Below are 114,587 nucleotides of genomic sequence, written 5' to 3'. Positions count from 1 at the left end.
ATTTTAAGATGCTGTTACAAAAATCTTCGGTTCCTGTCCTTTTCTTGCATCTATCTCACCTACATTTGTCTTTTTTGACTATTCATCACCCAGACTACTTTCATATTAATAACTAATTCCCTTCCTTATGAAGCAAAGCCCTCTTCCCCACAAAGAAGCTGAAAGTACTTGCTTTCCCAAAGAATTCCTTGTGGCTAGAGCTACATACAGAACTGCTGCTGCTGCTAAGTCACTTCAGTCGTGTCCGACTCTGTGCGACCCCATAGACGGCAGCCCACCAGGCTCCCCCGTCCCTGGGATTCTCCAGGCAAGAACACTGGAGTGGGTTGCCATTTCCTTCTCCAATGCAGGAAAGTGAAAAGTGAAAGTGAAGTCGCTCAGTCGTGTCTGACTCTTAGAGACCTCATGGACTGCAGCCCACCAGGCTCCTCCATCCATGGGATTTTCCAGGCAAGAGTACTGGAGTGGGGTGCCATTGCTTTCTCCAACATACAGAACAAGGATGCCTTAATTTGGCACTCTCAACCTGTGAACTGGGAATGGGATTTGAAGATGCTGGGCCCAGCAGAATCATGTTCTGTGGGAGAGGTGGCTGATAAGTCATTTCTAGAAGCAGTCGTGACAGTGGCGCTTGCAGGATGGTCCCTGGTCAAGGGCATCTGCCATATAAGCTCTGGTGTGTGTGCCCAGGCTGGGGGCAGTAGTGGCTATAGAACCACCAAACTGGCTCTGTGGCACAATTTTGGGTGTTACTACTAGCTGTAGCTGCTAAACCTCTTTCTGATACATCCTTGTAATCCTTTCAATATATTCTTTTTCTAATTACTGTACCCAGCAGTCATTTCTGTGGCATACACCTGAGTCAGAAGACTGGCACAGCCTGGTCCAGCCGTGCCTTAGTCCTGTGAGCTGGCCTGTATCCTTCCAAAACATTTTCTTTTGGTTTGAGTTGGCTGCATCAGGTTCTATTACTTGTGTAGGTGGCAGATGTGATGGGGAAGAGTCTGAGCTTCGAGTCTACCTTTTACTTGCTCTGTGACCGTTAGCCAGTTACCCAACTTCTGTGGGTCTCAGTTGTTGTTGTTCAATCGCTTAGTTGGGTCTGACTCTTTGCGACCCCCTGGACTGCAGCATGCCAGGCCTGCCTGTCCATCACCAACTCCCGGAGCCTGCTCAGACTGATGCCCATTAAGTTGGTGATGCTGTCTAACCATTTCATTCTCTGCTGCCCCCTTCTCTTGCCTTCAATCTTTCCCAGCATCAGGGTCTTTTCAAATGAGTCAGCTCTTTGCATCAGGTGGCCAAAGTACTGGAGCTTCAACTTCAGCATCTGTCCTTCCAGTGAATATTCAGGGTTGATTTCCTTTAGGATTGACTGGTTTGATCCCCTTGTTGGCCAAGGGACTCCCAAGAGTCTTCTCCAACACCACAGTTCTAAAGCATCAGTTCTTTGGCCTTCAGCCTTCTTTATGGTCCAACTCTCACATCCATACATGACCACTTAAAACCATAGCAGTGACTATGATGTCTCTGCTATGTGATGTCTCTGCTTTTTAATACACTAAGTTTGCCATAGCTTTTCTTACAAGGAGCAAGCATCTTTTAATTTCACAGCTGCACATGCCATCTGCAGTGATTTTGGAGCCAAAAAAAATAAGGTCTGTCACTGTTTCCATTGTTTCCCTATCTATTTGCCATGAAGTGATGGGACTGGATGCCATGATCTCCGTTTTTTGAATGCTGAGTTTTAAGCCAGCTTTTTCACTCTCCTATTTCACCTTCATCAAGAGGCTCTTTAGTTCCTCTTCACTTTCTGCCGTAAGTGTTGTGTCATCTGCGTATCTGAGGTTACTGATATTTCTCCCAGAAATCTTGATTCTAGCTTCTGCTTCATCCAGCCTGGCATTTCCCATGATGTACTCTGCATAGGAGTTAAATAAGCAGGGTGACAATATACAACCTTGATGTAGTCCTTTCCCAATTTGCAACCAGTCCATTGTTCCCTGTCTGATTCTAACTGTTGCTTCTTGACCTGCATACAGGTTTCTCAGGAGGCAGGTAAGGTGGTCTGGTATTCCCATCTCTTTAAGAATTTTCCACAGTTTGTTGTGATCCACACAGTTAAAGTCTTAGCATAGTCAATGAAGCGGAAGTCTCAGTTACTAGCTCTAAAAGATAAGAGGGCACTTCCTTCTGACCTGCTCTGATTATAGGATTTGGGTGACCTCTCCCTCAAAGGTCTGTGCTGAGTATGAGGGATAGCTTGAACTGCTCATTGTTGATGCCACCCCTCCCCCCTGCCTGTGGAAGGTTCTCTCTCTCTGTCTTTTCTTTTAAATTTTATCTTGGCTGTGCTGGGTCTCTGTTGTGGAACACAGGCTTTCTCTGGCATGATCAGGCTCAGGAGCTGTGGGTTATGGGCCTTGTTGCCTCCTGGCGTGTGGGATCTTAATTCCCTGACCAGGGATGGACCCCCATGTCCCCAACATTGAAAGGTGGATTCTTAACCACCGGACCACCAGGGAGATCCCTGGAAGCTTCTATTTTAAGTTCATAACCACTCTAACTTCCAGATGTTCAAGCTGGTTTTAGAAAAGGCAGAGGAACCAGAGATCAAATTGCCAGCATCTGCTGGATCATGGAAAAAGCAAGAAAGTTCCAGAAAAACATCTATTTCTGCTTTATTGACTATGACAAAGCCTTTGACTGTGTGGATCACAATAAACTGTGGAAAATTCTTCAAGAGATGGGAATACCAGACCACCTGACCTGCCTCTTGAGAAACCTATATGCAGGTCAGGAAGCAACAGTTAGAACTGGACATGGAACGACAGACTGGTTCCAAATAGGAAAAGGAGTACGTCAAGACTGTATATTGTCACCCTGCTTATTTAACTTATATGCAGAGTACATCATGAGAAATGCTGGGCTGGAAGAAGCACAAGCTGGAATCAAGATTGCCGAGAGAAATATCAATAACCTCAGATATGCAGATGACACCACCCTTATGGCAGAAAGTGAAGAGGAACTCAAAAGCCTCTTGATGAAAGTGGAAGAGGAGAGTGAAAAAGTTGGCTTAAAGCTCAACATTCAGAAAACTAAGATCATGGCATCCACTCCTATGGTAATGTTTGTGGCTGTGCTTGCTGTGTTGGCTTGTCAGCCAAGGCAGAAAAGGTTCATTGGGCCTATTTGCCTAATCCACCTTCTTTCCAGCCTGTTGATTGGATGAATGAGCCCATTCATATTTTTGTTAATGATGCTCTTCTTTTGGGCGGGGCTTCTATCTATCCTGATAATGTTAAAACAGTGGTCAGCACTCCCTTCAATTTTTAAGGCGTGTTCATTTATCCACCTATTTGCTTTGCCATACCTTCCTCCTTACAAGGATCATCTCCGGTTTTGAATGGACACGTTCAGATCAGATCAGATCAGTTGCTCAGGATGCGTTAGCACTTCTTTAAACATCATGGTTACTGATTCTCCGAGAGAGCGATGGCAAGAGAGACTTTTGGTCTTTACAGCTGCTGATGCCGGAGCGCAAGAAAGACTATTTGATGCCTTAAAAAATGCAGCCCCTCATTTAAAGGACTATCTGAGCTGTGCACTCCCCACTCCGGAGTCTGATGAACAAGGACTCCAGGTCTGCGAAAGCATAAGCAGAACTTCTGGCTTTCCTCGTTGGAAAAAATGCTTGTATGCCCTAAGGTCACCTATTCCCATTGTTGCCACCAGACATTTTCTGACCGAATGGGGGTGCCCCTATCTTTCGAATCAATGATGGGGCTTGATTTATGTAGAACCTTATAGGTCCACATGGAATAATTCATTTCTCCCTATGCCTTTAGTAATTACTAGGTGGCATGCTAATGGATGGGTTCCTCCTTTAGTGAGCTTCAATGGAACGGGTCCCATGCAGTCTGAGTTATGGAAAGCATTGGCTGCTATGGCACCTGTGATTTTACATAGACCTTTAAAAGAACAAAGATACATTGTACGGGCCTGTGTACATTCTCCCTAAGCCTTTTTATTGGCCAAAAATCGGAGTGATTTGGAAGTTTCTGAAGGAGAAACTGTCTACAATGTTATATGTGTGAATTGTTCTATATCAAATTATGTTGATGGGAATGATTATAATAATTATAAGGCTGTGATGATTGTAAAACAACCACCATATTTGATGGTTCCTGTAAAATTAGAGGGATAATGGTTTGATGATTATGCATTGAAAATTTTATATGAAAAAAAAAGAAAGTTTTATATGAATTTAATGGCTTAATTTCTCGACCTAAGAGATTCATTGCAGCTCTGGTTGTGGGAATAACTGCCTTGATTGCCATAATTGCATCAGTCACGGTTTCTGCTGTTGTCCTGTCAAAAGAAGTACATAAGGCCTCATTTGTCGATCAGCTGTCCAAAAATGTCTCCGTAGCTCTTACTACACAGGAAATTATAGATAAGAAAATAGAAAATAAGGTCAGTGCTTTAGAAGAAGCAGTTCTACTTATGGGGCAAGAAATTACAAACTTAAAAATTAAATTATCCTTAAGATGCCATGCTGAATTTAAAATGGATGTGCGTTACCCCTCTACAAGTGAATGAGTCCATGCACTCTTGGGAATGCATTAGGAATCATATTTTAGGCATCTGGAATCATTCAGATTTTAGTATTATTTCTAAGTTACATCTTAGATATTTCTTAGATATTTCTAAGTTACATCAGGATATTCAGAATATGAAGCAGGCAGAGTCTGACTTTTCCTCTCAGTGGCTTTCTAATTCCCTCTTTGAAAATCTGAAGGGGTATCTTTCCCATGGATCCTTTTCTACAATAATGATTAATGCAGCCATGTGCTTATGCCTGTTAGTTCTGATTTGTGTAATAGCCCCGTGCCTTTTCAGAATACTCAACCGAAGAGTTTCTGCTCTATCTACTGAATTTCATACCTATGCTCTAAAAAATAAAAAAGGGGGAGATGTCGGGAGCCGCGTTAGGCATTACTGACAAAATGGAGGCACAGCCCCAGCCCCCTCTCCTCATTCCACAGGCACGGTCCTGGGATGAAGGAGTTAGGCCTTGTGATTCTGACTTGTTTTGTCCTTTCCTCGGCTGAGTTGACTGAAAAGAATATTAAGGTGCTTATTGTTTTTGAGAGGAGCTTAAGAAGGCACAAAGCCTTCTGCAGCTGTGCTCAGAGAATAATTCATAAAGTTAATCACTGACATTTGTTCAAGGACTGTTGCAAAAGACTGTTCCAGGGTAAGCACGCAGGCCGCAGCTTGAGGTCATGGGAGGGATTGCTATCTGAAGCTCATTTGTGAGAAAAGCATTTATGGCAAAGGAGTTTGCTGAATTTAGGGCTTAGGTATAATTAAAATAGATAGAAGCTAAAGATTTAAGGATTGCTGTAATGTTAGCATATTCTACTATCAGATCAGATCAGATCAGTCGCTCAGTCGTGTCCGACTCTTTGCAACCCCATGAATCGCAGCACACCAGGCCTCCCTGTCCATCATCAACTCCTGGAGTTCACTGAGACTCACGTCCATCAAGTCAGTGATGCCATCCAGCCATCTCATCCTCTGTCGTTCCCTTCTTCTCCTGCCCCCAATCCCTCCCACCATCAGAGTCTTTTCCAATGAGTCAACTCTTTGCATGAAGTGGCCAAAGTACTGGAGTTTCAGCTTTAGCATCATTCCTTCCAAAGAAATCCCAGGGCTGATCTCCTTCAGAATGGACTGGATGGATCTCCTTGCAGTCCAAGGGACTCTCAAGAGTCTTCTCCAACACCACAGTTCAAAAGCATCGATTCTTTGGCGCTCAGCCTTCTTCACAGTCCAACTCTCACATCCATACGTGACCACAGGAAAAACCATAGCCTTGACTAGACGAACCTTTGTTGGCAAAGTAATGTCTCTGCTTTTGAATATGCTATCTAGGTTGGTCATAACTTTCCTTCCAAGGAGTAAGCGTCTTTTAATTTCATGGCTGCAGTCACCATCTGTAGTGATTTTGGAGCCCCCAAAAAATAAAGTCTGACACTGTTTCCACTGTTTCCCCATCTATTTCCCATGAAGTGATGGGACCAGATGCCATGATCTTCGTTTTCTGAATGTTGAGCTTTAAGCCAACTTCTTCACTCTCCACTTTCACTTTCATCAAGAGGTTTTTAGTTCCTCTATCACTTTCTGCCATAAGGGTGGTGTCATCTGCATATCTGAGGTTATTGATATTTCTCTCGGCAATCTTGATTCCAGCTTGTGCTTCTTCCAGCCCAGCGTTTCTCATGATGTACTCTGCATATAAGTTAAATAAACAAGGTGACAATATACAGCCTTGACGAACTCCTTTTCCTATTTGGAACCAGTCTGTTGTTCTATGTCCAGTTCTAACTATTGCTTCCTGACCTGCATATAGGTTTCTCAAGAGGCAGGTCAGGTGGTCTGGTATTCCCATCTCTTGAATTTTCCACAGTTTATTGTGATCCACACAGTCAAAGGCTTTGTCATAGTCAATAAAGCAGAAGTAGATGTTTTTCTGGAACTCTCTTGCTTTTTCGATGATCCAGCAGATGTTGGCAATTTGATCTCTGGTTCCTCTGCCTTTTCTAAAACCAGCTTGAACATCAGGAAGTTCACGGTTCACATATTGCTGAAGCCTGGCTTGGAGAATTTTGAGCATTACTAGCGTGTGAGATGAGTGCAGTTGTGCGGTAGTTTGAGCATTCTTTGTCATTGCCTTTCTTTGGGATTGGAATGAAAACTGACCTTTTCCAGTCCTGTGGCCACTGCTGAGTTTTCCAAATTTGCTGGCATATTGAGGGCAGCACTTTCACAGCATCATCCTTTAGGATTTGAAACAGCTCAACTGGAATTCCATCACCTCCACTAGCTTAGTTCGTAGTGATGCTTTCTAAGGCCCACTTGACTTCACATTCCAGGATATCTGGCTCTAGGTCAGTGATCACACCATCGTGATTATCTGGGTCGTGAAGATCTTTTTTGTACAGCTCTTCTGTGTATTCTTGCCATCTCTTCTTAATATCTTCTGCTTCTGTTAGGTCCATACCATTTCTGTCCTTTATCGAGCTCATCTTTGCATGAAATGTTCCTTTGGTATCTCTGATTTTCTTGAAGAGATCCCTAGTCTTTCCCATTCTGTTGTTTTCCTCTATTTCTTTGCATTGATCGCTGAAGAAGGCTTTCTTATCTCTTCTTGCTATTGTTTGGAACTATGCATTATAGCTTATAGAAATTAGGGACTTTAGAGATATTATTAGCTAGAATCCCTTTCTAAGAAATAGTGAGCTTAGGATACTAGGGGCAAACAGGACTTAGAAAGATAAGAAATAAACTGAGGAATGTGGTATGCAGCCCAGACATTAGCATGAGTTACAGTGTATTCACAAGGACACATGAGAAAAAGTAGATAAGAAAATCGCTGAGGCAGAAACTCCTTTTGAGGGGCAACAATGATTTATGGAGACAACAAATCTGGGTCAGTGGGAACTGAAAATATCAAACCTCTGACCTAATGCTTTTGTAAAAGTATAAAAGAGGATCATAAGCTTGAAATAAAGAGGCAGTCCAAGGAAACTGAGAGGCTGCCTCAGTTTCTCGCTGACACCGCTCACCCCTTCAGGTTGAATCCCTGGCTGCTGGAGCTGGACTCCGGCAGGTCCCATCACTTCATGGGAAATAGATGGGGAAACAGTGGAAACAGTGTCAGACTTTATTTTGGGGGGCTCCAAAATCACTACAGATGGTGACTGCAGCCATGAAAATAAAAGATGCTTACTCCTTGGAAGGAAAGTTATGACCAACCTAGATAGCATATTCAAAAGCAGAGACATTACTTTGCCAACAAAGGTTCGTCTAGTCAAGGCTATGGTTTTTCCAGTGGTCACGTATGGATGTGAGAGTTGGACTGTGAAGAAGGCTGAGCGCCGAAGAATCGATGCTTTTGAACTGTGGTGTTGGAGAAGACTCTTGAGAGTCCCTTGGACTGCAAGGAGATCCATCCAGTCCATTCTGAAGGAGATCAGCCCTGGGATTTCTTTGGAAGGAATGATGCTAAAGCTGAAACTCCAGTACTTTGGCCACCTGATGCGAAGAGTTGACTCATTGGAAAAGACTCTGATGGTGGGAGGGATTGGGGGCAGGAGGAGAAGGGGACGACAGAGGATGAGATGGCTGGATGGCATCACCGACTCGATGGACGTGAGTTTGAGTGAACTCCGGGAGTTGATGATGGACAGGGAGGCCTGGTGTGCTGCGATTCATGGGGTTGCAAAGAGTCGGACACGACTGAGCGACTGAACTGAACTGAGCATTATAAAGCAAATAGATTTATCACCTCTTCTCTTCCATTCATCATCTTCCCTTCAAAAACACTGGGTGAGACTGGGACAGTGGACATTCTGGAAGTTAAAGGCGATGAGAGACTAAGGGGAATGGAAGGAACTTCCTAAAAGTTCAAGAGGAGAGACATATGTGTCCTTAATGTTATCCTCTTGCATATGGCTTCTTACAAGGAGCTTCCTCAGCCAACATACTTCGCATCTTAAATGCCAGGTCCTGGGACAGAGTGCACCATGCTCAGCCCTTCCTCTTCGCTTCTCAAAATCCTTCGATGAGCTTTCTAAATAAGTGCCTAGTCTTTGCTCTTTTCTGTTCTAATCCATGCCCCATACCTTATCCCAAGGTGGCTTTCTAAAGTATACATGAGGTCATGTATTGGCCCCGTGTGTCTCTTTGAGTCATGGGCAAATGAATTACATTCTCCAAGCCTCAGTTTTCTCATCCATAAAATAAGGATGGTAATACCTATGTCATGGGGGTTGTTGTGAAGACTAAAAGAAATGGTAAGTATGTAGCCTGGAGCGTAGTGCCTGGAACACAGCAAGAGTTCCTGCGTTAGCTATTGCTATTACTACCGTTATTGCCCGGGGTACACAGCTGTCTGGTCCAGTGGTCGTGAGCGCTCGCCAGGGAGTCAGACACAGCTGGCTTACTATTCATATGAGCTTGGGAAAGTCAGGTTACCTCTCCTCATTTCCTTTCCATGAAATGAGGATAATAAAAATCCTTCCACTCAGGGTTTCTGTGAGGGTGAAATGAGATAGTATATGCATTTCAAAATTAGGTTAGGCTAATAGAGGGCCCTAAACAAGCCATTACCTCTACCCCCATAAATGCTGAAGGGAGGCTCAGTTGTTACTAAGGACTCAAGTTCTTCCTATCTCTATCCTTCACCATCCTTGAGGGTTGCCTAGGAGCCCATGACAGCAAAAGTTTTAAGACTTCCTGGAATTTCCACCCAACAACTTCTAATTACACATCATTGGCCAGCATGTAGTATAAAGTCACATCTAGCTGCAAGGGAAACAAGCATTAAAGTTTTTCAGCTGGACAAATTGCCACTCAGAATGAAATAGTGTTCCTCAAGTCATTTTACCAACAACTATATAAATGAGCTTGGAGGTAGATCTTCCAGCCCAGTCAAGCCTTCAGATGGCCAATGGCTTGACTTCAACCTCATGAGAAACCTGTATTACTGAGCTAAGTTGGCTCCTAGATGCCTCACCCTCAGAAATGGTGTGAGATTGTGTTGTTTTAAGCTACTAAACATTGGGGCAATTTGTTATGTAGCAATCAATAACTAATACAATTGACAACAAGCCACAGAATATTAGATTATCTTTGTCACCAATAGAAACCATAGCTGTTTAAATATATTTAAGTTGCTGTAGATATTTTAAAACATTATTTCTACTCATCCTTCCTTCAGAATTACAGTATTATTAGATATACTATTAGATAATACACCATTTCCTTTAGGAGTCATTCAATCGTAAAGGAAATCAACCTTGAATATTTACGGAAGGACTGATGCTGAAGCTTTAGCTCTAATACTTTGGCCACCTGATGCAAACAGCTGACTCACTGGACAAATACCCTAATGCTGGGAAAGACTGAGGGCAGGAGGAAAAGGGGGCAACAGAGGATGAGATGGTTGGATGGCATCATCTACTCAATGGACATGAGTTTGAGCAAGCTCCAGGAGATAGTAAAGAACATGGAAGTCTGGCATGTTGCAGTTTATGGGATCAGAAAGAGTTGGACACAACTTAGCGACTGAACAATGACAACAATACATGATTACGGTCTTGTGTTTTTGTGTTATGTAGTTGGCCAGCTACTGGGCAACTCTGGACCTAGGGATCAATGTGTTTCTCACACTGATAACTCTGATATCTTTGTTGCTTTTGAGGAATTTCTATCAAAAATTATTTGTTGATCAAACAAGATCAAACAGAGGAGGTAAGTTGTTTCCATTGTTGGTTCAGGTTTTGCAAACCAGATAGTCCAAATGAGAATCCTTCACCCCACTCCAGTGCTCTTGCCTGGAAAATCCTGTGGACGGAGGAGCCTGGTAGGCTGCAGTCCACAGGGTCGCTAAGAGTCAGACACGACTGAGCGACTTCACTTTCACTTTTCACCTTCATGCATTGGAGAAGGAAATGGCAACCCGCTCCAGTGTTCTTGCCTGGAGAATCCCAGGGACGGGGGAGCCTGGTGGGCTGCCGTCTATGGGGTCGCACAGAGTCGGACACGACTGAAGTGACGTAGCAGCAGCAACACTCCATAAGGCAGCTTGGCCTTTGGTAATGTGAGCAAGTGTGCAGTCAAGAAGTGTGTTGTTTTCAAACCTGTCTAATGGTTGAAGTAACTGCTACTGGATATTATGTAAGATAATTTAGTAGTGTTAACACAATATAGGCCACGTATAGAGTTACACATTCTGCAAGTAGCACAGGTGCTTTTTTGCACTGTAAACTCTCTTTGTACATTGTCTGTGTTTTGAAGTAAAGGTATAAACGAACACATAGTATTTGTACAGGCTGTATTTGCATATTAATTTTCCTTAGAAAATACTGAGAGGTCTTTTGTTTATTTGTTTGGCCTATCTGTGTGGCTTGTGGGATCTTAGTTCTCTGACCGTGGATCAAACCAGTGCCCCCCGTAGTGGAAGCTCAGAGTCCTAACCACTGGACCACCAAGGAATTTCCTTGAGCATTTAAGGAAACTGGAGGCAAGATGTTCAGGTATGGCCAAGTGAAGAGATCGGCATCTCATTTACCCCAAAAGAAACTGGGACAAAAGCAATAGTTGACATAAAGAAAAAAGTGACAAAACACCCATTTCATTTCCCCAGAAGCCAAACAAAATCATACAACAATCTGAGAAGCATTTATGCTTGAAAAACTGCTGAACTTCAGGTAAGAATAGTGGGAATCTGTGGTTTTCTGGCCTGAGGCTGCTCCATCACTCTCTCCCTCAGCTATTTGATACAGAGGTTCTGAATTTTAAGACAGTCAGGACCAGCACCTTCTCTGCTCTGGTCAGTGGGGACAGAGGATAGTGATCAAAAACACCCAACAGTGTTGTTGATGAAGGGACAGTCTCATCAGTGGCTCTACCAGTGGCTCTACCATCTTAAGGTTGTAGCCTTGGTTGGGGCAAGCTTCCAGGATGAAGCTGCATGCGTGCACAGAGATAAGAGAGGGCCCGATCAGCTACATGCTCCTGGCCAACCCTGAAGTTTTGTGTATGTGCAGAGGAAATATAGAAGGGCATAACAATAAGTAAAAGCTGGATAAGAGTGAAAGTTCAGTTCAGTTCAGTTGCTCAGTCGTATCTGACTCTTTGCAACCCCATGAATTGCAGCATGCCAGGCCTCCCTGTCCATCACCAACTCCTGGATTTCACCCAAACTCTTGTCCATCAAGTTGGTGATGCCATCCAGCCATCTCATCCTCTGTCGTCCCCTTCTCCTCCTGCCCCTAATCCCTCCCAGCATCAGAGTCTTTTCCAATGAGTCAACTCTTCGCATCAGGTGGCCAAAGTATTGGAGTTTCAGCTTTAGCATCAGTCCTTCCAATGAACACCCAGGACTGATCTCCTTTAGGATGGACTGGTTGGATCTCCTTGCTGTCCAAGGGACTCTCAAGAGTCTTCTCCAACACCACACTTCAAAAGCATCAATTCTTTGGCACTCAGCTTTCTTCACAGTCCAACTCTCCCATCCATACATGACCACTGGAAAAACCATAGCCTTGACTAGACGGACCTTTGTTGGCAAAGTAATGTCTTTGCTTTTGAATATGCTATCTAGGTTGGTCATAATTTTAAGAGTGAAAATGGTGGCCTAAACTATGAATACACTCCCCCCCATACACAGACCTGTCAGTAGAGGACAGAAGATTGTTTAGTGGCTTGAGGTGGTTGGACAAAAGCTCTGTTTGATCAGTGGCTAGTCACTCAGTTGTGAAGTACATGAGGTAAGTACTTCAGGAAGACAGAAATAAAAATAACTAAAAAATGACAGAAGTTGTAGCTGTATTCTGCTGGAGAGACAGATTTCATGGATTTAGCCCAGACAAGTTACTAGTCAGAGAAACAATAAACAGATAAACAAATAGAAATAACAGTAACCTGCAGGGGGGAATTAGAATTCAGACTCACTACAAGATATCTAAAATGTCCAATTTACAACAAGAACAGCAACAACAAATTATAAGACACACAAAGAAATGGAAATGTATGACCCATACTTGGAAAAGAACAGTTAATATAAATTGACTCTGAGTGACTATTGATACTGAATTTAGCAGACAACGACTTCAAAGAGGCTATTATAAGGATGTTCAAAGAACTAAAGGAAATTATATTTAAAGAATTCAAAGCAATTATGATCACAATGAATCAATAATAGAGATTTTCAATAAGGAGATAGAAATAATAGAACCCAAGGATATTCTGGAGTTGAAGAATACAGTAACAGCTCAAAATAATCTATAAAACCAATGCAATCCCTATCCAAATGCCAACAACATTAATTTTTTTTTTTTTTTGCAGAAACAGAAATATCTATCCTAAAATTCATATGGAATCTCTAGCAATCAAAACGGTGTGGTGCTGGCATAAAGACAGACATATCAACCAACGGAATAGAATAGAGCAGTGGTGTCTAACATTTTTGACACGAGGGATGAGTTTCATGAAAAACATTTTTTCCATGGAATGAGGGGGATATGGTTCAGGCGGTGATGTGAACTATGGGGAGTGGCAGATGAAGCTTTGTTCACTTGCCTGCCACTCACCTCCCGCTGTGTGGTCCCGTTCCTAACAGACTTCAAAACAGTACTGGTCTGTGGCCCAGGGATTGGGGACCCCTGCAATAGAGAACCCAGAAATAAACCCATATGGTCAAGTGACTTAAAAAATTTTTTTTCTTTTAATTGTTGGCTGCATCGCACAGCATGTGGGATCTTAGTTTCCTGACCAGGGATTGAACCCCTGTCCCCCAAAGTGGAAGCATGGAGTCTTAACCATTGGATCACCAGGGAAGTCTCCATGGTCAAGTGATTGTAAATGATTTTTGACAAAGATGCAAGGACCTCAACGAGAAAAGGACAGTCTTCTGAACAAGTGGTGTTGGAAGGCTTCCCTGGTGGTCCAGTGATTAAGAATCTACCTTGCAATGCAAGGGACACCAATTTGATCCCTGGTCTGGGAAGACCCCACATGCCATGGGGCAACTAAGCCTGTGTGCCACAACTACTGAGCCTGTGCTTGGGAGCCCAGGAGCCACAGATACTGATCCCACGTGCTACAACTACTGAAGCCCACGCAGCTAGAGTCCGTGCTCCACTGAGAGAAGCCACTGCAATGAGAAGCCCACACACGTACCTAGAGAGTAGCCCCCACGTCCTGCAACTAGAGAAAGCCCACGTGCAGCAATAAGACTCACCACAGCCAAAAAAATAAAAATAAATAAATAAATCTTAAAAAAAAAACAAGTGGTGTTGGCAAAACTGAATATCCATACCCAAGAAGAGGAGGTTGGACCTTTACATCACCTACAACAATGGACTCAAAATGGATTCAAGACCTAAGTGGAAGAGTAAAACTATAAAACTCAAAATATTACAATATAGGAGAGAATCTTCATGCCATTATACCTGGCAATAATTATTTGGATATGATGTCAGAAATACAGGCAACAAAAGAGAAAATAGATAAATTGGACTTCATCACAATTAAAAACTTGAGCTTTTTTACAACGGGTTTGCTGCCAGGACACATGTGTCGTGAAAACCACCATTAAACCTAAGCAAAAATGGGAAAGGAAAAGACCCATATCAACATCGTTGTCATTGGGCATGTAGATTCAGGAAAGTCCACCACGACTGGCCATCGGATCTACAAATGTGGCGGGATCGACAACAGAACAGTTGAAAAGTTCAAGAAGGAGGCTGCCGAGATGGGAAAGCGCTCCTTGAAATATGCCTGGGTCTTGGACAAACTTAAAGCCCAACGTGAGCATGGTATCACCACTGATATCTCCCTGTGGAAGTTTGAGACCAGCAAGTACTATGTTACCATCATTGATGCCCCAGGACACAGAGACTTCATCAAAAACATGATCACAGGCGCATCCCAGGCTGACTGTGCTGTCCTGATTGTTGCTGCTGGTGCTGGCGAATTTTAAGCCGGTATCTGCAAGAACGCACAGACCCGTGAGCATGCCCTTCTGGCTTACACTCTGGGTGTGAAACAACTAATTGTTGGAGTTAACAAAATGGATTCCACTGAGCCACCCTACAGCCAGAAGAGATACGAGGAAATTGTTAAGGAAGTCAGCACCTACATTAAGAAAATCGGCTACAACCCCGACACAGTAGCATCTGTGCCAGTTTCTGGATGGGGTGGTGACAACGTGCTGGAGCCAAGTGCTAACACGTCGTGGTTCAAGGGACGGAAAGCCACCCGAAAGGACGGCAGTGCCAGTGGAACCACCCTGCTTGAAGCTCTGGATTGCATCCTGCCAGCAACTCGCCCAGCTGACAAACCCTTGCATTTCCCCTTCCAGGATGTCTGTAAAATCAGTGGTATTGGTACTGTCCCTGTGGGTCGTGTGGAGACTGGTGTTCTCAAACCTGGCATGGTGGTCACCTTTGCTCCAGTCAATGTGGCAACTGAAGTGAAGTCTGTAGAAATGCACCATGAAGCACTGAGTGAAGCCCTTCCTGGGGATAATGTGGGCTTCAATGTCAAGAATGTGTCTGTCAAAGATGTTCGCTGTGGCAATGTGGCTGGTGTCAGCAAAAATGACCCACCAATGGAAGCAGCTGGCTTCACAGCTCGGGCGCTTATTTTGAACCATCCGGGCCAAATCAGTGCTGGATATGCACCTGTGCTGGATTGTCACACAGCTCACATTGCCTGCAAGTTTGCTGAGTTGAACGAGAAGACTGATCATCGTTCTGGGAGAAAGCTGGAAGATGGCCCTAAATTCTTGAAATCTGGTGATGCTGCCATCATTGATATGGTTCCTGGCAAGCCCATGTGTGTCGAGAGCTTCTCTGACTGTCCTCCCCTGGGCCATTTTGCTGTGCGTGATATGAGACAGACAGTCGCTGTGGTGTCAAAGCAGTGGACAAGAAGGCACCTGGAGCTGGCAAGGTCACCAAGTCTGCCCAGAAAGCTCAGAAGGCTAAATGAATACTATCCCCAATAACTGCCACCTCAGTCTTAATCAGCAGTGAAAGAACGATCTCAGACAGTTTGTCTCAATTGGCCATTTAAGTTTAATAGTAAAAGACCGGTTAATGACAACAATGCATCGTAAAACCTTCAGAAAGAAAGGAGAATGTTTTTGTGGACCCTATGTTTTGTGTGTGGCAGTTTAAGTTATTAGTTTTTAAAATCACTACTTTTTAATGAAAACAACTTGACCAAAAATCTGTTACAAAATTTGAGACCCATTAAAAAAAGTTCAGTGAGAAACCTGTGTCTTCTTTTGGTCAACATTGTAACTCCCTATAGTACTACTTTGGTAAGAGTTGCTCATAACCTATTTCTGGTGAAACAATTTTTGATTTATAGGTTTGTATTTCTAGGGTGGAGCTCAAGGTTTGTTAACCTTGTGTTGAGAACGCATCTGTTTTAATCACATCTTAAGCATTGGTGCAACACTTTCTAAGTTAGGACAGATGAGCAAAGAGTAACTGTGTTTTATATGTAAGCTAGTTTGTAAGGTCCGGAGAAGGCGATGGCACCCCACTCCAGTACTCTTGCCTGGAAAATCCCATGGACGGAGGAGCCTGTTAGGCTGCAATCCATGGGGTCGCTAAGAGTCAGACACGACTGAGAGACTTCACTTTCACTTTTCACTTTCATGCATTGGAGAAGGAAATGGCAGCCCACTCCAGTGTTCTTGCCTGGAGAATCCCAGGGACGGGGGAGCCTGGTGGGCTGCCGTCTATGGGGTCGCACAGAGTTGGACACGGCTGAGGTGACTTAGCTTAGCATAGCATAATTTATAAGGTCAGATTCTATGGTATAAGAGCTCCCATTGCATATAAAATTTTGTATGGTTACATAAATAATGAGTAAATCTATGTCATTTAGTTTCCCAGTTATGAGGATGTGCATTCACATTTATAATATTAAATAGTTAATCTAAAATGTGAGGCTTAAACAGTATTGAGTACTGCCCTGCTGGAGTTAATTGTATACAGATTCTAGGAAATTAAAAGATGCCAGAAGCTAAAAAAAAAAAAAAAAAATTAAAAAATGTAATTCATCAAAGGATGAAAAGGTGGCCTGTGGAATGAGAGAAAATATTTGCAAATCATATATCTAATGAAGAATTAGTATCTGGAATATATAAAGAGCTCCCATAATTCAGTAAAACCCCCAAAGACCCACCGAAAAATGGGCAAAGGACTTCAATAGGCATTTCTCCAAAGAAGATATGTAAATGACTCATAAGCACATGAAAAGATGCTCAACATCACTAATCATTGTGAGTCACTCAGTCCCTCAGTCGTGGCCGACCCTTTGTTAGCCCATGCTCTGTAGCCCTCCAGGCTCCTCTGTCCATGGAATTCTCCAGGCAAGAACACTGGAGTGGGGAGCCATTCCCTTCTCCAAGGGATCTTCCTGACCAAGGGATCAAACCTGGATCTCCTGCATTGCAGGCAGATTCTATTACTGTTTGAGCCACCAGGGAAGCCCCCAGTCATTAGGAAAATGCAAATAAAAACTATAATGAGATTGCAGTGTCACTTCATTATCACCCCCATTAAGATAGATATTATGAAAAAAAAAAAAAACCACTAAAAATCCCCAGAAAATAACAAGTGTTGGTGGAGATGTGGAGAAATTGGAACCTTTGTGCATTGATAGTGGGGATGTAAAATGGTGCAGCTGCTATGGAAAATACTATGGCATTTTCTAAAAATATCAAGTATAGAATTAGCATATGATCCAGTAATTCCATTTCTGGATATATACCCAAGAGAATTGAAAGCAGGGACACAAGCAGATACTTGTATACTCATTTTCCAAGAAATCTATTCATGATAACCAAAAGGTAGAAGCAATGTAAGCACCCACTGATGGATTAATGAATAATCAAAATGTGATATATATATATATCACATTTTGATTATATATATATTTGATTATATATATATATAATGGAATATTATTCAACCTTAAAAAGGAAGGAAATTCTGACACATGCTACAACATGGATGAACTTTGAAGACATTATGCTAAGCAAAGAGAGTCACAAAAGGACAAATATTGTATGATTCCACTTATATGCAATACTTAGAATACAAGTTCATACAGATAGAAAGAAGTATGGTGGTTTCCAAGGACTAAGGGGAGAGGAGGAATAGGAGTTATTGTTTAATGATAACAATTTTGGGAGGATGAAAATGTTCTAGAGATGAATAGTGGTGAAGGTTGCACAACAATATGAATGTACTTAATGCCACTGAATTATATACCTTTAGAAATGGTAAATTATATGTAATATATGAGTTACCTGGAGAAGGCAATGGCACCCCACTCCAGTACTCTTGCCTGGAAAATCCCATGGATGGAGGAGCCTGGTAGGCTGCAGTCCATGGGGTCGCTAAGAGTCAGACACGACTGAGCGACTTCACTTTCACTTTTCACTTTCATGCATTGGAGAAGGACATGGCAACCCGCTCCAGTGCTCTTGCCTGGAGAATCCCAGGGATGGTGGAGCCTGATGGGCTGCCGTCTGTGGGGTAGCACAAGGTCAGACATGACTGAAGCAACTTAGCAACAGCAGCAGCAGATATGAGTTACCACAAAAAGTATAATAACTAAATGAAAAATTCATTAGAGGGGCTTAGCAGCAGATTCTAGATGGCAGGAAAAAGAATCATTGAACTCAAATATAAATTCATAGAAATTACCCAATCTGAAGTTTTTTTTTTAACTGAAAACAATAATCGGTGGTCAAAGACCTGTGGGAGAACATCCTACAGACATTAGACATACAACATGTGTCTAATGGTTGTATCCAAAGGGGAGTTGAGAGAATAAGGGGCAGAACTTTTTTTAAATAATGGGCATAAACTTCCCAAATCTGATGAAAACATGAATCTATATATCCAAGAATGCAACAAACCTTAAGTAAGATTAATACAAAGAGATCCACTCTTAGACACATCCTAGTCTAGTGTTCAAAGACAAAGAGAAAATCTGAAAGTAGCAAGAGAAAAATGACCCCACATAAAGAGAGCATTAATTAATACAACTGTTGGCTGAATCTCATCCAAAACAAGGGAGAAAACAGTGGGTTGACATATGCAGCGTGCTGAATGAAGAATTCTATATCCAGCAAAACTGTCCTTCAAAAACGAAACCAAAATAAAGACAATACTAGGTAAAAACAGGAAGCATTGCTATGCTCTGTTATAAGATAGACTAAAGGAAATAATTTAGGCTGAAAGGAAATGATACCAGAAAATGACCCAAATCCATAGCTAAAAATGAGGAGCACCAGAATTTGTGCATACGTGGGTTAATATGAAAGACTGTATTTTTCCTTCTTTTCTTAACTATCCTAAAAACCACAAGATTATAACACTGTATTACTATGTGATATATATGATAAAAACTTTGTGAGAAAATTGTGAATGATGTAAAAAAAATAAGAACCAGTATTTCTAGGAAGGGACAGAAAACCGTTCAAGACAGTGTGCAACAATTATAATTTCACAACTACTAAATGCTCAAACTACCGCACAATTGCTCTTATCTCACACACTAGTAAAGTAATGCTCAAAATTCTCCAAGCCAGGCTTCAGCAATACGTGAACCGTGAACTTCCTGATGTTCAAGCTGGTTTTAGAAAAGGCAGAGGAACCAGAGATCAAATTGCCAATATCCACTGGATCATGGAAACAGCAAGAGAGTTCCAGAAAAACATCTATTTCTGCTTTACTGACTATGACAAAGCCTTTGACTATGTGGATCACAATAAACTGTGGAAAATTCTTCAAGAGCTGGGAATACCAGACCGCCTGACCTGCCTCTTGAGAAATCTGTATGCAGGTCAGGAAGCAACAGTTAGAACTGGACATGGAACAACAGACTGGTTCCAAATAGGAAAAGGAGTACGTCAAGGCTGTATATTGTCACCCTGCTTATTTAAGTTCTATGCAGAGTACATCATGAGAAACGCTGGACTGCAGGAAACACAAGCTGGAATCAAGATTGCCAGGAGAAATATCAATAACCTCAGATATGCAGATGACACCACCCTTATGGCAGAAAGTGAAGAGGAACTCAAAAGCCTCTTGATGAAAGTGAAAGTGGAGAGTGAAAAAGTTGGCTTAAAGCTCAACATTCAGAAAACGAAGATCATGGCATCCGGTCCCATCACTTCCTGGGAAATAGATGGGGAAACAGCGTCAGACTTTATTTTTTGGGCTCCAAAATCACTGGAGATGGTGACTGCAGCCATGAAATTAAAAGACGCTTACTCCTTGGAAGGAAAGTTATGACCAACCTAGATAGCATATTCAAAAGCAGACATTACTTTGCCAACAAAGGTCCGTCTAGTCAAGGCTATGCTTTTTCCTGTGGTCATGTATGGATGTGAGAGTTGGACTGTGAAGAAGGCTGAGCGCCAAAGAATCGATGCTTTTGAACTGTGGTGTTGGAGAAGACTCTTGAGAGTCCCTTGGACTGCAAGGAGATCCAACCAGTCCATTCTGAAGGAGATCAGCCCTGGGATTTCTTTGGAAGGAATGATGCTGAAGCTGAAACTCCAGTACTTTGGCCACCTGATGCGAAGAGTTGACTCATTGGAAAAGACTCTGATGGTGGGAGGGATTGGGGGCAGGAGGAGAAGGGGACGACAGAGGATGAGATGGCTGGATGGCATCACTGACTCGATGGACATGAGTCTGAGTGAACTCCAGGAGTTGGTGATGGACAGGGAGGCCTGGTGTTCTGCGATTCATGGGGTCGCAAAGGGTCAGACACGGCTGAGCGACAGAACTGAACTGAACTGAAAGCCCTCATGCCCTAGAGCCTGTGCCCCTCAACAAGAATTGTTGTTGTTCACTCAGTCATGTCCAACTTTTGCTACCCCAGGGACTGCAGCACACCAGGTTTCCCTGTCCTTCACCATCTTCTGGAGTTGAAACCACCGTAATGAGAAGCCAGCACACTGAAACTAGAGAAGGCCTGTACACAGCAATGAAGACCCAGCTAAAAATAAATAAATATTTAATTAAAAAAGATAGGGGCAGCCAAGAAACCACCCTAGTCAAGATTAAAGGACCAGAGAAGCGTATCAAGACTAGGAAATGACTACCTGAGATTGTTGCTGTTCACTTGCTCAGTCTTGTCCTACTCTGCGACCCCATGGACTGCAGCACACCAGGCTTCCCTGTTCTTCACCATCTCCAGGAGCTTACTCAAACTCATGTCCATTGATTTGGTGATGCCATCCAACCATCTCATCCTCTGTCATCCCCTTCTCCTTGTGCCTTCCATCTTTCCCAGCATCAGGGTCTTTTCCAATGAGTCGGCTCTTCACATCAGGTGGCCAAAGTATTGGAGCTTCAGGTTCAGCATCAGTCCTTCCAATGAATATTCAGGGTTGATTTCCTTTAGGACGGACTGTAGTCCATCTCCTTTTGATCTCCTTGTAGTCCAAGGGACTCTCTTAAAGGGACCAGAGAAGTTTATCAAGATTAGGAAATGGTCACCTGAGATTAATAAGGCTACGAGGCTCCTCCATCCATGGGATTGTAGATTGAGACTGTAAACCCTGCTTACACCCTAATCTTGTTACAGAGCCCACCTCTGAACCACTGTTATAAAACCCTTCATCATATCCTCTGGGGTTGAGACATAGCAGAAGCCTCCCTTGCCGGGCAAAGCAATGAAGTTATCCTTTTCTACTTCATCTAAAACTCTGTCTCCAGGATTTGATTCAGGACCAGTGATAGAGAGGCCAAGCTTTCGGTAACAAAACCCTCTGACACTAGCAAGTAGGTCTGGCTCAGTCTCCTGTGGGGTCACTGCTCCTTTCCCCCGGGTCCTGGTGTGCACAGGAGTTTGTGTGTGCCCTCCAAGAGTGGAGTCTCTGTTTCCTCCAGTCCTGTGTAAGTCTTGTAATCAAATCCCACTGACCTTCAAAGTCACATTCTCTGGGGATTCCTACTCCTCCTGCCATCTCACTGTGGCTTCTCCTTTGTTTTTGGAAGTGTGGTATCTCTTTTGGTGGGTTCCAGCGTCTTCCTGTTAATGGTTGTTTAGCAGCTGTGATTTCACTGCTCCCATGAGAAGAGGTGGGTACGTGTCCTTCTACTCTGCCGTCTTGAACCAATCTCTCAATTTTTGAGCTACTACTGTATAATCTGTGTCCCAGGATTAAAAGTCATTAACGGTGATGAAACCAGATAAAGTGTAAAACTTGCCATCTTCTACAACTTACTACACATATTTCTTGAACATCATTTTACTTAACACACAAATTACTTGTTTATCTATAGTTCATAAAAGCAATTTATTTAAAAACCACACAAAAATTCTTTCAAAAAATGTCACTTGGAGCATTAAAATAAATAACAATAGTAATGTATAATGATCTAATGCTATTATAACCACATACATATATACATGCATACATTAGGGAGGAGGAAAACTTGCAATAGAATGCCGACCATTGAAGTCAGAAAGAATGATGGAGTTAGAAGGCTACCATTTAGTAGATTATACAGTGAAAATTGATTTGGGCAGGAGTCATCCTCAAAAGCTAAAACTTGTTGGTAAAGGTTTGATGAGGAACAGAACATGCAGATAGTTTCAAAATACTTGTTAATGGAAAATGAAGAAATAGTAATGTCATGGTACAGAAACTTAGACACCCCCTTAAACAGCTGAACAGGTGGTCAACATTACTGTCACTAGTAATGGTACAGAGAGACATCATGCCCCTCCCCTGCCATAAGAGGAACACAATATCATTTCTATACTCTCCTTGCCAAGAGTACCTGATTCCAGTTTAATCATGAGGAAACATTATATTCCAATTTGGGGGCATTTCACGAAACAGCTTTTAAAAAATGTCAAGGTTATAAACTAGAAACTTTTAGAAACTGTTCCAGATTAAAGAGAATTAAAGAGACATTACATAATTTGATGTATGATACTGGTTAGGTCCCTGGACCAGAAAAAAATTTCCAGCTTATTGAGGTATCATTGACAAATTAAATTTCAGCTATTTAAAGTGTGCAGTGTGATGATTTATGTGTGCATTGTGAATGAGTTGCCCTCCCCATGAAGTTAACACATCTGTCCCCTCATATATTTACCCTCTTATTTTTGGTGAAAAAATTTTAGTTTTACTGTTTTGGCAGATTTCAATTATACAATATAATATTATCAACTATAGTCACCATGTTATACATTAGATCCCCGGACCTTATCATATTAAAAATGGCAGTTTGCGTACACTTTTACCAACCTCTGCTTATATTCCCCACCCCACACCTCCCAGCCCCTGGCAATCACTTTTCTACTCTCTGTTTCCATGAGATCGACCGCCCCCCAACCCCCAGATTCCTGATATAAGTAATACCATATAGTATTTCTCTTTGTCTATCTGGCTTATTTCACTTAGCATGACGCCTTCTAGTTATACCTATGTTGCTGCAAATGACAGGATTTCTTTATCCCATTATGTAAGTAAATACCACATTTTCTATCTTTTTTTTTAAACTTTTTATTTTGATTTGGAGTACAGCTGATTAACAATGTTGTGATAGTTTCAGGTGAACAGCAAAGGGACTCAGCCATACACATACATGTATCCATTCTTCCCCAAACTCCCCTCCCATCCAGGCTGCTACATAACTTTGTACTCAGTTTCATGTTCTATATAGTAGGTGTTTGTTGGTTATCCATTTTAAATATAACAGTGTGTACATGTCCATCCCAAACTCCCTAACTATCCCTTCCCCCTAGCAATGATAAGTTTGTTCTCTAATATACCACATTTTCTTTACTCATTTATCCAAAAAATTATTTACTACAAAGTACATTATGGGACAATTGGTGAAATATAAATAAGATCTGGAGATTAAAATATCGTATCAGTGTTAACTTCCTGATTTTGATAATTATACTATGGTTAAGGAAGAGACTATCCTTATTCTTGTGACATAAACACTTAAGTATTTAGGGATCAAGAGGTATCATGCCTATATAATTTACTTCAAATGGTTCATAAAAACAATGTGTTTATATTGTTTTCAATTGTTCAGTCACTAAGTCCTGTCCAACTATCCCACCCCATGGACTGCTGCATGCCAGACTTCCCTGTCCCTCACTATCTCCCGGAGTTTGCCCAAGTTCATGTCCATTGAATTAGTGATGCCATCCAGCCATCTCATCCTCTGTAACCCTCTTCTCCTTTTGCCTTCAGTCTTTCTCACAGAAAGGGTCAGGGTCTTTTCCAGTAAGTCGGCTCTTTGCATCAGTGGCCAACATATTGGAATTTAGTTTCAGAATCAGTCCTTCCAATGAATAGTCAGGGTTGATTTCCTGTAGGATTGACTGGTTTGATTTCCTTGCAGTCTAAGGGACTATCACATCTTCTCTAGCACCACAGTTCGAAAGCGTCAGTTCTGCACTCAACCTTCCTTACACTCCGACTCTCACATCTGTACATGACTACTGGAAAAACCATAGCTTTGATTATAGGGACTTTTTTGGCAAAGTGCTGTCTCTGCTTTTTAATACGCTGTCTAGGTGTGGCATACCTTTCCTTTCAAGGAATAAGTGTCTTTTAATTTCATGGCTGCAGGCACCGTTAGCAGTGATTTTGGAGCCCAAGAAAATAAAATCTGCCACTGCTTCCACTTTTTTCCCTTATATTTGCCATGAAGTGATGGGACCAGATACCATGATCTTAGTCTTTTTATTGTTGAATTTCAAGCCAGCTATTTTTCACAAAGCCAGTTTAAAATGAAATGTCAAGGAAAAGTAATTGATGATGACAGCCTTGTATTATATTGTTTTACTTGAATTATCCAATGTGTTAGAACACAAATGGTGTGTGTGCATGTGTAAAAATGAATGTGAACTGAAGTGTAATGTAAGCAAAATTGAAAGAGCATCTTACATTTTCCCAGCCTAAAAGGGCATCTAAGCAAGATGCGGCTCTCAATGTCACCAGCTTCCTCTTTTTGTATCCTGTACTCATACTGATGTCATCAAGGAAGAATTCTTATCTTGTGAGTCCTTTTGGAAACTACAAAGGCTATGAACATTTTGAAAAAAGTAAACATATTGTTTACCAAATAAAACTTTTGGGAAGAAAACTTTGTATTCTGCACAGACGGAGCCCCTGAGATGCTTGGTAAAGCATCTCATTTTACTACTTTCATAAGAAGGGAAACTCTTCACATCACTCATTATCTTTCTACTTAGACAAGCACTGGCAAAAAAATTTTTCTAACAGCCCTCAAAAAGAGGTTTTGTCAATAGTCATAAATGCCATCAACTTTATCAGAGGCAGATCTTTGAGTCAAATGCATTTAAAATTTTTTTGTAAAGAGATGAGAGCAAAATATAAATTCCTTCTGTACCACATGGAAGTTTGCTGGTTTTCATAAAGATATGCCTTCAAGCACATTTTCAAACTAAGGGCAGAAGTTTTACTGGAACAGAAAGTTTAAAAACAAAGAAGGAAAAGAAAATCCACTCTTGGGACATTATGAGAGTTTTGCTTTTCATGTATGGCTTACCTGACATATACTTTTGATCATGTGAATGAGTTAAACCTTTCAATTCAATGTTATGAGGTCAATGTTATAAATGCTTCCTAAAAAATTAAAAAAACATTTTCAGTTAAGTGATTAATAAGGAAGAAACTGGAAGATATGCTTTTCTAAGACGGAGTTGTAATATACAATTCTGTCAAATTTCTTTGGAAAGAGAAATCTGCAAATTTCTAGAACACTTTAGAAGTCTTTCAAAAGTTATTTCTATCTTATGGCTTCTAAGTCGAACCACAGATATGCAGTCCATTTCTTTCTTAAATAAACTGAATCAAAGAGATTAAGATGTTGATCTAACCAAAGATGAATTCATTCATCTTAGAACAAAAAACTACAATTGAAGTTTTAACTCAAACATACTGGAAGAATTCTAGTATTCCTTGAAAAAGCATTATTCTTGCCTTGATTCAAAAAATTGTTGAAGGTTTCATTCCATTTGCAAAAATAAATCTTTTAAAAAATATTTAATTTCATTTTTATTTATTTGGGTGCACCAGGTCTTAGTTGCGGCATGCAGATCTTTGGTCTTCACTGCATCACGCAGGAGTTTTCGTTGCAGTTTGTGAAGTCTTAGTTGCGGCTTGTGGGACCTAGTTCCCTGACCAGAAATGCAACTCAGGCCTCTTGCATTGGGAGCATGGAGTCTTAGCCAACTGGACCACCAGGGAAGTCCTTTCCCATTTTTTTTTTTAAATCTTTGGTCCGTTATCTCATTTCTTTTCCCACACTTGACCTGTTCTAGAACCCTCCCCAACATGCGTGCACAACTTTTTGCTAATATGGATTCCACCACAGAAACCTGTAGGGGGTTTGCCCACACTTACTATGGGGTGGCGCCCCCTCCCTTTTTGACCCCTAAGGAGCCTTACTGCCCATGTGCAGACAGGGAAGTCTTCCTTGATTTCAGGAGAGGTCATTTTATCTCCTTATTTCAGCACAGCTCAGCTTCTGTCCTTGGAGTGTCTGGGGAAAGCAAAACTTCAATTTTACTCCAGTTGAAAAACACCAGCTGTCCAGCCGAGGGGCCCATCCATCTCCTACCTCAGTGCCATTCACTGGAAAAAGAGCAGGCTTATGGGAGAACACATGCTAGTAAAGTAATGCTCAAAATTCTCCAAGCCAGGCTTCAGCAATACGTGAACCGTGAACTTCCTGATGTTCAAGCTGGTTTTAGAAAAGGCAGAGGAACCAGAGATCAAATTGCCAATATCCACTGGATCATGGAAACAGCAAGAGAGTTCCAGAAAAACATCTATTTCTGCTTTACTGACTATGACAAAGCCTTTGACTGTGTGGATCACAATAAACTGTGGAAAATTCTGAAAGAGATGGGAATACCAGACCACCTGACCTGCCTCTTGAGAAATCTGTATGCAGGTCAGGAAGCAACAGTTAGAACTGGACATGGAACAACAGACTGGTTCCAAATAAGAAAAGGAGTACGTCAAGGCTGTATATTGTCACCCTGCTTATTTAACTTCTATGCAGAGTACATCATGAGAAACGCTGGGCTGGAAGAAACACAAGCTGGAATCAAGATTGCTGGGAGAAATATCAATAACCTCAGATATGCAGATGACACCACCCTTATGGCAGAAAGTGAAGAGGAACTCAAAAGCCTCTTGATGAAAGTGAAAGTGGAGAGTGAAAAAGTTGGCTTAAAGCTCAACATTCAGAAAACGAAGATCATGGCATCCGGTCCCATCACTTCCTGGGAAATAGATGGGGAAAGAGTGGAAACAGTGTCAGACTTTATTTTTTTGGGGCTCCAAAATCACTGCAGATGGTGACTGCAGCCATGAAATTAAAAGAATTACTCCTTGGAAGGAAAGTTATGACCAACCTAGATAGCATATTCAAAAGCAGACACATTACTTTGCCAACAAAGGTCCGTCTAGTCAAGGCTATGGTTTTTCCTGTGGTCATGTATGGATGTGAGAGTTGGACTGTGAAGAAGGTTGAGCGCCAAAGAACTGATGCTTTTGAACTGTGGTGTTGGAGAAGACTCTTGAGAGTCCCTTGGACTGCAAGGAGATCCAACCAGTCCATTCTGAAGGAGATCAGCCCTGGGATTTCTTTGGAAGGAATGATGCTGAAGCTGAAACTCCAGTACTTTGGCCACCTGATGCGAAGAGTTGACTCATTGGAAAAGACTCTGATGGTGGGAGGGATTGGGGGCAGGAGGAGAAGGGGACGACAGAGGATGAGATGGCTGGATGGCATCACTGACTCGATGGACGTGAGTCTGGGTGAACTCCGGGAGTTGGTGATGGACAGGGAGGCCTGGCGTGCTGCGATTCATGGGGTCGCGAAGTCGGACACGACTGAGCAACTGAACTGAACTGAAGGTCAGACTTGAGTTTATGGGTGTGAAGTTGTTGCAGGCCCATTCTGACTCCATGTTGGAGGTGTTTCTTAGACTTGCTTTTCATTGCTTTTGTTATTATAATCACTTGTAAGCCCTGCCTCAGAGAATCCTGCTCCTCTGCCTGACTGTTAAAGCGCCTTTGTTCAGAGCCCTGTCCACCTGTAGATGGCAAGATGTGAGAAATTAACACATCCCCTGCCTGAGACTCTCTATTCTAGGAGATCTTTGCAAGATCAATGGCCTTTTTACTTTGTTTTCCTCACATCCCCCCCATAGCTGATCTATTAAAAAAACCTGGCAAGATAGTTATTTTGAGATATAGTCTGTCAGCTTCTCAGTCAATCAGCTCTCAGAATGAAGTTGTATTCCTTGCCTCAAGCCCTGGTCTCCAGTCATTGGCCTGTCCCGGGAGAGCAGAACAAGCTTGGACTCCAGGAACAAGGTGACACCGAGGACGCTCAGCAAACTTCTGGCCCCATTGGTCTGAAGATCAGAAGAGGAGTTGGCAAGGGAAGCCCTATGTGTCCATACGGTAAGAGGCCATAGACAGCTCTCCTTCTTTCTTCCAGATTTTACTTCAGTATATGTAGAGGTTGCACTGTTTCTCTATGTTGGAGATAACAGCAGTGAACAACAAGGTTGGGTGTATGTGCCTTCAAACCATTTTATCTTTTACCTCTCTAAACTTGTTCTTAATCTGTAAAATTAAAACAATTGATTGAGAGAGGAGTTGATGTGATGCCACTTTGCCTTTTCTGTTTTCCACGTTTGTTTCTCGTCCTCTAGTGCCAGAAAACAAGAGACCTGGTTGCTCTCGATTTTATAGTCCTTCCGCGTCGGGTCTTCTGCGCAGGCGCCCTGGACAGGCCCGGGGCAGGGTGGGGCTGAGGCGGCCCCGAAGCCGAGCAGGTCTTCCCCGGGGCCAGGGCCCGCGAGGGGTGGGGGAAGCCGGCTGCCCTGACGTCATCAGGCTGCGCAGCCCGCAGGGCGGGACCCGAGCGCGACTAGGCGGCCCGCGGACCGGGGCGGGCTAGTGGGGAAGCGAAACTGAGGGAGGAGGCGGCGGCTCTGGCAGCGGCTGGGCCAGGCCTGGTGGCGGCGGCATCGGCGGCCTGACCGCCCCCCCTCTCCGCTCCTTGGCAGGTCGCCCTCTTCCCTCAGCGTGAGTGCCGACGCGCGGCCCCGGGTGGGGGGGCGGCGAGCGGGCGGGCACGCGGGGCTCAGCATCCTCACGTCCGCCGCCGCCGCCTCGGCCCCCGCGCTGGCGGTCGTGACCCCTGCCGCCCCTTCTCTCTCCCCTCCTCCCTTATATCCCCCATCTCTTCCCCCGCGCCCTGTCTCCAGTCCACCAGCCGCTGCTGACACACGTCTCTGCGCACATATTCTTCACACACTCACGTTGTCTACAAATGAGAAGGCTGGCCGGGAGGGACGCGAGCTCATCTCTTGCTTCTTGTGGCGGTGCGAAACCCAGGCCTGGGGAGATGGAGAGGGGATCTGAACCCCTTCCCTGGGAGAGCAGCGAGTCGAAGAGTTCCCTGCCAGGGCACATTCTTTTGGATGTGTAGGTCACTTGAGCTGTGGTCGGTTGGCTGCGCGGCCTTCCCCTCTCGGGCCTCAGTTCCTTGCAGTGGCAAAGGAAAAGAGGGTTGGATGAGGTGGTTTGGAAGGTCCAGATCTAGGATGTGTAGGGGCGGAGCACCAGCATCTCCTGCCTTTCGCACACTATTTCCACTCCTTTTCCTGCATCCATCTCACACAGTTCTTGAGTTTCCTGTGCTTCCAGCCTCCCCCAGACGTGCTAGGAATCAGAGGGCCCTTTTTGCTTAGGTTATGGGCCTTGGAGGTGGTGGTGGTTGCGGGGGCGGGGAGGGGGCGGATTTTTAAGACCGTACTTTAAAGTTAAATGTAGCTCAGCCTGGTTTTGTTTTCTGTTTGTTCAGCTTCTCCTGTTCTTCCTTCTTAGGATAGCTCCTGCCTGTGCCTAGTTAAGAGGCTGCCGCCTTAGAAAGGAGGAGATTGTGTGTGGGGTTGGCTGGCTCATCCTTGAGCTAGAGAGAAGTGACACGTGATTCATGTTTGAATCATGAGGGATCAGTGATATCTTTGGATTTCAGCACTGCTGCCCTGACCCATGCTGTTCGCCTGCTCTTGTGTCCCTGCAGCTCCCCTTCCCCAAGCAGTTGCAGGCCAGCTGAGCACCCAAGTGTTTGCTCTTATTTTTGAGTACTTTCTCTTTTCTGAGTCCTCTTATAGCCACTGTGTTTTCACCTACTCTTGTTTTTCAATTTAATCACTCCTTGAGGAATGATTTCAGGAATCTCATTATCACTTCATTCCATCTCATTTCCCCGCCTCATGTTTGCCTCTCATGCTTACCCATGGGCATGGATGATGGTGACACCGTGCCTCGCCTCCTTCCATTCTCTTTTTCTGGAGGCGGGTTCTTGCTCTTCAAATTTCTGCTTTGTGCCTGAGCCCTGTGATACGATGTCTGGCCCTGCTGACTTTCCCACTCTTCCATTTTTTCAGTCAAGTCAACCACTGCTTCCATTCCTTACTCCATTTAAAAGCTTTCCCAATCCCCCCATGTTTTCAAACATCCTGAAGTAAACCAAAAACCAGTTTTTGTATCATACTGTGTAATCTCTTAATTTTCCTGGTGAAATAATGCGATGGAGTAGCCTTTCTGGTGTAGTCTTTTCACCTTGAAAATATTTGTTGATATTCATTAGGTTTCATGATTAATTTCTAGTGTACCTTATCATCACACGTGTCCCTTGTTGCATCAAAACTATAGACTAGCAAGTACCTAAGGCCTTTTTTTCCCTTGTGGCTTGTGGAGTTGATCCATGACTTTTTAGTATTTGACACCAGTGGCCCAGAGACCTCTGGGTCGGTGAGCACCACATTTTCCAGTCAAACTGACAGCTCTTATTGAAAACCAGAGCTTGGCTAGCCTTCCTGGGTATCATTCTGAGGAAGAAGCTGTTCAAGCACTGGCACTGGGAGCTGTTTGGAGTTGCCAGCTTTCATCCCATTAATGGTTTACTCTCTGGAATTCCCTGCTGTGATCCTAGTGTCTCTGACCAGGGCAGCTGACTATCTGGATTTATGGTTGCAGTAACAATGAAGAGGAGAAATGATTCAGAATGCACTGCCCCTCTCAAGAAACAGAAGAAAAGAGTTGCTGAGCTTGCCCTGAGCCTCAGCTCCACATCTGATGATGAGCCTCCTTCCTCTGTCAATCATGCAGCAAAAGGTAAGCCTGCCTCTGGTCAGAGACCACTGACCATCTGGCTGCTTGAATCCCTGATGCCTCAGTTGGGCAGAATACAGCCCACTGCCCCATGAGGAAAATTCGCAAATTCTACCGAGATGTATCGGCTGTAGACTTTCTCTTTTGCCATTCTCCTGTTGGAGGTTGGGAATGTGTTATAACTAAAATGCTGGCCTTTCTACAGGCGTGCCTTGGTTCTGTTGTGGTCCTCCAGTGAGTGGCACTCTTTGCTGCCTTCAGCCAGGTAGACATAGTGGTGAGCCTTGAGTGCCCCTTGCTCTCAGCTGTTAGTGATCCTGGGGCTCTTTCACAGGGCTGGACTCTTTGCTGTGGTGATCTGGCTTAATTTCCCTCAGGTTTTTGCATTCTGTTTTCTCAGTTCCCTTGGCAGTTATGGTCAGAAACACCCGAAGGAATTGGAGCATCCCTGTGTTCGCTGTTTGCATTAAGCTTTAAGGATTTCACTGATCTGGTTGAACCTAGCATTTTACTTTGCTTATTTTCTAGGGTGACAGATGTTCACAGTTTCCACAGGTGCTTTCTGTGGAGCTTTCTGTCTTGGAGCTTGCCTGAAATACCAAACAATTAGAAGTAGCTCTGTTTGCATTTTCCTTGAATTGCCAGCTGTATTAATTTCCTAACAGTACCGTGAAGTACGTAGCTTAAAACAACAGAAATATATTCTCCAGACTTCTGGAAGCTAGAAGTGTAAAACGAAGGTTACGGCAGGGCCATGCTGCCTCCCAAGGCTTTAAGAAAGAATCCTGCCCTGCCTGTCTTCATTTCTGCTAGTTGCTGGCGATTCCTGGTGTTCTTGCAGCAGCGTAACTCCAGTCTTTGCCTCTGTGTGTGTCTGTGTTCAAATTTCCCTTTTCTTAGGAGGGATAGCAGTCATTGGATGAGGGCCCACCCTAATCCAGTATGACCTCATCTTAATTTGATTACATCTGCAGAGACCCTGTTTCCAAATGCCATGTTCCCAGTGCTGGGTGGATATGACGTTTTGGACACCCAATACCCCCAGCAGTCTTGCATTTTGTATCCTGTGCTGGATCAGTGGTAAATTGGAATGAAATTTGGTGACTGATTGGTGACTGAAATAGTGTAAAGCATTCCCTTGAGGGTGATAGAAAAAAATACAGTTTATTCTCAAGAGGCTGGCTAATTGAAGGGCGGTAACTCATCAGGTGTACTGAATTGCTGGTCCAGAAGGGAGGAACTTGACAGACCTTGCAGACAGCTAATGAAGCATTTGGTGTGGCCATGATCCCCGCTAGATAAGAGACTCTTCTTATAACCTTCTGTGTGGGGATAGGTGCGGCTTTAAAGTTGTCACAATGGATTTTAGGGTGGGTGGGAAAGGGTTTATGTCATTGAGGTTGCTAATTTGGGAAGGCAAAAATATATTGGGTGAGTCGGTTCTGGCAAGTGTTGAGGAAGGGAATTTTGCTTATCACCTGGGATTTGAGCAACTTGAAGGTAGAATCTTCAGTCTTGAGCAGGAGAAATGGCCTGCAAGGGAGAAGGGGAGTGTGTGCCTAGGGGAATACTTAGGTGGTGGAGATATCTGGTCCTAAGTGAATCTCAAGGGACATTTGCTCTCAAATGTCTCTTTATCTCCCAGGAGATAAAGGTGTATACTTAAGACTCTTTCAAGGGAACCAGTCTAATTTAAATTTCAAGCTTTTAAAAATGTAACTGTGGAGATTATCCCCCCTCCCTCCCATTCTCCCACAAACTCCCCTTAATTCTGGCAAATGGCTTTAACCTTTTCAGAAGTAGTACCATATGACTCAGTCAGGTTTGACTGTTCCTGTTGTGTGTACAGAATGGAAATCTAGAGGTGGCCAGTACATTGTATATGTCTGGCAATAGGCTGTTTGGTCCCTTTGACTGGCAGAAAAATGAAGCAGAGGCAAACACTGTTAACTTCCCGGGTCAGCTAGTTTTAGGGAGGGGCAGCTCCACAGAGGGAGAAGGCAATGGCACCCACTCCAGTACTCTTGCCTGGAGAATCCGGTGGACGGAGGAGCCTGGTGGGCTGCAGTCCATGCGGTCGCTAAGAGTCAGACACGACTGAGCGACTTCACTTTCACTTTTCACTTTCATGCATTGGAGGAGGAAATGGCAACCCACTCCAGTGTTCTTGCCTGAAGAATCCCAGGGACGGGGGAGCCTGGTGGGCTGCCATCTATGGGGTCGCACAGAGTCGGACACGACTGAAGGGACTTAGCAGCAGCAGCAGCTGCTCCACAGAAGGCTCTGAGGATGAGGGTCTGGTGTCTTCATCAGCAAGACTGCTGTCTGTGCCCCTCCCCCTGAAGCCCCATGCCTGGCATGGAATAAATGGCACAGTAAGTGGGGACGACAGAGGATGAGATGGTTGGATGGCATCACCGACTCAATGGACATGAATTTGAGTAAACTCCGGGAGTTGGTGATGGACAGGGAGGCCTGGCGTGCTGCAGTTCATGGGGTCACAAAGAGTCGGACATGACTGAGCGACTGAACTGAACTAAAATATTTACTGAATAGAACTGATGGAAGGCAACAGGGGTATCTTTTCTAAGAGCCTTAAAATGCTTCACCTCTTTGATTGTGCCACCCCTCCTCCAGTCTGCAGAGGATCATTTCATTAAGTGCCTTGCGTCTCTGTCATCTCCTTCTGTGGTGACTTCTCTCAGGCATCCCCTAGACAGTGTGCTCCGGTAGTTTTCTGTCTCCCCAGAAACTGCATATCTGCTGAGAGCTCTGTGTGACTTTGCTGCTCAGCACACTGCATTAAAGCAGATGTGTTTCCTCTCCAGCCACTGCTACCTGGACACACTGTTGAATAGATGATTGAAAAATGCTCTTTAGGGAGTGCAGATAGAAAAACAAAACATGAGTAGTTGCTGTGTCTGTCTGTCTGGGCCTTGTTTGTGCTTCCTTTGCTAGATCAATGTGGTGACTCATTAATAGGTCTATTTAGTTTAATCAGTTTGTTTATTTTGCATTATTGACAGGGTAGCTGCATTGCCAGTCTGAGACTGACATCTGACCAGACTAAAGAAGAAAAGGGATGTTGTCATGGCCACTGGGTCATCGTGTGTTCTTTTGAGTATTTTAAGAGGAGTTTGAAGGCATTTTCAAGCCTAAATATACTCTTGGAAATTAAGCAAGGAGCGGCAGATGGCAGTCATTTTGTTCTTTTTGGTTGTTTGTCACAGGATAGGTTGGTCTAGACCCCGAGACGATTTCCTTTTCTCCTCAGCTGCACATCCCGTGTGGGCTCCCAGCCCTCCCACAGCGTGTTGCTCTGGAAGTTGCCGGGCTCCTTCAGCCGAAAGTGCCTTCTCTCCACCAGGTTTTAATTCTTCCCTAAATAGGCTCTTTTCCCTGAAACACCATCGTTTTCCTGTCAGCCCAGATTCATGACCTTAATCAAAAACTTCCTTTATCGGTATCTGTTTAAATTGCTCTAACGAGTTACCATTTGTCCGGCATGAAGGAGAAATTGAGTCTCTAAACAGGAATGAGTGTGCTCCGCAGCAGTGGTTGGGCAGGATGTGGTGTTTATTGCATCTTGTAGTTTATTCTGCATCTGTGTGCTGCTCGCCGTGGCCGTTCGTGGTCAGCACTGCCCCGCCTTGTGTGTGGTCACTCTCGTTTTTAATCCTGATGTGTTTGACCTACTGTTCTATTGTGAACAATTCTGTCAGTAGCTGGGCTCTCCGGTAGGTTTTAGAAGGGAAGCTCCTGGGGTGTAAATGGGAATGCCACCCAGCTTTGGCAAGTTCTTAATGAAACTCATGATTTTAATAGACCAACCTTATTACTCCTGTTAATTTATATCCTCATTATAAGATTGTCTGCTCGATATTTGCTAATTCTTATCAGTCTTGGGAGGCTAAACTTCCTCTTTAGCTCTTGCTGCAGCAGAGACAGGTGTCTTCTTTTCATCTGAAAAGAGTGGCCGTGGCAGTCTGTGGCCATCAAGACTGTTCCAGGGCACTTGGCTTCAATGGTGTCAGGCTAAGAACAGGCTTTAAATAGCACATGAAATGGAGAAATAAGGCTTATGTGCTAATCCAGCACACTTCTCCATCTCACAAAGAAAAGCCTAGTCGGATATTTTAGCTCCCGTCAGCCTCATTCTCAGACCCTGGGCGGGACAGCTGTACTCTCGGTGACACCTTGGAAAGAGGAATGGAGTGGAAAGATCTTTGTGCAAGAGTCCAGTCCAGGAGTATTGCACCTGAGCCACCAAGGATTTGCCCAGTGAGCCTCGCACCCACATTTGGTTCTCTCTGTCATTTTGGTCCAAAAATGTTACGAAGACAAAACAAAAGATCTCTCTCTCTCTGGGATCTGATGGTGGCAGCAACCCTACATGCCCAGGAATGGTAATCATATTTTTGATGGGTGCCCACTGATGGATCCTTAAGCAAACCTAACAGCCTGGCAGCTCCCTAGAGCTGGATCAAGGGCACATTGTCCTGTGAGAAGGATACCAAGCTTTCCTAACCTTTGTATAGACAGATGTGTGAGTCTCCAGATAGCTGGTGAAAGAAATAACAACTGATGTAACATGCTAAGTTCTAGGCTAGTCCGGTGGCAGGATCCCTGGGCTTCCCTGAGAAACTTTAGGGCTGTGCCCAGGAGCTGCCCCCTACTGAGCAGTACAGGTTAGAGTCAGGAGCAACTGAGGAGAAAGACGCTGCACCTTGGGAAGCACAGCTCTTCAGCGCGTGGGAGCTCTGTTGAGCGCACATCTCTCCTCTGCATGGGCGATGAGAGGCCCAGGCTTAGTCTTGAGCTACTCAGGTCTTTTCCCTCATATCTGCTGTCCTCTGAAGATTACTCTGGAAACAAATTCTGCACAAGGCTTATTGAATGAGACTTTATTTCTTTATCGTTTTTTTTTCTTTCTTAAACCCTAATTTTGAAACTAATATATTCTTATTTCTCACACAGAAAATGCAGGAAAGGCAAGACAGAAAATAAATATCACCATACCTCTCAGTTTCCATGGTTACTCATTGTTAACGTTCTGGGTCTGTCCTTCTGAGTAGCACTCTGTGATGTGTGCCACATTGGCCCATGTAAGCACATCGGCTCCTTGTTGAGGGAATTGGAGGGTCACCTTAAGAGGATGAAGGCCAATTTGGTGCCTCTCATTCAGGGATTGTCTCAGCCAACATTCCTCCTCAGAAGCCAGAATTTTGGTTTTAAGTTTATTCTGATTTTTTCACACATGCTGACCTGTTTTTCTTTTGCAGAACGTCATATATACTGAAAAACGCATATTTATCTTAGCTGTTGGATTTTTAAGCTCTCTGGGAGTAGGACTGATACTTTTGGATAGTACTCCATTGTATACAACATGGACCGTTTATAAAAACAGGTCCTGAACCAAAGTTGTTGCCTGATGTATTAAACAGTATAAGGTGTCCTTTTTTGGCCTTGGTACAGGGTGCTAAAGAGTAGTCCAAGGGGACACAGTTCTCTGTTAGGATATAGATCTTCCATCTTCATGCTTAAATTGTTTGTTGAACCTTAAAAAAATTTTTAAGACTTCATTTTATTTTTTTTAGAGCGTTTGTTTCACAACAAAATTGAAAGTAGAAAGGGACCTCCTACACCCCTGCCCCTGTGTGTACAGCCTCCTCCATTAGCAACATCTGTCTCTGGAGTGCTGTATTTGTTAAAATTGATGAACCTATGCTGATACAACATTACGGTTCACTCTTGATGTTGCACACTCTGTGTATTTGGACAAATACTAGATTGGTGCAAACGTAATTGCAGTTTTTGTATTGTTGAAATTTGCCATTTGATACTGGAATACATTCTTAATGAATGTGATATTATACGTCATTTTAATGCACATTTCTCGCCTTTTTTTGTTTTTTTTTTCCTGCTAATGTCTTTTTACTTTCTGTTTATCTTTACTTTTTGGACTATGGAAATGATGTTAGATGAAAAGCAAATTTGAGCCATTTTCTTGAGCTTGAAGTCATAAAGCAGTGGCGCCAATTTGCAACATCAACAACTCATTTGGCCTAGAAACTGCTAGTGAACGTACAGTGCAGTGGTAGTTCAAGAAGTTGTGCAAAGGAGACGAGCTTTGAAGATGAGGATCATAGTGGCTGGCCATTGAAAATTGATAATGACATCTGAGAACAGTCATCAACGCTGATCCTCTTACAACTACACAAGTTGTCAAAGAACCTAGCGTCCACCATTCTATGGTCATTTGGTATTTGAAGCAAATTGGAAAGGTACAAAAGCTCGGTGAGTGAGTGCCTCATGAGCTGACAGCAAATCAAAAAAATTGTCATTTTGAAGTGTCATCTTCTCTTATTCTATGCAACAGCAATGAACCATTTCTTGATCAGATTGTGATGTATGATGAAAAATGGATTTTATATGACAGCGATAACCAACTCAGTGGTTGGACTGAGAAGCTCTAAAGCACTTCCCAAAGCCAAACTGCATCCAAAAAAATCTCATAGTCACTGTTAAGTGGTCTGCTGCCCATCTGATCTACTACAGCTTTCTGAATCCCAGTGAAACCATTATATCTGAGAAGTATGCTCAGCAAATCGATGAAATGCACTGAAAACTGCAACGCTTGCAATCAGTGTTGGTCAACAGAAGGGGCCCAGTGCTTCTCCATGACAACACCTGACCATATGTCACACAACCAACGATTCAAAAGTTGAACACATTGGGCTACCAAGTTTTGCCTCATCCACCATACCCCTTCTTCAAGCATCTCAATGACTTTTTGCAGGGAAAATGCTTCCACAACCAGTGGGAGGCAGAAAATGCTTTGCAAGAGTTTGTTGAACCCCAAACATGGATTTTTATGCTACAGGAATAAACCAACTTACTTCTTATTGGCAAAAATGTGTTGATTGTAATGGTTCGTATTTTGATGAATAAAGATGTGTCTGCAGATGGTGACTGCAGCCATGAAATTAAAAGACGCTTACTCCTTGGAAGGAAAGTTATGACCAACCTATATAGCATATTCAAAAGCAGACACATTACTTTGCCAACAAAGGTTCATCTAGTCAAGGCTATGGTTTTTCCTGTGGTCACATATGGATGTGAGAGTTGGACTGTGAAGAAAGCTGAGCGCTGAAGAATTGATGCTTTTGAACTGTGGTGTTGAACTGTGGTGTTGAACTCTTGAGAGTCCCTTGGACTGCAAGGAGATCCATCCAGTCCATTCCGAAGGAGATCAGCCCTGGGATTTCTTTGGAAGGAATGATGCTGAAGCTGAAACTCCAGTACTTTGGCCACCTCATGCAAAGAGTTGACTCATTGGAAAAGACTCTGACGCTGGGAGGGATTGGGGGCAGGAGGAGAAGGGGACGACAGAGGATGAGATGGCTGGATGGCATCACTGACTCGATGGACGTGAGTCTGGGTGAACTCCAGGAGTTGGTGATGGACAGGGAGGCCTGGTGTGCTGCGATTCATGGGGTCACAAAGAGTTGGACACGACTGAGCGACTGAACTGAACTGAGCCTAGTTAATAATGGTTTTAAAATTCACAATCCAATACCATTATCACTTTTGCCCCAACCTAATATGTAATGACATGTATCCTTCCCTGTATTTCTGGGGGCTGGATGTCTTACACCACATGTTTGAGGTATTGTAAGAGGGAATGTCCTAAGGAGTTGTACACTCACTAGATGCTTAGCAGAGATGACAACTGGGTGCCAGTTCTTTAAATTCACTACAGTGAGTACCTAGTTTATTTGTTTTAATGCAAAGCCTCAGTTCAAGTGTTAGAGATAGAAGGTTAATTGTGGCACAGTCTTTGCTCCCTAGGAGTGACTGTGTCCAGTGGGGTGGCATGTGGCAACTGTCTCTCAGGCAGTGTGATGAATGCTGTGCTAATGGTGTGAATACTGGTGCTGTTGGAGCTCTGTGGAAGGGAAAGTCAGGCCTTTGTGCTAGGGAAGACTTTGCTCTTCTCTGAATGTCAACCCTTTGCGAATCCGTGTTCTCACAAGGAGATGGATGGATCAGTGCAGACAGGCTTTAGAATTAGAATGTAATCCTCAAGTTATGAATATCTGTATAAAGCCCATTTTGAGTGTATAGAGAATTTTTTTTAAATGGCTGTCTTTTGTGCCTTTCCTCAAATGCTTCCCACAAGCAGCCAAACTTTGAGTCAACGTCTCTTCTCAAGGACCTCCTTTCTTTCTTAAAAGAATTGTGCTATGTTGCTAAGTTAGGGTTTTTTTTTTTAACATTTATTTAAAATTTTGATAGCTAATATATTCACATGGTTCATAAATCAAGAAATATAAAAAGATAGCCACTATAAACTCTAGTGATATAAAAATAGAAATCAGGCTTCACTTTTTCCACTTGTTCCAAGGAATCGTTTTGGTATTCTTCTCTCTGCCTCAACCGCACATGTATGGCTAATCACTTTTATTGGTCTTGTATATCTTGCCTTCCAAAAGCTCTTTTTGTAATTACAAGAAATAAAAATTTTATTCTATTTTATTCTTATTGTCCTTTTTGAGAACATTAAAGTTAGGATGCCATGCTCATGGATATGGTCTCAGTCTTCTGTTATCCAGTTGACAGTGTTTCTTGGTGGTCTCATCATTTCAATACATGGAGTGGAGGTTCCCAAGTTTTCTTGGTTCTTGACACTCTTAGTGTTGCCTTAACTTTTTTCACTATGCCTTTAAAATAACAAAAGAAATACCTAACAGGTTTGTTAGTATTTAGGTCTAAATAGCAAGCATTTATATCCTAATAACTACCAGATGTTTGCAAGAATAATATTCATAAATTGAAGAAACTAAAAAACTTCATTCTTTTAAAAAATTTTTATTGTGAGCTGCACTGGATCTTCGTTGCTGCTTGCAGGTTTTCTCTAGTTGTGACGTGTAGGAGCTACTCTTCCTTGCAGTGCAAGGGCTTTTCCCTGCAGTGGCTTCTCTCGTTGCAGAGCACAGGCTCTGGGATGAAGGGGCTTAGTTTTCCGGCACCATGTGGAATTTTCCCAGATCAGAAATTGAACCTGTGACCCTGCATTGGCAGAGGGAGTTTTAACTACTATTCCACCAAAGAACAAGCACAGTTGCCTATTAATGAGGTTTGTGTACTCCTGAGCACTGTACAGCTTCTTTAACCTTGGGATCAGGTTGAACACTGCCACTGTAATTTCCTGTTCTGCATTCCTCCTGGCTTGTGGTTTATACCATTTTCAGTGGTAATATGCAGAAATTGTTTTACCAGATTTTTTTTTCTTTGCTCACTCTGTGCACCATGGAAGATCTGCATTCCTTGATCAGGGATCGAACCCCCGCCCCCTGCAGTGGAAGCATGGAGTCTTAACCACTGGACCACCAAAGAAGCCCCCTGTTTAACTGATCTTTGAGATAGAATTTATTTCCAAATTTGCGTGGGTTTGCCTAAGAAACGACTTGAATAAAACTGTATTGGGTTGGGATATCTTATTCTTTTTTTTTGGCCATGCCATGCAGCTTGCTGGATCTTAGTTCCCTGACCAGGGATCTAAAGGACCTGGCAATGAAAGCACTGAGTCCTAACTACTAGATTGCCAGGGAATTCCTTAAAATCTAAGAGATTCACATATCTATCAAAGAGAAGGAAAGATGCAGTTATAGTGATTATCTAGACTGTGGCTTATCCCACCTTTGGCCGGGAGACAAGTAACCCACCACTTCTAGTAGCTGCTGAGGTGGGTCTTATTTGGAGTCTTTTGGCAACAAAATTGCTAACAAATGAGCTAATGGCTTGACTCCCCCAGGCCGGCAGCTCCCTCCTGGAGTCTTTAGTTGCAGCTCCTCTACTCCCCGCCTCAGTTCAGCTGCTTGGACCCCGGTCTTCTCTCTCCTCCTCCTCTTCCTTTCCTGTCCCCACCTCCCCCTTCACTTCTTCCTTTCTCTTCACCCACTTTGAGTCTGTGAGCCAGCTCTTTGAGGCTGTGCTGTAGACACCCCCCTCTCAGCCACAAGTTTGAAGGGCCATGAAAACAGAAAGCTAGGTTAGACAATCGCAAACTAGTAGTCCCCATGATAGAATTGTTGAAAATGAAAACAGGTATCAGTGTTTAGAAAGGGATGTTCAACTAATAAATAGCAGCAGAAATAATAATCATATTGTTAATAAATTTTTTATTTGACACTGCACTCCCAAATATATTTTTTCACTTAATCTTCAAACAACTCTATGAGGAAGGTATCATCCCAGTTTTGTAAGAGATGGGAAAGGAAAACTGGATTTTGAACTCCCATTGTGTGTCAGATACCCTTAGGAGCCTTCAGTGGCCTTGCCCAAGATTACACAGTTTAGACGAGGGAGAGAATACATTTGACCTGGGTCACTTAATGAACTGTGTGTGTGCAATGCATATACCGAACACTAGTTGTATAAATGAAACTTGAACTTTTAGAGGCTATATTGTGCCATAAACACACTAAAACATTTTCTTTTTTTCTTTTCTAGCATCTGCCACCAGCCTTAGTGGGTCTGACAGCGAGACTGAGGGGAAGCAACGCAGCTCGGACTCTTTCGACGATGCATTCAAAGCAGACTCTCTTGTGGAGGGAACTTCCTCCCGCTACTCCATGTATAACAGTGTGTCCCAGAAGCTCATGGTATGTCAGCACTTGGGTTGGGTTTCTAAAGCTCTACCAGCAGAATGAGAGGAGGGAAACTGTTGGTAGGAGAAGCAGCAAAGCGAGGGCGTAAGTTTTCCCTCTGCTTCCCAGCTGCTGTAGTTCAGTAGAGAGGGCGTGACCCCTTCCTGATACATGTATCACATTGAATCATCCCTGGGAAGCGGCTGTTCAGGCCTGCTTCTCCTGTCCAGAGCTGGGGCAGCCTTTGGTCTCCTTAGTAGTGAGTTCTTATGAGCAGATGTGAGCACACAGATGTGTGTTGGTGGATAAGGGGGCTTCATGCTGAAATTTTTGCTCTAGTGAGTGATCTTAAAAAAAAAAAAAAAGACTAAAATCCTGCTCACTCCCAGGTTCCTAAATGGGAGTAGAGCTGTCTTCTGTGTTAACTTCCAAAGGAGGGCCCAGTTTTCCTTTCCAGCTTTGGTACCCTGTTGATATACCACAGGAGGAAGGTGGCAGAAAAGACTTGCATACTTCTCTTACCAGACTTCAGTATATGTGCAAAGGTCAGGGAAATCCAAGTTTGTCTTCTGTCTAGCTTCACAAATATAGTTGACGTCTCCATTTTCTGTTGGAGTCATTTGAGAATGAGAACTGCCACTTCTGAAGTCGTAGTCAGGATTCTGATTTGGGGGCCAAAAACTTCGGGAAAGTGGGAGATGGGAGGGTTGGTGACTCAGACTCCGACCTGGGGAAAGGTTTGTGGCTACTGTAGGAATTTCATCCAGCTGCTGAGCCTGCAGTGCCCCTTCCACAGGAAATACAGGCCTCTAGAGGAAACAGGTCTTTAGGGTTGGAGTTCTTTTATTAGACAAAGGTATGTGGGTTTGGGGTCTCTGGTTTTAGGGATATGTAACTGGGCCCAGGACTCTAGAGGTTAGTGTAAGCTTTTTAGTTAGTTGTGACATTTAAAAAGATGTTTCTGTCCAGTCTTACAGTACCTTCCGTACCTCAGTTTTACATGAAGTGATTTTTCAATTAATCTCTTGATTAAGTGGGCTCCTACAAGCCCTCATTGTCCTTCCCTAGTAAGGCCATTTGACTGGTTAAGGGTAAGGTTTAGAAGTTGCCGCTGGAAGCAGTTCCATTTTAAATTATGTTCTCTTTATCAGCTCTGCTCTAGATTTACTTCTCACTTAATCAGACAAATTAGCTGGAAGGGTAGTTGTGCAAATGTCCAGTGAGATTCATTATGTACTCTTGGTGCCTTTAATTACAGCTATGAGGTCCTTCTCATTTATCCAACTTCTGGTTGCCCTAGACTTTCACCTCCAGAATAGACAGCCACGGGGCTCACAATCAAATTGCAGTTATTAGGCTAGAAGGAAAACTTTAGGCCTTACTCGTTTGTATTTCTCAATTTAATACAGTGTCTGACACAGTAGAAAGACTGAATAAATGTCTTATTTATGTAAGTGCTCCACTTCTGTTTGCTCATATAAATGCACCATTTACTTCTCTTTTTCAGGCCAAGATGGGCTTCAAGGAAGGTGAAGGATTGGGTAAATACAGCCAGGGTCGGAAGGACATCGTTGAGGCCTCTAATCAGAAAGGTCGACGAGGCTTGGGTCTGACACTGCAAGGCTTTGACCAAGAGCTGAATGTGAACTGGCGAGATGAGCCAGAGGTACCTGTGTAGCGAGGAGATGGAAGGCCATTTATGTCTTTATGAAACCATATTAACAAACCAGAAGTCCCCAGAGGCAGTATGATCAGGGTGGTTGGTGGGGATTGGAACTACTTACATGGAAGATATGGGGGTGTCCAAAATGGAAAAGAGGAGCCTGGGGGAGATACGGTGGGATATGGATTTGTTTCCTGTTGCTTCATATAAGACTGGGTCTAAGACCAGTGGGTAGAAGATACAGAAAGGCAGAGTGTGTCTCTCACAAAGAACTTGTATAAATAGATACAGCTTTTCACCAGTGATGAACATGCCTAAGGAGGTAGTGAGCGCCCTCTGCTGAAAGGATTCATGTGAGCCAAATGAGGGCCACTCTCCTACTGTGTGAGTAAAAGATCAGGTGCCCGCCAAGGTCCTTGCACCTCCTCAGGTTTATGATATCCTGATATTAAATAGGTGTTTGTTTATGCCAAATAGCTTTTCTCTTGTGGGTTTATTCTGCTTATCTCCTTGGGTGTGAGTTTGTTTTAATCCTGAATATCTAAAGAGATTCCCTTTTGATGGCATAGATAATGTTGAGATTTTATTTTTATTCATTTACTTATGCCCTACCTTAGTCCACAGAGGATTTGAAGTGGGTATAATAAAAGTACCTAAAAATAATGGTAAAATGTTACCATTATAGAGTTGAAACTAGAGAAGATAAAACACAAATGCCTAGCCTATACAGTTGGTGTAAGTTGAGCTTCAGATGTTGCTCTGAACTCTGTAAAATTGATATTTTATTTGTCTCCCTGGTGTTCCAGTTCAGCAAAGAAGTTCTGTGAACCTGTGCATGATAAAAGCCTAATAAAGTGTCAGAGTAAGACGCTAACAAACCAGGAGTTGCTGGATTCTGAGAGTGGTCCTGCTGTGTTGCCTTGTAGTTGTACGGAGACTCAACAATGCAAAATAGGCAAATATTTATAATTGGGGCTAGATGTAGGTTTCTACCTCCAAATTCCTTGGTACTTTCCATGTCCTCATTTATCTAAAGTGAGTGAAAAGTCCCTACCCTCTCAATGGGGCAGAATTAGAACTTTGCTAAACTTGGAATCTGAAATTGGCTCATAAAATCTGTTTTTAATAGAGACAGGCTGTTGAAGAAAAAGGGGGTTTTTTGGCCTTGTCACATAGCTTGTGAGATCTTAGTTCCCTGACTGGGGATTAAACCCTGGCCATGCCAATGAAAGCTCCAAGTCTTAACCACTAGACCACCAGGGAATTCCATGAATAATTTTTTTGAGGCAAGACTGACTTAATCACCATTTACCATAATTCACTTTTTTTCCTTAAAGATAATCTTTTGGTTAAGAGTTTGCCTCAACTATTTGTTGGTGGCCACTTCTTTGTGTGTGTGTGTGGTTGTGGTTGCTTTTTGTTTTTGTTTTAAAATTTAATTGTTTGCTTATTTTTGACCATGCCAGCTCATGTGGGATCTTAGTTTCCCAACTAGGAATTGAACCTGTGCCCCCTACAGTGGAAGCACAGCGTCTTAACCACCGGAGCATCAGGGAAGCCCCACCCCTTTAAGGTAGTTGGTCTGGGCGGCCTGAGGTGAACGTCCGACTCCTGGAGTCACCGCATGGAGAATGCTCCAGTGGCACCGCTGTCCAGGAATACGGAGTGTAAGGTGTGGAGCTTTAGACAGAGCTCACTTTGTAGGTAGCTGTGATGTTCACACTTCCGGGGGAGGTTGAATCTGCTGTTCCTCTCCAAAGGAGCATCCATATTGTGTATGAGCTTCTTTTTACAGGTTATAATTCACAACTTTTATACCTAAAGGGACTGGATTTGACCAGGAGGAGAAGCCATGATTCACTGCTAGATTCATTGACAAAGTTTTCAGTAATTTTTCTTTTAAACTTTTTCTCTGTTGATGGTAGTTGGCTTGCCCTCAAGACCTTGCATTGAGATACCATTTTATGCCTTTCAGAGCATGTAATATTACCTTTAATCTCATTGCTTCAATTCGCAATGCTGAATCTCTTCTCCACACTTGCTTGGAGGGAAAATGTGGAGCTGCCAATGCAGGTTAGCCACCTATTTAGGTTTTATAATCGTTGTCTCTTCAGCCCTGTGAACTTAGTTCTGGATGCACATTAGAATCACCTGGCGACCTCTAAAAAAATGTCCTTATACCCAATCCCTCTGAGACCAACAGAATCATATACTCTGAGGGTGGGGCCCAGGCATCAGTACTTTTTAAAAGGTCTACAGATAATCTTAGTGTGGCTAGGATGAAAACCACAGTTTTAGCTTGGTAAGGAAAGTGACTGAAAAATTAAGAGGAAGCAGCACTAGAGAAGCCAGTTTCTACTGTGTCTTGCAATAAAAGGCATCAGTAAGTGAGGCTTATTGCACTGTCTTCCTGATGTAATTACCTTATAGACTTATATTCTTCTCTCTGTCCCCACTGCTCTGACTATAGGCCACCTGAGTTAAAGACTATGTCTTTTTACCTCTGTGTACTGAGCTTTTAGTCCACAGTAGGTGTTCATCAAATAATACTGGAACAAATGAAAGAAACTTTGAAAGTTGGAGAAGTTTCTTAGAATTCAAACCAGAATTGGCCCTGGCCTTTAGAAGCTGAACTTCAGAAGTCTGGCTCCGTTTTTAGGTCTGACACTGCCGTTGGCCTCAGCTTCCTGGACACTTCTCACTCTGAGCCCCTCTTGATTGTTTTGGGGAAAGCCCTGGTGAGCTGGGGCTTGGCCCTGAGGGTCTGCCTTACCTGACTTGCTTGCCTCTCTTTTGTTTGTAGCCCAGTGCCTGTGAGCAGGTGTCATGGTTCCCAGAATGTACCACTGAAATTCCTGACACTCAGGAAATGAGCGATTGGATGGTTGTGGGGAAGGTAGGAGTTGCGGAAAATGTACTCTGAATTCTTGACACTTCTGACATTTCTCCTCCTCAAATCAGGTGTGTGTATCTGTATACTCACAGTTTAAGAAAAGTGTGAATTTGAGCTTTCTAGCAGGAATAAAGCTACGTCAAGAGGGTGTCAAGAGCTTCACGGATATGCCCCTGGAAGATGTGGCATGCTGGGCTTTTTTCCTCCTAGTCATTTACCTTGCAAGGCAGCACAAAATGCATAACTTCTGTCTTCCTCTTGGCTGCTTTTTAGAGTAGCTTATTATACACCTGTGTATATTCTGGTCACTACTGGGCACTGTTCCAGGTAGATAAAAAAGACTACCCCTGTCCTCAGAAAGGAATGAGAGAGTTGTTACAAAAGGAATTTGTTTATTCTCTTTCTGAAAAATTGTAAGAATTAAGTATATAGTTTTACCAGATCAGCATGTTCCAGAGAGCAGTTCTCAAAGTATAGGGACTTGAGGGATCTCCATGACCCTTTCAGAGGGTCTACAAGGTCAGTTATTTTCATAATTCTGAACAGTTATTTGCCTTTTTCATTCTCATTCTCTTGCAATTGTCCTGAGAAGTCTTCCAGAAGCTATGACACGTGACAGCACATGCTGAATGCACATGTGGGCAGGAGACTCTCTGTCTTGTGTAAGCTGGGTGCTGAGCTTTGCAAACAGGGAAAACAGTGCCACTCTTCCCAATCATTTTTTTCCGGAATATAGTTTCCGTACACATTTATTGATATTAATATAACATTTTAAACTTGGGCTTCCCTGGTGGCTCAGAGGTTAAAGCATCTGCCTGGAATGTCGGAGACCCGGGTTCAATCCCTGGGTTGGGAAGATCCCCTGGAGAAGGAAATGGCAACCCACTCCAGTACTCTTGCCTGGAGAATCCCATGGAGGGAGGAGCCTGGTAGGCTACAGTCCATGGGGTCGCAAAGAGTCGGACACGACTGAGTGTGTAAATATTTCTTACTAAATATTTAAACATCTCTGTTTTAATTTCTAATAATAAGGTATATAAATACACACACACACACATATACACGTCTATCTCCCACAGAAACAAAAGCTGTTCAGGATCCTCAGTGATCTTAAAGAGCGTAAAATCTGAGAATACCGAGTTTGAGCACCACTGATTTAGAGGCAGCCTCACTCGTACATGACGCTGAACTCAACATCCCCATGAGGCTCCCACGCCCTTGTTTTCTGTGACGCTGCCAAGTCAGTGCCTGAGGTCCTGCCTTCATACTCACCAAGGAGCAAGAGGCTTCCTGGCTAAAGGACAGCCTCTGTCATTTTGGGTGTTCCCAGATATCCCCCATCCTTCTGCCCCGCCACACTCTAGGGACAGACAGCTTGGGTGTCTCCTCCCTGTTTGCTTTTCTCAGCCTCAGCATTCACAAGTCTTGTATCCATATGGTGCTTTCGCGGGAGCCCCCAGGGGGCTGCTCCTTCTCGCAGCCGTCTGGAGCCGAGCCAGGGGGATTTAGGCTTTTCTCTTTCCCGTCCCTCAGGGGTTGATATTCTCTGGCAGGGACTCAAGCCCCCTTTTGCTCTGCTCACTCAGAACCCTAGATTCCCCCCAAATGCAGTCACATGTGGTCATTATGGATTGTTTTCTTCTTCCTGTAGAGAAAGATGATTATTGAAGATGAAACAGAGTTTTGTGGGGAAGGCCTGCTTCGCAGTGTGTTGAAGTGTAAGGTAAGGCCTCATGGCTAGAGCTGGCGCTGAAGATTTTGTGTGAGGGGCTGTGCTGGGTTTTTCTTATTCTTTTGAGTCGGTTGTGGGGAACCTGAAGTTTAGCTAAGATTTTTTTCCTGGAGAGCAGATGTCAGTTTGGCGTGTTTCTGTGAGCATCCTTTTTCCTGGTGACTCCCCTGCCCTGCAGTGTTGTTCTGTCCCTGTGGTCAGTAGCCAGGGAGGGAACCACTTAATTTCAGTGGGTGGGTTCATCGTAACCCTGAAGGGGGGCTGGCGTAGTGGAAGTTTTGGAATCATTGTTCAGTATCAGAGCTGAATTCAAATCCTAATTTTGCGGCTTTTTTTTCTTTGCTGAGTGACCTTGGACCATTTGCTTTAGCTTTTCTGAGTTTGAGTTTCCTTATCTTTAAATTGGGAAGAAAAAAATACTCCGTGTTGTTAGAGTTAAAAAAGATAGTCAGTGTTACTCTCCCCTTGACATCTTCTGACCTGACCTGACTTTGGTCAGGAGGTGCATTGCCTGGGGCAGGGTGAGCCGGGGAAACTGAGGAGAAAATGAGTGGGAGGAGAAGCAAGGCCTGAGACGAGCCTCACGGAGCTTATTTTTCTGGCAGGTAGAGAGTTGGAAATATCCTCAGGTAAAGTGGGGCTTTCTTTTTCCAGAGAGAATTAGAAGAAAGAGAAGGGTTCCTTGCTGGGAGGTAGGTGCCCTCAGAAAAGCCTGATCTTGGTTTGCCTACCCTCTTTCTGGGTACACCCTTCATAGCAAAACTCTGGTCCCTGCCGAGTTGCTGCTGGAGTGGAGAAGCAGGCTTGCAGCGAGGGTTAGCAGTGCCAGAAGGATTAATACCACTTACCATGTGGCAGGCACGTGCTTGCTTCCCTTCTATTTTGTGCCATTTTACAAGTGAGGTAGTTGAGAGGGAGAGTGATCGAGCTGCCTGTCTGGGGTCACACATCTGGTCATTTCAGAGCTGGGATGCAGCAGAGGCCTAGCTTTTCAGAGGGCTGTGAATCCGGCTCCTCAAGCTCCATCCTGAGGGTGATGCTGCTCACCTTGTGGTTCTGATTCTCTCCGGGCAGAGTGTGTTTGATGTTCTGGATGGGGAGGAGATGCGGCGAGCTCGGACCCGGGCCAATCCCTACGAGATGATCCGAGGAGTCTTCTTCCTCAACAGGTTTGCTGGCATTTCCCTCCCCTCCCCTCCCCCGATGCACACTGGTTGATGTTCCCATTTGAGCCTCAGCTCTCCCATCTGTCTGGTACTGAGTATGCTTTTCTGTCTTGCTTTGTTGCAGGGCAGCAATGAAGATGGCTAACATGGATTTTGTGTTCGATCGCATGTTTACAAATCCAAGGGACTCTTATGGGGTGAGAACAAGATTTTGCTTCTGAATTCATAGTGCTAAATAGGCTTCAGCTTCAGTGGCTCAGAAATTGCCATTTGTACAATGCTAGGAGAGTATTCCTGCTGGGTGATGGAGATGCATTTTGTGATGAGATATATTTTGTTTTGAGTTCTTCAGCTAGGGTTCCACAGTGCTTCCTGTGGTCCCAGGAGTGCCCTAGTAAGCAGTTATCTCTAGGGCTTCAGGCCCGGAGTCCCAGCTCCCGACTCTGCAGAGCCTGCTCTTCACTCCAGGTGGAGGAGTGCAAGGCTTGCAGCAGTGGAGGAGGGGCATTCCTGACCAGATCAGCAGGTGTGGCCTGCATAGGCCAAGGGAGCAGGGAGGTGAGGGCACAAGTTAGTGCATAGGCCTCCCTGCTGCGCTGATTAAACATGTGTTTATCCAGCCCCTGCGTTGTGCCGGGCACAGTGCTACACACCAGGAATACATGGATGTGCTCCCTTTCCCCATGGTGCTAGGTTCTGGGCATTCTGGGGACCTGAGAGCAGGTAAGGGTGAGGGTTGGATGTGTGTAGAGCCTCTCCATGCTCGTTGACGTGTAGAGGCCAGTTGCCACCAGGAAGCTTGAGCCTGCCTCTTACAGGGTCGGGTGGAGTCTGAGTGCAGTCAGCCCTCTGTGTCTGTTGACTCTGCGATACAGAGGGCCGGCTGTACACCACCACTTTATGTAAAGGACTCAAGCATCTGCAGATTCTGGTATCTGTGGGGGGACCTGAAACCAATCCCCTGTCAATACTGAGGGACGACTGTGAGCAGTCCTTACAGTGAGTTAATGTTCCAGATTGAAACTTGTGACATCATCTGATTTGGTTGCTGCTGTTTCTGGTATGAGAGGGCAGTACTCTGGGAAATGTCTGAGTGTTGAATGAAATGTGGGCATCTGGGTTCTTTCACTGGTCTGTTTACAATCAGTATCATGTCTGAAGGTCGGGGGCAGGTAGGAAGTGCAGCATTTAGTCACAGGTGGTGTCACTCAGGGTCATACCTTCTTTGCATCTCAGCTACCTCATCTCTGAAATTAGCCCTACTAACCTGCCAGAGAACCAGGAGAACCAAGAGACTCTTAAGGTTTGTTCCAGCTCTAAAATCTGTGCCTTCAAATGTGGCCACTTTCCCTTTTTGCTTCTGTGAACAAGCTTCGTGTGGGATCCTAATTACAGGTGGTGGATCGGAATGATTTTCTACTTTACTACTCTCATTTTTCTGAACACAGACCCTCCATATGATAGAGAAAGAAAAAAGGACATTTCATTCTAGCTTTCCCTTCAGAGTTTCAAAGCATTTTCACCCTGTCCTAGAAGGTTCGTTCTCTGACAGTGCAGGGGCCAGGAGCCGGCTGTTCCCAGTCCAGTTTCTGCCTCACTCAGCCTCCTCCTGGTAGGCCCCGGATTATCCACTGCTTAAAGAAATTTGTTTTCCAAGTTCTTCACTGCTTCAGCTTCACCTGCCTGGTTGTCTCCTCCATGCTGGCAGAATGGCAGGTGGACCCCTCCAGCCTGTAGTTACTTCTCTCTCCCAGGTCTCCCTCCCACCTTACAGTACCAGCAAGCTGTACGAAACGGCTCTTGGAATTAGCATCTTGAGAAAATTACATTGATATAGTGTTGATTTAATTTTCTGAGCTCCGAATGATTTCCCTTAAATCCCTGCCTGGCAGAGGAACTCTGTCAGGTTGATGGGAAATCACAGCGTCATTTTGGGCTTTTGAATGTAAACGCCTCCAGCAGCTGGGATCTGGTTATTGTCTTTTGCTGTCAGGAAAATGAAGTAGGCATCAGGGTCGTACCATTCAGGTGGAGGGTGGAGATGTTACATAGGAAAAGGTGGCTGTGTTTGCGATGCTTCAGGCAGCTTCTTGACTTGCATTGATTGATAGTGGCCATGGAGAATTGTCCTTCCAGAGAAGTTCTTCTACGCTCCACTATAAAAGTGATTTCTCTTCAGCTCCTAGTGTTTGCTTCTGTCTGTTCACCCCTGTTTCCTCCCAAGGACTGGAGTGACCGCCAAGCCCAGCAGGCTTGTTGTGTTTAGAGCAGTCCTAGCAGACGTGGGAGTGGCAGAAGCCCCAGGCACACGCCCAGGTTTGCTAGAGTCTCAGTGGCTCTTGGATCAGGGAACTTAGAGTAAGAGTGCAGACAATGTGAAGCCTAGCAAAGTGTGAGGAGGTTGGAGATGGGAAGCTGGGGGGAGGCTCTTTGAGGTTTTTCAGCATGTTTCTGCTTCTACAGGTTGTGGTAAAAGGAAAAAAGAGGCTAGGGAAATAAAGAGATCATAAACAAGAATTGGAAGGGGCCAGGAAGAGAAGGGCGTTTAGATTCTTTGGGTATATGGAAGCGTATTATATATAAACGTTACATGAGGGACTTGTGTGCCTGCGGTTATCGTTGTGGTAAGAAAGCATTGGCTATGAAGCATAACAGGATACAAAAGCTGAATGTAGATCTTTAAGTTTCAGCGCTGTCTTAGAAGAAATTAGACAGCACTTACAAAGTCCCCGCTGCCTGTGGAGCACTGCGCCAGACTCTGCAGAGAGAAAAGGAGGGGAGGGACAAGGGCCTGCCTCTCAGGGAGCTGGCTGATCGAGTTGAACTTCGTGTCGTCTTAACATTTGTTCAGTATTGTACAGTTTTTAAGGGTCTTCGACATAAGGTACTTTGTTTAATCCTACAATAGCCTTAAGAAATAACCTACATTAGTTCCAGTTTGTCGTTGAGGAAGCTCAAGCTTAAAGACATAAATCGTGTTCTTGCCTTTGACTGCACAGTCAGTAAGTGGCAGAGGTGAGAACCCTGGCCGTCCTTTCTGTGAAAGGAGCGCTGGCCGCGGCCTGCGAGGGTGACACGTCTTGAAATTACAGAACAGATCATATTTATGCTGTCTTTTTGGAGGTGAGGTGCTTTCATTGATTCATTCTCCTTTCTTCTCACAGTCTTCTCACATGGAGAAGCTGGCGCCTGGGGCTAGGGCTTGGCCTGTGATGAGAAACAGTGTGTTCACTCTTTGCAGTGTGTGCAGGCCTTAAACTTGTGACGCCTGCCTCACTACCGCTTTGCAGCCTGGGAAGTGCTGCATAATATTCTTGGCGTATGCCATTAGGTCTTTTTTAGTGTGCAAATGAATACAATAAGAAAATATGAATAATTGATGGCTCAGGAACAAAGAATGTTAGGGTGGTGGAGCAGAGGGAAGGGAGAAGGAACTGATGTGGCCCAGCACACTGAGTGGGCTTGCCACAGGGTGATGAAGTGTATTTTTAGCTACAGTCCCTTTCTCCAGAGACTTTTTCTACTGTTGTGATCAAGCTAGATAACCATCATCAGATGCAGAGCCCTTGTCACCTCACAAGTGACTGGACTGTGAGCATTAGTATTTCCATTTCTTTCCTATAACTGTTTCCCCTGAAGCCTTCTGATCTTTATCTGGCAGTTAGAGAGCTCTGGACAAGCACCCAGCCGTGCCAGACTTTGAGGGAGAGAAGGCTGCGCTGTCGTAGCCCTTCCTGCTGGATGTTCATCAGGGTCCCCTGCGGTCACCCCTCTGGAGCTCAGCCTCTTGTCACCAGTGCAGATGGCACGTCTCTGCCCTGGAGGCTTGAGACAAGTGGAATTCACCCTTGAGGGCCCAGGTGTGTAGAAGAGAAGTGTAAACACAGTCTAGATCTGCATTCAGCATACATTAAATTTAATTAATTTGGCCAAGCTGTGCGGCTTGTGAGATCTCAGTTCAGGGATGGAACCTGGGCCACAGCAGTGAAAGCCCAGTATCCTAACCACTAGGCCGCCAGGGAACGCCCAGCGTTTTATATTAAGAATTTAAAGCCACTTAAGTGGCCAGAACTAATCATCAAATACAAATGATGATAGTGTAATTCAGTCATTCTTTAGGTGGCTGGGTGCTCTGATGGCTGCCTAGATCAGTGGCTCCTGTTCTCCCAATCTAACCAGCTTCCAGCTCTGCCCTGCGCAGGCCCTGGTCAGCAGAGGGGCAAAGGCAGGAGCGGGGGTGTGCAAAAAAGGAGGACGCACAGGGCACTGTGGGGTCTTGGATGGAGTCGTGGAACGAACGAGGGGTCTGGTGAGGTCTGAAGCATGTCTGGGCTGTAGTTCATAGAAATATACCCGTGATGTCAGTTTATTAATTTTTACAGCTGACCGTGTAAGATGTTACTAAAGCTGGGTGAAGGACATGTGCGAACGTTGTCCTCGCAACTTACCTGTACGTCTAAAATTATTCCATGATAAAAACTTAATTGGAGGGGAAAAAAAAGGTAGCGTCTAGGAGGAAGGGACAAAGGGACGCAGAGACTGTCATCTGGAAGGTGAGGCCCTGGGCTGGGAGGAAGTGATGTGAGAGCCCCTCAGACTCTGGTTGGACAGGAAGCCTGCGTCTCCTGCTCAGGCTGACGGGATGCTGACTAAGCAGTGCTGCAGACTGTGAACAGGTCGATTTGTGTCTCGGCGTTTCTCTTTCCCTGTCTGTCATGTGGGGGGCTAGAACATCTACCCCACTCGTTGGGACTTTTGTAAGGCAGGATATGGTGGGGAAAAGATGCTGAGAAATAAAACATGCACACTTGGGTGCCCATTAGGGTGTTTTATTAGGAGTCTGAGCTGGGTATGGTGGTGTGAAAGGCATCAGGGGTGTTTTGAGGTGGGGATGGGTGACTGAAGGCAGTGGTCTTAGAGGACACTTGCCTGGTGGTTGTGGCTCTGGCAGGAACTCTGCACTGTGCTTGCTGAAAGGCTTATTTTACTCCCCTGCTTTCTCTTTCCTGCTCCCCACTGAGGCATTTTTCCCCTCTTCCTCCCCTGGCTTCCACTTACCTCTGCAGAAGCCGCTGGTGAAGGACCGGGAAGCGGAGCTTCTGTACTTTGCCGACGTCTGTGCGGGCCCGGGCGGCTTCTCGGAGTACGTGCTGTGGAGGAAGAGGTGGCACGCCAAGGGCTTCGGGCTGACTCTGAAGGGCCCTCACGACTTCAAGCTGGAGGACTTCTACTCCGCTTCCAGCGAGCTCTTCGAGCCCTACTACGGTAGGGACACGGAGGAGGCCCCAGGGACCCAGAGGGACAAGTCTTATCAGGAGGAGTTACTGTCCACGTGCCATGTTTTCTGTCCCGGGGCTCTCAGCCTGGGGTTCCCAGCCCATGTCATGAGGTCTCAGTCTCCTTTTGACTATGCCTTTTACCCCAGGCCTGTGGGATCCAGGTTAACCCTCCAGTAGGCAAACTTGCAGCAGATCCATGTTAATTTCTCCTTCCTTCTCTGGTGGTGACAGGAGATAATAAAACTGTTTGATCTCTGGCTGAGAACTGGTAGGGTTATTAACAAATACAAACCCACACCCATCCCCAGCCTTGTATGCCAGATGCTCAGCAACCGCCTAGCAGTTCCCTCCACTCTGTCTTGCTTCTTGTGACTTGGCAGGAAATTCCAAGTCCTTTGTTAACAGAACTTACGAAGAAGTTGATATTGCTTCCTAAATGTAGGTGCTTTAAACACACGTTTGATCTTGAACATGAAGACCTGTTTCAGTTGATGGCTCACGGCTGGTTGACTCCTCTTGAGCTCTCCTCTACTGTAGCAGGGCCCTGTTTCTGCCTCCTGGCCCATCACTGCAGGGCAGCCTTGTGTGACGGGTCCTTCACTGAGCTGCTCCTCACAGAGCTCTTCTCCTGGGCCTTGAGGCCTGCCTGGTACCTGTGTTCACAGCCCTGGCGAGGTTGTGTCCCGCTGCCAGGGAGGCACAGGGCGGACGAGCTAAATGTGAACCTTGTGTCCTGTCTGTCAGGTGAGGGTGGGATCGATGGAGACGGAGACATCACCCGCCCGGAGAACATCAATGCTTTTAGGAATTTCGTCCTGGATAACACCGATCACAAGGGCGTCCACTTTCTGATGGCTGATGGGGTAGGTAACCTGCTCTTCATGGGGTGATGATGTATGTTTTTATTCTTTTTGTACATCTTTTCCATTTGTAACTTTGTCAAGGCTCTGCTGTTATGGTCATCTTTGCTTGGGGCAGGCGGATCTGCCCAGCTCACTTCCTCAACAGGCCTCTGGTGAGGGTGGAGGCCTGGTGAGGGGGCACCGTGACTAAGACGAACTCGGCAGAGCCGACAGGAAGGACGTTTCCATCATTTGTCACCCAGGCGCTGCTCTTGGAGAGGCTGTCTGTACACGGCCACTCCTAAGCCTCAGGAGCAGCTGATAGGTGACCACGTAACCAAACGCAGCCACTCCATGTTAATTAAGACTCCATATTAAGACTCTGCAAGAGGCTGTGTCAGTGGCTGGGCTGAAGAAGATACTCAGGTTGCCCATTTCTTGGGCAGCTGCCTGAGGCGTAGAGGCACCCCTGCAGCTTTCTCCCCTAGTAATCTGACGCTGCCGGTAGTCTTCTCTGGACTACCAGAAAAGTTGTGAGCCACAGCTTCGTGTAGAGAGAGGTCAGAGAATGCGGCAGTTAATCCAGGGTCACATGGCCAGAGTTGCAAAAAGCTTCTGGAGCCCCCTGGGCAGCCTCTTAAGCAGTAGCTGTGTGGAGAGGGGAAGAAATGTTTAAGATGTCAGCACAGGAGCCGAGCGTGCCCTCAGTCCCCAAAGATTGGTGCCTAGCAGGGGACATCAGATAGGCTTGGGTGGAGGGAGGGGCCGCTTCCGCTGAGCCTGTCGGGGTCTGATACGCTGGGGAGGCAGCCGTGCAGGGCATCAGCTCGAGTGGCAAACTCAAGGATTGTCCCTCTGACTTAGCCAACATAGACTGGTGACCCACATGGGATTTTTTGTGTGTGTCTTTTTTCCCCTCTCCCTATAAACAGCTGTGCATTTTAAGAAGCATCTGTAAATCTGGAAGACATTACTGAACAGTTTTACTTCTGGAGACCAGGCTGGGGCCAGTTAAATGGAGGCCAGCCTCTTTGCTTCTCTTAATTATTGTGATAAAAATCACATAACATAAAATGTACTGTTGCAGCCATTTTTAAGTTTACAGTTCAGTTATGTTAATTATAATCATGCTTTCATGAAACAGATCTCCAAAACTTATTCCATTTTACAAAATTGAAATGCTATGCCCATTAAACAATAACTTGCCTCTTTTCCCATCATAGCCCCTGGCGTCCCTCACTCCCCTGTGAGCTTGGCTCTCTGCTCCTTGCTGGGATCTCACAGGGAGGGAGACCACTCCAAGAACAGCAACATACATTTTTCATACAAACAGCCTGCCCAGAGACTCTGCCAGCTGGAGGAAGAGGCTCCATGGTCCTGGGACAGGAGGGGGGGTTTTGTGAGTAAATCTGTGGTCAGCAGAGAAAGGAAGATTCTTGTGACTATCAGAGTTAGGCAGAGTTTCTCCTGTCACCAGACTGGGGCCTCTTCAGTGGTCAGCCCAGGACTGAGGGAGCCCATACAGATTTAGCCACACGTGCTCCCTGGGTCTCACTGGACTCACCAGGGCATTCAGTTTCCTGACTTGTAGTTGGCTTGTGACCAGCGTATTTTGCCTCTGTTCTGCCGTATCCTTCCCTTGGATTCCAGCATGAGTTTTAAAATTTTCTGGACCATCTCCTTGGAGGAGCAGATCCCCAGGAGCGATACAGCAGGAAAACAGCACTGGCTCAGTAGGCAGGCCTGGGTCCCAGGTGCTGTCTTTACCACAGGGAGCCATACGACCACGCCAGAGAATCTAAACACCAGACTGTATCTGTGTCAGTCAGCTGGTGGAGACCAGTGGAGACACCTGAAGAAGGTTCAGGGAAGATGAGGTCGGAGCACCCTTCAGTCCTCGTCACTTCTCTTTTCTGCTCTGATCCTTGCGTTCTCGTTTCAGGGTTTCTCAGTGGAGGGACAGGAGAACCTGCAGGAGATCCTCAGCAAACAGCTGCTGCTCTGTCAGTTCCTCATGGCGCTGTCTGTTGTCCGGACAGGTGACACTTTGCCGTCTCCCCACCCAGGACCCACCAGAGGCCCTGTTGTACAAGAACATGTGTTGGGGTTGGCTTGAAAGTTAGCTAATGGTCTGCTTGTATGAGATGACACATGGTGGAATGAGGACTTTAGGGGGGAAAGTGCTATGGAATCCCCAAAGTCCCCTCTACAACTCTTTCCCTTCTGTGGCCTGTGACTTTTAATGGGCCCAGGTATCTGGGCCCTGACTTTGTCATAGTCCCTGAGATGACACAACTCATTTCCTGGAGTGGAAGCTGCTGACTATCGTTGGTGTTTTCTCTTAACCTAGGAGGCCACTTTATCTGTAAAACCTTTGACCTCTTCACACCGTTCAGCGTGGGGCTCATCTACCTGCTGTACTGCTGCTTTGAACGAGTCTGTCTCTTTAAGCCGATTACCAGCCGTCCTGCCAACTCAGAGAGGTGAGGCTTTCCTCTCCCTTTGAATCGGACTAGTTGGCTAAATGTCAGAACAGGAAAACCTGGTGCATCTCTGGCATGAGCAACTCAAGCTACATTAAAAAACCCTGATTTAAAAAAGTGATTGGAGCCAAGAGGACTTGGATTTTCTTGGTTCTCTGACGTACTGTTCAGCCTCCGCCTCCTCCACCAACCTTGTTCACCACATTTTTGTGGGCGATCCTTGGCTTGGCCCAGGAGGGTGAAGGAGGCCAAGGAAGGGTTACCTGAAGGACAAGTGGGCCACAAACCAGAGTCACTGTGTGCATCCCAGATGGGACGCAGTGCCCGTGCATCTTGTGAGAGAAGAGGCAGCCAGTCCGAATTGCTAGGTGGCTTGTTAAAAACACAGATTTCTGGGCCCCATCCCTGGAGAGTCATTGCCCTTAGCAGACTTCCCCAGCTGATGGTGATTCAGCCAGCCTGGCACAGGGTAATTGGAAACTACTGCCATAGAGAGTAGAAACACAGCCCAACATAAGAAGGAAGGATTTGAGGTGAACTTTGCAGCACTCTGTTCTTGGTATGTAGACAGGGGTTTTGTGACTCAGCAGGAGGTTCAGGGAGGAGGAATTATACCGGGCAAGCTTGCTCAGTGGAGTGACAGGGTCTCTCCTCTCAGGTATGTGGTGTGCAAGGGCCTGAAGGTGGGCATAGACGAAGTGCGGGATTACCTCTTCTCAGTCAACATTAAACTCAACCAGCTGCGGAACACTGATTCTGACGTCAACCTTGTGGTCCCCTTGGAGGTGATCAAGGGAGACCATGAATTTACTGACTACATGATACGGTCCAACGAGGGGTAAGCAGACCAGTGTGTTTTTTCCTTCGTTTCTTTTTGTTGTTGTTGTTTGCTTGCATCCCCAGGGTATCAGGAAAGCCCTAGGGATGAAGAGAATGAAGAACTGAATGACTGGCTCTTGGTATCACTTTGTCCGTTTTGAAAAACTGGTAGCTGAGATCGGTTTGCTCGCTCCAGGGCTCCCTAGGACTTTGAGTACCTTGAGGACTTTCATCCTGCTCCCATGCCTTGTCAGAGGGCGGCTGGTGGGAGCCTGGCTGGCATAGCCCTGCCCGTGAGAGCCTGAGTATGATAGTGAAGCTAGAGGGCAGACTTGTTTTGTGTCCTTGGAGGAAGGAATAATCTCCCTTTAATTGTTTCCATTTGTAGAAGGCCATCATCGTTTGCTGTCCCATGAAGTCCCTTAGTTGGAAGCAAGAGATGGCTGGAAAGCAAGTATATAGCATGCTTTTGGAAGTTTCTGGTATCAAAACTTTTGCCAGACCATGAGCGTCTCAAATAGGCCATCTGAATGCTGGTTTTGTTTTTGTTTTAACCTTCATTAATTGTTTTCCCCTCCTTGTTAGTGGTGATAATTTAAAGTTGTGCCGGTTGGCTCAGTTTTCTAAGTGGGCAAACCTCATTGAACAGTTTTCTGAGGAAGCTTGGAGAGTTGTATAGTAGCAATGAATCAATAGAAGTGCTTGCTTAGGGGGCCAAACATGTACTGGAAAGGTAATTTCTAAGTGGAACCCCAAGTCTCCCAGAGAAGGTTGAATGTATGGGTGGCCCTAGGGAAACATAGGAGGAGAGGAAGTCTTTATCCATCTTCTCTCAGTATTTTAACTTTCCATTCTGTGGTACTGCTACATAAGCTCTCTCATCTTGATGTAAGAATTGGCACCAAGGTGGAGCCGGTACTAAGTTTCAGCGTGTTGTAGATGAGGAAGCAGGCCCAGGACCGGAAATCAGCAAAGCCAAGGCTTTGTCACAGTTCTGGACTTCTTTTTGTTGAGCCGTGCTGCAGTTTCATACGGGTGTGCGTGGATGCATGGCAGAACTGGTCTTCTCAGAGCTCCCAGTTGCAGAGTGTTTAAGCAGCCTGGTAAATTGATTTGTGTCTGGTATATTGGGGATGTTTTTCCCAATCTGTGGTTTGCCTATTCATTGTCTTAATGATGTCTTTTGATAAGCAGAAGTTAAAATTTTTTTGAGTCCATTTTTAAATTGTAAAATACACATAACAGAATTTATCATTTTAACTTTTTTTTTCATTTTAACCTTTTTTAAAATGTGAAATTTAGTGGCATTAAATATATTCACACTGTTCTGCAACCATCACCACAATGCATTTCCAGAGCTTTTTAATTATCCAAAGCGGAAACTCTCTACCCGGGAGATGACGACTCCTGTTCCCCCATCCCCAGCCACTGGCACCCTCTGTTATTTTCTCTCTGTGAACTTGCTTATTGCATGTACCTCATATAAGTGCATTCATACAGCATTTGTTCTTTTGCCTCTGGCTGTTTCACTTGGCATAATGCTTTTAAGATTCATCATGTTGTAGTATGTGTCAGGGTTTCATTCCTTTTTTAAGGCTAAGTAATAATCCATTATATGTGCATACTACATTTTGTTTATCCATTCAGCTGTTGAGAACATTTGGATCTTCCTCACGTTTCAGCTATTGAGAATAACGCTGCTGTGAATGTTGGTGTGAAAAGTAACTGTGTCCGTCCCTTCACTTCATCTGGGTATACATCTGGAAGTGGGATTGCTGCACTACTTTACATTCCGACCAGCAGTGCATCAGGGTTCCAACTTCTCCACGTCTTCACCAACACTTGTTATTTTTTGATTTTTTTTTTTCCCATAATAGCCATTCTAGTAGGTCTGAACTGGCTCTCATTGTAGTTTTGGTTTGCATTTCTCTAATGACTAATAATGTTGAATATATTTTCATATGCAAATTGGCTATTTGTATATCTTTTTTGAAGAAATATATTCAAGTCCTTGGCCCATTTTTTAAAAAATTTTATTTTTTATTGAAGATAATTGACTTACAGTATCATATTAGTTTTTGGTATACAGCATAATGATTTGATTTTTTTTTAAATTATTTATTTAGTTTCAGCTGTGCTGGGTCTTCATTGCTACACATGGGCTTTCCTCTAATTGCAGCGAGCAGAGGCTAATCGGGGTGCTCAGGCCTCTAGTTTCGGCGGCTTCTCTAGTTGTGGAGCACAGGCTCTAGGACTCTCAGGCCGCAATTGTGGCCCACAGGCTGAGTTGCCCCAAGGCATGTGGAATCTTCCCGGGCTGGGGATTGAACCCTTGTGCCCTGCATTGGCAGTTGGATTCTTAACCACTTGACTACCAGAAAGTCCGATTTGATATTTTTATACGTTAGAAAATGTTCACCAAAGTCTGCTTACCATCCATCACCATAAAAAGTTATTAAGATATTATTAACTGTATTCCCTGTACTGTACATTACATCCTGGTGACTTACCTATTTTATAACTTGAGGTCCGTACCTCTTAATCTCCCTCTGTCATTTCACTCATACTCCCCATTCCCCTCCCCTCTGGCAACCACCAGTTAGTTCTCTATATCCAAGAATCTGTTTCTTCTGTTAATGTTTGTTCATTTGTTTTGTTTTTAGATTCCACATATAAGTGAAGTTGTATAGTATGTATCTTTCTCCGACTTATTTTACTTAGCATAATACTGTCTAGGTCCATTCACATTGTTGTAAATGGCAAGATTTCATTCTTTTTTATAGCTCAGTAATATTCCTTTGTGTATATATATACTACATCTTCTTTGTTTATCTATTGATGGACACTTAGATTGCTTCCATATATTGGCTGTTGTAAACAATACTGAAGTGAACATTGGGATGCATATATCTTATTTTTGTCAGAAAAATAGCCAGAAATGGAATTGCTAGATCATATGGTAATTCTGGCTTCCTTGGTATACCGCTTAGCTGGTAAAGAATCCGCCTGCAATGCAGGAGACCCCAGTTTGATTCCTGGATTGGGAAGATCCCCTGGAGAAGGGATAGGCTGGTTACCCACTCCAGTATTCTTTGGCTTCCCTTGTGGCTCAGACCTGCAAGGTTGGAGACCTGGATTCAATCCCTGGGTTGGGAAGATCCCCCGGAGGAGGGCATGGCAACCCACTGCAGGATTCTTGCCTGGAGAATCCCCATGGACAGAGGAGCCTGGTGGGCTGTAGTCCATAGGATTGCAAAGTCAGACATGACTGAAGTGACTAGCACATGGTAGTTCTATTTTTAATTTTTTGAGGAACCTTTATACTGTTTTCTATGGTAGCTGTACCAGTTTACATCCCTACCAACACTGCATGAGAGTTCCTTTTTCTCCATATCCTTGCCAACAGTTATTTGTTGTCTTTTTGGGATGGCTGGATGGCATCACCAACTCGATGGACATGAGTTTGAGTGAACTCCAGGAGTTGGTGATGGACAGGGAGGCCTGGCGTGCTGCGATTCATGGGGTCGCAAAGAGTCAGACATGACTGAGCGACTGAACTGAACTGATTCTGACAGGGGGAGGTGATATTGTGGTTTTGATTTGCATTTTCCTGATTAGATTAGTGATGTTGAACATCTTTTCATGTGTTTATTGACCATCTGTATGTCTTCCACAGAAAAATATTTAAATCCTCTGCCTATTCTTTAATCAGTTTTTTAAAACTATAGTTTAATCAAGTGTTTTTTAAGTTGAAATATAGTTGATTTCCAATGTTGTGTTAGTTTCTAGTGTACAGCAAAGTGATTCAGTTTATGTATGTATATGTTATTTTTCAGATTCTTTTCCGTTATTACAAGGTATTGAATATACTTGCCTGTGCTATAGAGTAGGACCTTATTGCTTATCTGTTTTATATGTAGCAGCTTGTATTTGGTAATCCCAAACTCCTGATTTATCACTCTCTGCCTCTTGCCCCTTGGTAACCATGTTTGTTTTCAGTGACTGTGAGTCAGTTTCTATTAGTCTATTTTGTAAATAAGTACCTGTGCATCATTTTTTTAGTTTCTACATCAAAGTAATATTGTGTGATATTTGTGTCTGTCTGACTTTCTTCACTTAGTATGATAATCTCTAGGTCCATTCATGTTGTTGCAAATAGCATTATTTCATTCTTCTTTAAAGTTGTCTACAGAGAATCCCTTGGTGTGGGAAGCCTCTCCCTTCCACGTGTTTTTTTTTTAATAATTAAAAAAATGTATTTATTTTTGGCTGTGCTAGGTCTTTGTTGTAGCGTGGGCTCTTCTCCTTGTGGTGAGGGGGGCTACTCTTCACTGCGGTGTGTGGGCTGCTTACTGCGGTGGCTACTCTTGTTGCAGAGCACAGGGCTCTGGGGCGTGCAGGCTTCCGTAGTTGCACAGGCTCCAGAGCACAGGCTTAGGAGCTGGGCGCATGGGCTTTGTTGCTCCGCAGGATTTGGGTTCTTCCTGGACCAGGGGTTGAATCCATATCTCCTGCATTGGTAGGCAGATTCTTTACTATTGAGCCACTGGGAAGCCCTATTGCATTCTTTTTTGTGACTGATACTGCATTATGTGTGTGTGTACGCACACACCACATCATCTTCATTTATCTATGTGTTTTTTTTATGTTGAGTTGTATGAGTTCTTTTTATGTTTTGTATTGTAACCCCTTATCAGATACATTGTTTGCAGCTATCTCCCTCCGGTTCAGTCTGCTGCCTTTTTGTTTTGTTGCTAGTCTCCTTTGCTGTGCAAAAGCTTTTTAGCTTTTGATGTAGTACCAACTGTTTAGTTTTTTGTTTCCCTTCTCTAAGGAAATATGTCCCCCCAAAATTGCTGAGACTGGTATCAAAGAGCATACTACCTGGGTTTTCTTCTGGAAGTTTTATGGTTTCAAGTATTACTTACATTTAAGCCTTAAATCCATTCTGGGTTTATTTTTGTATAAGGAGTGAGAAAGTAGGCCAGTTTTGATTCTTTCGCATGTAGCTCTCCGTTTTCCCAACGCCATTTATTGAAGAAGCTGTCTTTTCCCCGGTGTATATTCTTGCCTCCTTGGTCATAGCTTAATTGCCCATATTTCCTAGTTTGAAATTAGGGAGCATGACACTTCCAGCTTTGTTCTTCTTCTGAAGATTATTTTGGTTATTTGGGGTCTTTTATGGTTTCACACAGATTTTAGAATTATTTGTTCTAGTTCTGTAAAAATTGCCATTGGTATTTTGATAGGGTTTGCATTGACTGTAGATTGCCTTAGGTAGTGTGGTCATTTTAACAGTATTCTTCCGGTATCTTCCAGTATGTCTTTCCATTTGTTTTTGTTATCTTCAGTTTCTTGAATGAATCAGTGTCTTACAGTTTTATGAGTACATGTCTTTTACCTCTTGGTTTACCTCTTAAGTTAGATTTATTTGTAGGTATTTTATCTTTTTGATGCAGTTGTAAATGGTATTGTTTTCTTAATTTCTTTTTCTGATAGTTTGTTGTTAGTGTATGGAAATGCAGCAGATTTCAGTTTATTAATTTTGCCTTTTTTTTTTGCCGCACCTCATGGCATATGGGATCTTAGTTCCCCAACCATATGTCCCCAGGAGGAGCCCCAGTGGCCTCCTGTCTCAGGGAGGCTCTCTAATTTAAAGATCAGCGGGTGGGTCTCACCCAGACTCCTCTCAAATTACCATCTGAGTGCTGGGACTTGAGAGTATGTGAGAGTTTGCAGGTACCCCTTAGGGGTCTGTTTCCTACAGCCCTCCAGCTCTCTTCTGCGAAGTCCCTGGGTGGGGGTGTCCCATCCGGAGCTTGGATGCCTCAGTCCTTGGGGAGAACCCCTGCAGTTGTGGCTCTCTTTCCATTTGTGAGTTACCCACACAGGGTTTTGGGTGTTGTCTATACCTCATCTCTGCCCCTCCTACCCATCTCATGGTGATTTCTTCTTTATATCTGAAAAATCTTTTCTGCTAGTTTTCACATGGTTCTCATAGACAGCTGGTCCGTTCAGTTTAGTTCAGTCACTCAGTCATGTCCGACTCTTTGCAACCCCATGGACTGCAGCACACCAGGACTCCCTGTCTATCACCAACTCATGGATTTTACTCAAACTCATGCCCATTGAGTCCGTGATGCCATCCAGCCATCTCATCCTCTGTCATCCCCTTTTCCTCCTGCCTTCAATCTTTCCCAGCATCAGGGTCTTTTCAAATGAGTCAGCTCTTCACATCAGGTGGCCAACGTATTGGAGTTTTAGCTTCAGCATCAGTCCTTCCAATGAATACTAAGGACTGATTTCGTTTAGAATGGACTGGTTGGATCTCCTTGCAGTCCAAGGGACTCTCAAGAGTCTTTTCCAACACCATAGTTCAAAAGCATCAGTTCTTTGGCTCTCAGCTTTATTTATAGTCCAACTCTCACATCCATACGTGACTACTGGAAAAACCATAGCTTTGATGAGACGGACATATGTTGGCAAAGTAATGTCTCTGCTTTTTAATAAGCTGTCTAGGTTGGTCATAACTTTCCTTCCAAGGAGTAAGCATCTTTTAATTTTATGGCTGCAGTCACCATCTGTAGTGATTTTGGAGCCCAAAAACATAAAGTCTGCCACTGTTTCCCCATCTATTTGTCATGAAGTGATGGGACTGGATGCCATGATTTTTGTTTTCTGAATGTTGAGCTTTAAGCCAACTTTTTCACTCTCCTCTTTCACTTTCATCAAGAGGCTCTTTAGTTCTTCTTCACTTTCTGCCATAAGGGTGGTGTCATCTGCATATCTGAGGTTATTGATATTTCTCCTGGCAATCTTGATTCCAGCTTGTGCTTCTTCCAGCACAGCATTTCTCTTGATGTACTCTGCATAGAAGGTAAATAAGCAGGGTGACAATATACAGCCTTGACGTACTCCTTTTCCTATTTGGAACAGTCTGTTGTTCCATGTCCAGTTCTAACTGTTGCTTCCTGACCTGCATATAGGTTTCTCAAGAGGCAGGTCAGGTGGTCTGGTATTCCCATCTCTTGAAGAATTTTCCACAGTTTATTGTGATCCACACAGTCAAAGGCTTTGTCATAGTCAATAAAGCAGAAATAGATGCTTTTCTGGAACTCTCTTGCTTTTTCCATGACCCAGCGGATGTTGGCAATTTGATTTCTGGTTCCTCTGCCTTTTCTAAAACCAGCTTGAACATCTGAAAGTTCATGGTTCACATATTGCTGAAGCCTGGCTTGGAGAATTTTGAGCATTACTTTACTAGCATGTGAGATGAGTGCAATTGTGCAGTAGTTTGAGCATTCTTTGGCATTGCCTTTCTTTGGGATTGGAATGAAAACTGACCTTTTCCAGCCCTGTGGCTGCTGAGTTTTCCAAATGTGCTGGCATATTGAGTGCAGCACTTTCACCGCATCATCTTTTAGGATTTGAAAGAGCTCAACTGGAATTCCATCACCTCCACTAGCTTTGTTCGTAGTGATGCTTCCTAAGGTCTCCTGGACTTCACATTCCAGGATGTCTGGCTCTAGGTGAGTGATCACACCATCGTGATTATTTGGGTCGTGAAGATCTTTTTTGTACACTTCTTCTGTGTATTCTTGCCACCTCTTCTTAATATCTTCTGCTTCTGTTAGGTCCATACCATTTCTGTCCTTTATTGAGCCCATGTTTGCATGAAATGTTCCCTTGATATCTCTAATTTTCTTGTAAAAATCTCTAGTTTTTCCCATTCTATTGTTTTTCTCTATTTCTTTGCACTTACCTCTGAGGAAGCCTTTCTTATCTCTCCTTGCTCTTCTTTGGAACTCTGCATTCAAATGGGTGTCTTTCCTTTTCTCTTTGGCTTTTTGCTTCTCTTCTTTTCATAGCTATTTGTAAGGCCTCCTCAGATAGCCATTTTGCTTTTTTCATTTCTTTTCCATGGGGATGGTCTTGATCCCTGTCTCCTGTACAATGTCACGAACCTCTGTCCATAGTTCATCAGGAATTCTGTCTATCAGATCTAGTCCCTTAAATCTATTTCTCACTTCCACTGTATAATCATAAGGGATTAGATTTAAGTCATACCTGAATGGTCTAGTGGTTTTCCCTACTTTCTTCAATTTAAGTCTGAATTTGGCAATAAGGAGTTCATGATCTGTGCCATAGTCCTGGTCTTGTTTTTGTTGACTGTATAGAGCTTCTCCATCTTTGGCTGCAAAGAATATAATCAATCTGATTTTGGTGTTGACCATCTGGTGATGTCCATGTGTAGAGTCTTCTCTTGTATTGTTGGAAGAGGGTGTTTGCGATGATCAGTGTGTTCTCTTGGCAAAACTCTATGAGCCTTTGCCCTGCTTCATTCTGTACTCCAAGGCCAAATTTGCCTGTTACTCCAGGTGTTTCTTGACTTCCTACTTTTGCATTCCAGTCCCCTATAATGTAAAGGACATCTTTTTTGGGTGTTAGTTCTAAAAGATCTTGTAGGTCTTCATAGAACCGTTCAACTTCAGCTTCTTCAGCATTACTGGTTGGGGCATAGGCTTGGATCACCGTGTTATTGAATGGTTTGCCTTGGAAACGAACAGAGGTCATTCTGTCATTTTTGAGATTGCATCCAAGTACTGCATTTCGGACTCTTTTGTTGACCATGATGGCCACTCCATTTCTTCTGAGGGATTCCTGCCTGCAGTAGTAGATATAATGGTCATCTGAGTTAAATTCACCCATTCCAGTCCATCTTAGTTCGCTGATTCCTAGAATGTCGACATTCACTCTTGCCATCTCCTGTTTGACCACTTCCAATCTGCCTTGATTCGTGGACCTGACATTCTAGGCTCCTGTGCTGTAATTTTGGTGTCCCATGTGAAGAGGTGAGCTCAGGGTCTTACTGTGCCATCTTGACAGACCTGCCTTTGCCCATTGTTAAATTGATTTGCTTGATTTTTGTTGTTTAGTTATAGAAATTAATACATTCTGGGTATTAATTTCTTAATCAGATATATGATTAAAAATATCTTCTTGTATTCTGTGGGGTTTTGTTTTTTTTACTGTATTGATTATGCCCTTTGCACAGAAGTTTTATATTTTGATATAGTCCAGTTTATCTATTTTTTCTTTTATTGCCTGTGCTTCTGGTGTCATTCAAGAAATCCATCGCTAAATCCAGTGTGGTGAAGCTTTTCTCTGTGTTTTCTTTTGAGAGAAAGAAAAGTTTTATAGTTTTATTTCTTATGTTTAGGTCTTTGATCCATTTTGAATTGATTTTTGTAGGTAATGTGACGTAAGTGTCTAACTATTGTTTTGCATGTGGATATTGAGTTTTCCCAACATTTTTTGTTGAAGAGTATCTATATGCATTCCCCATGGAATAATCTTGGCACTCTTTTTGAAAATCATTTGATCATACATGTGAGGGTTTATTTCTGAGCTCTCTATTCTGTTCCATTGGTCTTGATGCCAGTACCATACTTTTTACTGTGGTGTTGTAGTAAGTTTTTTTGAACTCAGGATATGAGGCCCCCAGGTTTGTTCTTCATTTGCCGTATTGTTTTGGCTATTTGGGGTCCCCTGAGTTTCCATATGGTTTTTAGGATGAGTTTTTCTATTTCTGCAAAAAACTGCCATTGGGGTTTTGGTAGAGATTGCATTGAATCTGCAGATTGCTTTGGGGAGTGTTGTCATGTTAACAATATTAAGTGATCCAGTCCATGAACACAGCATGCCCTTCCATTCATTTATATCTCTTTTCATTTTTTTCAGCAGTGTTACACAGCTTTCAGTGTACAAGTCTTTCACTTCTTGATTTAATTTATTCCTCAGTATTTTATTCTTTTTGATGCTATTGTAGATGGAGTAGTTAACTTCATTTTCAGATTGTTGTTAGTGTGTAGAAATGTGACTGATTATTATAACAATTTTTTGTGAAATCTTTAGCATTTTTTGCATAAAAGATCATGTCATCTGCAAACTGAGATAATTTTACTTCTTCCTTTTCAGTTTGATTGCCAAGAAGTTTTAAATTTTGATGCTGAAATCCAATTTATCAATTTTTTATTTTTGTTGGTGATTCTTTCTCTAAAAAACTTTCACTGTACTAAAGTAATGAAAATACTCTGACTAGAGTATCAGTCAGAAGTTTCATCTAGAAGTTTTATTTAGGTTCTTTAATGTCTCTCAGCAGTTTAATAGTTTTCAGTATAGAGATGTTACACATCTTTTGTTAAATTTATTTCTAAGAATTTTATGGGTATGTAAATGGTGTTTTAAAATTTTCGTTTTCTAATTGTTCATTACTAGTTTATGGAAATACAATTGATTTTTGTATATGGACTACATATTTTGTGTGAATGCTTCATTTACTTATTAGTTCTAGTAGTTTGGTAGATTCCTTAAGATTTTTTACGTATATAACCATATCTTCTGCAAGTAAATAATTTTTTGCTTTCCTTTCCAATTTGAATGTCTTTTAATGTCCACTGACAGATGAATAGATAAATATATATGTTCCTTTATATATATCTCTCTCTCTCTCTAAAGGAATTTAAAAAGGATTAATAAAGGGAAATTTATAGCATTTAAATATATATATTTGTTGTTGTTCATTCACTCGGTCATGTCTGACTCTGCAACCCCATGGACTGCAGCATGGCAGGCTTTCTTGTCCTTCACTGTCTCCCAGAGTTTGCTGAAACTCATGTCCATTGAGTTTGGATGCCATCCAACCATCTCACCAAAACTTCAAAAGACTGCACATTTATAGATTAATACCCCTCATGAGCCTATACAGAAAATCTTCCCTTCGTGTCTCGGTGGTAAAGAATCCACCTGCCAGTGGAGGAGACATAGGTTCAGGAAGAGCCCACAAGCCATGGAGCAACAGAGCAGGTGCACCCCAACTATAGAGCCTGTAGAGCCCAGGAGTCGCGACTGGAGGGCAGCCCCTGCTCTCCGGAGCCAGAGAGAAGCCTGCACAGCAGCAAAGACCCAGCACAACCAAAAATGTAAAGAAAACTGTTTAAAAATTAGTAAATCAAATATAGCAATGTATAAGAGTAATGCTTATGATCAACTGGAGTTTATCTAAAAATGCAAGATTTGTGTACCTTTTGAAAACTATTTTTTGTACTTCACTGTATTAAAGGAATAAAGAGGAAAAATAATATAATAATTTTGGTAGATACAGAAAGAATATTCAACAAAATTAAACATCTACTCATGATTAAAAACTCGCAAACTAGTCATGGGGATAAACTAGCCGTGGGGATAAACTAGCCATAGTGATAAACTAGTCATGGGGATAAACTAGCCGTGGGGGATAGACTAGTCATGGGGATAAACTAGCCGTGGGGGATAGACTAGTCATGGGGATAAACTAGCCGTGGGGGATAGACTAGTCATGGGGATAAACTAGCCATGGGGGATAAACTAGCCGTGGCGATAAACTTTGTCAGTGTGTCATGTGTCCTTTTTCCTCTGACTGCTTTCAAGATTTTCCCTTTATCTTTTGTCAGTTAATTTATGACACAGGAGGTAAGAATATACATTGGAGAAAAAAGAGTCTCTGTGTCTTTGTGTCTCTATGACAGCAAGTGATGCTGGAAAAACGGGTGGGTATATGTAAAAGAATGAAATTAAAACATTTTCTCATGCCATATACAAAAATAAACCCAAAATGGATTAAAGACCTACATGTAAGACCAGAAACCATAAATCTAGAAGAAAACAAGGGCAGAATACTCTGACATAGAGAGTAGAAATTTTAGAGGTGGAGAGATCAGGCCCTAAGGCAAAGAAAGCAAAAATAGAGAAATGAAACCTAATTAAAGTTAAAAACTTTTGCATAGCAAACGAAACCAACAGAATGAAGACAACCTACTGAATGGGAGGAAATATTTGCAAATGATAAGACTTATAAAGGGCTAATATGCAAAATATATAAATAATTCATATAATTCAATATCAATTAAAAAATGGGCAGAAGACGCGAATAGACATTTGTCCAAGGAAGACATATAGATGGCCAGCAGGTATATGAAAAAATGCTCAGCATCACTAATAATCACAGAAATGCAAATTAAATGTGATCACCTTGCACCTGTCAGAGTGGCCACCATCAAAAAGTCTACAGATAACACATATTGATGAGGAAGTGGAAGAAAGGAAACCCTAGTACACACTGAAATATTACAGTCATTAAAAAAAAAGAATGAAATTCTGCTATTTGCAACAATATGGATGGACCTAGAGCAGTGGATCTTAGTGAAATCAGTCAAACAGATAAGTTGTCATTATATGTGGAATCAAAAAAATGAATAATAAAACAAATTGCATGATAGATTTAGAGAACAAACTGTTGGGTTACCAGTGGGGAGAGGGAGGAGGGGAGGGGCGAGATGGGGGATTAAGAGGCACAAACTACTATGTGTGAAATATAAGCTACAGGGATACATAGCCAGTATTTTATAATACCTTTAAATAGAGTATAATATATAAAAATTTGATTTACTGTGTTGTATACCTGCAACTAACATTGTAAATCAACTATACTTCTGTCAATCAGCTAAATAAATAATACCATTTATTTCTAATATATTTTTAATTTCTAGAATTTTTGCTTTTGAAAAACACAGTTTTTATATATCTCTGCCAGTATTTTTCCATCTTTTAAAGTATATTATACCTTTTTCACTAGATGCTTTAACCTGTGTTTCAGTTATTTTCAAGGTCTGGTCTGATCATTTTAACATTTGGATCATCTCTTGGTCTTGTTCTATTGGACTATTTTCCCTCTCTTGTCAGTAGGTCACATTTTCTTGCTTTATCACATCTCACTTTTTAAATGAAAAAGCGTGTCTCTAACAGTCGTGGAGGCTAAGGTAGTAAGGGCGGCTCTTAGCGCAGGTGAGTCAGTTTAGTGTGTACTTGAACTAGGTCTGGTCTGTGTTGTTGCTTCATTCAGAATCAGTTCAGGGAGTTCCTGGTGGTCCCTCGGTTAGGACTCTAATTGAAAGGTTGCAGGTTTGGGGATCCCTGCTTGAGGAACTAAGATCCTACAAGCTGCACAGTGCAGCCAAAAAAATCATTTCACTACGGCTTTCAGGGTTTTTTTTTTTAAATAATTTATTTGGTTGCTCTGGGTCTTTGTTGCTGCTAGCGTGCTTTCTCTAGTTGTGGTGAGAGGGGGCTACTCTTTGTTGAGGTGCTCGGGCTTCTCATTGCGGCAGCTTCTCCTGTTGCAGAGCACGGCCTCTAGGCACATGGGTTTCCGTAGTTGCGACTCTGGAGGCTCTTTGGTGGTTATGGCGCAAGGTCTTAGCTGCTGTGTGGAATGTGGGATATTCCTGGGCTGGGGATCGAACCCATGTCCCCTGCATTGGCCAGTGGATTCTTATCCACTGTACCACAGGGAAGTGCTCAAATTTTTAAGAATGAGATCAGAACCTTCCTTTTGGCTGGGCTTGGGATCTGAGTGTCTGGAGGGTTTGACTCAGTTCTGCTTTACCCTAAGCCTTCATCAGATCCATGTAACTGTACCTTAAGGGTATGGTCGAAGGGGTTCTTTTTTGACTTTAACCCCTTCCCCAAACATAAGATGGCCACTGCTCTCTAAACTTCTCTGTCCTGATGACCATAAGCTGTCTTTTTTGGTAATCCTTCTGAGATAAAATCCTTTTCTTTTTTAATTCCAGCCACTGTAGTCTGCAGATCAAAGCTCTGGCCAAAATCCGTGCCTTTGTCCAAGACACGTGAGTGTTGCCCTTTCCAGAATCCACCTATTTCAACGGAAGATCTTTATGTTTTGTTCCCCACCCCCCAACCCCAAACCGAGCTCTTCACTTCATTTCTACGAACATTTAAAAATACCTACTTTTTTAATCTCATACTTTACCGTATCCTGTGAAGGATGCCAGAGAAGCATATGGCATGAACCTCGGCCTCAAAGGCTTTACTTTGTCTTTGGACAGATAAGAGTAACCCAGGCAAAGGATACGGGAAAAATTGTTACCAGTGCATCAGAGAATGTAGGGGGGCAGGTGTAGAAGATCTGATGTTCAGGGGACATAAAGAGTGATCAGGCTAGGAGAGGGAGGCCTGGTCAAGGAAAACCTCTGGTAGGGGGTGAGCGGGAGCTCGTCCAGCTTTCTCGGGCATGGCGACGTCCACGGGATGGACTTAATGTGGCCTGTGTCAGGGAAGGAACCAGTGTGTTCTGATGGGTACTTGGAAGAAGGGTGTTTGGGGACCCTGCCATCCAGGGTGGTCAGGAGGGTGGCTCCTCCCTTCCCTTTGTGGTTGAACAAGGAGATCATCTCGTTTCCCGTGCCCCTGTGCGCTCATCTCCCGGAGGCAGAGCCGTGTGAGTGTTACAAGCAGCTTGGGTAATGGCGGCTTGGCCTCATGTGCGCATGCACATGTTCCCTCACGCGACTCCCTCTCCCTGGGGTTCTGATGGGCGTGCAGGAGGTACACTCCTTGTTCAGAGGTTTCAGTCATTTACTGGCTTCATTTTCCCAGGACCCTGATCGAGCCTCGGCAGGCAGAGATCCGGAAAGAGTGCCTCCGGCTCTGGGGGGTGAGTGTCCCCCAACCCAGTTCTGCTCCAGGGCAGGGACGCTTTCGAGAAGACTGGGACCGACTCCCAGCCTGGCTGGCCCCCACAGCACTCAAGAGTTGGACGTCTCAGCACTGTTGGGAGTTACTTCCTTGGCTCTTTCACTCAAGTTTAGCCCCACAGACTGGTCACCAAGGACAAGGGTGGTGGGTAAACAGGCCTGTTTCCTGCTGGTGGTCCTGGGTAGCAGTATTGACCGCAGAGAGCCCCGAGAAAGGTAAATGGCTCTGAAGGAGTGTTACCACAAGGCCTGAAAGGGAGCAGTGACTGAATTGGCCACCTCAGCCCCCCTTTCCAGCTTCCTTGGGTGCCATTTCTTCTTGCCCAGTCTGAGCCTGTGTGTAGGCTCACACACAACCCTGATCAAAAGTGTGCTTGAAAACTGAAGTTCTTTGCTCTCTCGTTTCAGATCCCGGACCAGGCTCGAGTTGCTCCTTCTTCCACAGACCCAAAATCTAAGTTCTTCGAGCTCATCCAGGTAAGCTTGCTGTCTGGTGAAAATAAAGAGTTAGAGAGGCCTGGTAAGAGGTGGTATCACTGAGACCCCCAGGTGCCTGGCCTCCAGGGGGCTTGTGCAGGTACCACGTGGGCTTCAGGAGTGGGCTGAGACCTCCTACAGGCGGGACTTTTGGTGAGAGTGTTGAGTTCCCCCAGAGCCCACCAGGCTACCTGAAGATTCTTGGCCTGAGATGTGTTGTGATCAGCATTCCTGCTGCCCCAAGGGTGGTGCTGGCTCTTACTCCCCAGCAAGTTTAGGGTGCCATGTGCCTGCAGGGGAGGCATGAAGTGTGAGGTGATCTTAGGCCAGGAGCTGGTCAGAGGGGCAGGAGGGGCTGCCAGGAGAGCTCCATAATGGAGTGGCCCAGACCTAGGCTCTGTTTCTGGTGAGTGGTCTCTGGAATTCTGCCCTGTGTTTTCCTGCCACCTGAATTCTAGCTTTTCCCTGGGCTTCATTAAATCTGGCCCAAATCTTGAGTTGTTGTGCAAGTCAGGGACTGGAGAATGAGGTTCAAGATGGCCTCAAAAAAACAGCATGTGTAAATTTTTCTGAAACAGGTGGAGAGATCACCTAACTGCTTTCAAATCAACTGCTTGCAAGTCTTTGCTTTCAATTTTATTGAAGGGGAGGCTTTTATATTCGGGTGACATTTCCTTATAGCTCTGGTAAATCGATCTGTACTCAGGGACTCGGTGTTCTTTCCTTTTCCAGCCTCTTCTAATAGGTCCTAAAGGAACACTCCAAGTAGATGGAATTAGATCCCAGTTTGTTCCTGGTTAGGTAGAACAGGGGGCATGTTTCAGAGAGCAAGTGCTCCCTGTCCCCACCCGCCCCCCGCCCCCCAGCCTGCCCTAACCCTCTGCCCCCAATCCCCCAGGCGCCCGTACTGAGCGCCTGTCCCTTCCCCCAACCCAGCCATGTTTTCTCTGACCCGGGGCTGCAGGGCACTGAGATTGACATCTTCAGCTACAAGCCCACGCCGCTTACTGCCAAGACCCTGGAGAAGATCCGCCCAGTGCTCGACTACCGCTGCATGGTGTCTGGCAGCGAGCAGAAGTTCCTCATCGGCCTGGGGGTAAGTCTGCAGCTGGTTCCCTCCCCGGATTGGGTGGTGGAACCGTGCTGTCTGTGGGAATCTGGACAGCCGCCTGCCACACTTGGCGTGCGTTTGTTTGGCACTGAGGAGCTGGCGCTTTGACCCCAGGGAAGGTATTTCTTGAAACTTCCCTTCCTTTCCTCCTCTGAGTTACCCATGTGTCGTTCATTCTTGCACTTACTCGTGTGTTTGCTTGTTCACTTTGGTGCATTGCCGCCGGGAGCACTGCCTCCTCCTGGTGGCGTGGTGCCTCCTGGGCTAGGAAGACGGTCAGCAGGCTCGGCGGCTCCAGCCCTGGCAGCCGTGTCTTTGCAGCACTGCCCCGACCCCTGCCACCCCTGTCTCGCAGACACCACCTGTCCTTACTCTGGTGCCTTTGGAATCTAACATGAGGTGAGGGAAAGCCTCGGCAGTTCTGTATCTGAACTGGGTAGAGTCCTCACCGCTCTCCCCCCAACTCTGACTGGTCTTCCTGTGTAGTTTTCTCTCTTCCTCACTTCCTTTCTCTGTGTCCTCTCACATTTTATCTTTTTCTCTCTTCACTGTCTCTCTCTGCTCTGCTCTCTGGATCCTTCACTAAACCCTCCTCACACATACACCAAGCTGGATCTTGCCTGAGGGCCTCTGATCTTGGACTCAGGCCTCCTGAATGGTGCCTGAGCCTGTTCCCTGCGGCGGGACCAAGTCAGAGCACTCCTCTTCCGCCGAGGCAGCGGAGGACAACACTGTCCTCCTTGCGTAGGAAGTATCACCAGCTCCTTTCTCCAGACCTCTTCTGGCATTTCCAGCCCCATCAGCTTGGAGCCACCAACTGAAAGCCTTTTTGAGAACTGGCCTCTTACCGCTCAGTCCCTGTTCTGCCTGACGTAACCCTTTCTGTCTGCCCGTAGAAGTCTCAGATCTACACGTGGGATGGCCGCCAGTCAGACCGCTGGGTCAAGCTGGACCTGAAGACGGAGCTGCCGCGGGATACTCTGCTCTCTGTGGAGATTGTCCACGAGCTGAAAGGGGAGGTCAGAGGTGGTTCTGCTCGCGTGTTGTGGCTCTGCCATCTAGGGAACTGAGGCACAGCTGGGCTTGGCCCTTCACTGCCTCCCGCCACACACACCCCGAGTTAACTGGGTTACACTCTGTGTGGTTGTTGGCAGGGCCCAGGGCCCAACGAAGGCTTTGTAAGTATTCCTCTTCCAATAGTTGCTTTAAGCCACAGTATGTTCAGGTAGGAAGGCTCACAGTCTCCTTCTGTGCAGGAAATCTTGATCATCTCTGGGTAGCAAAGGCCCTAGTCAACCTGCTGTGTAGTTTTTAGATATTGTTACTGACCAAGGATTCCTTGGGAAAGAAGCAAGTTGTTATTTCCCTTGAGCTTTGGGTATTACCACTACACACATAACTTTCAGAACAGTCAGTGGGAACAGAGGGCCAGAGTGGGAAGCCAGCTCCTCCCAGAGCACCATGGCGGCAGTCTCACCGGGTCTGAGCTTTAAGGGGGCTGGTCCAGGACCTCAGATCTCTTGTCTGCTCAGAAGCCTGGGCCAGTCTGTGGCCAAGCATCAACTGGGAGGGAGGTGAGAGAAATGTGTTTAGAGCACCTCCCTTCCCCCAGCTCTAGGTAGAACGGAGGCCAGCAGGCCACATTGGGTGGAGTGGGCCCCAGGCCACTGCCTGGCAGGGTGGGCAGTGTCCTTGTCCTTCTAGGGGAAGGCCCAGCGGAAGATAAGTGCGATCCACATCCTCGATGTCCTCGTGCTGAACGGCAGCGACGTGCGGGAGCAGCACTTCAACCAACGGTCTGACGGGGGCCCTGGGGGACAGAGGGGGAGGTGGGCCAGGGCGGCGCTATGGCAGTGGCCTCTGTGGCTTGGCTCCTCACTCAGGTCTTCTCTGCTTAAGAACATCCTTAGTTTCCCTCTTCTAATGGTAGCTGGTTCCAAGGGCAGGGTGAGAAGTTGATGTTGGCACTTTCATTCACCAGGGCTCACCCTTGATTTCATAAATACCAGTGCACTCCACTTTGCTGCTGTTTAGATCAGGAGAGATGTTTGCTTTAAGGCTGAGCAAGAGGGTGACCTTATGGGGAGAGGGAGGATCTTCTCCCCTGAAGAATGTGTTTTGTGCTTGGTGGCCCCACCTAAGTCAGTTCACCTGGGTCCCCAGTTCCCACTTTCATTCATGGACGGATGCTAATCAGTTGTTTAAAGGGAGTTACAGAACACCCTTAAACTGCCATGCCGCTGACATCACTCCTAAGTTGGCTCATCTGAGTGGGTGCACTGTGGGATCAGTGGTTTGGGGTGAAAGCGCAGACATTTACAATAAAGATGATACTTGAAGTTCTGCTGGAGGTGACTGAGCACAGCCAAAGTTACACTTGAGGAAAACCAACCAAGATGTAGTAAATTAGAGGTCAGAATCCAGAGAGGGGGAGTGGGCCTCCCTGAAGACGTTGGTGGAGAAGGGCAGGAGGGGGCCTCCAGGGGCACGCGGGTGCCGCCTCTTAGAGCAGCTTTGCTGCAGATTCAGGAATGTCCTCCCACTGGTGCCATGAAGATGCTCTGGGGGCAGGGGTCCAGGTAGAGGTACCCTTACTTGCCTCTGAGAGACTCTGTTGGATTGTAGGATTCAGCTTGCTGAGAAATTTGTGAAAGCTGTTTCCAAGCCCAGTCGGCCTGACATGAATCCCATCAGGTGAGCCTATCACCTCTCCCCCCATATCCTCCTCCCCCGTTGCTTCTTTCTGGTTAGTACCTGCCCCCCTGCCCTGTGAGGTGGGAGAGGGCTCAGTGGAGGCCAGGCCAGGCCAGCGTTAGAGGTCAGACCACCCTGATGAGTGATGTGCTTGGGGGTCCTGGAGAGGTGCCTGCTTGCCCTGGAGTATCTCCCTGTCCCACCTGTCACAGCAGGCCAACCTCCAGCAGAGAGAGTCATTGCTTGGGGTTCAGGTGTCCTCATTTCAGATACACGTGCTTCTGAGGGCGCTGATGCACCTGTGAACCACACATCCATGCTTGGGTATCATTAGCATATCAATCCTGGCCTTTTCATTTTTTTCAGGTAAGAAGAGGGTGCTGAGGGAATGGGAGTTTTTGAATGTGATAAAGAGAAGGGTGGTTTGAGGTAATGGGATCCTTGGTGCATGGGAAGAAGGCCACGGATTGTTGCCATGTGAGGTGATATGAAAGGTGCAGACCTTGTGGGAGGCAAGGAGGATAAGAACAGTCAGCAGATAGACGGAGAACAGACTTTTCCAGTCTGGGCTGAGGTCTGATGTTATTATCTTTGGGGTTTCGTGTGTCTACAGACTGAAAAAATAATTTTCATTATTCTTTTTAATACAAATTTACTTAGAATTAAATCCAGTAGTAAGAATGCACTTTATAGAAATCTTCTGAAAGTCTAAAAAAGCAATTTCCTCTCATGCTTTAAAATGTCCTGTCTGCCAGGTCCTGAGAAGCCGCTTCAGGGACCCTGTCTGTGTTGTGTGGGGTCTGGTTGCTCAGTCTCTGGGCACCTTACCCAGTAATGGCTCCAGAGGTGTGCTCAGCGGCCCTCAGGGCTGGGGGGCTGGGTAAAGGGTCTCTTCACCTGTGATGGAAGTAGGCCTGTTAGGACGATTTGGAAGTAACTCTGCTACCCGAAGGCCTAAAGTCCATGCAGACAGACCTGGACAAGAGCCTGGCCCTTAGTGTCCTGGCCTCTAGTGATGGGGACGTGGGGCTGGAACACTGACAGGGACATCGCTTCCAGACCTTCCTCTCCCTCCCTCTCGCCCTCCTCAGCCATGGCTCTGCTCCCCAGTTGCCCTGGGCCAGGCTCCAGGGTGCTTGGCAGCTGTGAACCCTAGGGCTTGTCTGTGGAGGCAATGCCAGGCTGCGGTCCTTGTTCTTGGTGGTCTGGGTGGTGCAGGGCCTGCAGGAGCAGCCTCCTGCCTCCCCCTGCTGCCCAGACAGGTGCCCCGGGAAGCCCTCGTCATCTCTGCACCTCTCTCCACAGGGTGAAGGAGGTGTACCGGCTGGAGGAGATGGAGAAGATTTTTGTTAGGTGCGTGGCTTAGCCAGGGAGCTCAGGATTTGGGAGGAGTTGGGGTGGGGTGCGTGGCAGCGTCCAGGACTCCTCCTCTGCTTTTCTGTAGAGATGAGTTGGGGGCGCGGTGCCGAGTGGCCCCACGGCTCCTCTAACTCCCCCTCCTTTGTCTGCATGGCTGCCTGGCAGCCAGAGGCCCCTGGCTGAGCTGATTCAGCACCGTCAGGAGGGGGGTAGGGCGGGTGCGAGTCAGGCAGAAATACGGGCTCATTGATGCTGTAACAGTTACGAGTGTCCCCACGAGAGGCAGAGTGCAAGCTGCCTCAGCACTGTAAATCCAAGCCCCTGGTGCCGAGAGGGGTTGAGCCTGGGGGTTGGAGGGGCTAGGTGCCTCCTCGTGCTCTCAGCCGTTGTGCGGGGGGCTTGGATCTGGGGGTCTCTTCCTGGGTGTGCCCACCGGGCCACTGGAGCCAGACCTGGTCTCACTGCTCCCAAATTAACTCTTTAGTGGCTACGCTGACACCATGGCTGGTGAGCCGAAGGCCCCGTGGCACTTGGGGTTTCACATCTCACCCCAGCTGGTATCACCCTGACACCCCGCAAACAGCAGCAACATAGCAGAGGCATGTGCCATTCCCCTGCCTCCCCTGCTCAGTTGGGAGTTCAGAGGCTGAGTTCTAAACCCAGCACCCCACTGTGTGACCTGGAGCAACTCATGTCTCTGCCTCAGTCTCTTTTATGTTGAGCCGAGATTCAAGTATTGGGTTGGCTGGTTTTGACATTAGTCAGAGATTAACATCAGGACTGACTCTCTCACACACTTCCTGTTTGCACGCCTGCTTGGGAAAATCAAGGCTAGAAATGAAGATCATTAAGGGCTCCAGTGGCACACCGAAGCTCAGCTACACAGGGCGGGACGACCGGCACTTCGTGCCCACCGGCCTCTACATCGTCAGGACGGTGAATGGTGGGTGATGAGCCCCTCCCTGACCCCCTCCCTCAGCCAGGGCGACTGGCCCACACCTCGCCTGGGCCAGAGCTCAGGGCTTCCTACTGAGGTGGGCAGAGCCAGGTGTATTGAGGGGGACTGCCTTCCCTGAGCTCGTGCGTCTTTGGTGGTCCTGGGGGTTGGGCTGGGGCTGGAGAGTGGGGCCCAACTTGTACATATGGTGTCCTTATGGCAGGAGAAGGGCCTTCCTCACGGGCAGTGGCAGATCCAGAAAGACAGACTGGCCATTTATATCTCCTGTTGAGTCTTCTTCCCTCTGGCTAACAGAATCCTGTCCCCTCTGCCAGCCCTGGTGGGAGGTGGGGCTGCTGAGTAGTCGTCGTCTTCGGCGTCCTCCAGGAGCCACTCTGGGCTGATGATGAGGGCTGTGTCCTCCCAGGCTGTTCTCTGCTGCTGTCTGGGGGAGAGGGCATGGAGGAGCCAGGGAGGAAGGCTGACTCATCCCTCAAGGGTCTTGTGTGTCCTTTCTGAGCCTTTGTCCCCTTCCTCCCATCAGAGCCATGGACGATGGGATTCAGCAAAAGCTTCAAGAGGAAGTTCTTCTATAACAAGAAAACCAAGAACTCTACCTTTGACCTCCCTGCAGATGCCATTGCTCCATTTCAGTAAGTAGGCCTCCTCCAGGCCTGCCCCCTCAGCAGCCCCAGGAACTCCTACCAGGATGCCAGCTCTTGGGGCACACCTGCGCCCTGAGACTCACTGCTGCCCAGGCAGGGGCCTCCCCCGTGGGTGGGATGGTGGTCTCTGCAGGGTGTGTCTGGGACTGGGCGGTGAGCCCAGGGAGAGGAGGGTGATGTCAGGACTGGCTGTGAAGGTTGGGTGGGCATCCTGAGTGTGAAGGGCCGACCCTGGCACAGGCACGTGGCAAGGCCCACAGCCTTGTGTTTGCCAGACTCTTGGTCATAGGTTTCAACAGCAGCAGTAGCTCTAATGCGCCTGTAATTAGTGTCACCACACTAATACTGTTCAGTTAGAGCAGCAGAGACAGATAAGCCCCGAATATCAGTAATGGGAGGATCCAGTAGGATGCCGTTAGCAGTAGAAGCTATGTGTTGTTGGAAAAGCGGGCTCCGGAAGGCGGGAGGAGTGGGGTTACTGGGTATGTTTTGGCTGCCAGACGGAATCGTTCCTGTCACAGGTGTCAGGTTGGTGGGGGTCTCTTGGTCCTGTTCCCCTGGATGCAGCCTCTGACCTCCTCTCTCCCCCCAGCATCTGCTACTATGGCCGGCTCTTCTGGGAGTGGGGGGATGGCATCCGTGTGCACGAATCCCAGAAGCCCCAGGACCCAGACAAGCTGTCCAAGGAGGACGTCCTCTCCTTCATCCAGACGCACAGCGCCTGAGGGCCTGGGGCGTGCCCACCCTGCCCAGCGCCCTGTCGTTCGGAGCCTGGCCTTGAGGGCGGTGGCCCCCTCCTGCTCCTCTGAAGAGCTCAGTTGGAGCCTTTAGAGGACACATGTTCCTTCTGTGGGACACTCTGAACTTTCCTCCCTGGAGCACTGCCTGGGAACTGTCTCCCCTGCCAGGACAGGACTCCGTCAGCTCCTGCAGCAGGTCAAGGTCAGGGCCCAGGGCACCTGGGGCCAGCGGGGGACGTGTCAGGGGCAGCAGGGCTCAGCTGTTCTCCTGTAGCACACACTCACTTTTCTGAGTTCTGTGCATTGTCCGAGGGCGCCTGTGCCCCTGCCTTGCCCAGCTTTTTATTGGGCAAACTCCGAGAGGGGAGGCCCACTGTTGTGAGCTGGCTGGAGCAGCTGCTATATAAATCAAAGTTTTGTTTTCTTGAACTTGTTCTGTTTTGATGCCAAGTTGGAGAAGACTGCCTCCTCCCCTGCCCTGCCCTGGTCTTCCCAGCCCACACCTCTGACCATCCTGCAGGCCGGGAAGGGAAGCATGTGGACCCCGTCTGATACTACATAGGATGCAGGTGGCATGTCTGGGAGTGGGTGTGACTGCTTCCTGGGGTTGTAGAGTCTGTCTGTGCCCCAGCCCTCTCAGTGTAAACCCTGGGCAGCTCTAGAAGGGGAGGAAGCAGTCTTGAAGAGCTGCATTTTCTGTGGCCAGCAGTGGTGGCCCCCTGTAACAGGGTCCTCCAGGGCTGGGTGGCACCCAGTCCTCTGGTGATCATGGCACTCCTGGTTGCCCCAGACACCTTGCCACCCTCCCCGCTCCTTTGTTTTCTTCCCCAACAGGAGGCACAGTTGCTTTTGTTTGTCCTTATGTGGTCACTCCACGTCCTCTATATCTTGGCGGGCGGAGGGGGAAGCTGGGCAGTAGCTTTGGGTGGGGGAGGGAACCTGTGGTGGTTTTTAATGGGAAATACCTCTCGGAGATGCTCACGGGCTCCCTAGGGCCCCATCCGTGTACTAAACTGGTTTCCATGGAGATAGAGGGCACGGAGGCTTCCCATGAGGTTGGAATCGACTCCACCTCAGGGGTCTCCAGCCCGCATCCAGCCCCTCCCCCCAGGTTGTCAGCAGCACCGCTGAGATGCTGTATTTCCACCCAATTCTGGGTATCCGTGTGTCTTGCAGAACCTTGGATCATTAAAGACATATTTTTAACGCCTGTGTGGTTCTGTGCTGGGGCTGCTGTGTGTCCTCTGTGCTTTGTGGTCTGGGGCTGGGAGCTGAAGGGGAGGAAGCTCGTCTCAGTGAAGTGGGGAGAAGGGGCTGGTTTAATCAGCGCCGTGTCCGAGCTCAGGGCTCCCAGGGCTGCTGCTTGCTGCCCAAGAGGGGCCCAAGGAAGAGTCAGAAAATGCTGTGGCTCCTGTGAGAAGCAGGGGTTGGAGAATGAGAGACCCCGCAGCCCAGGAGGCCCCTCCCCCTCATGTGAATCACTCAGCTACTCCCAGTGGCACCGTGACAACCCGGGATCAGTCTGTGCGACTAAAATAACAGAGGCGTCAGACCAATTAGTGCCACTAGATGGGGAGGGAGCCATGGCTCTGCATCTGCACTGGAGGCCGCGGGTGCCTTTCCCTCTCTGCTGTAGGCGCATTCTCCGTCCTGTCACCCAGCAGGTCCTCCCCTAGAGCCTTCTGCCTACACACTGCTTGGGTGGGTCCTTCACGTTCCACGGCCTGAGCACCCAGGCAGTGCCTTTCCCGGCTTTTCTGACTTAACTGGTGTGATCTCGGCTCCCAAGCCCCTGCATCCTTCTGCTTGCCCTGCTTGGCCTTGCTCCAGCCTCCGGCGCCTATGCTGGAGAGGCTGTGAGCAGGGGCGGGGTGGTCTGCGTTTGCCCCTCCTGCAAACTCTGCCAGGTTTCCTGGCCACTCACCCTGAGCCTGTCTGGTCGTGACTGTGGCCCTGGCTGCCCACTGGCTCTGCCACACCTCACCAGGCCTGCTGCCTCTTGAAGATACTGGATTAACTCTGCCCTCCAGTGGGACCACCACACAAGCACGAGTCCCCAGGCTGCACTTTTTCTGCTGTGATCACAGGCAGGCGCCAATTGGGGTGCCAGACCGTGTCTGGAGGGCACAGGGACAAGTGGTGCCAGGTCGGCCTCAGCCCAGCAGCCCAAGCTCTCGATGTGGCTCCCACTGAGGTTCTGCCTGAGCAGGTGCTTTGTCACCGCCTTATTCCCCACCTGGGTTGGGGGCTTACCTTCACAGCCCCTTTCCTCCCTTGAATCCTGAATGCCACCCTACTGCCATGGGGTCATGACATTTTCTCGGCACACAGGTTCTTTATTGCCTTTCCCCTGGGCTAAGCCAGCACGAAGTCCTTCTGGAGCCCCAAGCCCACAGCGGGAATGGGAGGTGAGAGGGGCCAGGCCAATATGAAGCCCTGCTCCAATGTCTGGGTCAGGGAGAAACAGCCTTGTACTTTGGTCCTCTTGAGGCTCGAAGGGCCTGCTTAGCTATGATCACGGAGCTGAGGGGAAGCCAGGGCTGACCGGAGAAATCGCAGCCTCACAGGGCCCAGTAGGCGTAGATGACGGTCAGCAGGAGGAAGATGGCCACAGACAGCAGCATGTTCTTGCGGTTCTCCTGCCGAAGCAACTTCAGCTCCTTCTCTGGGAGGAAAAAAGGTGGTGGACAGGTGTCCTCGATCAGCACAGATCCTCAAAACCTTGTGGCTGTAGCTGCTGGGCCCAAAAAAGCCCCAACCCCCAATGCTGCTCAACTGTTTCTCTCCAAATGCAGCCGAAGACAGCACGTGTGGGAGGCACCAAAAGGGCTACGCCTGAGCCCAGCGAGGTGGCGCGGCCTCCCCAGGAGGGTCCTCCGGCTCGTCCCTGGGTGGCCCCGTGGCGCCCCTCCCTCCAGGGCGTCTTATCTGGTCAAGCAGAGACTGAGGGCAGCTGGGCCCCCCTTGGGGAGCAGGCAAAAGGTAGGGCCACACAAGCAGTGCTCCAGTCTGCCCTCTGCTGGATGCCCAGCTAAGCAGGAACTAGTGATGGTGAGCGGAGGCCGTCTGTGCTCACGGGGTGGTCAGGCTGCCTCTGGAGGATGCCAGCCCAGCTGATCCACAGCCATGCTGTGTCCTTTCATGACACAGAGGTGGCTGGTACTCTGTGAGGGCTAAACTGAGTGATAAATGCTACAATTTTGTGTGAAAACTGCCAGCTTTGAGGGGGGAACTGAGGTCTCATCTCTCCCTCTGTGAGGGAGTGGGGATATGTGCAAACCAGCCTTGGGCAGGCCAGACAGGACCCGGGCAGGGGTATGTGACACGCACCGTGCTTACGGTGTTCGTTCAAATTCCTCAGGGAGGTTCCCTGCCGTATAAACTACTCTAGGGCTGATTCTGGGCCAGCTCTGGCCCCCCAGGGTGACTAGAACAGAGCCCGAGGAGCCTCTGCAGACCCTTTACCTCCCAGGCCACTGGGCAGGGCGGCAGCGGGGTGGTGGGGGGCAGCGGCCACCCTCCAGCTCTGGGCCCGGTGTGGGCTCCCCCTGGCTCGGCACCCGGCACCCAGAAGATGGCAGCATCGCTTCACCCACAGCAGCCCTTCACGGCACCCACGTGGGAGGTTCATTGTCCATCCTGGACCCCAAAGACCCTACTACCATCGTTCCCATCGCAAGGTTTTCCTGGGAGGGAATGGAGGTCTGCAAGGAGAGGGCCAGAACAGGCCTCCCAAGTCAGGGGAGTGGGAGGGATCTCAGCCTGGCTCCAACCACCCCCTTGATCCCAAGGGGGAGAACAGATCCTCTGGCCTCTCCGTCCCCCTTGGAACAGAAGAGCAACCCTGCTCCTCTCCTAGGCTGCTGGGCCTTCAGTGGAGTCCTGTGGCCTCCTGAGGGCTGGCCCCCTCCCGAAGTGCACCCTTGACCCCCATCACTTTGTGGGCTCCCCAGGCTGTCTGCCTGTTCCTGATCCTGGGACTGGAGGGTGGGGCTGGCAATGGGAAGGAGCTTTCTTACCATAGTTGGAGGCTTTGTTCATCAGGCTGCTTTTCTCCCTCTCCAGAGACCTCCTGTGAGGGGGGAAGGTCAAAATAGCTCAAGCTTTTTTCCCACCCAAGGGGCAGCGGGTGCGCCAGGGCAGGGTGGACAAGAAGAAAAAGGGCCCAGGTCTCTGGAGGCAGGGGGAGGTGAGGGGTGGAATTTGAAGGTCAGGACCCAGGGACAGATACGAAGGGGTGGGGGCCGTGGGGAGGGGCATCACCTGGCCTCTGAGCTCAGCTCCACCCCACAGAGCCTGGAGTTCACGACTTCCAGGTCTCTCCGACATTGTGACAGCTGCTTCTCCAGCCCATCGATCTGAAAGACACAGCACACCCAGCAGGTAGAGATGGGTGGCAGACTCTTACAGTTTTCAAGACAGCTGGGATCCTGGGATGAGGAGGAAGGAGTCTCTAGGAGTCTTAGGACAGCATCCACACCCCGAATCCACGCTTTGCTGTCCTCTGTGTCCACACGGTACAGCCTGAGCCCTGTGAATGTTGCTCAGGGTTTCTGAGCTGCCCTGACCCACCGGGCCAAACATGGGATGGGGCAGACAGGAGCAGCCCCTCAGTCAGCTGTGTCCCCAGCTGGGCCCCACAGCAGGAACAACCAGAGCCCTGAATGTGGCAAGTTCTGCTACACAGGCAGATCCTAGAATGAATGAGGTGATACGGGCAGCCTCTGCCTTTCCAAAGCACTCCATGCGTGATTAGACGTCTAGGGGCCAAAAAGCAGAGGCATTTCTTCACATTGGTACACTTCATTTTAAAATAACCCAAGTTGTAATAATACACATTTTCCCATGAGATTCAATAAAAATTACTAAAAGTACGGATTAAAAGTTTCTGACTTGGTTTTTGTGCAAAAGCATTGACCAGCATCAAGGTAGCTGTAATGTGTGGTAAAATAGCTAAGCTCCTGAAAGGCTACATGCCAAAGGTGCCCGTTCTCCCATTTATTTTGATTATAGTTTCAGAGATGTGTTCTTGGGGAAATAATCTGAATTATGGGGACATGCTTTATGAAGTACTAGACTGGATCGTCCAAGGTCCTGGTGTCACGCATTTGGCTTTCAAAGTTCACCTGTGTCCATCTGTGTCCAGGTGTCTTATCGGCCACCTCTTTGGGCCTGGGCCTGCTGCTTCTTGCCCTGCTGGTGGAGCCTAGACTGCAGTCGGTGGGAGTTCAGGGGGCCCTGTGTCCCTCACAGCAGCTGACTGAACAGTGCCCTGGGTCCAGCTCATGCTTGATTTTCCGTATGACCTCACTCACTGTTACCACAACCGGGGGAGGGATAGCAAATACCACTTCGATTTCACAAATGGGAGACTGGGTCCCCTAGATAGGAGGACTTTACTGAGAAGTCAAAGTAGAACGCCCCTCTCCTTAAAGGTCTCAGCCAGCTCTCTGCTCCAGTCCTTTCTGGAGTGGCCCCTGTACAGATGGAAATCAATGACCGTGCAGACCAATTCCAGCATCCCTAGTGTTCTGGGGACAGCGTCAGAGTTGCCCTTGAAGACTCTGGGCCTTCAGCCCCTCCTCCTGGTCCGTACCCACCCTGGTCCTTCTGGGTCAGCCTCTTTCCCTTGTCCCAACGCTCAGCCCAAATGACACACCACCTACCCCCTTCCCTGCAGCCCCAGCTGCCACCAACTCCAGCTCTGGAAGCAAGGCTCTGTGGGAGGGAGCCACTGCAGAGCCTTGAGTTAATTGCTTGGTTAATTGTGTCATTTCCTGCTGCTGCTGCTACTGCTAAGTCGCTTCAGTCGTGTCCGACTCTGTGCGACCCCATAGACAGCAGCCCACCAGGCTCCCCCGTCCCTGGGACTCTCCAGGCAAGAACACTGGAGTGGGTTGCCATTTCCTTCTCCAGTGCATGAAAGTGAAGAGTGAAAGTGAAGTCGCACCGTGTGTCCGACTCTTAGCGACCCCATGGACTGCAGCCTACCAGGCTCCTCAGTCCATGGGATTTTCCAGGCAAGAGTACTGGAGTGGTTGCCACTGCCTTCTCCGTATTTCCTGCTAGTGGGTACCAAAGGGAGGGCTGTCCTGGGAACAGCCCTAGCCAGGAGATGGGCCTTTGCCTGGGGAGGCCAAAGGCCGTCTTGAACACGCGCTGTAGGGAAACCAGCGCCGGGGAGCCAGGCTCAGGGAACGGAAACAGCCTGATGTGAAGGTTAGTGGGGACGGAGCCAAGAGGAACAGGTGACAGGCTGCCGTGAGGCCCTCCCTTCACAGCAGCACCCTTGACACACACTGCCGCCCCTCAGGCCCTAAGACTTGTGGTTTCCATTTCCTGGTGCAGAAACCAAAATCAAGGCACCAAATGCTATGCTGGGTCCCACACAAAGCTTAATTCTTGCTGTGCTCTCTCCTCCATGAGGCCTTTTCTGCGGCCCTTGGCTGGAGAGGTACTGCCTCCTTCCCTGGGCAGATGAGCCAATCCTTCTCTCATGAAGCCAAGCGCATATTATGTCATCCAGCTGTGGGTGTCCAAACCTCATCTTGCCAAACTGTGGGAGCCCCTTGGGTAGATGATATAAATCTGCAGCCCAGGGTCACACCTAGCCTAGATCAACCCACTCCACTTATGTGTGTGATGCCTGGCCTCTAAGGAAGGCTGACTGTATACCTCCTACCCTAGAAGGCGTGGTGGCCATCTGTCTCCTCTGTGGCCACTACAAAGCCTGCCCTGCTGCAGTCCCTGTGTTTGTAGCCATGGAGGAATGAGCGGGGCTAGGTCTCATTTAGCACCTGGAGTCTGAAACCCTCCCCTGATGCCCACAGAAGCGGAAAGAAGCTAGAGAAGCAGTGGTACACGCACGAGATTATACACTTTGTGGACCACCCATGCAAGTATTAGCGCTAGGTTAGATTTCTCCCTGCCACCCTTTAGCCAGGCCCTGGTGTGCATGTCATTTTGTGGAGGAATTTCGGGGCTTTCCATCCCTAAATACCTCTACAAGGCTACCGGGGGCCAGGAACTCATCATGCTAAGCAAAATCTTTAAATTGAGGTTGGCAAACCACAAGTGGGCACACCAGTCTGCTGTGACGCTCTAGGCAGGGCCTGTGGAGCTGGCGGCTGGAGGCCTTTATCTCAACGAGCCCAATTTATCTGCAGTTCCATGAATACCCCACTTTCACTTACCACTTTTTAATGAGCATAAACAGACTAACACAAATCAAGGTTTTAGGGACTCAAGTTCTAACCTCCCTCCATGAATATTTATGGCCTGCTGCAGCTCTCTCTGATTCCCTTCTAAACATCAAATTCTCCTTTAAACCCAGCTGCCTGCTGTGGGCAGAGCGAGGGCAGTCTGGGGCCGGCGGGAGGCTCTTCAGCAGGCCCCAGACCCATCCTCAGAAGGTGCCCCCCGCAGTCCAACACCCTGCAGCACTTGCTGAAGCAGAAGCCGGTTCTCAAGCAGCCATAATAATGGGTGCAAAAGTTCTAGTAACCTGGGGACTTCACTGCTGGTTCAGTGATTAAGAATCTGCCTGCCAACGCAGGGACATGCGTTTGATCCGTGGTCTGGGAAGATTCCACGTGACATGGGGCAACTGAGCCACTGCAATAAGAAGCCAGCACATCGAAACAAAGAGTAGCCCTTGCTCACTGCAACGAAGACCCAGGAAGTAGAGCCAAAAGTAAGTACATTTTCTGGTGGCTCCTGGCTGCCAATCAGGCGTGGAGGGAGGGTCAAGATGCGTCTTTTACGTTGTGACCGGGGTCAGGGAGTCATGGCCACAGAGCAGAGCCAGCCCAGCAAGATGGAACCTGAAATACGGGCGGGCACCCAGGAAACAGACCTAAAATAAGCCTCTAGTTGGCTTTTCAGACAACAGTGACAAGCACGTAGGTAACACGCTTCGCAGATTCCCCCAAACAAATCTATAGTCTTTGATCAGCCTCCTCTCTGCCACCAGGCTGAAGGCAACAGAGGACAGGACAGCCAGGACCAGGACAGAAAACACGGGTTAGGACCAGAATAAGGAGACAAATGTCAAGAAGATTCTGAAGCATAAGGGTCAGAGCTGGACAAGCAGTTGGAAGACCAAGTGCGCGGAGGCCTGAAGCTATAGTTCCTGAGAAGTGTGGTAACAGGGAGTATGGGCTGTAGTTCCTGAGAAGTGTGGTAACAGGGAGTACGGGCTGTACTCTGGCGACTCGCCAGTCACCTGCTACGTCTAGGTGACTTCCTTAATTCTGTGCCTCAGTTTACTCGAGTATAAAACAAAGGTAATAATGTTTCCTATTTCCAAGAGTTGTGAAGATGATACAAAGCAATACACGTAAGGTATTAATATTAGAACAGTGCCTCACACACACAGTGAAGGTTTAACAAGTGTTTGCTATCATTATTAGAGAATGGTTTTCAACTAGATCTTTAGGGAATAAAAAGAAAATTGAGTTAATTTGTGGCAAGAGTAAGAGGAGCAAGAAACAGGGGTGTGAAATGGAGCGAACTCCCCGTTGGTCACTGGCTGGCAGCAGCCGGAGGGGAGCCCCTTGGCTCAGGTACGGCCGTCCCGTCCACGGAGGGTCAGCAGGGCCTGCAGGGCGGCCATCAGAACAGCCATGCCTCCAGACCGGCCTCCCCAGCCGGCTTGGGATGCGGCACACTGGGGATTTTATGACCCGGCCCTGGATGAACCTGGGGTGGTCTGGAGCCGGTGCCATGTTGTAAAGTTTGGGCCTGGTGGAAGCAGAGGTCAAGAGGCCAAGAGCAGCGGCTAGGGGCAGAACAGACTCAAGCGTGGTCTGAGCCCCAGCGGGCATCTGAGAAGATGCAGAACAGCAGGTGGGGGCTGGGGGCTGGGGGCTGGCAGCTGGCGCCCAGGTTCCTTGAAGCTGCGGCTCTCTGGGGCCAGGTGCTCAGCTAAACTGGGAGCAGGAACGCAAAGCCCAGGACTTCAGGTAGAAAGAGGCTCCATCAGAGATCCGACCAACTCCGACGGGAAGGGAAGATAACACTCTGGAGGCCAGGGAGGCTCCCGGGACTCCTGCCCAACAGGCTAGAGAGCAGGCATTCGGCAGGAGGAGCGTGGCTGCCCCACTGGTTCAGTTCTGGGACTTCCCTGGAGCAGTCTGCTGGCTGTGACTCTCACAGGTACAGGAACAGCTACGGTGGGCATTGAGGCAGGCCCTCACTCAGGCTGTGTGGGAGCAGAGAGTGGATGCCCCTGGCGGACAGTAACACGGACGAGAGAAGTGTCCATGCATTACGTTTAAACTCAGAAGACCAAGTGTGTTTTAATACAGGGGCATGAAGAGTGTGTCTCAGGCCGTAGGCAGAGCATGGCCGCACAGGGGCCCAAGCAATCAGTGAGGCCGTGGTGTGAGCCCCGCACCACTGCTTGCCTTCTGGCACGCCACACAAGCACCCGCTAGGTGTTGTGTACACTTGTGTGCAAGCAGCTCAGGGGGCCGGGAAACAGGTGGTGAACAGGCAGCCTGTCCTGACAGTAAAGTGTGCTCTTGACCCCAAGACCAGCAGTGGCTAAAACCTACCCATGGAGACTGCCAGTCTGAGCCGTGTGGGGAGGAAGGAGGAGGAGACAGGCAGGGAGCATCTCTCAAGGAGTGGGGAACTGAGGGCCCCGGGGGAGGTCCTGGAGACGGGAGCCAGAAAGTCTATACTGTGTTGGCCAAAGAGTTTGCTCAGGTTTTTGTGTACCATCTTATGAAAAGATCTGGACGAACTTTCTGGCCAACTCAATACTTTAACCAGAAAGGCCCACGAGGGATTCCTCCAATCAGAACGGGAACTGCTGCCCTTCTTACCCAAGCTGGGGCTAGGGGACTGGAGGCTGGGCAGTGGCTCAGAGAGTGGGCAGAGGAGCAGGCTCAGTGGAGAAAAGTGTAAGACCAAGGATTCTCCCCAGAGGCGGGGGTGTTTCCTACAGCAGATCTCGGAGTTCTGAAGGCAGACGCTAAGGTCAGAACAGGCCCCGGCCCCAGCCGAGTGAGGCCACTGCTCCTGCTGGCTGGCATCGGGGCCAGGGCCCCTCCGTCAGAAGCAGCTCTGGGCTCCCTGCAGGCAGTTCAGTATTAAGCAAAACCGCCTCTGCCGCCTGACTTGGGGAATAACACCCTATCCTCACAGCTTTAGGGAAGTCTCCCTGGGGTCCTATATGCCATAAAACTACTGTGTTAAGAGAAACTGTAAAATTCTCCCAGAATCCCCAGGGGGCATCTTTTCAGGAGTGTGGAGCCTCCTGGTACTGAAGTGGCCCCTTTGGGGGCAGGGAAGGATAAGCACTCAGCATCCTGGTCAGGCCAAGCCCACGGGCGGCCATTTCCAGGTCTGCTAACAAGCACAAGCTGCAGGCTGCGGCTCTCCCACTGAAGATTCTCCTACTGAAGGTGCTGAATGGTGCTCCCAGAAACATGCCGACAGCCCGGGAGGTGGCCCCCACCCACTTCCTAAGGAGCCGCTGTCTAGGGCCAGACTTTGTTCTGGAAAAGGGCAGAGGCACACTTGGGGCTTGGCGCTGCCAGGCAAGCCACTGTGCTTTCCGGTTTTAGGAAGTCGTTTCCAGTCTTGCTGGCCTTGCTCTTGGGAGCTTCTGGGCTATGAGTGACAGGGGCTGAGAATGAGTTAAGGGGTCAAGCAGTGGTCACGGGACATATCCTACCCCGGCCTGGCCAGATCCTTCCTGTACCAAGATCCAGTAACGAGCACGGTGTCGAGGGACCTGAGCCCAAGCCAAATCATGGACTTACATGTGTCTGGATGGCAGCGCGCCAGTCAGAGCAGCCTCTGGAAGCCCAAGGTCCCCAGTAATACCGGCAGCAGCCAGCACTTTGGGGGCAGGCACTGCTCTAAACGCCTCACATGGCTCCCTCACAGGACGCTCACAATAACCCTGGGCGGTGAGGAGAAGTGTCAGTACCCACATCCTGCAGATGAGGAAACCTGGGCCACGGGGATGAAGTAACCTGTCCAGGGTCACACAGCCGGTACCCCAGGGGGTGGTGGTGGGAGTCAGCGCTGTGAGCCACCAGCCCAGGGGGACACGCAGAGCCACCAGCCTGGAGCCACTTTCAGCTCTTAGGCGAAACCTCCACTTACACCCTGGGCCAGTCTGTGGGCAGCTTCCCACATGCTCCCCAATGTCTGCATCAACTCTGCAAGAAAGGGACCTTCCCCTTTTTACAGAGGAGCAAACTCCTGTGTGTTTATGCAAACCCATCTAGGTCACAGCACTGGGAAGTGGCAGAATTGGGGTCTGAATCGGTGTTTTTCTGCTTCAGAGCTCATGCTCTTTCCACCACTTCAAGCTCTTTCACCAAAATCCCTCATGAAAACATTCATGACAAAGAAGGGTTCTGTGGAACAAAATCATTACACATCCCAGTTGAAGCCCATCTAAGCTTGTTGATCTGGCTTTAACAGATTCTCTGTTCTGAATAATCTTGTACAAGGGCTTTGCTTGGTTTCTGTCCACATAACAGATACTCGCTGTGAGGGAAGAACCTGACTGAAATCTGTTTGCCTGGAGACAGTGAGATGGGAGCCCAGCATGTCCTCACACTGAAGGCAATTATTACCTTCCAACTCTGAGCTTCAGACATCCGAGGCACCCTCCCCCAAACGACCTATGCTGCCAAAGCACCCTGACAAAGCGCACAGAACAAATACGTGTCTGAGAAGGAAAAAGGTGGGCTAGTTGGGCCTGAAAACCTCTTCTTTCCCCATAGCCTTTCTTCTTACTTGTTAACAATCCACAGCCTGAAGAGTGGGGTCAACTGTTTCATCTCCAGCCCCAGAAGTCCAGGAACTGGATTTTTGGAAACCCACTCATTCTCACACGTCAGGGAAGCCCCAGGACGTTTATTATGATGGGGAGAGAAGCCAGCCCGCCAGCACAGATGGTCTCCGGCTTCCCATCTGGGGCCTGGAAGCCACACAGCCAACTCACGTGGGGGTCACGGGCCCTGATTTTCCAGGGGACCAGCCTCAAACCCCAGAGGACGGATTACCCTGATAGCCCCTAAGGGATGTTTTCCGTGGAGGAGGCTCTTTTGTTTTCTGAGGGTAGAAAACAGAAACCTCCATCACGGCTCCCAAATCATCAGAAGTTTCTCTGCTAGGCTGGGCAGACGACAGCAAACCCATCCAGTTTGTAATCAATGAACAAGTTTCAGGAAAAGCAGAGAGCTAAGGGGCTGGTCATTTCTCTGGAGAGTCACTCCCTGCCCCAGGTCAGGAACTTGGGGGCCCGGCTGAAGCCCTCACGAGCTCTGAAGCCTTCTGAGACCCCCTGGCCTTTGAGCAGCTCACAAGCAGAGCCATGTCAGTCTGCGTCTGGAGCCTTCAGTCGTCCCTGGGCCAGAACACCTGAGCTTTGTTTTCTCTTCTTGCCCCCAATATATAGTTTTTGATAAATTAGCAAAAGCCTCTTCATCGCTGAAAGGCTCAGAGCCCTTTTTAAGAATTGGCATCTACCCCGCGCCTTATGAATTCATTAATTAAGATGCTGGCAAACAGCCACTTCCACACACGCTGACATCCAGCCGCGTTAGGTAATGAGGTTTTAGTCTCCTGACCCCCGTCAAGTGGAGTGGAGCCAGACACAGGCTGCCCAAGAGAAATCACCTGCCCAATGGCAACCTGTCGCTTGTGCCTGGCAGCAGGTGAGGCTTATTTAATGGTCAGTCGCCCTTGAACTGTGTCCACAGGCCTCAAGCCTTTCTCCAAGCCCCTGGCTGGGCGGCAGCCAGCAAGGCGGTGTCCAGATGCCTGCTCCACTGTGGGCTCCTGACCTCTGACCGATGAACCAGTCAACTGGGCCCAGAAGTCAAGAGGTGAGGGTTCAATGCCTCCTCTAGCCTCTCAAGGCCGATTCAGTAAATATTTATTGATGGCCCACTAGGCTGCTTCTAACCTTTGTCTTAGAAAGCTGGTAGGTTCGCACCAGCCTTGTACACAGCCTGTTTCGGAACCAAGACGGTCTTCAGCCACACTCAGTGCTGCTGCCTCTCACTGCCCTCAGGGAGTTCACAGCGGGGGCTGACATCACACAAACACAAGTGTCCAGGCTCCTCTCTTCCTAGTGCTCATCCTGCCTTGGTCAATTTTTCCTCTCATCCTACCACCTGTCTTTCACCATCACTGATCCTGGCCTCTTTCTCTGATAAGAATTCCAGTGAATTTTAAATGACTACCACTCACTTTTATTCCCTCTAGTAGATACTGTTAGTTGGTCAACACAACATTGATTCCCAGCCCCTCCTCCTTTGTGTGCCACCATAGAAGTTAGAAAAGCTCAAAGATACTTTTCCAGCCTCAATGCAGCCAGAAGTCGTCATGTTCCAGTTCTAAGCAAAGAGATGATCCAGAAGTCAGCTGGGAGACTCCCAAGAGAGCTTATGCTTCACTGACAAAAAGGACAAAGAGTGTTATAGTTCCTTTTTCTTTTCCTCCCTGACTTAAAGTTGAATATGATGACTGGGGCTGTGGCAGCTATCTTGTGAACAGAGGAAACAGCTAAGAAAACGCAGAAACACCAGCCCTGACATAGCTAACCTTTTGAACTAAAGTCAGTAGCTACCTCCCTCCAAATTTCTTGTGATGGGGGAAAAAAAGTGTATTCTTGTTTTTTTAGGTCACTGAGGTCAGTTTTCTGTAACTTGTAGCTTAAAAGTTTTCCAAACTGATAGATTTTTTGTACTGGGCACCAGATCCAACTCTCTAAATGTCAGCCAAGACACTGCACATCTGTTAAGACTATTGAAACATTTAAAGACACCAAGGTGAATGGTCCAGTTGTGGCGGGAAAGTACAATGACCAAATAACAGGTCATTACTATCAGAAATTAAAAAACTAACAGGTTTTATGTGAGCCAAAATCCTATCCATTGAGACTGAAACGCAAGCTTTCCCTCAGGCAGAATCCTTCTATCAGTTTAGAAGGAAATACAATCTTTCCCTCCTCCCACACAATTTGAAAATCAGTACCAGAGGTGGCGATTTCTCATCTGAATTATAATTCTCTCTTGTTATTCAGAATAAAACTTGGTAGCCAGTTTTTCCCCAAATCTGAGATCTCACAAGGTGGCACATGAGTTGGATAAAAAGGCTTTGAAAGGAGCCACAAGTGGGGGAGGGTGAGAGATGCCTTAATGTCCTGGGAGGTGACTGTCCAGTCCAGCTGGCCCGAGCCAGCCCTCAGGGGGAGCGCTGCCTGCTCAGTAACTGCTTCATTACAGCAAGTGGAGACTGTCTGCAGGTGCTGAAATCACTCACTTGTGGGGGTTTTACCGTACTCGTCAGATTAACAAACATTTTTTATTAAATCACCACTTCATTGGCTCGGAGCACATGACTTTTAATAACAGGACAATATCTGCTGCTCCTGAACACCAGAGCACATTCAATACTCAGATCTGCAGGGGGCAAAGGAGGAGCAAGGTGAGGAGACAGCCAGAAGCCAAGTTTTTTCTCACGCGCACAGTTGCAGAGCTCAAACCTTAGAATATCCAAACAAAAGTAACCTAATCATCAAGATGACCAGTGTAAATACTTATATTAACATTGACAGGTTAATAAAAAAACAGGCAAAACTGATTGGTATAAGGCACTAGGAGAGCAGGCACATCACCATATTCAAAACACTTTTAAAACTCACATCAGGGACTTCCCTGGTGCTCCAGTGGCTAAGAATTCATGCTCCCAATATAGGGAGCCCAGGTTCCATCTTGGTCAGGGAACTAGATCCCACATGCTGGAATTTAAAAAAAAAAACCCACTTGTCAAAAGAAAGACCCAAAGTAAGATCCCAGCTGTCACAAGTAAGCAGCCAAAACAAAGAAAGTAAATAAAAATATGAAAAAAGGAAAGGTATTATCACAAATAAATAAAACCCATATCAGACAAACAAAAGATATCTATGAACATCTATGATCTATATGTGGACCATAGTCACTGAGTCTGCAAGCCCTGGTGATGTTCAATCCTTCATGTTACCAATGAGGAAACTATAAAGTCCAAACTTACTTACAATGGAAGGATGGCTACCAATGAGAAAGCCTTGTTTATTGACTATCCATTGTGTGTCACACATGCTCCTTTACAAACACTCTCTCATTTAATCCTCAAAACTACCCTGTGAGGTAAGATGCAGTCTGCTGAGGAGACAGGCTGTCCAGTAAAATACACTTACTTCTTCTTCCACAGAAATGGAGCCCTAGTTGGGCACATGGTCTCCTAGATGATGAATGTATTTACGAGCCACCCCTTACAGGCCCTGCATCTTAGCTGCAATCTTTGCCAATGGGGAGAGGGCACTTTGGGCCCAGTACTCTTAAGACACTGAGTGTACTTCCTCCACTCTATCTTTCCTGTCAGAGAACACTTCAGTGTGGTGCAACCTAGCTTCATTCATGAGGTGACAACAAGGCTCTGGGGGACAGCAGAACCACAAGACCAAAGGAATATGGCAGAACCACTACTGTCCTGGTACCCTAGACCGGGAGTTGGCAAACAATGGCCTGTGGGTCAAATACGGTCCACGACTTGTTTCTGTAAATAAAAGTTTTATTGGATGTATGACTTGCTTTTGTAAATAAAGTTTTATTGGAACACTCATTAGTTTACATACTGCCTATGGCTGCTTTTTGTGCTAAGTATAGTTTTTGGTTATTTTTTAGTATAGCTGAGTCTCATTATTTTGGTAGTTATGTTCTATAAAGTTGCCAACAAAAAATTAGCAAATACTGAACCAAGTTAGGTTCCAGAGAGCCTCCGGTCACAACACTTTTATCAGCTGATCAATACAAAACCCTGTGTGCTTGTGTCTAAAGAGACCTTATTTAATATATACTGTTGTTTAATTAACATTGAACGCACATCCAACAGCACATTATATAATGATGCCTGAGAAAGCTACTCTCACACACACATTTTCTCCATAAGGCATGGCTCAGCCTTCTTGCACTTTGGAAAACTGAACAGCACTTCAGGCCTACACTTGAGGGCCATTTTAAACTGCAAAATCACCAACCAAAAGCACAACAATGCAGGAAACTTGGCACTAAATAGACCAGAAAAAGGACACTAGTTCATAGCTCACAGAAGAGTTGAAAAATAAAGACACACTATTGCCTTGTTTGACTGTAACTGGACACGTGTGCCTCAGGTGAATCAAATCTCAATGCTTTCAGTCAGTTTGGTAATTACTACTGAACCGTTTCAAGTATTGATTTGGGGGTTACAAGCACATTTTAGCAAGTAGACAAATGCACAATACATAATCTGTGAACAACGAGGGTTAACTGTAGTTGCAATAGAGACTATATGGCCCATAAAGCTGAAAACATTTACTATCTGATCCTTTATAAACAAACAAAACCCCGAATTTTGGGATTTCTGTTACAGCAGCTTATCATGTCCTAATATAGGCTATAAAGTCTAGGCTTTTCCCATTTCAGAGTGCCATCTCATTTTAGCATCTATATTTGATTTTATTGTGTGTTAGTTACTCAGTTGTGTCTGACCCCATGGACTGTATCCCGCCAGGCTCCTCTGTCCGTGGAATTATCTAGGCAAGTATACTGGAGTGAGTCATCATTTCCTTCTCCAGCGGATCTTCCCGACTCAGGGATTGAACTGTCTTCCCAAAGTTTGTTCGTGTTTTTCCACATCTTACAGAAACACTCGAATGAAATTTTTGGTCATCCCAATGCAAGAAGATTCCATCAACCTTGTTCCCTACCGAGTAGGCCAATATTTCTCAAGTGGTGGTACTAAAACCTCCTGCATTAAGCATGGGTGGAGCTTGTTAAAAATACAGATACTTTGTTAAGAATACACACCCAAGTTCTACTGAATTACCTGGGATGGGGGAGAATTCAACTCCCCATTTTTAACAAGGCAGATGATCCTCAATGCATTCTTAAGACTGAGAACCACTGAACTGGGACTAAGTTCAAGAAGACAAGTGCCCAGTATATTTCCTGCAACTGCTGAAAGGCTGATCTAAGGGAACCATAAACCGGGAGAAACAAGATGCAGCAGAAGGCAAACCACCTGTGCTTGAATTTGGGCACCTCAACCATTTCCACTCCGGCTCTACTTGAAACTTGTTTCCCCATCTGTAAAAATCTCACAGGCTTGTAGTGAGGATTAACCAGGAATGCAAATAAAGTAACAAATAGCACTTGCTCAATAGGCATCAATTTTCTCTCCCTTCCTTATGCAGTTTTTTTAAGCTCTTTGAGAACACCATTCCCGAATCCTCTACAGATTCTCACAAAGTACTTTTCAAGCTCCATGCTTCAGTACCCCAGAAGAAAAATTCCCCATCTCAGGCCACCAGTGATATACTAAACAGTATGGGGTCCCTGACCTTCGGGGGTCCCCTCATCTACAGATTTCTACCCCTTGGGGATCCCCCTTACTTCCGAGTACCCGCCCCCTTTGGGTTCCCCCTTTCACTTAAACGTTTCCTCTCAGGGCCTCCAAATTTCCGTACCGCGCCCTCTTTGGGGCTCCCCTTACCCGCGAGTCTCTTCCCCTCTGGAAGTCCCCTCACCTTCTGTTCCCACCTCTCGTGACCCCTCGGGCCCTGCAACCTTCGATTCTCCCAGCGGGCCGTCTCTCACCCTCGCGTCCCTCTCCCAAACCCACGTCGCCCTCATCTCCTCCTCTTACTCCTTCCTCCAACCAGTAGCCCGGCCGACCCACCATCCGCCGCGGGGAGAAGTTCACGACATGCTGCAGCCCCCGTTTCTCCCCTCACCTCTAAAGCAACGCCCAGATTCTCCCGCTTCTTTTTAGTCATGTTACTCGACGGGTTCCCGGAGTCATTATTGGACGCGCCCACTGGTGGCGCCACGCATGTGCAAAGTCTCGTGCTTCTCCCTCATTGGCCGCCGAGGTGGCGGGAGGCGGGACTAACGGCGGTCGCCATCTAACTGAGGGGCGTGGCCAGCTTGGTGCGGCCATGTTTGTGAGGGGCAACCTTTCTTTGTGGCCTTAGCGTCGAAGGCGGTGGGGAGAGAGTACCTGGATTGGTCCGGAAGGAACAATGCCCCGCCCAGGGGTGGAGCTATGCCTTTCCTTACTTACCCAAAGCCACTTTACAGCACAAGAGACGCTATTTTTTCACCACATCGTCATCTGTGTCCTTCAAGCTTTTAGGGACCACTTTGCGCTGTTTGGGGAAGTCAGTTCCCATCCCTTCAATTCTGTCATTTCTTCACTATGGACCTTCAAGACCATACTGAAGCACTGCCTCACCTCGAAGCCCCATCTTGAGCCCCTTGGCCCTTTGGGAACTGACAATGATCTGTTGTTATTCATCCTTTTCGTCTTGTTCTTATTTTTCTTGTTTTATTGTAACAGCCTACAAACGTCACAGAAGACTTTTAAGTGAAAAGCAGCTTCCTTTATCCTACCACTCAGTGCAGTTCCTGCCTTTGTTTCCGTGTATTCTGGTCCGGGCTTGGTCTCAGACATTATATTTTACGCTGTTGTAGTCCTATCATACCTCCCCCTGGTGGGTCAAACGGTAAAGAATTTGCCTGCAGTGCAGGAGACCCGGGTTCAATCCCTGGGCCTGGAAGGTCCCCTGGAGAAGGAATTGGCAACCTACTCCAGCACCCTTGCCTGGAGACTTTCATGGACGGAGGAGCCTGGCAGGCTACAGTTCTTGGGATTACAAAGAGTTGGACTCGAGCGACTGACTTTCACTTTTCACTTTCAGTCTTGTCCATAGAGTATGCTGCAGACCCATGTCCTTTGAAATGCTTTGACTGGGATCCAATTTTGTCTGGTAACCCAGTTACCCATATAACCGAAACTAATGTTCCCTAATAAACACCTTTACCACCTATGATGCACTCAAATGTCTTCTAATCCAGTCTGTTCAACTGAAAAAAGCTAGTGGCAGGAGACCTATTAAGTTTATTTCATGACTCATTAATGGATATTTGAAATAGACATTTTCCCATGTGCTTTTTTTAAAGCTTAAAAAAAAATTTTTTTTAATTTATATTCATTTTTGGCTAGACTGGGTCTTTGTTGCTGAGCACAGGATTTCTCTAGTTATAGTGCACAGGCTTCTCATTGCATTGGTTTCTCCTGTTACAGAGCACAGGCTTCAGGGTGTGTAGGCTTCAGTAATTGTGGCACGTGGGTTTAGTTGCCCCATGGCATGTGGAATCTTCCTGGACCAGGAGTCAAACCCGCCCCTCCCCCTACTTGCCCCACTGTGTCCCCTGCATTGGCAGGGGGATTCTTAACCAGTGAACCACCAGGGAAGTCCCATTTCCCCATGTTTTGAAATCAACATTTGCAGTGGGGTATATTGCCACCAAGTGAACGCATCTTATTCTTGTATTATTTTATAGGATGTTACCACCAAATTATGCTAAAGCAATTATCTTAGTGTACATAGCTCTGTCCTTTTGAATTATTTCTTTAAGATAAATTCACACAAGTGGAATTATTGGGTCAAAGAGTATGAGAACAGCATTGCAGCTTCTTATTTTCTGACCAGTTATCTCTCTGTTTGAGTCTGTGTTTCTGTGTGTGAATAATAACCTTGACAGTGTTTGGGGGGAAAAGTCTTTTCAGATCTGTTTTCTCTTCTTGATAGAGTCACTGAATGATGGAGCTGGAGGGAACCTGAGATACCATCTCATCTGGCTGCCTGACTGAGGCCCACAGCAGGAAAGTGTAGTAAATTCTATCTGAACAGGAAGCAGGCTGTTGAGCAGTTGTTTAGTGCAGTTCTTAGCTTAACACTCAGCCCAGGAAAAACTTACTCTAGAACACTGTCCATCAACTGTCAATCAACAGCATTTACTGTCAGAACACTCTTCATAGCTTTGGTTCTGATCCCAGAAAAACCAGACTCTCTGCTTCCCAATTATCATAGGCACAGGCCCAGGGGAGGTGAGAAGAGAAGGAAAAACACTGTGTTCTTTTAAAAGTGATTCCTTCTGCGTTTGTTTGGCACCAAGAAAAAGCCGTGGGTATGCTTCATGTCAGTCCCTTGTCTCTCTTCCCCACTCCCGGTGAACTGATGGGTGAGCTGTCATCCTTCTCCCCAGTGAGCCTTGGATTTTCCAAACCAGAGCCTGTCCCACGTACCTGCTAATGGGACAAAATGCCTGAATTGAAGCTGGAATGAGAGCCTACGTGGGTTGTAGTAAAAGGGGGAATTTTGGAGTGAGGCTGACTTGGATTCCAGTCCCAGCTCTGCCACTTAGCTGTGGTGTGATTTGGGGCAAAACACTTAAACTCGCTGAGCCTTGATTCCCATGACTATAAAATAAGCTCGTCATGCCAGACTTATAGGGTTGTTGTGAGAAATACTAAGTGGTTGATACTGTGGTTTGTGAGTGACCAGGAGAGATAGCAAGACTAAGGCACCTGCTTCCAGCTTTTCATTATGGGGTTTTGCTTAGCAGTTGTTGCCATTCATATTTTTTGCTATTATTTTGATACTAGTTTCTGTCAACTTTGATATTATTGTAAACCATCTGCTGTTAGGAGTTTTGGGCCAATATTGGTTTATTTCCTGTTACTAAGGATGTGTCATTTACTGCAAAATGCAGCCACTCACATACACTCTATTCAGAGAGGAGACGCCCTCTTCACCTCTCTACTCATCCTTCCTACTGAGATCAACTGTGGGTTTCACGTGCCCAGACATTGCAGACGGGTGCTGGGGAGATTGAAAGAACCCCAGGTAACCCACTGAGATCCTTTCACCCCATGGTATGTTCAAAGACCAGCTTTGATTCCCATGGGGGCTGTTTGTCGAGCCTAATGCAGCTTGGCCTGGCTTTGTGCCGGAAATTCTGTCCATATGCAGATGGATTACCGTTGGCCAGCTGTCTGTCTGTCTTTGTTCTCCAGTGAGCGTCCTGAACTGTCTATTTGGGAATTTTGTAGCTAATTTTTAAGGGAAATCAAGCAGCACACTGGCAAACAGGAGAACTGGATTCACTCTTGGCCAGGTCAGGTTCTCACTTTCTGACCTTGGGCAAGTCAAGCCTCTTCTTTGGCTCTCAATTTTCTTGTCTATGAAATGGGCACACTGGGGAGACTAGACAGCTTAGACACCGTAGGATTATGTTTTTAACGGCCTTGTTATTTGTAAAGTGCCCAGATAAAAGGCACCCTCGTTGATTGTAAGGTGGACATATAAAATAAGAAGCAATCATTACCCTCAAGATATCATCAATCTAGTTAGAGAGACAGACTGACAACATGAAATAGTGAATGCCAGACAACATATAATTAAAAGCCAGCTGTTTGGTACTTACTGTTGATACATTAGGAGCTCAGGGTAAAAAAAGAATGCCATGCATATTCGGGGTGGCTTTGTGGAGGCTATGGGTCTTGGAGGATAAACGAGATTGGGTAAGTTGAAGATGGGACAGGGCACTCCAGGTGGGAACCCAAGGATTTCCTGTGCAGGGGGTGCCCTTTTCAACCCTGCACAAAAGCACTGTATTGGCTAGCCCCAGCCCTGGCAAATTTGTCATGGAGACCCCTAAGTCTATTCTTCCATCCCAGCCCCATCGTGGGCTTGCTGGACCCAGAGGGCCCAGGCCTGGACCCCTACCACTGCCCTAAGGGCACCTTCTCAGAGCGGGAGTGGGGGAGATTGAAATCTTTCATTGTCAGAAGTATCACAGGCAGGAAATGAAGAATTTCGTAGGTGGTTAAAAATACAGTGGAGGCTGATTTATGTTTGAATTTTGTTCCAGGACAGGAGATTATAGCCCAGGTTCTGAGGCAAAGGCAGCCGTGTCTTTATAGCCTGCTTGGATCAGTTTTATGTCTTAGTGATTTTTATACGTTTCAGCTAAGCCAAGATGCTCGAACTGTTTTGTCCCACACTTCACGGGGGAACTCATGTACCACTCCTGCACCTAACCTCATTTTCCCATAAATAGAAAAAAAAAAGCAAAATAGATGAAAAAAAGGTTTTTGCTTTCTACCTAGTTGGTATCCAGTGATGTTAGCTCAATTAAACCAAATCGTAAATAGATGATGAACCCACCTGACACCCTGAAGCAGATGTCAGGGGGCATCTCGAAAATAAAAGGACAGGAATCTAAATATTTGTTGAATATGGAGACCAGTCCTTCCATAATATTTTTAAAAACTAATTTATTTATTTTTGGCTAGGCTGGGTCTTCGTTGCTGAACGCAGGCTTCCTCTAGTTGTGGTGCGCAGGCTCCAGGGTGAGCAGGCTTCAGCAGTTGTGGCAAAGGGGTTAGTTGCCCTTCAGCAGGTTGAATCTTCCCTGACCAGGGATCTAACCTGTGTCCTCTGCATTGGCAGGTGGATTCTTTTTTTTTTTTTTTTTTTCTTTGGCTTTAGTAAGCGGACCACGCTTACTAAAGTTGCCGGGAGACTCCGGAAGTGCGCGTCACTCCGGCAGGTGGATTCTTAACCATGGGATTACCAGGGAATTCCATAATGTTTTCTTGATAAGAAGAGATTTCTATCAGATATTAGCATCAAGATAGGCTATGTGCCCTTCCTGGCATGCTAATAGGATTTTACCTCATGGCTACTGTACCTTTGGTAACTGATTATACATCCACTATTTCGCTCACAACGAAGCTCAGATCTGAACTTGTTCAGGGATTTTGAGCATAGATTTTCATGTACTAGCATTCTCCTTGGCTTTATTTTCTTTTTCTACCCTTGCTTTCCCTTTGTTCTATCACTTTATCTATTTTTATCCCACTGTATTGTGTACATTTTGGTAAACTACCTCAAATCCTTTTTTAGAATACAAAGGAAAATAAATAAATCAATAAATACATCCTGTGTTTGTAAATATGGCACTTTGTTCTTTCTAAGGCAAATTTTCACATCCATTAGCTCTGTGGTCCTCACACAGCTCTGTAAGGAAGGTTGGGCAGGCTCGGTCACCCTCCCTTTGCAGACAAGGAATCTGAGGTACATCCATGGATAAATGGCCTGTAGGAGAGGACAGACCCTCTCCTCCATCCCTAAAGAAGATGGCCTGAACCCTTCTGAAGAAGGAGATGGGAATATGGAACTGATAGCCCACTAGGTGACTTTTTACTAGTAGGTGTGGATTGAGAAAGAGGAAAAGTTGGAAGGGACACAAATTGGGGTGACCATTGGCTTCAGAGATTCCTCCAGACTCCATATCTGTGCTGCCATCTCTACCGCCCCCCTCCTTTTGATAACAAGTCCACTCCCACTGGTCACATGGGGGGCCATGTAGCTCCCTGAGCAGGGTAGCCAGTCATAGAATCATATGCTCTTGGCCACAGTGATTGGTTCAGAGGAGAGAGCTCATGACTCAGGTTTGGCCAATAGGAGAGCTTCACTGAGGTTTTTAATCTCTAGCTGGGAAATGAAACCTCGTCTCAGTTTTGGTTGCAGAGCTGTGACCCTGGAACTGCCGCTAGTTGTGCTGCCTTCCATGAAAGAAGTTCCTGTGGAGTATGAGGTGAGGCAGGCGGAGTGCACAAAGCAGCAGCTAGTGAGAGACTGTGAGAGAGACGGTGCCTTGTGGGTGTTTGGACCTGAGGTTCCAGTTGCCTTGCCCTTGCCTCTCCCGGGATGGAGGCCAACAAGGATGGAGGCCAACACATCCTCCCTTTTGAGTACACCAGTTTGAGCTGTGTTTCTCTCACTTACTGCCCAGAAATTTCTTATTTCATATAATTTGTAGACTGAGTGTTTTTGTTTGCTTTTTCTGGGAGAACCCTGAAGTTCTGCTTCTCTGGATGTTCATACATCTGGATACTCAATGTTTAAATTTCAGTGTTTAGCTTCTGCGAGGGAGCTTGGGCCCTGGGAAGTAAGAATAATAATTACCAGCACACTGTCAGGCGTCTATCACTGGAACATAGACAGAGGCAGTAGAGACTGGTGGTTCAAGGCATGGCAACTGACTCGGCTGCTCACCAACTGTACGACCTTGAACAAGTTACTTAACCTCTGAGTCTCAGTTGCCTCATCTGTAAAATGAGGATAAAATAAATAGTAGGTATCTCATAAAATTCTTGTGAAGATTATATAACATAATCCATTTCAGCACATAATGCTGTGCCTCATACCTCATTGTGCTGTGCTTGGTTGCTCAGTCATGTCCGACTGTTTGTGACCCCGTGGTCTATGGCTGGCCAGTCTCCTCTGTCCATGGGGATTCTCCAGGCAAGAATCCTGGAGTGGGTTACCATGCCCTCTTCTAGGGGATCTTCCCAACTCAGGTATCAAACCTAGGTCTCCTGCATTGCAGGCGGATTCTTTATCAGCTGAACTACCAGGGTAGCCCTCATACCTCATTAGCACACCATAAATGTGGTTCAAGTATTTTGGACAATTTTACATGTACTATGCCTTGAGAACTCCTATGAATGAAGCAGAACAAATATTCTCATATCTGTTTGGCTGATGAAGACTCTGATGTTTGGAGGGGTTAAGTGATCCATTCATATCACCTAATAAGTGGAAGAGTCTGAGGACTTCCCTGGTGATCCAGTGGCTAAGAATCCACCTTGCAGTGCAGGGGATGCATATTTAATTCCTGGTTAGGGAACTAAGATGCCACATGCTGTGGAGCAACTAAGCCGCCATACCACAGCTACTGAGCCCACATGCCACAACTAGAGAGTCTGTGTGCCACAGCGAAAGATTTTGCATGATGCAATGAAGATTTTGTGTGCTGCAACTAAGACTCTTCACAGCCAACTAAATAAATAAATATTAAAAAAAAATAAGTGGAGGAGTCTGGATTCTAGCTCTTGGAGTCAAATCCAGGGTTCTCGCCTTTGGATTTTGTTACCAAATGGCTCTGTGCTGGCTATTCTCAGGAAGCCAGTTTAGCAGCTTGTAAAGGGCACTATCTCTCCAGGGACAAGGTCCTTTAAAGAAGCCAAATTCTGTCCAGAAGACAGCTTGCTGAGGACAGAGGATTGGCACTGGAAAGATGCCCAGAGAAAAGATTGCTTAAGTTGGCTTCCCTGGTCACCTTCAGCACGTGCTTATCTGCACTCCTCTTCCTCTTCTTCCTCCCTGGCAGCTCCCAGCACCCGCATATCTCACATATAAGAATTCTACAAGACAGACACTACAAGAATCAGAAAGTAACGTAGAGGTCATTCGAGTCCATTCATTTATTCAACAAACATTTGTTAAACATCTACTATGTGTGAGGCATAGTAGATGTCATGGTGAACAAGATACAGATCAAATCTCTCATTTTACAAGTGAGAAAAACTGAGTCCCAGGAAGGAAGATGGCTTCCCTAAGGTCTACAGTGAGTTAGTAATTTTGTTAGACACCTAGAGCTATCTGCCTAGTTCATAGCAGCCCTTCTTTTCTGAAGTTTATGTGGTTTCACCTTCCTTGTCACAGTGGATTGGGCCAGAAAAGATAACAATCAGATACTTGACAGAAGCTGGGCCAATCAGATTTCACCTCCCAGAAATCTGACCCTGAAATGTGATGCTGTTCTCAGCCCAGAGAGAAAGGGACAGAATGAATGCATGGTCATATCCACGGTCCGTCTCTTGGATCAACCCGTGGGTGTTCTATCAGCACTGCCCATTTTTTATATCTTCCCTCTTTGTTTGGGAAATTTTGAAATTATTGGGTTTTTTTTTTTCTTCTTGCAACAAAAAATAACGTGAACTAAGACTGTGGCTGAACTTGGATTAAAACCTGTCTCCTGGCTCCCAGACCTGTGTTCTTTCTCTCACACTGAATGGCAACGGAGATGCTTCCCAAGGAGTTCTCAGAACTCTGGCTTTTGGGTATGCCACACAAAACCATACCATCCAAAGGCGTTCTCACGGTTCAGAGAAGGGGTTTCTGGGATGTGTCTAGTCCCTTGATCTCTAGAGCAATTTCCTTGGGGGTGTGTGTGAAGGTTTCCAGAACAGCAGGAGAGGATGGTGATTAAAAGTTCAGGCACTGAGGCCAGACTGTCTGAGTTCAAATCAATCCTGGTCTCCACTCATTAGCTGTGTACCTTGGGCAAATCACTTTTCTCAGTTTCCTTCTCTGATATTCACCCTCATGGGGTTATCATAGGATTCCATATATGTATAGAGTACTTGGAATAGTGTGCAAGAAATGCTAGTTATTTACTATGCAAGCAACCTGTTTTTTTAGATTCTATTTGCTCACAAAACATTCCTAGACCCTTAGGGTTTAGCTTTCACTCACTTCTCTAGCTACTGCTATTCCCTTGAGATCCACCTTGGTCGGATCACATTTTTAGCATAAAAACAAGTAGCATTCAAAGCCCAAGTCAGATACCACATGAAGAGTAATCAGTTTCTGACCTTTTACACACCTTGATGTGTGTGTTGTACCTGTGATGAGTTGTTATCTCAGCTCATACTCTCCCCTGGGACAGGAGCTGACCAGACTGATTAAAGTTTCTCATCAAACCTTCATTCAACAATTATTTATAAAGTGCCTATTGCAGAAGGGAATGGCAAACCACTTCAGTATTCTTGCCTTGAGAACCCCATGAACAGTATGAAAAGGCAAAATGATAGGATACTGAAAGAGGAACTCCCCAGGTCGGTAAGTGCCCAATATGCTACTGGAGATTAGTGGAAAAATAACTCCAGAAAGAATGAAGGGATGGAGCCAAAGCAAAAACAATACCGAGTTGTGGATGTGACTGGTGATAGAAGCAAGGTCCAATGCTGTAAAGAGCAATATTGCATAGGAACCTGGAATGTTAGGTCCATGAATCAAGGCAAATTGGAAGTGGTCAAACAGGAGATGGCAAGAGTGAACATCAACATTCTAGGAATCAGCAAACTAAAATGGACTGGAATGGGTGAGAATTTAACTCAGATGACCATTATATCTACTACTGTGGGCAGGAATCCCTTAGAAGAAATGGAGTGGCCATCATGGTCAACAAAAGAGTCTGAAACGCAGTACTTGGATGCAATCTCAAAAATGACAGAATGATCTCTGTTCGTTTCCAAGGCAAACCATTCAATATCACAGTAATCCAAGTCTATGCCCCAACCAGTAACGCTGAAGAAGCTGAAGACCTACAAGACCTTTTAGAACTAACACCCAAAAAAGATGTCCTTTACATTATAGGGGACTGGAATGCAAAAGTAGGAAGTCAAGAAACACCTGGAGTAACAGGCAAATTTGGCCTTGGAGTATGGAATGAAGCAGGGCAAAGGCTAATAGAGTTTTGCCAAGAAAATGCACTGGTCATAGCAAACACCCTCTTCCAACAACACAAGAGAAGACTCTACATATGGACATCACCAGATGGTCAACACTGAAATCAGATTGATTATATTCTTTGCAGCCAAAGATGGAGAAGCTGTATACAGTGAGCAAAAACAAGACCGGGAGCTGACTGTGGCTCAGATCATGAACTCTTTATTGCCAAATTCAGACTTAAATTGAAGAAAGTAGGGAAAACCACTAGACCATTCAGGTATGACCTAAATCAAATCCCTTATGATTATACAGTGGAAGTGAGAAATAGATTTAAGGGCCTAGATCTGATAGAGTGCCTGATGAACTATGGACGGAGGTTTGTGCCATTGTACAGGAGACAGGGATCAAGACCATCCCCATGGAAAAGAAATGCAAAAAAGCAAAATGGCTGTCTGAGGAGGCCTTACAAATAGCTGTGAAAAGAAGAGAAGCAAAAAGCAAAGGAGAAAAGGAAAGATATAAGCATCTGAATGCAGAGTTCCAAAGAATAGCAAGGAGAGATAAGAAAGCCTTCTTCAGAGATCAATGCAAAGAAATAGAGGAAAACAACAGAATGGGAAAGACTAGAGATCTCTTCATGAAAATTAGAGATACCAAGACAACGTTTCATGCAAAGATGGGCTCAATAAAGGACAGAAATTGTATGGACCTAACAGAAGCAGAAGATATTAAGAAGAGGTGGCAAGAATACACAGAAGAACTGTACAAAAAAGATCTTCATGACCCAGATAATCAATGATGGTGTGATCACTCACCTAGAGCCAGATATCCTGGAATGTGAAGTCAAGTGGGCCTTAGAAAGCATCACTACGAACAAAGCTAGTGGAGGTGATGGAATTCCAGTTGAGCTATTTCAAATCCTGGAAGATAATGCTGTGAAAGTGCTGCACTCAATATGCCAGCAAATTTGGAAAACTCAGCAGTGGCCACAGGACTGGAAAAGGGCAGTTTTCATTCCAATCCCAAAGAAAGGCAATGCCAAAGAATGCTCAAACTACCACACAATTGCACTCATCTCACAAGCTAGTAAAGTAATGCTCAAAATTCTCCAAGCCAGGCTTCAGCAATACGTGAACCGTGAACTTCCAGATGTTCAAGTTGGTTTTAGAAAAGGCAGAGGAACCAGAGATCAAATTGCCAACATCCGCTGGATCATCAAAAAAGCAAGAGAGTTCCAGAAAAACATATATTTCTGCTTTATTGACTATGCCAAAGCCTTTGACTGTGTGGATCACAATAAACTGTGGAAAATTCTTCAAGAGATGGGAATACCAGACCACTTGACCTGCCTCTTGAGAAACCTATATGCAGGTCAGGAAGCAACAGTTAGAACTGGACATGGAACAACAGACTGGTTCCAAATAGGAAAAGGAGTACTTCAAGGCTATATACTGTCCCCCTGCTTATTTAACTTCTATGCAGAGTACATCATGAGAAATGCTGTGCTGGAAGAAGCACAAGCTGGAATCAAGATTGCTGGGAGAAATATCAATAACCTCAGATATGCAGATGACACCACCCTTATGGCAGAAAGTGAAGAGGAACTCAAAAGCCTCTTGATGAAAGTGGAAGAGGAGAGTGAAAAAGTTGGCTTAAAGCTCAACATTCAGAAAACGAAGATCATGGCATCTGGTCCCACCACTTCATGGCAAATAGATGGGGAAAGAGTGGAAACAGTGTCAGACTTTATTTTTTTGGGCTCCAAAATCACTGCAGATGGTGATTGCAGTCATGAAATTAAAAGACGCTTACTCCTTGGAAGGAAAGTTATGACCAACCTAGATAGCATATTCAAAAGCAGACACATTACTTTGCCACCAAAGGTCCGGCTAGTCAAGGCTATGGCTTTTCCAGTGGTCATGTATGGATGTGAGAGTTGGACTGTGAAGAAGGCTGAGCACTGAAGCATTGATGCTTTTGAACTGTGGTGTTGGAGAAGACTCTTGAGAGTCCCTTGGACTGCAAGGAAATCCAACCAGTCCATTCCGAAGGAGATCAGCCCTGGGATTTCTTTGGAAGGACTGATGCTGAAGCTGTACCTCCAGTACTTTGGCCACCTGATGCGAAGAGTTGACTCATTGGAAAAGACTCTGATGGTGGGAGGGATTGGGGGCAGGAGGAGAAGGGGACGACAGAGGATGAGATGGCTGGATGGCATCACCGACTCCATGGACATGAGTTTAAGTAAACTCTAGGAGTTGGTGATGGACAGGGAGGCCTGGCGTGCTGCGATTCATAGGGTTGCAAAGAGTCAGACACGACTGAGTGACTGAACTGAACTGGTTATGTTCTGAGCTCTATACTGGGGCTGGGGGACACAGGATCACTGTGTGGTGACAGGCTAAAAGATAAATACAATGCCATGCTCCAAAACTGTGAGAGAGTCACGCTTAAGGAGCTATGGATTGAGACTCCTCTAGTGGTCCAGTGGTTAGGACTCTGCATTTCCAATGCAGGGGGCACAATTCAATCCCTGGTCCAGAAACTAAAATCCCATGTGTCTTGCAGCAGAAGGAGCTATGGATTTGTTGAGAATGTTGGGCTTAGTTCACACTGGGGAGTTAGGGAAGGAGGCTCAGAGAAAAGGAAAGATGAGTAAGAGTTAGACAGGGAATACAATTTCACACCCATCAGATTAGCAGACATCTGACAAAACCAAGCACTGACAAGGATGTGGAATCATGGAAACTCTGATACACCCCTGGTGGAGTGTAAGTTGACACAAAACTATGGAAAACAAATCAGCATTAACTAAAAAAGTTGAAGGTGCGTCAGTTGACATATTACAATCGTGTACTTTGTTGTAATAGCAAAGATTTGAAAACAGTTTAAATGTCCATTGTATTAATCAGCCACTGCTGTAATCATGCTGTGTAACAAACAATTCTCAGTGACTTACAACAACAAACATTTACTTCCTTTTTTGGGAGAGGAGTCAAGTCATTTGCTTTTTACATGAAAACAGAAAATTGGGAGAGGGAGAACAAGAGGCGAACCAGCCAGCCGCTTAGATTTTTCTGCAGTTGAAAAGGGGCAGCTGGCTTTAAGACAGGAATTGGGTCCCCACAGCAACCTGGTGACTAGACCAGAAGCAATTTATCAAAGCACCATTTTCTATCAAATGTTATCCCAAGCTAAGCAGGTTAAGGTTACGTTGGAAAGTATCACTGTCTGGGAGTATTTTTCTTAAGAGCACAGAGATGAGATGACAGGCAGCGAGTCAGCAGCAAGGTGAGCAGCGAGAGCCAGGCTAACCTAGGAGCAGAGGATCAATTCATGAGGAGCGAGCGGGTTCACTTGACATAGTCAGAAGCAGTGGGGAGTTCACAGCCCTTGTTGTCCATGGAGGGCTTCACGTGGGAGACGAAGCAGTCGGCTTGTTCCCGAGTCAGGTCCTGGTACAGCTCCTCCCTTGGTCACAGAAGGCTTCCCTTCGAAGCTTCTCAGTCTCCCTTCTCGTTCTCACAGCTGATCATGAAGGTCAAGTACTCGTGCAGGGTGATGTGGCTGTCCCTGTTTGGATCCACAGTGTCCAGAATGGCCTCGAACACGGCGTTGGGCTCTCCTTCCTTCATCGTGGGCGGGTCATAGCCCAGGGAGTGCTCCTTGCCCACAGGATTTCAGGTTAGCCGGGGTGAGTCTGCCCAGCTTTGCCCCGGCTCTCTGTGCTCTCATTTGGGGACTGAGGCTGAAGGAGGAACAGTGTGCTGGGAGCAAGCTCTTCTCATGACAAATGGCAGGACTGCAAGAGGCCAAATTAAATCATTTAAAATGATGCTTGCATCACATTCGATAGCATTCTATTGGTTAAATTCCATTAGGCCAAACTCAAAGTTAATGGGGTAGGATAGGTTCTCCATCCACTCTACATGGCAAAGGATGTGCATGTATAGTTTTATGTAGTCATGAATGCAAGAGTTGGGAAAATAATTCAATTACTTATATCAATCAGCAGAAAAAAGATCAATAAATTGCAGTGTATCATACAATGAAAAATTATACAGCAATGATGATCTAAAGCAGGGATTAGCAAAATACACCCAATCCAGCCTGCTTTTTGATTTGTTTGTTTTTGTAATTACGGTTTTTGTAATTACAGTTGTATAGGAACACAGTCACATTTGCCCATCTACATATTGTCTATGGCTTTTTTCACATTATAGTGGCAGAATTGAGTAGTTGCAGCAGATTGTTCAGCCCACAAAGTTTAAAATTTTATTATCTTTCTCTTCCAGAAAAGTTTTCTGACCTCTGATCTAGAGCTACACACATCAACATGGATAAATCTCACAAACATAATGTTTGAAAAAAACAAGTTGCAGAGGAACATAAACCATATGATACTATTTCCCTAAAGTTTTAAAACATGCAAAATATTCAAAATAATACTATATATTGCTTCACTACTCAAACATATGCTGTTTAAATAGCAAACATCAAAAGCAGGCGGAGGGGCTTCCCTGGTGGCTCAGTGGTAAAGTATCTGCCTGCCAATCAGGACACACGAGTTCCATTCCTGATCCCAGAAGATTCCACATGCCACGGAGCAACTAAGCCCATGTGCCTCCACTACTGAGCCTGTGCGCTACAGCCGGGAACCACAGTACTGAAGTCTGAGTGCCCTAGAGCCTATTCAGCAACAAGAGAAGCCCCTGCAGTGAGAGGCCTGTGTACCGCAGCTAGAGAGTAGCTTCTGCCCACCGCAACTGGAGAAAAAGCCCTCGCAGCAACGAAGACCCAGCACAGCCGAAAGTAAATAAATAAGTAGAATTATTTTAAAAAGTAGATTTATTAAAAAGAAGAAAAAAGCAGACTAGGGACTTCCCTTGGAGAAGGCAATGGCACCCCACTCCAGTACTCTTGCCTGGAAAATTCCATGGGCAGAGGAGCCTGGTAGGCTGCAGTCCATGGGGTCTCGAAGAGTCGGACACCACTGAGCGACTTCACTTTCACTTTCATGCATTGGAGAAGGAAATGGCAACCCACTCCGGTGTTCTTGCCTGGAAAATCCCAGGGATGGGGGAGCCTGGTGGGCTGCCGTCTATGGGGTCGCACAGAGTCTGACACGACTGAAGTGATTTAGCAGTAGCAGCAGCAGGGATTTCCCTGGCAGTCCAGTGGTTAAGACTTCGCACTTTAAAAAAAAAAAAAGCAGGCTAGTGATTATCTCCATAACTGGGGAGGTGGATGTGACTGGGGAGAAGTGCCCAGGGGGTTTCTACTGTGTTGGTAATATTTTGTTTCTTAAGCTGAATGATGGTGCTCATATAAGGGTATTCATTTTATTATGATTTACACCTTTTGTGTAGGTCTTAAATATCTCATAAAAGGAAAAAAAAAAGAGGGGAGAACAGAAGATGGGTGAAGACCGTTCTAAGGAGTCTGATTCCTTACCAAAGTAGAGAGGAGTTCTTGGGCAGGTCTGAGCGTAAATGGCATTGCAATCAGATTCGTGTTTTAGAAGCATCAGCTGGTTGCATTGTAGAGGACAGTGGGAGCAGGGCTTCCCCACAACATCTTGCCCCCCAGGTGCCTCGCTTGCCTCACTTTACTGCCAGCCCTGGTCTGGAAGCGGGTGAAACTGCAAGCAGGGACCTGGTTAAGCAGGGATGGCAGGGCCCCAGGGCCTGAGCCGAAGCAATCACACGGGGATGGGAAGGGGTGACATCTTGAAGACCTAGGAAGGGGGTGATTAAAGAGGGAATATGGGACTTCCCTGGTAGTCGAGAGATTAAGAAATCTCCTACCAATGCAAAGGACATGGATTCTAGCCCCGGTCTGGGAGGATTCCACATGCCCTGGGGCAACTAAACCCATGTGACACGACGACTCCACACACCCTGGAGCCTGTGCTCCACAAGAGATGTCACTGCAATGAGAAGCGCACTACAACTAGAGAAAGCTCACACGCAACAACGAAGACCCAGCGCAGGCAAAACGAGGAGAAGAGGGAACGTGGAGAGTAAGGGGGTAGAGTCCAGGAAGCCACCCACCTTTCTGCCTCAGACCGATGGATGGCCTTGCCGTTTGCTGCAGGAGAGCCAACAGCAGAGTGGCAGAGTTTGGAAGAACACTGGTGAGTTCTGTGGAGCAGTGGCCCTGAGCGCTGGGCTCCAGGGTGCGGCTGGAAGGATGATAGATGAAGTGGGAGGACTGGCAGGTGGTGGAAGGAGCCTGAAGTGGTGTGTTTTCTTTGTGCTGCAACAGGGGCGCAGTGGGAGCTGGGATGGACGTGGCAGACACTGTCCATCGCCTATCCCACAGCATTCCTTCTCCTTTGCTGCTGCTGCTGCTACTGCTAAGTCACTTCAGTCGTGTCTGACTCTGTGTGACCCTATAGACGGCAGCCCACTAGGCTCCTCTGTCCCTGGGATTCTCCAGGCA

The 114,587-nt window shown here is 46.1% G+C and overlaps 2 protein-coding genes and 1 pseudogene across 3 annotated transcripts; 2 read left to right on the top strand and 1 right to left on the bottom strand.

Moving 5' to 3' along the window:
• The first annotated feature begins 14,025 nt into the window (after nucleotides 1-14,025).
• On the top strand, nucleotides 14,026-15,864 carry LOC102286804 (elongation factor 1-alpha 1 pseudogene; annotated as a pseudogene).
• Nucleotides 15,865-28,547: 12,683 nt separating this feature from the next.
• Nucleotides 28,548-82,142, top strand: CMTR1 (cap methyltransferase 1). The gene is made up of 24 exons (XM_070361357.1): nucleotides 28,548-28,729; nucleotides 30,692-30,829; nucleotides 41,342-41,493; nucleotides 42,986-43,144; nucleotides 45,945-46,037; nucleotides 47,686-47,757; nucleotides 48,841-48,935; nucleotides 49,057-49,129; nucleotides 53,999-54,197; nucleotides 54,956-55,074; nucleotides 56,996-57,092; nucleotides 57,404-57,536; nucleotides 58,195-58,374; nucleotides 72,026-72,082; nucleotides 72,852-72,909; nucleotides 73,358-73,426; nucleotides 74,391-74,522; nucleotides 75,434-75,556; nucleotides 76,242-76,333; nucleotides 77,163-77,231; nucleotides 78,537-78,584; nucleotides 79,421-79,533; nucleotides 80,072-80,180; nucleotides 80,785-82,142. Exons 2-24 carry the CDS (start codon nucleotides 30,697-30,699, stop codon nucleotides 80,915-80,917), a joined length of 2,508 nt encoding a protein of 835 aa, XP_070217458.1. The 5' UTR covers nucleotides 28,548-28,729; nucleotides 30,692-30,696; the 3' UTR covers nucleotides 80,918-82,142.
• A 1,105-nt stretch (nucleotides 82,143-83,247) lies between these two features.
• On the bottom strand, nucleotides 83,248-98,809 carry CCDC167 (coiled-coil domain containing 167). 2 transcript variants are annotated; one of them, XM_005906779.3, is made up of 4 exons: nucleotides 98,724-98,809; nucleotides 85,196-85,290; nucleotides 84,952-85,004; nucleotides 83,248-83,597 (listed from the first exon to the last, which is right to left on the bottom strand). In XM_005906779.3, exons 1-4 carry the CDS (start codon nucleotides 98,763-98,765, stop codon nucleotides 83,494-83,496), a joined length of 294 nt encoding a protein of 97 aa, XP_005906841.2. In that variant the 5' UTR covers nucleotides 98,766-98,809; the 3' UTR covers nucleotides 83,248-83,493. The 2 variants fall into 2 exon arrangements, with proteins under 2 accessions (XP_005906841.2, XP_014337304.2); XM_014481818.2 differs by having other exon boundaries at nucleotides 83,248-83,592.
• Between the last annotated feature and the right edge of the window lie 15,778 nt (nucleotides 98,810-114,587).

The sequence above is a fragment of the Bos mutus genome, chromosome 23, assembly GCF_027580195.1.
Source record: "Bos mutus isolate GX-2022 chromosome 23, NWIPB_WYAK_1.1, whole genome shotgun sequence".
NCBI lineage: Eukaryota > Metazoa > Chordata > Mammalia > Artiodactyla > Bovidae > Bos > Bos mutus.
Note: the sequence above shows the minus strand (reverse complement) of the source record. Positions and strands in the feature narration are given on the sequence as shown.

Coding starts and splice junctions, on each gene's coding strand:
- CMTR1 (XM_070361357.1), top strand. CDS start 30,697: ATGAAGAGGAGAAATGATTCAGAATGCACTGCCCCTCTCAAGAAACAG. Junction 55,075..56,995: donor ACTTTCTGATGGCTGATGGG/GTAGGTAACCTG, acceptor TTCTCGTTTCAG/GGTTTCTCAGTGGAGGGACA. Junction 76,334..77,162: donor GAGCAGCACTTCAACCAACG/GTCTGACGGGGG, acceptor GTTGGATTGTAG/GATTCAGCTTGCTGAGAAAT.
- CCDC167 (XM_014481818.2), bottom strand. CDS start 98,765: ATGACTAAAAAGAAGCGGGAGAATCTGGGCGTTGCTTTAGAG. Junction 85,291..98,723: donor ATCTGGGCGTTGCTTTAGAG/GTGAGGGGAGAA, acceptor TGTGTCTTTCAG/ATCGATGGGCTGGAGAAGCA. Junction 85,005..85,195: donor GAGCTGAGCTCAGAGGCCAG/GTGATGCCCCTC, acceptor CCCCCCTCACAG/GAGGTCTCTGGAGAGGGAGA.